This window comes from Arachis hypogaea, chromosome 14, assembly GCF_003086295.3.
Source record: "Arachis hypogaea cultivar Tifrunner chromosome 14, arahy.Tifrunner.gnm2.J5K5, whole genome shotgun sequence".
Lineage (NCBI taxonomy): Eukaryota > Viridiplantae > Streptophyta > Magnoliopsida > Fabales > Fabaceae > Arachis > Arachis hypogaea.
Genome location: NC_092049.1, coordinates 133488660 through 133632838, shown reverse-complemented (window position 1 = coordinate 133632838; position 144179 = coordinate 133488660). Strand labels below are relative to the sequence as shown.

Below are 144179 nucleotides of genomic sequence, written 5' to 3'. Positions count from 1 at the left end.
ATATATATGTGTATTGTCGCTCATCGCCATTCATATAAGTTGTTGCTTATAACGCATTTGGTTTTAAAATATATATACGCATTACCGTATCTAATTTTTAATTTGATATATTAATAATTGATTTATTCTGAAATATTAATATGGAGTATTATTATGATTGTTTCAGATTTAATTATGTGTGTCATTAATTTGGTATAAAGTTAATTAATTATTCTTTTGGGATATAAGGATTATTATGTATATATAACTTATGCGAATATTAATCTATCCAAAAGAAGATTTATATTTGGCCAAATTATGTGTACACATTAATAATATTTGAGTAATAGAAAATAATGTTATTATTTAATTGTTACATAAGGAAACTAGTAACAATTTAGATTATTATACCACCTATTTTGTAAAGATTTGATTTTGGAATAAATTGATTGAACATTATGCTACTAAAGTAGCCTCTTTTGTGAAAATTGATTTATTTAAAACATAAGGAATATGGTGATATATAATTCATGCGAATATTGGTCAGCCCAAAGGAAGGTCTATATTTGGCCGAATTATATACACATATTGATGGTAAATACATGTTTGGGTAACTAATTAAGAATAAAGTAATACTTATTATTTATGCGGACAATAATCGGCCCAAAGGAAGTTTATTGTTTGGCCAAATAATAAGCATTGCATACTTTTGTTTACTTTCTATTAATTATGCGGTCAATAATCGGTCCAAAGGAAGGTTATTGTTTGGCCAATTAACAGAAAATATATGCAGTAATAAATAGGTTGCGAAGTTTAAGTTTCCATGTGCGCATTAAGTCGGTCCAAAGAAAGGCTTAATGTGTGACAGAAATTTTGACAATATTTGATTACTGCAATGAGAGTATCATTTACAGTTAATTTTCTATCCAAAGATTAAAAATTAATATTATTCTAGATATCTCAATATAAATTTTTTTCCCATTATTTAACTAATTTTTACTACATGTTCTTTTTGTTCTAATCCAGAAACTATGGCTTCAGCTACCAATGTTTCTACACAAATTAACAGTATTCCTATGCTGAATGGTTCAAACTTTAAGGTTTGGAAACATACCGTGGAGATTGTCCTCGATTGTATGGATCTGGATATAGCTCTTCGAGAGGAAAAACCCACTTCCACTCTGAAAAATCTCAATGAGGTTAAAATAGAGAACTGGGAGAGATCCAATCGAATGAGCATTATGATCATGAAACGCTCAATTCCTGAGGCGTTTTGGGACTCAATTATTGAGGATAAAGATGCCAAACAGTTCCTGAAAGATGTTGAAAAATCTTTTACTAAGAATGAAAAGGCAAAGGCAAGTAGTCTTTTGAGCAAACTTGTCTCCATGAGGTATAAAGGTAAAGGAAACATAAGGGAGTACATTATGGAAATGTCTTTTCTTGCTTCAAAATTGAAAGCATTAAAGTTAGAGTTGTTTTAAGATTTACTCGTGCATTTCATTTTGATCTCCCTTCCTGCACACTTTGGACAATTCAAAGTGAGTTATAATACTCTGAAGGACACTTGGTCCTTAAATGAGCTTATATCTCACTGTGTGCAAGAAGAAGAGAGGCTACAGCAAGATAAGACTGAAAATGCTCACATGGCTTCATCTTCTCAGTATAAAAGAAAGCGTGATACTACTGCGGATGTGCCTTCTCAGCAGAAAAAGGCTAAGAAACAGGATCAAGTTTCAACCTGTTTCTTCTGTAAGAAGGTGGGACATATGAAGAAGGATTGTACCAAATATGCCACCTGGCGTGTAAAGAAGGGTATAATTCTTACTTTCGTTTGTTCTGAGGCTAGTTTAAGTTATGCACCTGTTGATACTTGGTGGGTAGATTCTGCTACTACTACTCATGTGAGTGTTACTATGCAGGGTTGCTTGTGGAGTCGACCGCCAAGTGATGCTGAAAGATACATCTATGTGGCAGAAGGCAAAATAGTTGTAGTCGAAGCTATAGGAACCTTTAGAATATGTTCCACGAGTGGATTTTACTTGGATTTATTAGAGACATTGTATGTACCATCATTTAGACGGAATTTAATTTCTGTTTCTTGTTTGGACAAACCAGGTTATTTTGTTCGTTCGGAAATAATAAAGTTAGTCTTTTTTATAATTCAAATAATATTTACTCTGGTCATTTGGTAGATAATCTATATAGGCTTGATTTGAATTCCTATAATAATGAAATACTGCAAACAGGTACAAAACAAAAAACTAAATGAGAATCCGACATCATTATGGCACAAACGCCTAGGTCACATCTCTAAACAGAGAATTCAGAGGCTCATGTCGGATGGAATTCTTGGACCCTTAAATTTGGCGGACTTTGAAGTCTGCATTGAGTGCATAAAGGGAAAAATGACAAATGAAAGGAAATTAGGTGCCGAGAGAGCTAAAGATGTCTTAGAACTAATACATACCGATATATGCGGCCCATTCCCTACTGTTTCTTGGAATGGACAACGGTATTTTATTACGTTCATAGATGATTACTCTCGTTACGGGTATCTATATTTAATCCATGAAAAGTCACAAGCCTTGGATGTTTTCAAGTCTTTCAAAATTAAAGTTGAACTTCAACTTGGAAAGAAAATTAAAGCTGTCAAATCTGATCGTGGTGATGAATACTGTGGAAGATATGACAGTTCAGGTGAGCAACGTCCCGGGCCTTTTGCTCTTTTCCTAGAGGAGTGTGGTATTGTTCCACAATACACCATGCCAGGCAAACCTAGCATGAATGGTGTTGCAGAACGAAGGAACCAAACTCTTAAAAACATGCTGAGAAGTATGATTAGTCATTCTTCCTTGCCTGAATCACTCTGGGAAGAAGCCTTAAAGACCGCAGTGTACATCCTTAATAAGGTGCCAAGCAAAGCAGTTAACAAAACCCCATATAAAATTTGGACTGAAAAAAGGCCCAGTATAAAGCATCTGCATATTTGGGGATGTTCAGCTGAGGTGTGACCTTATAGGCCGCATGAAAGAAAATTGGATTCAAGGACAATTAGTTGCTACTTTGTTGGTTATGCTGAGCGTTCACGGGGGTACAAGTTTTACAATCCTGCATAAAGGTCTATTTTTGAAATGGAAAATGCGAGATTTCTTGAGGATGTTGAGTTTGGGGGAAGAAAATATTAAGAATGTTGCTTTTGATGAGGATTCTGTAACTGACAATGATCAGGTCCTTGTGCCTATTATCGTTGAAGATACAGTTATAGTACAAGAGCACAATGAGAATCCTACTGTAGATTCAGTTACAGTACAGGAGAACAATGAGAATATTGTTGTTACTCAAAATACTGTTATAGCATAGAAAAATAATGATAATCCTCCTCAATCCCAACCCATACAGCAAGCTCAACAACCTCAAAAAGTGTCATTAAGGAGATCCGACAGAGAAAGGAAAAAATTCATCTATGATCTCAAACAAGCTTCCCGTCAACGGTATCACAAGTTTAAGGCATTATCTCATATGGTTTTGAGGTAAATATTATAGATGAATGTGTATACCGCAAATTCAGTGGGAGTAAATACATTTTTTTGGTCTTATATATATTGATGACATTCTCCTTGCCAGTAACGATATAGGTTTATTGCATGAAATTAAGAAATTTCTATCGAACAAATTCGAAATGAAAGATTTTGGTGATGCTTCTTTTGTATTAGGAATCAATATACTAAGAGATCGCTCTCAAGGTATTCTTGGATTATCACAAAAGAACTATATCAAAAAGATTTTAAGTAGATATGTCATGAAAAGTTGTAGACCAATAGACACACCTGTAACTAAAGAAGACAAGTTCAGTCTCAAGCAATTCCCCAAAAATGATCTTGATAGGACAACAATGCATGATAACCCTTATGCATCAGCACTAGGGAGCGTAATGTATACTTAAGTATGCAAACCCCCTGATATATCATTCTTAGTGGGAGTGTTGGGTAGATACTTGAGCAATCCTAGCATGGATCATTGGATAGTTGTCAAACGCGTAATGCATGCGTTATCTAAAGAGAACAAAGAATTACATGCTTACTTATCGGAGATAAAAAAATTTGGAGATCATTAGGTTTTCTGATTCCGATTTCATGGCATATGGTTGCGAAACTTTGTCATTGAACTTTATATAGTAAATGACATTGAAAGACCATTAAAGATATTTTGTGACAATAAGTCAGTAGTATTATACTCCAACAACAATAAGAGCTTGACAAAATTGAAGCATATAGGCATCAAGTTCTTAGTGCGAGTTTATTTTATGCTATATATTCTATGACAGATAATTAAATTATTTTTCTGCAGAATTAAGTTGATGGTTTATTTCATGTTATGTGAAATGTTCATTTTGCAACATTTTTTTTATGTTTGATCTCAATAAAGTTTTAAAGTTGGAGCAGCTGGAAATAGACATGCATGAAATCACTTGGCATGTAATTTCCATATTACTTATCCAAATTTGATCTATGTCGTTAAGTATGTTAGGATGGTGATTGTCGTGATTTAGTCACGATATTAATGTGATAAAAGCTGCGGTGATTCCATATCTAATATATGAGATTGACTAGATTGTTAAAGTAATAAGGGAAATAGCATTCAAATGCGCGCATAAAGTTTATAAGATGTGATTATGTCAAGAAAGAATATATGTATAGCCCAAGTGGGAGATTGTTAGGAAGTTATTTAATTTTCTAATTTTCTTGTGGGCAATACATATATTAATTATAATCACAAATTATCCTATTTCAAATTAAATGACTTATATAATGGTGATCTCATTTATTGTTATAAATGCTAAATTGAATAAATCATAATTATTTTTGATTTGGAATTAAATGAGAATAAAACCATATATTATCTTATGTTCTTTAGATAATTATCTTTTGGATATTAGATATATTATCTTTTGAACTTTAGATACTATTTTATTTGGGTTTTATGGTTTAATGGATGTCATGATCAAATATAAATAGTGCCTTCAAGATTTCGGTCCCCAATATACTAAAGCCGCATTTGTTGCTCTTTTCCATCAACAATTCAACCGCCTAGGAATATAGGGTTTTCACAAGATCCAAATCTTTCCATCAATTTCTGATTTTTATGAGTAACTATTCATCCCTATTATATATAATAAACAATTATTGTAATAATTATATTCAACCCTATAAATCCTATATATATATATATATATATATATATATATATATATATATATATATATATATATATATATATATATATATATATATATATAGTAATAAATTTTAGCTTGGGATGATTTTTGTTATCATTACTGTCCTCATTATTTATCGATTACCATTCAGTTCTTCGGTTGTATGTTCTATATTTTGAGTGTTTCTTATTTTTTGGGTGTAATAACAAGTCTGATCTTATTTATATATCTTCGTTTGGTAACAAACTTTAGGTTGATAACTTGATATTATTGTTGATATTATTACTGTCCTGATTTTTGTTTCATTATTTTTTTTCTTGGAACTCAAGTTGTCACTTGAGTTTGAGGGGGATGTTAGAATATAATTAAGATCAATTAGTTTTATTTAGTATATCTGAATATTTATTATAGGAGATTACGTCTTTATTATTACGATTCTCTTAGTATCTATAAATACCCTTTTATATTGTATCATTTCAGGCAACTTGAATAGACAACTTGAATACACTCAATAATACATAAATTCATTCTCCAGTCTAGTCTCTTGTTTCTAACATTCAGTTCTAGGTTTTCTGTTCTTTGTTTGGGTACCTTCGATTACCAATCCACTTGAATTTAATAGTTTGAAGTTTTCTTGAGAGAATCAAATCTTGAAGGATTTATTATAGATAGGTGCTGCCCGTTGAAAACCGTTGTCAGCATCTTTGATAGAAATTAATGGATTGGTGTTCGAAATTATTTGGTTTCTCCATTGTTGTGCGATACATTAAGGAGTGACCCATTCCACTTGAATTTAATATTTTGAAGTTTCCTTGGGAGAAGCAAATGTTGAAGGATTTATTATAGAGAGATGCTACCCGTTTAAAACCGTTGTTAGCATCTTTGATAGAAATCAATGGATTGGTGTTTGAAATTTTTTGGTTCAATTTATTTGGTTTCTCCTCTGTTCTACGATACATTAAGAATTGACTTAGCATAGTGGTAACCGATTAACGTTGGTACAACTGTTTTTGGATTTTTTGAAATTGTATTATAAAATTTGTGTCCCTTATGAAGTTACACAGAATACATCATGTTCGATTTTCTTCGTTCATTGGATCATTTCAATTTCCTTAAATATTGATCAATGTCCCGAATAACAACTGGGATTTTATTTGATTATGAAATTCAGACTGCTCTTTTTTTGTCCTTCTTTTAAGGATTTTATCATTGTTGTTGCCGATGGGAGTAGGGCTCCTAGACTTGGGATGTTGGAGTCCACGGAACTAGTGTTTTCCTGGATGTTGAACATTTTCCTTTTTTTATCTTTTCTTTCAAGCTTTTCAAATTATCACGTAATTGACAGCCATAAGGTGTCTATGTTAAAATATTCAATTTTCTGTTTTAAATGTTCCCACAGAAAAACCTTAAAAAAGTGTTATTTTCTCTCTCCTGAACACTGTACCTCTTAACTTGAAGATATATTATTGGTTCAATATATGAGTTTTAATGGTATGTATAGTGTGTAATTTTTTTCCTGATCCTGCTGTGTTTTAGGTCGTTGCTGTTATTTTTTTGTTTCCTTGGTCTTTGTTTGGTTAGGATTTTTGGTCGCATTAGGGTCTGTTATTGGGCTATAATCTTCTTGATATTTGTTTGGTGACCTTTGATTGCGAATCCATTTGATTTTAAAACTTGAATTTTCATTAGAGAGGTGGATCTTGGAAGACATATTATAGATATATACCATCTATTTTAAACTATTGTTGTTATCTTTGATAAAAATCTAGAGATTGCTGGTTAAATTTTTTTTGGTGTGATTATCATTACCATTGTCCGGGACTTGGATATCTTGGGTTTGATGGAACCGGCATCTCCATTAGGATGGTTGATCTGTACGTTTTTTTTTAGTTTTTTTTTCTTGATCTTCGATTGTGGATCTTTTTTCAGCTTCATTGAGCTCTGTTGTTCAGGTGTAAGTTTCTTGATATTTGTTTGCGAATCTTTGATTACTAGGTGTACTTCAGTTGCTTCGTCCGCTTCATCACCATCGCCGTGTTGTCGGCATAACCGCTGGCCTGTATTATGTCCCTTTCTGTGTATGTGTTTGTGTTCGTTCAAACTGTGGATACAACATGCTTTGAAAGCTAATAACGAGTTGCATATGTTTTTTGAGATGACGTGCTTTAGTCAGTGCAAAACATTTATCTTCAAATGTCCTCTGTAAACTAAATTATCCACTGATGTTTTGTAAGCGCTTGATAAAAGTTGGTTTCAGTTAATGCGAGTTGCATGTGTTTTTTTAGATTGTGTGCATGAGTTTGTTCAAAATAATGAAACATTTGGCTTCGAACTGTAAACTAAGTTATCCATTGATGTTTTGTAATCGCTTCATAAAAGTTGGTTTAGGTAAAATTTTCATTATCGTTCAGTTATTCCGTTGTATGTTCTATATTTTTTAGTATGTTGCTTATTTTTTGGATTTTATTAAAAACTATGATTATATATATAGTAATAAGTTTTAGCTTGGTATGATTTTTGTTATCATTATTGTCTTCATTGTTTATCGATTATCATTCAGTTCTTTGGTTGTATGTTCTATATTTTGTGTGTTTCTTATTTTTTGGGTGTGATAACAAGTCTGATCTTATTTATATATCTTCGTTTGGTAACAAACTTTAGGCTGATATTATTGTTGGTATTATTACTGTCCTAATTTTTGTTTCATTATTTTTTTTTCCTGGAACTCAAGTTGTCACTTGAGTTTGAGGGGGATGTTAGAATATAATTAGGATCAAATAGTTTTATTTAGTATATCTGAATATTTATTATAGGAGATTACGTCTTTATTATTACGATTCTCTTAGTGTCTTTAAATACCCTTTTATATTGTATCATTTCAGATAACTTGAATAGACATCTTGAATACACTCAATAATACACAAATCCCTTCTCCAGTCTAGTCTCTTGTTTCTAACATTCAGTTCTAGGTTTTCTGTTCTTTGTTTGGGTACCTTCGATTACCAATCCACTTGAATTTAATAGTTTGAAGTTTTCTTGAGAGAATCAAATCTTGAAGGATTTATTATAGATAGGTGCTGCCCGTTGAAAACCGTTGTCAGCATCTTTGATAGAAATTAATGGATTGGTGTTCGAAATTATTTGGTTTCTCCATTGTTGTGCGATACATTAAGGAGTGACCCATTCCACTTGAATTTAATATTTTGAAGTTTCCTTGGGAGAAGCAAATGTTGAAGGATTTATTATAGAGAGATGCTGCCCGTTAAAAACCGTTGTTAGCATATTTGATAGAAATCAATGGATTGGTGTTTAAAATTTTTTGGTTCAATTTATTTGGTTTCTCCTATGTTCTACGATACATTAAGAATTGACTTAGCATAGTGGTAACCGATTAACATTGATACAACTGCTTTTTGGATTTTTTGAAATTGTATTATAAAATAAGTGTCCCTTATGAAGTTACACTGAATATATCATGTTCGATTTTCTTCGTTCATTGGATCATTTCAATTTCCTTAAATATTGATCAATGTCCCGAATAACAACTGAGATTTTATTTGATTATGAAATTCAGACTGCTCTTTTTTTGTCCTTCTTTTAAGAAATTTATCATTCTTATTATCGATGGGAGTAGGGCTCCTAGACTTGGGATGTTGGAGTCCACGGAACTGGTGTTTTCCTGGATGTTGAACATTTTCCTTTTTTTATCTTTTCTTTCAAGCTTTTTAAATTATCACGTAATTGACAACCATAAGGTGTCTATGTTAAAATATTTAATTTTCTGTTTTAAATGTTCCCACAGAAAAACCCTTAAAAAAGTGTTATTTTCTCTCTCCTGCACACTGTACCTCTTAACTTGAAGATATATTGTTGGTTCAATATATGAGTTTTAATGGCATGTATAGTGTGTAATTTTTTTCCTAATTCTGCTGTGTTTTAGGTCGTTGCTGTTATTTTTTTGTTTCCTTGGTCTTTGTTTGGTTAGGATTTTTGGTCGCATCAGGGTCTGTTATTGGGCTATAATCTTCTTGATATTTGTTTGGTGACCTCTGATTGCGAATCCATTTGATTTTAAAACTTGAATTTTCATTAGAAAGGCGGATCTTGGAAGACATATTATAGATAGATACCATCTATTTTAAACTGTTGTTGATATCTTTGATAAAAATCTAGAGATTGCTGGTTAAATTTTTTTTGGTATGATTATCATTACCATTATTCGGGACTTGGATATCTTGGGTTTGATGGAACCGGCATCTCAATTAGGATGGTTGATCTGTACATTTTTTTTTGGATTTTTTCTTCTTGATCTTCGATTGTGGATCTTTTTTCAGCTTCATTAAGCTCTGTTGTTCAGGTCTAAATTTCTTGATATTTGTTTGCGAATCTTTGATTACTACGTGTACTTCAGTTTCTTCGTCCGCTTCATCACCATCGCCGTGTTGTCGGCATAACCGCTGGCCCGTACTATGTCCCTTTCTGTGTTTGTGTTTGTGTTCATTCAAACTGTGGATACAACATGCTTTGAAAGCTAATAACGAGTTGCATATGTTTTTTGAGATGACGTGCTTTAGTCAGTCCAAAACATTTATCTTCAAATGTCCTCTGTCAACTAAATTATCCATTGATGTTTTGTAAGCGCTTGATAAATGTTGGTTTCAGTTAATGCGAGTTGCATGTTTTTTTTTAGATTGTGTGCATGAGTTTGTTCAAAACAATGAAACATTTGGCTTCGAACTGTAAACTAAGTTATCCATTGATGTTTTGTAATCGCTTCATAAAAGTTAGTTTAGGTAAAATTTTCATTATCGTTCAGTTATTCCGTTGTATGTTATATATATATATATATAGTAATAAATTTTAGCCTGGTATGATTTTTGTTATCATTACTGTCCTCATTGTTTATCGATTACCATTCAGTTCTTCGGTTGTATGTTCTATATTTTGAGTGTTTCTTATTTTTTGGATGTGATAACAAGTTCGATCTTATTTATATATCTTTGTTTAGAAACAAACTTTAGGTTGATTTTATTGTTGGTATTATTACTGTCCTGATTTTTTTTTCATTATTTCTTTTCTTGGAACTCAAGTTGTCACTTGAACTTGAGGGGGATGTTAGAATATAATTAGGATCAATTAGTTTTATTTAGTATATCTGAATATTTATTATAGGAGATTACGTCTTTATTATTACAATTCTCTTAGTATCTATAAATACCCTTTTATATTGTATCATTTCAGACAACTTGAATAGACAACTTGAATACACTCAATAATACACAAATCCCTTCTCCAATCTAGTCTCTTGTTTCTAACATTCAGTTCTAGGTTTTCTGTTCTTTGTTTGGGTACCTTCGATTACCAATCCACTTGAATTTAATAGTTTGAAGTTTTCTTGAGAGAATCAAATCTTGAAGGATTTATTATAGATAGGTGCTGCCCGTTGAAAACCATTGTCAACATCTTTGATAGAAATTAATGGATTGGTGTTCGAAATTATTTGGTTTCTCCATTGTTGTGCGATACATTAAGGAGTGACTCATTCCACTTGAATTTAATATTTTGAAGTTTCCTTGGGAGAAGCAAATGTTGAAGGATTTATTATAGAGAGATGCTGCCCGTTGAAAACCGTTGTTAGCATCTTTGATAGAAATCAATGGATTGGTGTTTAAAATTTTTTGGTTCAATTTATTTGGTTTCTCCTCTGTTCTACGATACATTAAGAATTGACTTAGCATAATGGTAACCGATTAACATTGATACAACTGTTTTTTGGATTTTTTGAAATTGTATTATAAAATCTGTGTCCCTTATGAAGTTACACTGAATATATCATGTTCGATTTTCTTCGTTCATTGGATCATTTCAATTTCCTTAAATATTGATCAATATCCCGAATAACAACTGAGAATTTATTTGATTATAAATTCAGACTGCTCTTTTTTGTCCTTCTTTTAAGGATTTTATCATTGTTGTTGTCGATGGGAGTAGGGCTCCTACACTTGGGATGTTGGAGTCCACGGAATTGGTGTTTTCCTGTATGTTGAACATTTTCCTTTTTTTTTATCTTTTCTTTCAAGCTTTTCAAATTATCACGTAATTGACAACCATAAGGTGTCTATGTTAAAATATTCAATTTTCTGTTTTAAATGTTCCCACAGAAAAACCTTTAAAAAGTATTATTTTCTCTCTCCTGCACACTGTACCTCTTAACATGAAGATATATTGTTGGTTCAATATATGAGTTTTAATGGCATGTATAGTGTGTAATTTTTTTCCTGATCCTGCTGTGTTTTAGGTCGTTGCTGTTATTTTTTTGTTTCCTTGGTCTTTGTTTGGTTAGGATTTTTGGTTGCATCAGGGTCTGTTATTGGGCTATAATCTTCTTGATATTTGTTTGGTGACCTCTGATTGCGAATCCATTTGATTTTAAAACTTGAATTTTCATTAGAGAGGCGGATCTTGGGAGACATATTATAGATAGATACCATATATTTTAAACTATTGTTGATATCTTTGATAAAAATCTAGAGATTGCTGGTTAAATTTTTTTGGTGTGATTATCATTACCATTATCCGGGACTTGGATATCTTGGGTTTAATGGAACCGACATCTCCATTAGGATGGCTGATCTGTACGTTTTTTTTGGGTTTTTTTTTCTTGATCTTCGATTGTGGATCTTTTTTCAGCTTCATTAAGCTCTGTTGTTCAGATGTAAGTTTCCTGATATTTGTTTGCGAATCTTTGATTACTAGGTGTACTTCAGTTGCTTCGTCCGCTTCATCACCATCGCCGTGTTGTCAGCATAACCGCTGGCCCGTACTATGTCCCTTTCAGTGTTTGTGTTTGTGTTTGTTCAAACTGTGGATACAACATGCTTTGAAAGCTAATAACGAGTTGCATATGTTTTTTGAGATGACGTGCTTTAGTCAGTGCAAAACATTTATCTTCAAATGTCCTCTGTAAACTAAATTATCCATTGATCTTTTGTAAACGCTTGATAAATGTTGGTTTCAGTTAATGCGAGTTGCATGTGTTTTTTTAGATTGTGTGCATGAGTTTGTTCAAAACAATGAAACATTTGGCTTCGAACTGTAAACTAAGTTATCCATTGATGTTTTGTAATCGCTTCATAAAAGTTGGTTTAGGTAAAATTTTCATTATCATTCAGTTATTCCGTTGTATGTTCTATATTTTTTAGTATGTTGCTTATTTTTTGGATTTTATTAAAAACTATGATTATATATATGTATAGTAACAAATTTTAGCTTGGTATGATTTTTGTTATCATTACTGTCCTCATTGTTTATCGATTATCATTCAGTTCTGTTGTTGTATGTTCTATATTTTTTGAGTGTTTCTTATTTTTTGGGTGTGATAACAAGTCTGATCTTATTTATATATCTTCGTTTGGTAACAAACTTTAGGTTGATATTATTGTTGGTATTATTATTGTTCTGATTTTTGTTTCATTATTTTTTTTTTCTTGGAACTCAAATTGTCACTTGAGCTTGACGGGGGATGTTAGAATATAATTAGGATCAAATAGTTTTATTTAGTATATCTGAATATTTATTATAGGAGATTACGTCTTTATTATTACGATTCTCTTAGTATCTATAAATACCCTTTTATATTGTATCATTTCAGACAACTTGAATAGACAACTTGAATACACTCAATAATACACAAATCCCTTCTCCAATTTAGTGTCTTGTTTCTAACATTTAGTTCTAGGTTTTCTGTTCTTTGTTTGGGTACCTTCGATTACCAGTCTACTTGAATTTAATAGTTTGAAGTATTCTTGAGAGAATCAAATCTTGAAGGATTTATTATAGATAGGTGCTGCCCGTTGAAAACCGTTGTTAACATCTTTGATAGAAATTAATGGATTGGTGTTCGAAATTATTTGGTTTCTCCATTGTTGTGCGACACATTAAGGAGTGACCCATTCCACTTGAATTTAATATTTTGAAGTTTCCTTGGGAGAAGCAAATGTTGAAGGATTTATTACAGAGAGATGCTGCCCGTTGAAAACCGTTGTTAGCATCTTTGATAGAAATCAATGGATTGGTGTTTAAAATTTTTTGGTTCAATTTATTTGGTTTCTCCTCTGTTCTACGATACATTAAGAATTGACTTAGCATAGTGGTAACTGATTAACATTGATACAACTGTTTTTTGGATTTTTTGAAATTGTATTATAAAATCTGTGTCCCTTATGAAGTTACACTGAATATATCATGTTCGATTTTCTTCGTTCATTGGATCATTTCAATTTCCTTAAATATTGATCAATGTCCCGAATAACAACTGAGATTTTATTTGATTATGAAATTCAGACTGCTCTTTTTTTGTCCTTCTTTTAAGGATTTTATCATTGTTATTGTCGATGGGAGTAGGGCTCCTAGCCTTGGGATGTTGGAGTCCACGGAACTGGTGTTTTTCTGGATGTTGAACATTTTTCTTTTTTTATCTTTTCTTTCAAGCTTTTCAAATTATCACATAATTGACAACCATAAGGTGTCTATGTTAAAATATTCAATTTTCTGTTTTAAATGTTCCCACAGAAAAACCTTAAAAAAATATTATTTTCTCTCTCCTGCACACTGTACCTCTTAACTTGAAGATATATTGTTGGTTCAATATATGACTTTTAATGGCATGTATAGTATGTAATTTTTTTCCTGATCCTGCTGTGTTTTAGGTCGTTGCTGTTATTTTTTTGTTTCCTTGGTCTTTGTCTGGTTAGGATTTTTGGTCGCATCAGGGTCTGTTATTGGGCTATAATCTTCTTGATATTTGTTTGGTGACCTCTGATTGCGAATCCATTTGATTTAAAAACTTGAATTTTCATAAGAGAGGCGGATCTTGGAAGACATATTATAGATAGATACCATCTATTTTAAACTATTGTTGTTATCTTTGATAAAAATCTAGAGATTGCTGGTTAAATTTTTTTTTGGTGTGATTATCATTACCATTGTCCGGGACTTGGATATCTTGGGTTTGATGGAACCGGTATCTCAATTAGGATGGTTGATCTGTACGTTTTTTTTGGGTTTTTTTTTCTTGATCTTCGATTGTGGATCTTTTTTCAGCTTTATTAAGCTCTGTTGTTCAGGTGTAAGTTTCCTGATATTTGTTTGTGAATCTTTGATTACAAGGTGTACTTTAGTTGCTTCGTTCGCTTCATCACCATCGTTGTGTTGTCGGCATAACCGCTGGCCCGTACTATGTCCCGTTCTGTGTTTGTGTTTGTGTTCGTTCAAACTATGGATACAACATGCTTTGAAAGCTAATAACGAGTTGCATATGTTTTTTGAGATGACGTGCTTTAGTCAGTGCAAAACATTTATCTTCAATTGTCCTCTGTAAACTAAATTATCCATTGATGTTTTGTAAGTGCTTGATAAATGTTGGTTTCAGTTAATGCGAGTTGCATGTGTTTTTTTAGATTGTGTGCATGAGTTTGTTCAAAACAATGAAACATTTGGCTTCGAACTGTAAACTAAGTTATCCATTGATGTTTTGTAATCGCTTCATAAAAGTTGGTTATTTTCATTATCGTTCAGCTATTCCGTTGTATGTTCTATATTTTTTAGTATGTTGCTTATTTTTTGGATTTTATTAAAATCTATGATTATATATATATATATATATATATATATATATATATAGTAATAAATTTTAGCTTGGTATGATTTTTGTTATCATTACTGTCCTCATTGTTTATCGATTATCATTCAGTTCTTTGGTTGTATGTTCTATATTTTGAGTGTTTCTTTTTTTTTGGGTGTGATAACAAGTCTGATCTTATTTATATATCTTCGTTTGGTAACAAACTTTAGGTTGATATTATTGTTGGTATTATTACTGTCCTAATTTTTGTTTCATTATTTTTTTTCTTGGAACTCAGGTTGTCACTTGAGTTTGAGGGGGGATGTTAAAATATAATTAGGATCAAATAGTTTTATTTAGTATATCTGAATATTTATTATAGGAGATTACGTCTTTATTATTACGATTCTCTTAGTGTCTTTAAATACCCTTTTATATTGTATCATTTCAGATAACTTGAATAGACATCTTGAATACACTCAATAATACACAAATCCCTTCTCCAGTCTAGTCTCTTGTTTCTAACATTCAGTTCTAGGTTTTCTGTTCTTTGTTTGGGTACCTTCAATTACCAATCCACTTGAATTTAATAGTTTGAAGTTTTCTTGAGAGAATCAAATCTTGAAGGATTTATTATAGATAGGTACTGCCCGTTGAAAACCGTTGTCAACATCTTTGATAGAAATTAATGGATTGCTGTTCGAAATTATTTGGTTTCTCCATTGTTGTGCGATACATTAAGGAGTGACCCGTTCCACTTGAACTTAATATTTTGAAGTTTCCTTGGGAGAAGCAAATGTTGAAGGATTTATTATAGAGAGATGCTGCCCGTTGAAAACCGTTGTTAGCATCTTTGATATAAATCAATGGATTGGTGTTTAAAATTTTTTGGTTCAATTTATTTGGTTTCTCCTCTGTTCTACGATACCTTAAGAATTGACTTAGCATAGTGGTAACCGATTAACGTTGATACAACTGTTTTTTGGATTTTTTGAAATTGTATTATAAAATCTGTGTCCCTTATGAAGTTACACTGAATATATCATGTTCGATTTTTTTTGTTCATTGTATCATTTCAATTTCCTTAAATATTGATCAATGTTCTGAATAACAACTGAGATTTTATTTAATTATGAAATTCAGACTACTCTTTTTTTGTCCTTCTTTTAAGGATTTTATCATTGTTGTTGTCGATGGGAGTAGGGCTCCTAGACTTGGGATGTTGGAGTCCACGGAACTGGTGTTTTTCTGGATGTTGAATATTTTTCTTTTTTTATCTTTTCTTTCAAGCTTTTCAAATTATCACGTAATTGACAACCACAAGGTGACTATGTTAAAATATACAATTTTCTGTTTTAAATGTTCCCACAGAAAAACCTTAAAAAACTGTTATTTTCTCTCTCCTGCACACTACACACTGTACCTCTTAACTTGAAGATATATTGTTGGTTCAATATATGAGTTTTAATGGCATGTATAGTGTGTAATTTTTTTCCTGATCCTGCTGTGTTTTAGGTCGTTATTGTTATTTTTTTGTTTCCTTGGTCTTTGTCTGGTTAGGATTTTTGGTCGCATCAGGGTCTGTTATTGGGCTATAATCTTCTTGATATTTGTTTGGTGACCTCTGATTGCGAATCCATTTGATTTTAAAACTTGAATTTTCATTAGAGATGCAGATCTTGAAGGACATATTATAGATAGATACCATCTATTTTAAACTATTGTTGTTATCTTTGATAAAAATCTAGAGATTGCTGGTTAAATTTTTTTTGTGTGATTATCATTACCATTATCCGGGACTTGGATATCTTGGGTTTGATGGAACCGGGATCTCCATTATGATGGTTGATCTGTACGTTTTTTTTTTTTGGTTTTTTTTTTCTTGATCTTCGATTGTGGATCTTTTTTCAACTTCATTGAGCTCTGTTGTTCAGGTGTAAGTTTCTTGATATTTGTTTGTGAATCTTTGATTACTAGGTGTACTTCAGTTTCTTCATCTGCTTCATCACCATCGCCGTGTTGTCGGCATAACCGCTGGCCCGTACTATGTCCCTTTCTGTGTATGTGTTTGTGTTTGTTCAAACTGTGGATACAACATGCTTTGAAAGCTAATAACGAGTTGCATATGTTTTTTTAGATGACGTGCTTTAGTCAGTGCAAAACATTTATCTTCAAATGTCCTCTGTAAACTAAATTACCCATTGATGTTTTGTAAGCACTTGATAAATGTTGGTTTCAGTTAATGCGAGTTGCATGTGTTTTTTTAGATTGTGTGCATGAGTTTGTTCAAAACAATGAAACATTTGGCTTCAAACTGTAAACTAAGTTATCCATTGATGCTTTGTAATCGCTTCATAAAAGTTGGTTTAGGTAAAATTTTCATTATCGTTCAGTTATTCCGTTGTATGTTCTATATTTTTTAGTATGTTGCTTATTTTTTGGATTTTATTAAAAACTATGATTATTGGTGCACGAAATTACAATCACACTTATGCAATTCCGCACGACTAACCAGCAAGTGCACTGGGTCGTCCAAGTAATACATTACGTGAGTAAGGGTCGATCCCACGGAGATTGTCGACTTGAAGCAATCTATGGTCATCCTTGTAAATCTCAGTCAGGTAGATTCAAATGGATATGAGTTTTGATAATTAAAATATAAAAGAAACATAAAATAAAGATAGAAGTACTTATGCAATTCATTGGTAAGAGTTTCAGATAAGCGTATGAAGATGCTTTGTTCCCTCTGAACCTCTGCTTTCCTATTGCCTTCATCCAATCATTCATACTCTTTTCCATGGCAATCTGTATGTTGGGGGATCACCATTGTCAATGGCTACCGTCCGTCCTCTCAGTGAAAATGGTCTGGCTACGGGTTACGTAGGGCTAATCATCTGTCAGTTCTCACTCATGTTGGAATAAGACCCATTGATCCTTTTGTGTCTGTCACTTTGCCCAAGACTCGCGAGTTTGAAGCTCGTCATAGTCATCCCATCCCAGATCCTACTCGAAATACCACAGACAAGGTTTAGACTTTCCGGATCTCAAGAATGCTGCCAATTGATTCTAGCTTATACCACGAAGACTCTGATCTCAAGGAATTGAAGGCTCTGTTGTCAGAAGAGGCAATCAAATGCATGGACCAGGAATCCAAGAGATACACACTCAAGCTATTGCAGATAGAACGGAAGTGGTTGTCAGGCACGCGTTCATAGGTGAGAATGATGATGAGTGTCACGGATCATCACATTCATCAGGTTGAAGTGCGAGTGAATATCTTAGAAGTACTTTGCATTAATTCATGAGGAACAGCAGAGCTCCACACCTTAATCTATGGGGTGTAGAAACTCCACCGTTGAAAATACATAAGTGATAATGGTGTTCATTGGCTTCGGTCCCAGAGGGGGAACCAGAATGACCAAGACCACTAATACAATAGTAAAAAGTCCTATTTATAATGAACTAGTAACCTAGGGTTACAGAAAATAAGTAACTAAGTGCAGATAGTGCAGAAATCTACTTCCGGGGCCCACTTGGTGTGTGCTTGGGCTGAGCATTGAGCTTTACACATGTAGAGGCTTCTCTTGGAGTTAAACGCCAGGTTGCAGCCTGTTTGTGGCGTTTAACTCTGGTTTGTAACCTGTTTCTGGCGTTTAACTTCAGAATAGGGCAGGAAGTTGGCATTTGAACGCCAGTTTGTGTCGTCAAAACTCGGGCAAAGTATGGACTATTATATATTTCTGGAAAGCCCTGGATGTCTACTTTCCAACGCAATTAAGAGCGCGCCAATTGGACTCCTGGAACTCCAGAAAATCCATTTCGAGTGCAGAGAGGTCAGAATCCAACAGCATCTGCAGTCCTTTTTCATCTGAATCAGATTTTTGCTCAAGTCCCTCAATTTCAGCCAGAAAATACCTGAATCACATAAAAATACACAAACTCATAGTAAAGCCCAGAAAAGTAAATTTTGAATAAAAACTAATAAAAATATACTAAAATGTAATTAAAACATACTAAAAACTATGTAAAAATAATGCAAAAAAGCGTATAAATTATCCGCTCATCAATTATATATATATATATATATATATATATATATATATATATATATATATATATATATATATATATATATATTATCTAACAAATACTACTATTTACTATATATGATATGATCTTGTTGAATATATTAGCCTTACTTGTTGTATGTAATAAGCACCATGTATATTTACATCAATGTCCATATAATATTCTTATTTTTATTTAGATGATACTTATTTTTGTTTACTGTATATTAAAGTGTATTTGCAATTTCAAATTTTACAAGAGAGAATTTTTCTTTTATAAAAACTGGAACATCCAAAATAACATATGTCCCAAATAGAGAAAGATATTTTTATCCGTACGATTGTAATACTGTAAACAACATAAATGCATTAATTTAATTTTACAATGCCTTTGTTAATTTAAAAATATTATACACACAAAATTAACATATATATATATATAATATCCTATAAAAATAAAATTTTTAAATGAAAATATAAAAATATATTTATTTATTTTTGTAATTTTTTATCATTTTTCTCTTTCATTAATAATAAAAACCCAATATACAAACTCAACACTTATGAACATACATCTCACTAGAATGAGAATTATTATAAAGATTTATATCACTAAAAAAAGTATGTTCCAAAAAAAATACTCTAATCTCGCCACTTATCTTCGACAGGTATAAAAGGAATAATTTAATTTGTGGTCAAGAAAAGAACCAAGCCTCAAATTTGTGGGCAGAAATATTTTTTTCATTGTAAAATAAATTGGAAGGTCCGATTAGCATGTTTAAAAATTTTTTTAACATTAAACACAAATTTAAGGATCAGATTTATATATTTTAAAAAAATTAAAATAAAAAAATAAATTTGACCTTTAGATTTGTATATTTAAAAAAAAATTAAAAATCACAAATCTAAAATATCTAATTTTTAGATTATTAAAAAATACCACTAGAACAACAAACACCAAAATTAAAAAGCATACTGATGAAGTTTAAACTTTGAAATGAGATTCTTTACCAAAGTATATATATATATATACTATTCTATTTGTTTAAACCTTTTTTGTATTTGTAAATAGAAAACATAGTTAAATGAATAACACTTTATTTAAATGTTAAATAGATATTAAATTATACATGAGCTCAAAAAAAATAAAGAAATAACAAAAAGCTAATTTTAAGTAAGTCATCTCAGAAGCTAACATCAGTAAAAATAAAATGTTCAATAAACTTTGTCCCAAATAGTTTGCAACTTGCTCTTCTCTATGGAGCATGAAGATTTACATGTTGAATGGAACACTACCAGTTCATAATGACCAAGGTCTGGATATCTTTAATAACAATTATTAATATTCCAAGCAATCAACCTAACTAATGATTCCTAAAGCCACCTTGCCATGACAACATCAAACATCTTCTTAGGCCAAGAAAAATATACCTCAAAATCACATCCAAAATTGTTCATATTTTACCACATGTTTATCTTCGTCAATGTCATGTGTCACCCACCATGTTGGCTCTTGAGTGCCAGCTACCATGCATTAGTTGATAATATTAACTAGCCAATAAAATTAAGACACACAGATAAAAAAGTTAGCTAGTGTATAATTAGTTTTAAAAAAAACGGTAATTCAATAAATATTACCACAATTAAGGCTGTTCACGGTGCGATTTGGTTCAGTTTTAAGAAAAAAAGTCATCCGATCCGAACGCTTAATTTATGTGTGGTGCAGTTTTGATTGGATGAACTTTTTTTGAAAATCCGATCCGATCCGATCCGATTATAAGCGGTTTGGATCGGTTTAGATTTGCGGTTTTCTAAATAAAAAAATTAAATACATATAACAAGTCTTAACATCAAATTTTAAATAATCAACAATGACATAACAAGTCTTAACAAATCTTAAAAAGTCAACGATAACATAACAATAGAAATAAAATTATAGGTTAGTTAAAATAAATAAATAAATAATATTTTAAACATAAAATATTTATTAAATAATAATAATTCATGAATAATAGAAAAATGTATAACAAATTTAACATGTTATAAATATAATTGTAAGTATAATAATTAAATAATAATATTATAGCACATTGTGCGTTTGGATTGGATTGGATCGGTTATGAAAAGTAGATCCGAAATCCGATCTAATCCAGCGGTTTTGCAAAAAATAGAATCCAATCAAATCCAAATTAGTGCAGTTTTAATCCGTTTTCGATTTGGATTAGATTGGATGGACGGTTTAATTTGGATCGGTTTGAATTTGAACATCCTTCCACAATGGTAGAATGGTATTTACAGATCCAGAACCATTTTTTGATGGATTGAGCCTTGAGTGAAATAGACAATAAACAAAAAGAATGAAATTAGAAAATGGAATATTCCAAAAAAAATGTATGTCAAAATGAAAAGAAATAGTAATTGGACACCCAGTGATTTAGAAATAGATCATTTCTATTTTTTTTTACTTAAGTGTGATTTCTCTTTTAATTTTATAAGTGGAACCAAAAATAAATAAAATAAAGAGAGCAATAAATAGTTAAATTAAATACTTGACACTATCCAATTTTTTTTTCACTGAAAAGAGAATCCACTCCCCAATGATTTAAATGGTTAGAGCTGGTTAAAAAAAGGGATGATACAAATTAAAGTAATAACAAATTAAATATACATAACAAGTCTTAACATCAAATTTTAAGTAACTAACAATAACATAATAAAATTTAATAATATCTTAAAAAATTAATAATAACATAACAATGAAAATAAATTATAGGTTAGTTAAATAAATAAATAAATCTCATTTTGAACATAAAATATTTATTAAATAATAATAATATATGAATAATATAAACATATATAACAAATTAAAATTATTATAAATAAAATTATAAATATAATAATAAAATAATAATATTATAGTACATTATGCGATTTGAATTGGATTATATTAGTTTTGTGAAATAAATTCGAAATTCAATTGACCCATGCGGTTTACAAAAAAAGAATCCAATCAAATTCAAATTAGTACAATTTTAATCGACTTTCAATTTGAATAGAATTAGATGAATAATTTAATTTAGATCGATTTAAATTTAAATACTCCTATTTACTATTTTATTTTGCATTAACCCCTTTTTTTAAACCACATTCTAACCATTTAATTTACTGGATGTCCAATTACTATTTCCTTTTATTTTGACACACATTTTTAGAATATTCCACTCTAATTATATTCCATTACTATTTCATTCCAGGCTCAATCCATCAAAAAAGTGATTTTGGGAACTGTAATTACTATTTTGCCATTGTAGTAATGTCTTTTGGATTACTGCGTTTTTTTTAAGCTAATCATACATTAGTTATCTTTTTCCATCTGTGTACCAATTTTATTGATCAATCAACCATACTCAACTTTAGCCACCACAAAACATTGGCCACCACACCAAAGAAGTCACCTAATTAAAATTATTCTTTAATCTAGTTGCCTTCAGTTTACATCTAAAGTTGCACTATTTAAAAGTTTTTAAGATGTTAGAGGAAAGACTATTATTAATAGAGTAATACTAAGGAATTAACCTACTTTTTTTTTTACTAACATCAATCAACTTTTTAAAATTTATTTTGTTTATTTAAATTTTAATTTTTAAATTTTAAATTATAAATTTAAACACTAAAATTAATTAATATTAACCAATTAAAAATTAATTTTTTATATTTTTCTTATTAAAGTCATGTCCATTTGTTAATCTCCACTTCCTTTGTAATTCTTCAAATTCGCAGCACAGTTTGATGCTACTAATGTATATATATTTGGTTGGGTAAAAATAAAGTAAAAGTTTTAATGGATGAGGTTAACACATGTTCAATGAGAAATGCTAAATCAATTCATGAGTTAATATAAGTCATATTTACATCATAACGATGTATAGATTATTTTTTATAATTTTATTACAAATATATCACACATAATTGTATGCTTTACATTAAGTCACCAAATTAGAGAAACCAAGATCTCTATTTATAAATAAAAACAATAAATTTCTTATAGTTAACATTAAAATATTAACGTAAAGAACTTTCGTCATGCTAAAATTAATTCTTAATAATAGAAAAAAAATTCCAAAGAGCTCGTAGTTATAAGTTAAAATTGAATAATACATAAATAAAAATATTACAAAAACTTAAAAAAACCAATTCATGGTAAAAAAAACACACATTGAAACATATGCATTATATATAATGAAAAAATTTTCCAGTACACCACATTTAAAATAGAATCGTCATTTAGTGAACTATTGTTAAATGTGCTTCTACATACTTTAAAATACATAGCATAGAATTCTCCATGACTTAGAATAGTATTTATCATTAAATAATAACAAAAAATGCACATACTTTAGGATAAATTGTAAATATAATTCAATGTACAACACTTCTTAATCAATGGTACAATTGAAAAATTTTCATTTAGTTGTTCTTTAAGTTTTTCAGGTCTCGCTCTACTTATGTGAGACCCTCAAAATCCTAATAACAATTCAACAGCACGCAATTAAATAGATAATTGTTTTATTTGGCAGCAAAATGAGGAGAGAATAAAAAAATAGTACATGGTAAATAATTGTTTTCGGTATTAGATTATTCATAGTATAAGATTTCAAACTATTACTCGACAAGTGAATGTACGTACTGCTAAGTAACATGCTTTTTCATGAACTCAAAAATAATCCTAAGTTCAAAAATCAGGAGAATAGAGAATGATAGGAAAATTAAATTGTCTAAAATGTTGAAAACATGAAAATAGCAAATTAAGAGAGACATTAGTATAATATCAAATTGTACATCTACTTGATATGATAGATGTTCTTTCAATTGAGACAATTATATAAATATTTAATACAACCCCAACTTCTTTTCAAATTAAACAAAAAATAATGATCATGTTGCTTAGAATGAAATTTATCCCAATTTCCAACAAAAAAGAGCTCTGCTTTGACAATTGATTGGGAGGAACAATAAATAAAGAATTAAGAAAAAATTTCGAGAAGAAATTGAAAAGTCTGAAAGCAAATGAACTTGCAAAAAGAAATTAGTGATCTTATACAGCTATGATGGTTTCAGTGGTTAAGAGAAGGGGGTTGAATCTTAGCCCCTTTTTCATTTGCTAACATTTGTTGGATACAGAGGAGACTTTTCTGTTTTTAGCTCGTCCCTAGCCACGAGACATTTTCATTTTGTCTCGTCACTTGGCACGAGACATTTTTGGTTTTTGCTCCTGTGCAGTAGAAAACAGAAATGGAGTAGGAGAGGAAGAAAATTACACCCAGATATATCCTGGTTCGGCTGCTAAGTGCAGTGCAGCCTACATCCAGTCTCCATCACAACAACGATGGAATTTCACTATAATCAAACAGATTACAACTTGTAAAGTGCTAACCCAACTTACAAGGGGATTCCCACAGAATCATGAAACACAACATAGATGAACAAAGGAACTCTAAGACATCTATGGCTTTTTCTTTTAATTTTGCACTCTCTGCCTTTTTTCGCTCTATGGCTTTTTCATTACAAACCTCACTGTTTGCCTTTTACCATGAGACTCAAGACATGACAATATTAAACAGAAAAATACAAAACAGAATACATTGAAGGAGAAGAGAAAACTGTTAGCTCAGGTAGCTCTGAGAACTCTGTGCCTTGCACTCTCAATTTTTCTCCTTGCTTCAGACAGTGGCTGTCCACCCTTAATATAGAAGAGGGGAGCCTTCACTTATTGAAGCCAAAACCGAACCAACTTCTTCCTCCTTCAACAAAACCGGTTCGGCCACAAAGAGAGAGAAGAGATAACCATGCATTAACCAACATGCAATTACCTCTAGTCCTTTCTTGATCATCACCCTTCATCAATCCGAGCTCTCCATCCTTGGCTTGCTCTCCAAGATGGAATTCTGGCCCTTGATGCTTCATGATGATGATGACTTCATCTGCTTCAATCTCTGCCTTCAACCATCACTTCGCCACTCTAGCTACTCCCTGTGGTGGTTGAGCAGAATCAAAGACAAGCCATGCTTCAAGAATCTCCCTTGCTGGCCGAGATCTTCTTCTTCCTTTTTGAGCATGCAAAGCTCAAGATAACCTCACCAAATCTGACCATATTTGGTAAGTATCTTAGCCACAGCTCATTTTTATTTTAGTATGTTTTCTTGCCATCATTGTGATAGTCTTTAGGCTTTCTTTCTCCTCCTTTCGGTAGCTCATTTTTACTTCCATGGCTACCAATGTTTCCTGTGTAATAACCGAAGAGAAGAAAGAGATGAGAGAGAGAAGTCAAAGTGGAACTAAAAGCATGTAGTGAGTTTGAATAAAGTAAAACAATGCTGAATTAATTCCTACTCCCCTTTCTTTCTTGGTGGCGTGTAGCAATAATGACCCATCAAATCAATTATAATCTCTCTCATGTTTCCAATGCATATATTAATTCTTCTCAATAAATTTTGAGTTCCATCACATGTTAGAAGAAGAGATCCGTTGAGGTCATCAAGCAAATTGCAACATTTGCTTTCCTGATGGATTTATTTTCGGATCATGCATTGGATCTTTCATCAAAGTTGGGCTTGGTTGCAACCATTTTTGTTCTTGGCCCATTAATAACATTTGCTTTCTTGATAAGAGGGTGGAGCAAGTATAAAGCAAATGGAAAGCATGTAACACACTTGGGCTTAGATCACTCAAAATCATTTGGGCCTAAGTGACATTAGCCACATTCATTTTTGTTATCAAAACCGAGGCTGAGTGTAAATTGGGCTAGCATAATAGATTTGTTTTCGGCCCATTATTAAACCTGCAGCAAAATTATAAAATATATATTGAATGAAAATTCAGATTAATAATTTTGTAATAATTTTAATAATGTTTAGTCATCACAAATATTAATTTAGAGTTTTCCAAACTCATCAAGCTAACAATTTTTAAAATGTGAAATTTTGAGGTCTCTAAAAAATAAACTAAAATTAGTTTAGATCAACCATAATCCATAGGGATAGACATAAGAGACCCAATACAATCATAATTACATTTTTAATTAATTAATTTATTATCCAAGTGAGAAGAAAAGAAATAAAAAATGAAAAAAAAAAATAAAAAAAGAAATACAGAGAAGGTATCTTCACATAAGTCTAAATAACATTCAAACTAATTTTTTTGGCCTTCTGAATAAAATTTGACCACATTTGCTAAAAAAAATAAAATAAAATAACAAAATCAAAACTTAACATTGCAAATAATAATAATAATAATAATAATAATAATAATAATAATAATAATAATAATAATAATAATAATAATAAGGGTTAAGTATGATTTTGGTCCCCAACGTAGGGGCTGAAAATTTATTTCGTCCCTCGCCTTTTTTTCGCTCCAAAATGGTTCCCAATGTTTCAGTTTGTTTTAAAACCGTCCTTCGGACCAAAATGCTCCTATCCCTTCTTTCCCAAAATCATGCAAAGCACCAGCACCACTACAACCACCACCACCCACCACCTACCACCACCACCATCATCAGAACCCAGAATTTCACAAATTTCACCATCATCATCATCATGCAAAGAATCCAGAATTTCACAAATTTCAGCAACAACAATAATATTTCAAGAACTCAGAATTTCACAAATTTCAGCATCAACAACAATAATACTCAAACTCAACTCAGCAACAATACTCCAAAATCAAATTTCAGCAACAACAATATTCCACAATAAATTTTACAAAAAATCCAAAAATTTCACAAAAAATCTAATTCACAGAAGAAGAAGAAGCGGCAGACGGCGGGCGACGGTGCGGCAGTGGAGTCGGCGGGAATAAGAAGAAGCGGCGGGCGGCGGTGGGGTCGACGGGCGGCGGGAAGTAGCGGGCAGCGGTGCAGCGGTGCGGCGGCATGGCGTCCCTCTTCTCTCCCCTTCCACCCCCACCTTTCTCGGCCTCCCTCCCCCCTTTTCTTTCTTTCTCGCCCCCCTCCCCCCTCCCACCCCGCTTCTGTATCCCCCTTTCTTTCTTTTTTCTTTTTTTTATTTATTTTATTTTACAATTTTTTTAATAAAAGATAATTTGGTAATAAAAAAATATAATTGGTAAAAAGGACGATTTTAAAATAAACTGAAATTTTAGGGATAATTTTGGAACGAAAAAAAGGCGAAGGACAAAATAAATTTTCAACCCCTACGTTGGAGACCAAAATCATACTTAACCCTAATAATAATAATAATAATAATAATAATAATAATAATAATAATAATAATAATAAGGATTGTAAAAAAAACTTAGAAAAAAAGTAAGAAATTTTAAGGAATCCATTTGAAAGATAAAAACTTCGTTAAAGCAAATTTTGAGCTAAGAATATTTATGAATGGAGCCATTGATAAAAAAATATCATTTTTTATTCATCCATGGTAATAGCTTTACGATTATAACACACTAAGGCCTTAGCTTCAATTAATAAAGAACATGCCAACACTACCAAGATTAATACCACCTTTCACATTTTTTTTTAGTTTCTTCATTCCATCATACACAAACGCTATCAAATTTAGAAAAAAAAAAAAAACGAACCAAAGTATTTAAATTAGTAAAACAAAAAAACAAAAAGGAGAATTGTGTTTGATGCAAGAGATTCTGTTTTGCAGAGCCTGATATGCTAAAGACACAATAATCTCAAATTGAATATTTCCACCAAATCAACAATTTAAATAAATTAAATTTTCTCACTGTTCTCCTAGAAGCTTTAGTTAAATTACAAAGTTCTCTTAGACAAAAAATGACAACGTTATCCGGAACTCAATGTGTCTTTGGTTTTGGACATACTTTTTTAAATAAACTCCATCATTGCCAAATGTAGCAGCAACTTCACCCTTACCAAACCTTAAACAAATTAAATATAATTTTTTTTTTTATCAAAATGGCCATTTACATTGTGATATTGTTATAATGGCTAATGAAATACAAATTGATAAGTGAAGTTGGACTATAAATAATAAACTAACTCAGGTAATAAGTCAAGAACACTAATTCAACAAATTTATCTGTAACAAAATTTTGTGTGTCAATTAATGTAAAAATTTTAACATTATATTTTTATAAGATTTATAAATCAATACATCTTAATAAAAATCAATTTCAAATGAGTGCATTACCCGTGTGAAGCACAGGCATGTTTAATGTTCCAAACTACATAGACAAAATGAATTAAGAAATAATGAAAAAATACAAATGCAGAACATATGATGGTTAAAGTGATACTCCTGCATAGAAAAATGTATGAACGAAAAAATAACATTATCCTAAAGCAGCATTTAACATAAAATAATTGAAAACTGAATAGAAATGACTTAATAGAAACATAATAAAAAAAACAACTACAACATAACCTAAATTGATTGCTTACAAAAGGCTTTAATAAAACTCATATAGATAATATATATTAATTTTATCAAACCAACCTTGCTACATGGTAACATGACACAATTGCTCAATTGAATGAACTATTGTGCAAAAAATCATATATTGCATTAAGTCATACTTCAATACTTCATTTATAAATTGAACAACCTAAAGAATGTGCAAAATTAAGGATGCAAAATACTTAAAAAATAATGAACTACTTAAAAAAGTTCGATTGCATATTATAACTTATCAGTTATCACTCTATCTATTGTTACATCATGAAAAATAGGCTAAAACTTCCTGGTCATTTATTCACCAAATCTGACAGCAAAATTCAAAGCAAACTACCAAAATCACAACATAAAAAATATGAATAGTTATGCATCACTTAAGTATCGAACATTAACATTAGATTAAACCAAAATTAAAATTTACGAACACATACAATGACAACAAAAAAAATAAAAAGAGAATTTCGTTCTCTTTTTTATTCATTTTTTATTTGAAAAAAAAGAATAAAAAAATAATTTCTCTGACCCTCAATAATCAAAATAATAATAGTATATCAATAATCATACATTCTGTAGAAAGAAATAAAATAACTAATTGCAAACTCTATTTTAATTATTTTTTAATATCTACCTAGGACGATTCAATATTGGTGAATATTAACATTACTCTCATCCGTCATAAGCATAAAGAAGCATGTTGCCTTACTTATGTTAGTTAACAACAATAGTTAATGATAAGTATTATAAATTAGCAGCTAATCTGACTCCAACCAAAGAAACTATCATCTAGCAGTATCCATTCTTTTCCATTACCCATTTCATATACTTATTATTGCTCACCAAAAGCTAGTACCAAATAGCATAAGTATTATTTGTTTTTTCTTTTATTGTAACTCCCACCAAAGAAACTACCATCTATCAACGATCATTCCATTCCATTACACATTTCACATATTTACTATTGCTCATTAACAGCTAGTGCCTAGTAGCATAAATATTATTTGTTCTTTCTTTTAAAAAATTAATAGTCTAATATAAACTAAGAATGTTTTGAATTTTGAATGTAAGTACACCCGTTATCTAAAGAAATAGATAGTTCACAATTTTAATTTAAACACATTGTTATGAACAAAATGTATCTGAAAAATATAGTGTGAGATATATGGCTCAGTTAAATTACAAAAAAAAAAAAATTTAAATAGACAAATAGTAAACACACCAACAATAACATGAAGAGAACTTCTAAATTTTAAAGAAAAATATAAAATTCAACCCAAGATTAATAAAACCACTACTATCCTTGCAAAATTTTAAGGTGTTGGGATTAACAATCCCCCATGTATTCCAATCTAAAAATTATAATAAAATTAGAAATTTAAAGAAGTAAAACATATTTTTTTAGTTTCATAAGGACTTCAATTAAAGACTTCAATTTGCTTTTATTGCATGCTAATAATAAAATTTAACCTAAAAATGCCTCCTAGCAAGTTTAATACAATTTAGTAATCAGCCATGAATTTGAAGACAATCTACATTTAATTAAAGGTAAAGCTCTCACCAAAAATGAGATGACAACTACAATAATCAAGTCCAAATCATTGTATGTAAAGCTTTAGTTAACAATATCAATTTTGCATCAAAATACTACATGAATGTAATTTTTGTTTTGGGAAAACTGAGATCCACAATCCAACATGGCCAAAATCTAAATAAATTCTTTATTTATATTACTAAGAAATTAACCATATCAAAAAATTCACCTTAAAAAATAAGATTAAATCAAATAAAAACTCTCTTTTTTTTCAAGAGGTTTCTATAACGGGGTATTAACTCAAAATATGAAAAAAACTTCCACGAATTATTTGTGCAATTAACCCAAATAAACCCCAAAATAAAAAAACTCATTTCAACATTTCACACAAGAAAAAAGAGAGAAAATTGCACAAATCAAAACCATCAATAGATTATCTTCATTAGGTAAGTAATGTCGTCAACTTTTGTTCAAAACATGATTTAGTTTATATTACCATGCCGATGAAATTAGCAATCCTCAAATCTTATTACTGGCCAAAAGTAAATACCAGAACCTTTGGTGAACTAAATCAAATGAGCCAAATGATCCATAAAACGCAGGTAGAAGGTACCATATATAGAGCTTCTGAAATTTGTATATAAACTTGGAACAAATGGGTTGACTATTTCAGTATAAAATATCATTGTTAGAACCATGAACTATAGTATTGGATTAGCAAATGAGCAAAGAGCAATACGCAAAAATTGGCAACCATGAATTTTGATAGTAAAGGAGAGGTGGATGCTAATAAATGTATAACATTATTTACTAAAACTTACACAAAATAGTTGGTGAGAACTAATCCTTGAATTTACTCATTACTTCATGAAGCTTCATAATATGACGTGATAAATGTTCCGCTACTCTATTCACTTGTGTCAATCTAATGGTAGCCTACATTGAAAATCGGAGACCAAGAGGTATCTTATCAAAAGAGTTGATCCTGTGGACCAGAATTAATACTAAGTTCAGAATCAGAAGAAAATAATGAACAATAAGAACATGAAAAAAAAAAAAAAAGAAAAACTACATAATCCAGACCCAATAATAATCTGCATTACTAACACAATGACTCTAATCAAACCCAACAATAATCTCTATGAAATCATAACTCTCTTTAGATGTTGACATACCTCCTGAAAAAATTTAGGCTTGAATCATAGAGATGTAAAGTGTCTTAGAATCTATAATCAAATATATAGATCAAAGTTCATAGTTAAAATTCTAAAAACCATAAGCAAATAAATGTCGAAAAAAAGAATGGTACCATAATGAGGAAAATCACACATGGTAACGGACAAAAATCTGACCAAATAATAATTTCTTATCAATAAGATAGTAGAAGAAAAAACTATTTTAATGCTTCATGCATAGAGATTTAAAAAAAAAATTGAAAAACATTCTTTAAATGGATTATTTTTGCCAAACATATAAATTTTCTAAATTAAAGAGGCAAATTTGCCAAACATATATGAAAATAATTTTAAAAAAATTAAAATAAAAAACTAAATAAAACTCATATGCGGAGGATACTGCTCTAAATATCCCAATAGCAAAGTCTGAAGAAGAAAAAAAATTAAAAGGTCTAAAAATCCACAATACAATACACATTTATACTATCTATTAATATAAAGAGACCAACACACGCCAATCTGAACAGACCTTTTTTGAACATTCTTCAATCTCAGACTTAAACCTAAGTAAAAGATAAATGAAAAAAAAAAACATTAAATGTCAAGAGAATGATGATCAAATTAACTAAGAAGCCTGGGAGATATACTTATGATGTATGTCCAGAAATCTCACAGTTGTAGTGGCAGCTTCAGCCGCATCCAGCATTGCCTGTGCCTACTTGCACTATACAAACACAGTGCCCAATAAATCAGTCATAAAATGTAAAAATAAAGGGAAAGAAAAGAAAGAAACTCTTATCATTCTTAAGTAATATTACTATATATCGTACATGTGAATATAATCATTAATTAATACATAAAAAAAATCAACATATGAATAAAATGGTGCTTTGCTCACGAATACAAACATCACAACTGAAACATCTATCTTACCAAAATTAACAAATATCATATGCAAATAACTAACCTTCAATTGTAAAGTTATCAAGTTTTGCACGGCTAGCAACTAACGCATATGCATAATTGAAAAACAAATCAGCTCTCTTCAACTCTGTTTCAGATGGTTCAGGATTCTCTGGTCTATTGATGTGGAAATCACATTGCATTTTTTAATAATTGATTCTTGAAAAAAAATTTGCAGAGGAGAGACATGATAGTAGCACATTTTACTCAGAGAGAGAGAGAGAAATTATTTTCTCAGCTATATGGAGGCACTTAAATGGTTTCTTTAGATCCGTTTGTTGGAATAACAAACAAATAAAAATAAAAAGGGGAAAACAAAATCAACTCAGATAGATATAAAATTTCATAACTCAAATGAATGACCTGGTTATGATGCCTGGCAAGCACAACCACAGGCGCCAACAGCAATGCATTCACAACATCGGCAAGATCAGAAACAATAAACATAATAGGAGTCACCACTTGAAGCTTCAGCTGTCGCCACAACAGCAGCAACAACATCAGCCTTCAGAGGACAACCTGGCTTCCTCTCCACCCAAAAAGATACCTTGAATTTTCACTACCTAACAATCCTCTCTTAATAGTTTAGTATTAGTATTAGATTAGATTAGATAGATATATATATATAATGTATTGTGATTTATAATAAAAACCTCCAAAAACACTTGTATGCTAACAATCACCCAAAAAAACACAAAGTCTTGTATGCTAATAGAAAAGGTGATAAGCGTACCTTGATCAAAGGAAAAATAAAATAAATATATAATATAAGAGACTTGAAAGTCCAAGGTAAAAAAATTACAAAATACAAAATAAAAAAAGCTAAGCTAGGGTAATATCCAAATAGGATGACAAAAAAAGTTCACCTCTGTTAAAAATGTTTGGTAACTCCCATCTTCCAAATCGAAGATGCCAATCTCATAAGAGGGAGTAGTGTTTTCTAAGTACACTTCACGCATTTCATCTGTAAAGTAGATTTGATTTCCTTTGCAATTTAAAAAGTTGCTTGGCAGTATTTGAACAGAAGAATTGAGTCCAATTACTAGTATGTAATTCTCCAAACGGTATATTCTTGACCATGTTTTCTCATTTTTCTTCAATTCATAGATTTCAAATTTGAGAGTCTTGCCAAACCACTTTTGATTCTTCATGCAATACCTATATCTTGCCCCTCTTACCAGCATCAATAAACTTCCATTATTACCTCCAATTAGATAGTAACAATTTAACATTCCTACAATGGATGGAGGTGGTGTGGCTTCATGTTTTCCTCCCACTGGTTCTGACTTTATTTTTGTATCAAATTCATATAGTTGGCCTTCACCGTCTACTACAAATATTTTCTCTTGAAAAAATATGACATCATGAACGTTGTCTTCTAGATGTCTTGTTGGAAATCTAATCCATCTCTTATCGTTGGGCATGTAAAAGGCCAATTCTAATGATAATCCATATATGACCACTGCTATAAAATCACTGTCACTGTCATTGTTAGGAGCGGAATTTATAATAGCCTTCCAAACTTGGGTTTGATGCATGAAAATGGTATTTCTAGTGATAATTTTACCCTCAGAATAGATAGTACATTCATCGCCATTAATATTAATTACATTTGGAAGAGTTGAAATTGGAGGAAGATCCAAGTGAACCTTTGTAAATGGATTTAACATTCTTATCGTACCCTCGTATACCATTACAATGATCAACCATCCATGACAAGAACCACACATGCTGTTGTCTTGCATATCTGGTAAGATGAGGTGGTAAATCCCCTTCTCTTCGAGACTACGAGTGTCAAGAATTCCTTCATCTTCAAGAGCATGAGTTTCTTCTTTAGCAGCACTGTCCGTAGATAGTACCAGCCACGGAGCTTTATTGCCATCAGGAATCTTTGGAAGTTTCAAGTTCCATTGCTTACAAACCAATCGAAGTTGAATGTAATTGTCATATGAATAGAACCGCTTAGTAATTTCGCTAAACAAATCTTGATGAATGTTTGACCATCGATCAAACTCACCCATTGCAAATTTTAGAGGAGACCCAAACTGATTTATAGAATATAAACGAGAGGATTATTCAAGGTGAAAACTCATCTGCCATCGACCTGGCATAAAGTTATTTTTAAATGCCTAACACGTGTTACTATTTAGTTTGAAAAAAATCGCTTTATTTTTCTACAAATGGTTTAATTAAAAAAACCGATTTGACTATATCACATAACTACTCTTGAAAAAAAAATTTTTTTTTTTTTGCGTATTATTCTTAAATTTCTAAATGATGAATTTAATTCGTTCTTTTTCTTTATTTCTTTTATCAATTTTTTTTAAATTTATCCGTTACTTTTATTTATTTAATTTTTGTCAAATACATATATACAAATTATTTTAGGTACCTATCCCACACTATCCTAATACGATTAAAAAATTAAAAAAATATGCGTATATTTATTTAAATACATTCATATTATTTTTAAATTAAAAAAATATACTTATTTAAAATAATATGAGTATGTTTATTTAAATTTAAAAAATTTAAAATAATAAAAGTATGTTTATTTAAAATATTAAAATTTAAAATTTTAAATAAACTTACTTATACTAATTTTAAATTTTATTTAAAATAATACGAATATGTTTATTTAAATTAAAAAATTAAAATAATAAGAGTACATTTATTTAAAAAATTTTAATTTAAAAATAATATAAGTGTACTATTTGTTAGTTAAAAATTAACAACCGTTATTTTTTTAAATCGAATAAATATAATTAATCATATGAGTACATAATATAAATACATACAATTTTATAAATTATTAATTTAAATTATCTATTTAAATTTTAAATTACAAATTAGTATAAATTTTATAATTTAAAATTCTAATTATTTAAATAAAATTAAATTGATTAAAAAATAAAAATAGACTAATACAATTCAAATATTAAAACATAAACAAGTTTGCTGAGTCTATAGATAAACTTTACGTAAATAAATAAGTTTAGTCCATGTGATTGGTGAATTTTGTATAAATTTTATGAAAACACAATATAAAAATAAATTCTAAAAAGTAAGATGATTTTTTTTTAGAATTAAATTTTTTTTTATATTTTATAATAGAAAAAAACCTAATGAACATTGAGCTGGTCCAATATACTCGGTAATTTATTTTTTTAATGATTTTTAATTATAATTTGGGTTAAAAAAATTATACAATAAACAATTAACTACAATTGCCAATGAATTATAACTCAAATGATATAATCTCTCCATACTCATCTAAGAGGTTGTGGGTTCGAGTCTTCCTATTTTCGGTGTCATATCCAAAAACAACTTTATGTAAATCCCCTACATATAGGCCTTTCTAATTGATATTATTTTGTCAATAGTATAACAATGTATAACTGAATAAAATTCATTAAAAAGTAAAACCGAATTCATTTTTTATATATAATTAAGAATTACACTATTTAAATCTCTTTTCAAATTAAATCAAAATTAAATTTTAAAATTTTAAAATAAAAAATTTAAATTCCAGCTAAATGTCTTAACTCTTCTGAGAACATAATAAATCTAAAAATCAAATTCTAACAAACTCATAAATCAACCTTCCAACAATTTATCTTCAAATTTATAATTTGTACTCATGAAAAAATATTAAAATTAATAGAGTATTTTTTACAAATTAAAAGTATCTATAATTAAAAACTTAATTAAATATTTGGCTACGTATTTTATTAAAAAATATTATATTAATTTTAATATGTTTGATATAAAAATAACTTAACTACAAATTAAAAATAATATAAAAATTTAATTAAAAAAATATAGATACTTAATTACAAATTTAATAAAACAGTAAAATTATAGAAACCAATAATTAAATTTATAAAAAAATATAGAATTTATTTTACTAAAAAAAAAACCTTTTTTCCATACATCTATCAAATCAAATCAAAATTAAAATTTAAAATTTCAAAATAAAAAATTTAAATTCCAAAAAAACCTCCTATGAAAAATGAGTAGAAATAAAATCTAACCCTTAACTCTCCGTCCTATACAAGTATACCCTAACATTTCTCCCAGTCCTCATGTCGGTTTTTCATTGTGGGAAAATTTTTCTTCCCATCCCCAATTAACAGGGACATTATTCTATTATTCTATTTAACAAAGACTATATTTGATGGACTTTTTATATTTTAAAAAATAATTATATTATTTACCCATTATAAAATGAATAAGAAAAATGATAAATTTTTGCATTTAGGTACAATCTCTTGATGAAACGATTAAAATGACTTTCACAAGGTTTATGCTGGCTCAATTTATTTAACTTAAAATTTAAATGAATTTGATTTTAGAAATAAAAATTTATCTATTTAAATGGGTAAAAATTTAGAGTTTATTATTTAAAATTTAAAATTTTTATTGGATCAATCTAAAATTGGTTGCCTTGGTTGGATTTTTATAATTTAGTTGGTAGCTGATTAAGAAAATAAATAACTATGAAACAATCTAGAGAGTATAGAATATCTGATTTAGTTACTGTTTAATATTTTTTTTCCCTCCATTCTTGGGATTATGCCTTTTGTATACCGAAAAAAAGAAATTCATCACCTCATTTTTGTGGGCTAGAAGCACGAAGCCCTTTTTAAATTTTGGAACATTTTGGTGGTTTGAAAACAAGACGAACACAAAAACTAGTGTTTCTTAATTTGGTTTGAGGATAAATTAAATATAAGACAAAATAAATAATAAAAAAATTAATTTACTTTATTTTTTCACACAAAATTTAAAATAAAAATAAAATAATAAAAAATTTAATTATAAATAGTGAAAATAAAAGAAAAAGTAAAAAAATAAAGTGTGTCTCCATATTTTTGTATTTTTATTGACAGAAAAGACACAAAATACATTAATTCAGTATCACAAAATACAATATCGATGTTTATGTCTTACTTGTTAACCACAATTTTATATCTCTAAATTTATGTCTCAATGTCCTATCTTTATAAACAAATGCTACCTATTAAGACACAAAAATAATTACACATATTTGCTTTATTTTCATATCTTAGAGAGTAAAAACTAATTAAACCATTTTGATATATTTTCACACAGAAGGATTTGTGTTTTCATTTTTAATATTTTTTCTTTAAAATTTTGTAAAAAAAATAAATAAATAAAAAGCAAAATTTTATTATTTTTAATGTTTTTTTTTAATTCTGAGAATAAAAATTAATTAAAAAACAAAAAATAAAATTTAAATCAAACGCATTCTATTTAAAAAAACCCTAGCAGAGAAAGAGTACGTACTCCGTACTCAAAGAGAATGAGAGAAGGGGAAAGCGGGGGCGAGCGGTTGAGGGTGAAACACGGTGAGGAAGATGGCCATGCCATCGGAAGAGATAAGGGGGAGAGCGTGGGTGGGTGTGTATCCGGTGTTAAGGAGGGTTCTTCTCGAGAGGGGTTAGGAAAGCCATCCAATGTCTCTTTTAGAGATAAAGTCATTGGTGCAGAAAAGTCTAAGGCCTTTGCATTAGTAGGGTCTTTATCTGGGGATGGTATCGCGACGGTGACAGGTAAGCAGGGTGATTCTCGTCCACCAAGTGTCAGTTTTACCAAGGAGGCAAAGAGCTGTCTAGCTGAACCTTATAAAGAAGCCATCGTGATCAAGGTGCTGGATAAGTATTATGGCTACACGGCTCTCATGCATAAGCTCCGGATAGTATGGCGCATCAAAGGAGGATTTGATTTGTTGGATGTGGGATTTGGATATTTTTTGGTTAAATTTGATATTGCTGGGGATCGTGAGAAAGTCATTCTTGGTGGCCCGTGGTTGATAGATGGTCACTATGTTGCAGTAAAGCCATGGGATGTGGATTTTAGGCCATGCGAAAAATCCTTTGGATCAACGCTGGTATGGATTCGAGTCTCGGGACTTCCAATTTGGTGCTACCAGGAACAAGCAATGCTGCGAATTGCTTCTGCAATTGGGATTACGGTGAAAGTAGATTTGGCTACTAAGCTCGCAGAAAGAGGAAAATATGCCCGAGCTTGTGTTCAAATTAATCTTGAGTTGCCTGTAATCAAACATATTATAGTGGAGGGTGTGACTTATGAAGTGGAGTACGAGAGTTTACAGTTGATTTGTGCTACTTGTGCACGGTATGGGCATGATAAATCGTTTTGCATGGAGAATGAGTCCTTGGAAGGAAACATAAATTCCTTTGGTGATGGAAAAAATAATGAAGCCCCAACACTAGTGCCACACAACAATCATGAGATTCAAAAAGAGGCTGAATCAGAAGCTCGTGATTTGGGTGAGAAATTAGGAGTTGTTAAAGGAAAGGATGTGGTTACGGAATCATTGGCTCCTCACGTGCCTGATGGTCTTGTTAATGAGGCATGCATGGATGATGGAGAGGGCTGGCAACAAGTGCTGCGTAAGAAAAAATTTACAATGGGCCAGTCATCAGGTTTGAAGGACCAAGATGGAAAGCAGCACAAGTTTGGTTCGAGAAGGGTTCCAAGGCCCAATTTGCATGGTGATGGAGGCAAATCAACTGGCATTAGGATGGGGAAGCAAGAAAAACATGAAATTGCGTCATCTCCATCGCGCAGAACTCCTGCACGTCGTGGAATTTCTCTACGGAAGTGTCCTCGGCCTTCCTCCTTGCAGAACTCGCCAGTTGATAAAAATGGTGGCACAACGGAGGAAACCTTAGTAGATGGAAGCATGGCAAGTGCAGTGTCAGGGGGTCCAAAGGTGACAATTATTGAGGATCAGAGTGTGCCAGTACCGCAGGACAAACCACCTATTGAGGTTGGTGATTCTGTTTAGAGTTTATGTTCTTATTTATTCTGTCCCTATTATTTATGGATAGTTTAAATATGATTGTTTGGAATATTAGGGGTGCTTCTAATAAGTTAGCCCGGGTGCATTGTAAGGAACTTGTTAGGAAATTTAGACCTGTTTTCTTTATTGTGGTTGAAACTCACTCCCCTTTTCAGCATTTAAAATTATTTTGGGAAAGGTTGGGGTATCACTCTGTTGGTATAGTAGAGGCACAGGGGCATAAGGGAGGTATTTGGTTTCTATCCTCTATGAAGGGTGTTTGTTGTAAGTTCATTGATGCTTTTGATCAGGGTGTTACTGTTGAGGTTCACTTTGATAATTTAATCTGGAGGTGTAGTGGTATTTATGGCAGTCCTCAATTTAATAAAAGGGTTCTCCTTTGGGATTATCTTGTTGCACAATCCATGGTTTTTCAAGGACCTTGGATTGTTCTTGGTGATTTTAATGAAGTCAAATTTTCTCATGAATCTAAGGGCTGTCAATTTTCTCATCAAAGAGCAGACATGTTTGCTACTTCATTAGGGGATAGTGGTTTGTTTGATCTGAAGACTATCCGGAGGCAGTTTTCTTGGTACAGGAGGGTGAAAAATTATGTTGACGTGGCAAAAAAGCTTGATCGGGTCTGTATAAATAGTAGTTGGTTATCTATCTTTCCAGAGGCTTATGCAGAAGTTTTAAATAGGCTGCAGTCTGATCATTGCCCTATTCTGGTGCGTTGTAAAGGTCGTCCTCAGCCTAAAGGGAATCGACCTTTCCGATTTGTTGCTGCTTGGGCTACTCATCCTGGGTATAAAGATATTGTGAACCAGTCATGGTGGTCTGGTAATAGAGGAATTCATGGCAAGCTTTCAGAAGTACAGAAGAATTCACTAGAGTTTAACTCGAAGGTATTTGGTAACATTTTTGTTAAGAAATGTGAATTAGAGCAGCAGATTAATTATTTACAAAAGCGTTTGGAAGTGGTGGATAGTATTTATTTGCGTCAGAAAGAGCAACAGTTGCTTGATGATTATAATAATACTCTAGTGCAAGAAGAGCTCCTATGGTTCCAAAAGTCCAGAGAGCAGTGGGTAAGGTTCGGGGATAGGAATACAAGATTCTTTCATATTCAAACTCTTGCGCGAAGGAAGCATAATAAGATTCATGGCCTTTTTCTCAAGGATGGAATGTGGGAAACTGATCCAGAGGTTCTGAGTCAAGAAGCAGAGTCTTTCTATAAAAGCTTATTCTGTCATTTGGATGATGTTGATTTGGGTTGCCTTGGTGATGTGCCTCTTCCTTCTCTGAATGAGGAAGCTTGCAATAATCTTACGGCACCAGTTACTATGGAGGAAGTCAAAACAGCTGTTTTTCACATGAACTCTTTTAAAGCTCCAGGTCCGGATGGGTTTCAAGCTTTCTTCTTCAAAGAATATTGGGAGATCATTGGTCTTGATGTTTGGAAGATGGTTAAGCAGGCATTCTCCGGTGTTACTCTTGATCCGAGAATGTTGGAGACTTTACTGGTTCTCATTCCAAAGGTTGAATCACCGGTATCTATGAAAGATTTCAGGCCGATTAGTCTCTGCAATGTAGTTTACAAGATCATCACGAAGGTCCTTGTTAATAGGCTTCGTCCTCATCTTGCGGAGATTGTTGGCCCGCTTCAAGGAGGATTTATTCCGGGACGAGGAACTCCTGACAACATCATTATTGCTCAAGAAGTCCTCCACTTTATGAAGAAGACTAAATCAAAGAAAGGCACACTGGCCTTTAAGATTGATCTGGAGAAAGCTTATGACAGAGTTGACTGGAGGTTTTTAGCTCATACCCTTAAAAGCTTTGGTTTTCCTATTCCTACACTTAATTTGATTATGAATTGTGTCACTGCTTCTTCCTTATCTATTCTTTGGAATGGGAGTCGTCTGAATGGCTTTACTCCTAGCCGAGGTCTTAGACAAGGAGACCCTATGTCACCCTATCTTTTTGTGTTGTGTATGGAGCGACTGGCATGCTTTATTAGTCATCAGGTTGATTTGGGCTTGTGGGAGCCGGTTGCTATTTCTAGAGGGGGACCAAGAATATCCCATTTAATGTTTGCGGATGACTTGCTTCTATTCTGTAAAGCTACAAAGAGACAAGTGCAAAATGTGATGTTGGTTTTAGAGACTTTTTGCAAAGCATCTGGGATGAAGATTAATGTGGAGAAGTCTAAAGCGCTTTGCTCCAAGAATGTCTCTGCAACAAGGAAAGAGGTTTTCACTGGGGTATCCTCTATCAGATTTGTCCAGGATTTGGGCAAGTATCTTGGAGTTACCCTTAGCCATTCTAGAGTGACTCGTTCAGCTTTCAATGGTGTCCTGGATAAGATTCGGAGTAGGCTAGCAAGCTGGAAAGGGAGTTTACTCAATCGGGCTGGTAGACTCTGCTTGGTTAATTCTGTTGCCGCTGCTATTCCCACGTACCAGATGCAGGTCTCTATTTTTTCCAAAGGAATCATTAGTAAATTGGAGTCTATGATGAGGAATTTTCTTTGGAAAGGACAAGTTGATGGAAGAGGATTGAATCTTGTTAGTTGGAAGGTACTGGTTACTCCAAAAAAATATGGAGGTTTGGGGATTAGAGATCCTTATTGTGTAAATATTGCTCTTCTTGGGAAGCTAGTTTGGACTTTTTTCCAGCAGCCAAACAAGCTATGGGTCCAATTATTGGATGCCAAATACCGATCATCTCTATATGACTGTTTTAGTTATCCTAAGAACAAGGACTCTCCCATTTGGAGGTGTCTTTGCAAGGCTTGGAAAGTGTTGAAGGATGGGTTTGCTTGGTGTATTGGAGATTTGAACCAGAATTTTTGGTTTTCTAGCTGGAGGAGAGAAGGACGGTTATCTAATGAGATGGATTATGTCCACATTTCTGATTCGAATCTCCGGATACAGGATATTTGGTCGGTTGGTAGGTGGCATTTGGATACTCTTTATTCTCCTTTATCTCAAAATCTGAAAGATAATATTCTCTCTTACAATCCAGATGAACAAGCAGGTCCGGAAGTGGGTTGGTATTGGAGTTGGTCTGCTGCCAAAGTCTATGACTCACGCAATGGTTACTTGTGGTTGTGTAAGCAGCTGTTTGGTTGGGAGGAGAGGGAGAATTGGCTTTGGCTTTGGCGTCAGCTTGTTCCGGAAAAGCATAAGTTTTTGGCTTGGTTGTGTCTTAAGGAGGCTCTGTAACTACAGCAAGTTTTCGCTTTAGAAGAGGGATGTCGTCATCGGATAGGTGTCCAAGATGTCTTTCTAGCCAGGAATCGGTTATACATTGTATTCGGGATTGTCCAAAAGCTCAGCTTGTCTGGCAAAGGTTGGATATTCCTTGTCATCCTTAGGATTTGAAGAACTGGTTCTTGTATCATAGCAGAGAGCACCCGTTCAAGTTCTTTTCGGGACTTTGGTGGATATGGCGAGCAAGGAATAACGACATCTTTAATCCCCATGAAACTTGGCCTCCGGAAAAAGTCATTTGTCTGGCATTAACTTCAGAAAAGGAGCTTAGAAATATTTTTGAATTACAACGTATGTCCCTTCCCTCTACTCTAAATGGTTTTTGGAATCCCCCATCCATTGGTACTTTTAAGATTAATTGTGATGCTAGTTATTTTGGTTCGGGTGATAGTGTTGGTTTTGCTTGTGTTATTAGAGATTGTAATGGGAGCTGGCAAAGGGGGTGTTTGGGAATGATTGAGAGTAATAGTATTCTTCAAGGAGAATTGTTTGCTATTTGGAGAGGATATCTCTTAGCTTGGGATGTGGGTCAACGAGATGTTATTTGTGAGACGGATTGTGTGGAAGCATTTAATCTTGTTACTCAAGATGGTTTTGGGTTTATTGATCCACTGGTGCTCAAAATAAGAGATATCATGCATTGGAATTGGCGTGTTGACTTTCGTTTGATTATGAGAGATGCAAACACGGTGGCAGATACTATGGCAAAGATGGCGATGAAGTTACAACTTTCGCATGTGGAGCTTCTTTCACCTTGGGAGGAGTTTAAGAGTAGTCTTAAACGGGACTGTCCCTCTATTTAAGCAGTTCCTTGTTTTGTTTCTTTTGTTTTTCTTTGTTTAATTTATTTCAGTCACCAAAAAAAAAAATCAAACGCATTCTAAAATTGTATTGTTCCATTCTTTTGTTTTCTCTTCTTCAAAAAAATCTAAAACGAAAAAGAAACAAAGAGCCTTGACAAATTAGCTTCCGGATCTCTTCACTCTTGAGCTTAGACTGAGAGAAGACAATAACAATGTATTCGCTTCGCTTATTCATTCTCTCACTCACTCTCTCTCTTTGCTAAGTAATATTTGGCTAAAATAATTAAATATAAAATAGATGTCACCTTTGTATAACGAACAAACTTGTATGCTAACAATCACCGAGTTTTTTAATTTTGATATGGGGAAGGTGCTGGTGTTTCGCAGCGTTATGGAGTTTTGGGGTGTTTGACGGAGCTGTGATGGCGTTAATGAAAAAATCGGTGGCACCGATGGGTGGGACGGAAATCGGTGGAACCGATTACTGCACTCTTAGCTAACGTCTTTCAGCACCCACGAATCGGTGGCACCGATTTAATACCCCTTAGCCTCTCCCTCACACAAATCGGTGGCACCGATTTCTTCTTCCTCAAATCGGTGCACCGATTTAATACCCCTTAGCCTCTCCCTCACACAAATCGGTGGCACCGATTCCTTCCTCCTCAAATCGGTGCCTCCGATTTCTTCCCCCAAAATTCAAAAAAACAACGCCGTCATAACAGTGTAAATCACCCGTAATCATCATATCCCAGCATAACTCACACCCCCAAATCATATCTAAAAAAATCAGCCAACAATCACCCCCAAAAAAAAAGTCTTGTTTGCTAATAGAAAAGGTGATAAACGTACCTTGATCAAAGGAATACAAAAATAAAGATATAATATAAGAGACTTGAAAGTCCAAGGTAAAAATATAAAAAATACAAAATAAAAGAACCTAGGCTAGGGTAATATCCAAAGAGGATGACAAAAAAAGTTCACCTCTGTTAAAAATGTTTGATAACTCCCATCTTCCAAATCGAAGATGACAATCTCAGAAGGGGGAGTAGTGTTTTCTAAGTACACTTCACGCATGTTATCTGTAAAGTAAATTTGATTTCCTTTGCAATTCAAAAAATTGCTTGGCAGTATTTGACAGAAGAATTGAGTCCAATTACTAATATGTAATTCCCCAAACTGTGTATTCTTGACCATGTTTTCTCATTTTTATTCAATTCATAGACATCAAATTTGACAGTCTCGCCGAACCACTTTTGATTCTTCATGCAGTACCTATATCTTGCCCCTCTTACCAGCATCAATAAACTTCCATTATCACCTCCAATTAGATAGTAACAATTTAACATTCCTACAATGGATGGAGGTGGTGTGGCTTCATGTTTTCGGTTTTCCCCCCCACCGGTCCTGACTTTGTTCTTATATCAAATTCTAGTGATAATCCATATATGACCACTGCAATAAAATCACTGTCACTGTCATTGTTAGGAGCGGAATTTATAATAGCCTTCCAAACTTGGGTTTGATGCATGAAAATGGTATTTCTAGTGATAATATTACCCTCAGAATAGATAGTACATTCATCGCCATTAATATTAATTACATTTGGAAGAGTTGAAATTGGAGGAAGATCCAAGTGAACCTTTATAAATGGATTTAACATTCTTATCGTACCTTCGTATACCATTACAATGATCAACCATCCATGACAAGAACCACACATGCTGTTGTCTTGCATATCTGGTAAGATGAGGTGGTAAATCCCCTTCTCTTCGAGACTACGAGTGTCAAGAATTCCTTCATCTTCAAGAGCATGAGTTTCTTCTTTAGCAGCACTGTCCGTAGATAGTACCAGCCACGGAACTTTGTTGCCATCAGGAATCTTTGGAAGTTTTAAGTTCCATTGCTTACAAACCAATCGAAGTTGAATGTAATTGTCATATGAATAGAACCACTTAGTAATTTTGTTAAACAAATCTTGATGAATGTTTGACCATCGAATCAAACTCACCCATTGCAAATTTCAGATGAGACGCAAACTGATTTATATAAGAAAAAATCTAGGGCAAGAACTTTATTAAATTTTGGCCTAACATGTAACCAGTAAAAGAAGAGTGAGTAATTCTATACCATTAGATAAAATCTCACACCACTAAAAATATCATTAATGGCTACTTAATGGCTATAAATCACAAAAGTTACTGTCCCATAACACTCCTTTTTATTTAATAAAGAAAAAGACTACTCAAATGACTTGTATAGTTATTATAATTAAAATTAACCATGGTTAGTTATTTATTGTATTTTTCAAAATTTAAACTGATTTCTCATTTTTTAAAAAGATCCTCTACATATTTTGTTTGGTGACTAAAGATCCTCTACATATAGACCTTTTTAATTGATATCATTTTGTGAATAGAATAATAATAATGTATAATGATCTTCAAATTATCTAAATAAAAAAACTCACACAATTATTTTAAATAATTAACCATCACAAATCTTAATTTACCAAAATATTTAGCCTCCTCCTCCGCACGTCTCTCTCCCTCGCCGGCAGCCAATGTCGCGGAGGGTCCGTCATTCTCGACGCGCGTCTTTCTCTCACTCGCCGGCAGCCAATGTCGCAGAGGGAAAGTCATCCCCGTCGCACGTTTGTCTCTCCCTTGCAGGCAGCTAACATCGCCGAGGGGCTCGTCCTCTCTGTCGTGCATCCCTCGTGCCCCATCTTTCTTCCGCGCCGAAAGCCAACTTCGGGGTGGTTTTCAATCACCACCGTCTCTCTCTTCCCATACCGACATAATCTTTGCCGCTGATCTCGTCGACCCCGTCGCTCTATGCCACTCATTCCATCCGTCGTCGAGCTCTCACGACTAATCCGTCTACTTAATAAAATGAACATCCATCATATATTTATTATATATACTTAAACTAACTATCCTCGTAAGAATTACAATAACCTTCCACCAACCTATTAAACTCAACATCCATCAATGAACATATGAGGGGGAAGACATTAGTGCGGCTGGGGTTGCGGTTGGCATGCATCGGCGCGGGTGGCATCGGCACGGCTGGCAAAGGGGTGCAACGGCAAAGGAGATGCATGGGTGCAGCTATGGAGGGGACGTCGGCTTTATGTTCCGTTGGAATGGCTGTAACAGGCAACAACAGCGAGTTTTTGCCGTGGACCAGCGATTGATGACAGTAAGTTTTAGCCGTGTATCAGAGATTGAGAGATTATGGGGAGAGTAGAAGTAACTGTACATGAATGAGTTTAATTGTTAATCTTAATTTTTAAAATTTTTAAATTTAAAATTAAATAATTAATTAATAATTTAATTTTTAATTTTAATTTTACTTTTTTTTTTCAATTCATTATTTACATTTTTTACAATTATTATTGTTTTTTTATACGTTCTGGAACTGAATAATATTCACTAAAAAATAAATAGTAAAAAACTAAAAACTGAACTCATTTTTTTTTTTCTATAATTAAGAATCACACAACTTAAATCTCTTTTTAAATTAAATCAAAATTAAAATTTAAAATTTTAAAATAAAAAATTTAAATTTTAACTAAATGTCTTACCTTTTATGAGAACACAATTAATCTAAAAATCAAATTTTAACAAACTCATAATTCATAAATCAACCTTCCAAAAGTTTATCTTTAAATTTATAATTTACACCCATAAAAAAATATTAAAATTAATAGGATATTTTTTTATAAATTAAAAATATTTATAATTAAAAATTTAATTAAATATTTGACTAATATACATATTAGGACGACAAAAACCTAAACTAGGGTAATATCCAAATAGGACGATAATAAAAAAAGTCCACATCTGTTAAGAATGTTTGGTAACTCCCATCTTCCAAATCGAAGATGCCAATCTGAGAAGGGGGAGTAATGTTTTCAAAGTACACTTCACGTCTGTCATGCATGTCATCTGTAAAGTAGATTTGATTTCCTTTGCAATTCAAAAAATTGCTTGGCAGTATTTTAACAGAAGAATTGAGTCCAATTACTAGTATGTAATTTCTCAAACTGTGTATTCTTGACCATGTTTTCTCATTTTTCCTCAATTCATAGATATCAAATTTGACAGTTTTGCACTCGCAGAACCGCTTTTGATTCTTCATGTAATACCTATATCTTGCCCCTTTTACCAGCATCAATAAACTTCCATTATCACCTCCAATCAGATAGTAATAACAATTAAGCATTCCTACATTGGATGGAGGTGGTGTGGCTTCATGTTTTCCTCCTACTGGTCCTGACTTTGTTCTTGTATCAAATTCATATAGTTGGCCATTACCGTCTACCGCAAATATTTTCTCTTCAAAAAATATGACATCATGAACGTCGTGTAGATCTCTTGTTGGAAATCTAATCCATCTCTTCTCGTTGGGCATGTAAAAGGCCAATTCTAGGAATAATCCATATATGACCACTGCTATAAAATCACTGTCATTGTCATTGTTAGGAGCTGAATTTATAATAGCCTTCCAAATTTGGCTTTGATGCACGAAAATGGTATTTTGAGTGATCATGTCGCCCTTATAACCCAGAGTACATTCATCCCCATTAATATTAATTACATTTGGAAGAGTTGAAACTGGAGGAAGATCCAAGTGAACCTTTGTAAATGGATTTAGGATTCTTACGGTACCTTCATGTACCATTACAATGATCAACCATCCATGATAAGAACCATACATGATGTTGTCTTGCATATCTGGTAACATGAGGTGGTAAATCCCCTTCTCTTCCAGACTACGAGCGTCAAGAATTCCTTCATCCTCGGGAGCACGAACTTCTTGTTCAAGAGCATGAGCTTCTTCTTCGAAAGATTCTTTAGCAGCACTGCCAGTAGATAGTACCAGCCACGGAACTTTGTTGCCATCAGGAATCTTTGGAAGTTTCAAGTTCCATTGCTTACACACCAATCGAAGTTGAATGTAATTGTCATATGAATACAACCGCTTAGTAATTTCGTTAAACAAATCTTGATGAATGTCTGACCATCGATCAAATTCAACCATTGCAAATTTCAGATGAGAGGCAAACTGATTTACAGAAAAAAGAAAAAGGCTACTTAAAAGACATGAATAGTTATTATATTTAAGGACGAGATAACATAATATTTGTCACGTTTAAAAGTAATTGCTGCCTAATTTTGACGAAAAAGATAATACAGTTTAATCGATTATATAAGTTGAATTTTAATTATTAAAAAACGTTTTAAAAAAATATATTTTAAATGCATTGAGTGATTTCTTAAGATTAATCATGGTTACTTAGTTATTTTGTATTTCAAAATTTAAACTGATTTTTCAGTTTTCAAAAAGATATAGAGACTTTTTTAATTGATATGATTTTGTCAATACTATAACAATGTATAACTCAATAATATTCACTAAGAAGTAAAAACCGAATTCAGTTTTTATATATAATTAAGAATCACACTACTTGAATTTCTTTTCAAATTAAATCAAAATTAAATTTTAAAATTTTAAAATAAAAAATTTAAATTCCAACTAAATGTCTCTAAAAATCAAATTCTAACAAACTCAAAAATCAACCTTCTAAAAATTTATCTTTAAATTTATAATTTGCACCCATAAAAAAAATTAGAATTAATAAAATATTTTTTCATAAATTAAAAATATCTATAATTAAAAATTTAATTAAATATTTGATTACATATTTTTTTAAAAAAAATATTATATTAGTTTTAATATGTTTGATATAAAACTGACTTAACTACAAATTAAAAATAATATAAAAATTTAATTAAAAATGATAGATACTTTTAATTACAAATTTAATAAAATAGTAAAATTATAGAAATCAATAATTAAATTTATAAAAAATATAGAATTTATTTTACTAAAAAGATAAACTTTTTTTCCATACAAATCTCCTCAAATCTTCCTTCAAATCAAATCAAAATCAACATTTTAAAATTTCAAAATAAAAAATTTAAATTCCACCAAAGGCTCCTATAAAAAACATGAGTAGAAATAGGAGCTCTCCGTCCTATACAACTATACAAGTATATCTAGGGGTGGCAATATGTACCCTATTCGCGGGTATCCAACCCGATCCCACCCAGTCGGGTAGGGTTGCCAATCCGATCTGTAGTGGGTAGGATTTTCGTGCAGGCCTATTCGACCAACCTGCACCCTATATATGTATATGTTATATACTTATATAAAAATATATTTTAAGTAGATGTTGAACTAAAGACTTCTCACTAAATACAAAAAATTTTTAATCATTAAAAGAAGATCATTAATTGATAATTTAATAATTTTTTTTTTTTACATAAAAGTCAGTTCTATTTTAAATTATCATCAAGTTATATAATAACGTTGTATTTTTTTTGTAACCCGCGGATAGGGTTGGGTACCCGCGGGTTAAGAGCGGGTAGGGTTAGGGTTGAGATATTCTCAACCCGCGGGTAGAATAGGGTTGAGTTTATATAAAAATCTCAACCTGCGGGTAGGGTTAGGGTTGACTCCAAACCCTACCCTATCCTACCCATTGCCACCCCTAAGTATACCCTAACATTTCTCTCTATCCTCGTGTCCGATTTTTATTGTGGGAAAAAATTTCTTTCCATCCCCAATTAACACGGACATTATTCTATTTAATAAAAACTATATTGACATAAGGGAGCCACTTAGATAGAGATGTTAAAAACGTTTTTTTTAAAGATATTTTTTAAAAATTAAAATTTAACACATATAATCAATTAAATTATATTTTTTTTATTAAAATTAGACTGGACAAATCAATTTAGTAAAAAAAATTAATAAATTAAATTTTAAATCGGTATAAATTAATATTTTTTATAAAAAATTACTATAATATCTCTATTATAAAACACAACTAAAATATTCCTATTATATATATATATATATATATATATTAATTTTGAAAACTTTAAATTCTAACCCCTATAACAATAGAAAAGAAAATGATTAGAATTTAAAATTTTCAAAATTAATATATATAATAAGAGTATTTTAATCATTTTATATAATAAGAATATTGTAGTAATTTTTTATAAAAAATAATATTAATTTAGAGTGATTTAAAATTTTATTCACTATTTTTCGGTCAAAATAATTTGTCTGACGTAATTTTGATAAAAATAACATAATTTAAATGATTATATGTGTTAAATTTTAATTATTAAAAAATATCTTTAAAAAAAAGACGTTTTTTGCGTCTTTATGGAAGCATCCCCCTTGACATAATACTCAATTTGGTTCTTGAACTTGTATGCAAGGCTCAATTTAGTCTTTAAAATTTTAATTGCCTTTATTTAGTCCCCAAACTTTGTGAACAAAACTCATGTTAGTCTTTGAAACAATTTTCAACGTACAAATGTTAACGGAACACTATCGTGAACAGCCGGATGCCACACTAAACTTTGTAAAATGATTTCGTTTTAGTTTTGGCACTCAAATAATCCAAAAATAACATTGTAAATGGTGTTTATTAAAATTTTATTTGACAAAATAAGTGATACGATGCCGTTTTTGAGCTATTTAAATGTCAAAACCAAAACTGCATCATTTTACAAGTTTTAACATGATATCTGATAGTCTATAACAGTGCTCCATTAACGTTTTTATACTAAAAATCATCTCAGGGACTAATATGAGGCACGTTTATAAACTTTGGAGACTAAATAGAGACAACTGAAATTTTAAAGACTAAGTTGAGACTCGTGTGTAAGTTTAGAGACCAAATTGAGTATTATGTTATTTACCCATTATAAAATGAATAAGAAAAATGATGTTGTTTTGCATTTAGGTGCAATTTTCCGATGAAACGACTAAACTGACTTTTACAAGGTTTATGGTGGCTCAATTTATTTAACTTAAAATTGAAACGAATTTATTTTTAGAGATAAAAATTTATCTATTTAAATAGATAAGAATTTATAGTTTATTTAAAATTTAAAATTTTTATTGAATCAATCTAAAATTGGTTGCCTTGGTTGGGTTTATTAGTTGGTAGCTTGATTAAGAAAATAAATAACTATGAAACAATCTAGATTCTAGAAAGTATAGAATATCTGATTTAGTTAGGTTAAATTACATCGTTAGTCCTTATATTTTTGGTGAAATTGTAAATTGGATTCCTAAAGAGAATTAAAATTTACAATCTAGTCCCCGTCGTTCAAAAAGTGTTTGATTTAACAGAATATTCTCAGTATATTCTGTTAAATCAAATACTTTTGAACGGTGTGGACTAAATTATAAATTTTAATTCTTTTTAGAAACTCAATTACAAACTTTTAAAGTGTAAGAACCAATTTGTAATTTTTCTAAAAATTTAGAGATCAACAATGTAATTTAACCATTTAGTTACTGTTTAATGGTTTTTTTCACCTCCATTGTTGGGCTTAAGCCTTTTGTATATCCAAAAAAGGAAATTCACCACTTCGTTTTTGTTGGCTAGAAGCACGAAGCCCTTTTCAAATTTTGGAACATTTCAGTGGTTTGAGAACTAAGACTCCAGACAAAAAAAAAAAAAAAAACTAAGACAGATAAAAAAATTAATGTTTTCTTTTTTTATTTTATTGAGTAAAATAGAATAAATAATAAAAAATTTATTTTATTTTATTTTTTTATACAAAATTTAAAATAAAAATAAAAAAATAAAAAATATAATTATAAATAATGATAATAAAAAATAAAAAAATAAAATATGACTTCATATTTTTATATTTTTATTGACAAAAAAAATATAAAATACACAAATTTAATATTACAAAATATAATATTAATAGTTATGCTATCAAATACAATTTTATATCTTTATGTTTATGTTTTAATGTTTTATTTTTGTAAATAAAACTACTTATAAGACACAAAAATAATTACACCGATCTTTTTTATTTTCATATCTTATAAAGTGAAAATTACTTATTGATTTATTTTCGCACACAAGGATTTGTGTTTTATTTGTAAAAAAAGTATAAATAAAAAACAAAATTTTATTATTTTTAATGTATTTTTTAATAAAATTCTAAAATTGTATTGTTTCATTGTTTTGTTTTTTTTCTTCAAAAAATCTAGAAAAAATGATAAATAAGCCCCCGAGTTTTTGTCCCGCGAATATTTTAGTTCATGACCACTAAAAAATATTTTTAAGTCTCTGACTTTCACAAAATTTGGACGGATCAGTCCCTCCGTCCAAATGCTCTCCATCAGAAACTGATCCGTCCAAATTTTGTAAATGTCAAACTTAAAAATATTTTTCAATAATCAGAAACAAAAATATTCGTGGAAAAAAGGAGAGATATCTATTTATTATTTTCTCTAACTTAAAACGAAAAAGAAACATGAAAAAAGCTAAATAAAAGAGCTTTGACAAATTAGCTTCCGGATCTCTTCAATCTTGAGGTTAGACTGAGAGAAGACAATAACAATGTCTTCGCTTCGCTTTTTCATTCTCTCACTCACTCTCTCTCTTTGCTTCGCTTTCCAATCCGACGAGCTCCTCCTCGACGACGATGAATTCGGCCTCGAAGGCGGTAACCAACAACCGCCGCGCTCCGATCCTCACTTCCCCTCCCCTTCCACCCCCGCTCCTCGCAAGAGGTTCACCGAATCTTCCTCCTCCGATTCTAAGATACAGTTCTCCCTCCACCACGCCTTCGGCGACTCCGATTTCTCCGACGCCGGCAACTTCTCTGCTCGCCTCAAGACTTGGAGTCACGGCGGCCAGGTTACACCATAATCTCTCTTATTATTAATATTATTTTAAATCTCTTTCTGTTTTTGTTTACACGTTGGTTAATCCGAACATATCGTTAGGCTTTTGAACTATTCGAATTTTCAATAAAAGCTTTTGATCCTAACGTTTGCTAATCTAAACGCGCAATTTCTTATTACTCATCTTATCAATGGATATGAGAGCCTTTATTACTTCTGAATATAGCTTCTTATTCCTTTTTTTCTTTTTGGTGGTCTTCTTGAGAGTATAACCTATGAATGAATTAGTCTAGTATGGAAATTACTCTTTTTGTATGCTAATCTTACAAATGTTTTTAGGATACCAATTCGATGTTATGTTCTGAGTTTTAATGCACATGCTATGTTCAAAGTCATGCTTTGTTGGACTTGAAAGAAGTTTTCAATTGTGACAGACACTGACGAAGTTGCGGTTTTCGCGGAATCCATTGACTGAAGAGGAGCAGAAGAAATTTCAAGTAATTAACTAGTGTGTTTTTGTGAGTATATATTGGGATATTAGCATTTTATGAAAGGGTCGGCACTCTTCTAATTATTGCAGGAGCTGTTGCAAACAGATGATTTCTATAGGATAAGACTTCCATCCAATGTTTTGAGCCCTCCAGGCAGGGATTATATTATTTCTTCAGTGAAAGCTGTAAGTATGAATCAAATTCTTCGATATATTTCTAGCAAATTTTCCGTTTTCTTTTGTAAACTAACAATTGAGGTAGATTTCACTCAAGCATGGCGGCCCTGACTGTTTAACACACATAGTATTTTAGTTCATTGATTATGAAGTCCCTTTTCTAGCATGGCATGGTGGTTTTATGGTATGATAGTTAGTAATACTGTTATGATCATTCTGTATCTTGTCCCACACTTATTATCTGATGTTAAATGAAGTATAATCCCTTTCTTCTCTTTACATATTGTGGTAGTGTTTTCCATTATAAGGATGTATTCCAACAGCTTCATTTATTTTTCAGCATTGATCATTAATTTGGTTGTTTTGGCGCTCTTGTTTAGTATTTGGGTGAATGTTGACTCCAAGTAGAACTAACTGTTTCACCATTCTGAATCCAGCGATGTCTTCCTGGGGAGGGATTGGAAGAGCATTTTGTAATTCATACGGTAATTGTCTTATTTATTATCATAAAATGTGCTCTTTATGCTCCATTCATGTCCTGATACTGGTGAAGATAAATTTCCTCTGTTCAACTCAAATTTTGACACACAAAGAACTTCTCTTGCATATTCTCAAGTCAGCTGGAAAGATAGTGAAATAACAAGCTGAAACATGAAAGCTAATTTTATATAACAGGAATTTTGTTTCATTCTTATTTTTTCTTTAAGTATTTCTATCTTTTTTATTATTTTAAATGTAAAGAGTAAAAATAGAACTCATACCTAAATTTATTTTCAACTGTTTAATAGCTATTAGTTTTTCTGCCAATACAGTGGAATTTCAAAAAGTAGACAAAGTAGGGTTTGCCAAGTTCATTAGATTAGTTCATATTTCACAGAAATGGAAAAAAAAGTGTAGAAGTGGGCTTTTTATGGCTTTCCGTGCTGATTTATCCTTGTATTTTTTCTTATAATAATAATAATAATAGTAGTAGTTTTATTAAGTCTCACTCTGTTCCTTTTTTTTAATATTAAATAAAAATCACAGGAAGGTGTTAACATCTTGGCTGTCAATTATGGTGCCCCTGGGGCTTGCCCTTATCCCCGGCAACTGAAGCGTGTAAGACAGTTATGCTTTTGACAATTGCACTTGAGTTAATCTACCTGAAAGACTCCATGAACTTATTGTGGTTGATTTTATAACTTGTTATGCCACAACTTGTCATGGTTGCGGAGAGTAATCAGATTTCAGAAAGCCCTAGTAGCAATTGCTTTCAAGTCTATTTCATTATTTTTGGTGCTGACTAAAGTTTTCTTCTCAATTGCTGGACTTTAATACTATAACCTTATACATGATTTTAATTTTTTGCCCTTAGCCTGCGAGGTGGTCTTTCAAGTCTCACACTATTTTGAAGAATAGTGAACAAGCACCAAGGTATATGTTATGATTGAGAACTTCAATTTTCTAACCAATCATTCTTTCACATAGTCTTGAGAGAGCTCTCAGTTCAGATTAAAGCTCATTGAACTCAAGCTAGAAAACTGCTGGTCATTTTATGAGATTTCTTGCTTTGATTTTCATTTGGTTATAAAAATAATTATAATTTTGATAAAACAATATTGAACCTGAAGTTCCTAGTTTTAATGGGTGAACTTGTGATTAGAAAGAGTTGGATTAGGGGTTTATTGTAGCAACACGAAGGTAATTTTGTTGGAGCATAGATATGACATAGACACAAGAATATGGAAAATTTTATAGATTATAAGGTATGGCTCATCAATAGTACAATATGTAACACTAGTATAAAATTATCATAAAACCACAGACCTTGAACTAAAGAGGCAGAGGGAAACAATTTTAAAATGTTAGCATGAGTCATTCCAACTAATATTGATAGTATATCTAATGTTGTGCTATAACTATGTTGATATAAAAGTTTATAACATTGCCAAGAGTTTACAGAAGTGTCTAAGAATTTCCCAACAGGGTTTTGAAAGACTCTTTCAAGTGTTTTGCTTCCATAATATTGTGCACAGCAGATGTGAAACTAAAATTTTGTGCTCAGTAGGATTTGGGGTAGATCTAAGGAAGAGTCAACTTGGGTCATGAAGTTTGCTGGACTTTCTTGATTGACAATGACAATTGTCTTGATTTGATAAACTAGGAAGGGACAGGGAGCATACCTTCTGCAGTTTAGCATGTTAACATCATACATGAAGTAGCCGTTGTGTCATTCTCTCTACAAGTTTTTACTGGGAGACCTTCTTTCTTCATTCAATTAATATTTTTTGGCTTCTGCAGAACTCCAATATTTGCTGAAGACGTGCTTGGTGGGGAAGAGGGAGAAGGTGAACTTGTAAAGCCAGTAGAGAGGTCCTTTTGGGCTAAATATGTGAGTAACTGATTATACAATATACGTATTAGCTTGATCTTTTAGTTGCAGATCTACAAATAAACATTTCTGACATTTGTGAATTGAACTTTTCATCTGGAACCTGTCTTAACTCCAGTGGATGTACTTGATCCCTCTTGGACTCATTGTAATGAATGCCATTACACAAGCAATGAATATGGCTGAGGAACAAGTGGGTGGGCAAGGTGGTGCTCCAGGACAGCAGCAGCCAGGATCTGCAGGACAGCGTGGATCAAACGCTGGTGTGCGGAGAAGATGATTAGTTTGGTTTTTTTACACTAGAAGGGATTATTTGAGGACATTAGTAATGAATGGAATCTTAGGTTGACCTCTTTGTTTATGTAACATTTTAATAGCTTTCAGAAAAAAATGTTCATGTATTCCCTGTAAGATTTGAAACAATGGTCTTAGAACTTCCCCAATTAAATTTTGAGTTTTGACAATGCCATGTTTAATTATTGGCAACTATTCAGATTGTATGGTTCCTCAAGAGGACATTGATAAGCGAGTAATTTAACGATGCTGTTGCATTATTAATCAGTATCATTTCCTATTACTCCATCAAAAACTTTTTCATTCTTTTTGATTTATTCAACTGAATTATTTGTTGTTTCTTCTTCGAATTATCTTTCGTTCTCAACCAAAAGGTAAATAAAAGTAGGTATATTTCGTTTGCTTTTACAGTTTTGCCTTACACTGCTCCAGTGGTAAACAACTAACCCTATTTGCTGAACCTGAATCATAACTATAGAGATTATAACCGACAGTTTTGAATTGAAGAAACGCAACAGTTGTTTGAAAACTCATGCACATAACCTTGCAAAAAGCTTTGGCAATTTGGATGGTTATACATTGATGACAATTACTCTTGATAAAAAATGGATGGCAACTATAAGGAAACAGAGTAAAGGAGAATATATGCAACAAAAAACAATTATTATTTCCATGAATTTCTCCAAGAAATTAATAGGAGGTGAAAATACATATACATACCGAGGTAATGTTCAATTTGATCCTTGAAATTTTCAACGCTCATCAAAATAGTACTCGACTTTTGTAAATGACAAATTAGTCATGAATTTACAAATTGTGAATCTCATTCGTCCTAATTCAATTACCGTTAACACAGTACTAACATGGAAATATAACATGGCGGCTAAGATTTCAGTACGATAAAATAGGTATCTCACACCAATATAAAACCAATTAACCAAAATGAATTCAAGTAACTAATAGGATACTTATTTGATCATATTAAAGTCCTAGACATATCATCTTACCATTGTGGATGCCACCCTGACACTTAAGCGCTCCATATCAGCATTGTTTTAACAACAATTGAATTAGGGACAAAGGAGATTCACGATTTGTAAATTCAGAGAACAATTTGGTCATTTTCGAAAGTCAAGATTGTTTTGATGCGTGTACCTCCATATATATTCGTATAATAACAATTTAAAACAAAACATTGACACTACATAGAAATTAAACTCGTGGGATTGATTGGGAGTATTTGTGGATGAGATAGGAAAGAAGGCCATTTTTCCTGGTCAGCAAATTCTTGTCAACGAGATGGGAAAAGAAGGAAACATAATTGCTTCAGAGCTCATCCTGCACATCAAAGTGAACATATTTTTCAGTAATATGCAAGACATGATAGCTTCTTCCTCGACTTAATCCTTTTCATCGATGCTATGATATGAAAACTTGGCATTACTTTTAAGGTTTTATGTTGAGAATGATCATAAAAAAAACTACTCTCTATCTCCAGTGAATCTATTTAGCATTAGAAAGAAGAAATGTTGGAAAAGTTGCTACTTACATGATCGTAGTCATAACGGCGATGCTGCACATCGAAAAAAGAACAATTCAGTGCAATTGTTGTTGAAAAAGAAATGCAACAGAAATCAGCATCTAAACAAGATTTATTAAACAAAAGAAGAGTAAAAATTGAAGTCAATTCAGGCAAAGATAAAAACGGAGATAATACTCAAATTTGTCTCTGAAATGTAACCTATTCTCCAAATTAGTTCTTGAAAGATTTTGTTAATCATAGTCTTAAAAGATACAACTCTAAGTCAAATTGTCATCATGCCACATGACATGTGACACGTCATTACCTAATGGATGGAAGTGTCACTTTGTCCCACGATTATTTTTTTTAAGAACTAATATGACTAACAAAATTTTTCAATGACCAATTTGGAGAATGTATTATCTTTTAGGAACAAATTTGAGTATCAACTCGGTACAAACCCTTCTGTATTTGTCTCTATATCTGTCCTGGTATCGTCGATCATGGCCCCTCTCTCGCCTGCGCCTCTCGCGTTCTTCTCTTGCTCTTTGAGCCTCCTGCACAAAGAAGGTTTTAACATCCTTGAAAGGAAACTTGATTGTCTCTCAAAACAGATGATGGAACTCAAAAGGTGTATACATGTCTATGTACCTCTTCCTCTTTGGCTTTTCTCACTTTTTCTGCTTCCTCAAAAGCCTCCTTCTCAATCTAATAAGCCAAAGGACAAAGTTAATGTTAAAGGAGAATCAATTATAATCCATACTAGCAGCTTCATTATGATTGCATATTGAAATTTGAAAGCCTTCAATATCATACATTTTGAAGTTATCCTTATATTAGTCCATTATGTATAAATTTTCCAATGTATTCCTTTAATGTATCTTTTTTCTGTTCAAGGTATACTAGGTTGATTTCGAGCTAAATCGAATGCGATTCGAATAGAAAAGCTCACCTCTCTATTGGCAAAAACTTCATCAACAACTTGTCTTGCATAATCAGGATCGTCACAAATCAAAATGTTGTCGAAAACCGAACCACCTTTCACCTGAACCACAATATTCAGTTTACTTCATTAACTGATGCCACCAATTTTGGCCAAAAAATGGTTACAGCATAATCCATGAAGCCATCACTAAATTTGAAAGTTTTCATTCACCATACCTGCCAAACTTCGATACCAACATACTGGATAGGCTTAAGTACATAAAGATCAGGATCATCTTCAAACTCTGATACAGAGAAAAAGAATGAAACTTAAGCACTCCATTGTATGTAAGAGAGTTTGTAGTATACACTAAAATTTCATAAAGAACCTAAGGATACATTTGAACATACCTGGATTACCAATCCATGGAGTTTTTCCACTTCCCTTGGTAGTTAGGGTTCTTGATTTTCTGTTTAACATGAAGGTTGAATCTAATATATATTGGCTAAGAATGAAAAAGAAAAGACAACACAGAAAAAAAGGCCTAATGCTTGCAGCTACAAACCTTTCTTTTCCATGGTCCTTTGTATGCCGGATTTGGTATTTTTGGTGGCCTCCAGATACCATCTTCCTCTTCATCCTAGTTTTCAGGCTAATCAAACATAAGAAAAGGTATGAGATTTTTTGCTTCAAATTGTTTTTTTCATTGATCTCATCATCATAGAGCTTTGAAAAACCAAAATAATGCAAACCAATGAAGAAATAAAATAAGATGGAATGGAGGAAAATGAGAATACAAAATGAAATGGCAAATTGAGGATGCAACTATCAACTAACCTCTTTAGCATTCGGATCACGAATTACGGCTGGGATTGAATCATATCCCTGCAACACCAAAAAGTAAACAAATAAGTTTGTAATCGTCTCAAGCAACAAAAGCATCGTCCCTTGTTCAGTAATAACTAATGAAAATTTAAAACTTTTGGATACCTCAGGTTTGACATCATCAGGGTCTTCAATGTATTCCCTTCCGTCCCAGTCTTCAGGCTGCGAATCGGAAGATGTTTTAATGTCAAAATAAAATTGTACAGAATCATTGCTAGATCACAAGAAATCAAACTTAAAAGCATCAAATGTCAAGCTCATAAACCATGTTTAGAAACTGACTATTTGCAAAGTAAAACAGCTCAATATCAAACTTTTTTTGCCTTGGTATCCCGGAGTTTTCGCGATGGAAGAATGTCCCAATCTGTATACATGCTTCCTGAATCTCTCTCTCTATTATCAATCAAGACGCTGTATGACGCATCCAGCCTAAGAATGAATGTTTAGAAATGACTTAACTTGTCAGTTTCACGTTGCAGGTCCTTCTTGATGGGATAGTTTTGACCCTGGTATGAGAATATGACATGGAGCTTCTTTGTGTCTGTTCCACATATATCTGGTCCAAACATTAAGTTGTAGAGATTCTATCAGTTTAACATCCATCTTGGTCGAAGATTTGGATAAAGAAGACAAAAGAAAAATACATCCATCAACTTTGTTCAACTTTTTATTCATTGTGATAGTGCTTTTTAGGCTTCTAAATGCCATTAGTACAAAAGAAGAAGTGATGAGAATTGGTTAATATTCTTTGAGAATAAGATTATTCAAATTGCAGATTGATATTTGATCACTTGATAATTCAAGAAGCATAGACAAAGTGATGAATGTGGGATAAGCAACACACCTGTAAGGAGTATCGCTGCCGAACTTCTTCTGATTGACAAAACCAGAGAGGAGCTTAATGTAACCGCCACCACACTTGATATCTTGTTCAAATTTTATAGAGTATTGGAGGACCAATGTTCTGTTCTTGTAGGTGAATTCTGGTATCTTTGCAGAGATTGCAAAGTGTTTGGCATCATTAGACGTTTGAATGCCTAAAAATCACACATAATGTACATATTAAGGAAATGAGACAAATAGAAGTCCCTCACGATATAAAGTGAATCCACTCATTTAGTTTTTTATCACTAATATCAATAATACTCTTGAAAACAAACTAAACTTAACTGTTAATAACTGAAAGTGGCAGGAACAACTAACAAATACCTTTGTCATCCGGGTCTCCGTCCATTGTCCGGCCGTGTGCTTGAACTAACCGGCTTTTCCTTCACTTATTTTTCCAATCTGATGTCACCCAGCGACCTCTCCATCCATCTAAGAAAAATTCGAAACACATAATAGTCATAATTTACCATATTTCACCATCAATGTAAAAAAAACACTACCACCCTTCGTGCGACAAAGCAAACGAGGTCAGTGCACCAGAATCTAGACAGGCGAAAAAAAAGTCACCGGCGGGTCTACGGGCACCTGTCTAGACTCTAACTGCACTGACCTCGTTTGTTGCCCGCGTTGTCTGCAAACCATCTTGGCATTGTCTGCCTGAATTTTTGCACGAGCAGGTCTTCCGCTTACACAAACTGGTACAGAGACAAAATTGTTGGTCTCCTCCTTGATTTCCTCTAGCAGGGAACATTTTTTTGTTTGTTAGAAAACTAGTTAGAAGACTACAAAGGAGGACGCCGAATTAGTTTTGATGTTCTTAATTATATATTCGCTTTTTTTAGTACGGAATGGAAAACCCTTCTTAGTCACAGTTTTGGTGTGTGTGGTCACAGTCACATTGCAAACCTCTCAAGTCCCAAGTCACAGTTTTGGTGTGTGTTTGGTCCAGGTACCGGCTCTGTGAAGTGAGAGGTCACAGAGAATAAATAAATATATTCTTTTTTAATTTTGGCTCCGGTGATCCCAATCTCAGTGCCACGGAGCACAAGCTGCAGGGATGGAGCTATGGAGGAGATAGTGTTAGGCGCTGGGTCGGGTGGGGTTTCGGGTTTCTGCTTGTTTGGGCTTGGTGTGTTTTTGCACCTGGCCTTGACAGAAAAAAATTGAGTTGACTTCATGAACATTTGTGTTAGCTATTTAGAATTGTTATTATACCTAGTACTAATAATTTAAGGATTTTGTTAACACGTGTTGTAGCCCGTTTATTATTAGTGAAAAATTTAAATATTTTTATTTGATGAATATAAAATAAATATATTAAAAATTTAAATTTTTTATGTTTTTAATGAAAATTTTTTTATTTTATAATCTTAGCATGTCCTCTATAGATAAACCTATAATTTAAAAGTAGTTTACATCATTGATTGATAGTTAAGGAAAAAAATGAGTTAATAGTCAAAGTCATTTCTATAAAATATTCCGATCTCCATTTTGATCCTCGAAAGATAAAATTAATCGAAATCGTCTCCGAAAGATACACGACTTGGTCACGTTAGTCCTTCTGTCAGGTGGATGATGACGTGTTACGTTAAGTGTCACGTGACATGATGACGTGTCAGATTAGTGACATGTGGCGTCACTTGACATGTAAAAAAGTTATTTATAATCAAAATAGTCCTTGAAAATTCAGACACAAGTTATTTTCATCTCTAAAATTTTAAAAATTAATCAAATTAGTCTTTATATAATATTTTTTTTATTTTTTCTTGATAATATTAAATTTGAAATAATTTTTTATACTACTAATTTTAATAGAAATGTAATTGACAAAAAAAATTAGTAATTGTATCTTTTTTTAAAATTTTTTACAATACAATTATCTCTCTCCTTTAATTCTTCTCAAAATCTCTCTTATTCTTTTTTATTCTAAAATCTTTTTTTTACATTATTACATTTTGCTGGAATATATATATATATATACTCAAAATCAAAATTTTTGTATGTTAACCTAAACAAAGTTAACCCACCATGTCATCATGCCACGTGACACCTAACGTGACACATCATCATCCAACTGACGGAAGGACTAACGTGACAAAGTCGTATATTTTTTGGGACAATTTCGATTAATTTTGTCTTTCGATGACCAAAATAAAAATCGGATATGGAACGATTTTAACTATTAATTCAGAAAAAAATTGTACTGGATGTTCATGTATTCCCGGTAAGATTTGAAACAATGGTCTTAGAACTTCCCCAATTAAATTGAGTTTTGACAATGCCATGTTTAATTATTGACAACTATTCAGATTCTATGGGGCTCATCCTTAAACACTCCTTGCTAAGTATAGAGTGTTGCACACTTTATTAATTCGTTAAATCTAAACTCTTCATTTATTATATTTTATTTGAATGGTCTGGATTTAAAAAGGTAATCTGTTAATCAAGTTAACTATTTTTTTTATAAGTTTTAGATTTTTTTGTAAGTTTTAAATATTGGGCTGAAGTCCAAAATAAAAAAATAGTATATAAATATTAAACACGTGTACAAAAAAAAGTTATTGGACTTTAGAATTAAAATAAATAATACATGAAAAATAAGTTGAAAATCCATGTACTAAATCTAAAAAAAAAAATATATTAGAATCTTAAAAAAATAATATTAAATACATATTATGTATATAATATTAACTATAAACACAATGATAAAAAATTTTGTGTTATATAAATTTAATTAATATATATATAATTTTATTTTGTGTGAAACAAAATTATAACATTAAATATGAATAGAATGATAAAAGATTTTGTATTATATAAATTTAATTTAAAAAGTATATATACAACTTTAAAAGCAAACAAAAATATGAGAATTAGTATTGGGTTTTTTTCACACAATACATTTGTTTGTCAAAATTATTTTTCACAAGATCTATATTTTAAATATTTCATGTAATAAATTCATATACTCATATATATGATAAGGTAGTTTATGTTAAATAATCTATATTGTATGATCCCAATTTATATATGTTATATTTTATTATTGACCAAATTCGAACTAAATAGAAAATAAAGCCAAATATTTAAGTTTATTTTTATCAAATCTGTATGATATTATAATTGTTCTTGCAAAAGAAAAAGAAGTTTAATAAAAAAATTCATATAAAAAATATTTAAATAATTTTTTTATTAATAATTTTTTTATTGAAATATGTTACTTTACTATATTTAAAATATATTATTTGAAATAATTATATTATTTTAGTTAATATATATTATTTAAAAAATATTTAAAATTTATTATTTTGTATTAAGAATATTATTAAAAATATATTATTAGTTTTTCTTAAAATAATATTTTTTTTTCTTTGGTTCAAATACTATCACAACAAAAAAATTTTAATAAAAAAATACTTTTAATTATATATTAAATAGAATAATTATTTATTAGGCTTATTCTTATACAGATAAGAATTTTTTTTAGTTTTATAGCAGTAATATTTTATACTAATTCATCGTGTTGAATGAGGGAATTAATTTTTTGTTGTTAGTGTCAATTTGTTTTGTTCAGCCCATGACAAAAAAAAAAATAATAATAATAAATAAATTTAATTTACCTAATAACTTTTGATAGCAAGTTAATTTTTAAAGAGTGCTGCACTCTCTATTTTACTTGGAGTGCACTAGCTTTTGCCATTGTTCCTCAAGAGAATATTGATAAACGAGTAATTTAATGATGCGGTTGCATTATTTAATCAGTATCATTTCCTATTACTCCATCAAAAGCTTTTTCATTCTCTGTGATTGAATTATTTGTTGTTTCTTCTTCAAATTATCTTTCGTTCTCCACCAAAAAATAAATAAAAGTAGGTATATTTCGTTTACTTTTGCAGTTATGCCTTACACTGCTCCATTATATATGAAGTTATGAACTATAGAGATTATAATCAACAGTTTTAAATTGAAGAAAGGCAAGAGTTGTTTGAAAACTCACGCACATAGCCCTGCAAAAAGCTTTGGCAATTTGGATTGTTATACATTGATGAAAAATGGATGGCAACAACAAGGAAACAGAATAAAGGAGAAAATATGCAACAAAAAACAATTTTTATTTCCATGAATTTTCCCTAGAAATTAACAGTAAAAATACATATATATACTGAGGTAATGCTCCAGAAATTTTCAGCGCTCATCAAAATAGTACTTGATTTTTGTAAATGACCAAATTGGTCATTGAATTTATAAATTGTGAATCTCATTCTTCCGTAATTCAACAAGCATTAATACTGACATGAAAAGGTAACATGACTAAGATTTCAGTATGGTCAAATAGGTATCTCACACAAATATAAAACCAAGATGAATCCAAGAAACTAATTCACGACACCTATTTGATCATATTAAAGACTTAGCCATGTCATCTTACCATTGTGGATGCCACACTGACACTTAAATACTCCATGTCGGCATTGTTTTAACAATTGAATTAAGGACTAAGGAGATTCACAATTTATAAATTCAGGACTAATTTGGTCATTTTCGAAAGTCAAGTCTGCTTCGATGCACGTACCTCGTATAATAACAATTTAAAACAAAACATTGACACTACATAGAAATTAAACTCGTGGGATCGAATGATCGATTGGGAGATTCTTGTGGATGAGATAGGAAGGGCGGCCATTTTTCTTGGTCAGCAAATTCTTGTCAACGAGATTGGAAAAGAAGGAAACATAACTGCTTCAGAGCTCATCCTGCACATCAAAGTGAACATATTTTTCAGTAACATATAAGACATGATAGCTTCTTCCCACTTAATCCTTTTCATCAATGAATGCTATGATATGAAAACTTGGCATTACGTTTAAGGTTTTAAATTATAGTGAACAAATGTTGAGAATGATCATAAAAAAGCTACTCTCTATCTCCAGTGAATCTATTTGACATTAGAAAGAAGAAATGCTGGAAAAATATGCTACTTACATGATCGTAGTCATAACGGCGATGCTGCACATTGAAAAAAGAACAATTCAGTGCAATGGTTGTTGAAAAAGAAATGCAACAGAAATCAGCATCTAAACAAGATTCATTAAACAAAAGAAGAGTAAAAATTGAAGTCAATTCAGGCAAAGGTACAAACCGAGATAATACTCAAATTTGTCTCTAAAATATAACCCATTCTCCAAATTAGTCCGTGAAAGATTTTGTTAATCATATTAGTCCTATCTGTAAGTCAAATTGGTCATTTCGTAAGTTAAATGATAATGTGTCATGTGACATTAACTTGTCATGTCATCATGCCAAGTGTCACATCATTGCCTAATGAATGGAAGTATCAATTTGACTCACGGTTATATCTTTTAAGGACTAATATAACTAACAAAATTTTTCAATGACCAATTTGAAGAATGTATTATCTTTTAGGGACAAATTTGAGTATTATCTCAGTACAAACCCTTCTGTATTTGTCTTTATATCTGTCCCGGTATCGTCGATCATGGCCCCTCTCTCGCCTGCGCCTCTCGCCTTCTTCTCTTGCTCTTTGAGCCTCCTGCACAAAGAAAGGTTTTAAAATCCTTGAAAGGAAACTAGATTGTCTTTCGAAACAGATGGTGGAACTCAAAAAGATGTATATATGTCTATGTACCTCTTCCTCTTTGGCTTTTCTCACTTTTTCTGCTTCCTCAAAAGCCTCCTTCTCAATCTAATAAGCCAAAAAACAAAGTTCATGTTAAAGGAGAATCAATTATAATCCATAGTAGCAGCTTCATTATGATTGCATATTGAAATTTGAAAGCCTTCAATATCATACAATTTGAAGTTGTCCTTATATTAGTCCATTATGTATAAATTTTCCAATGTATTCCTTTAATTTATCTTTTTTGTTCAAGGTATACTAGTTTGATTTCAAGCTAAATCGAATGCGATTCGAATAGAAAAGCTCACCTCTCTATTGGCAAAAACTTCATCAACAACTTGTCTTGCATAATCAGGATCATCACAAATCAAAACGTTGTCGAAAACTGAACCACCTTTCACCTGAACCACAATATTCAGTTTACTTCATTAACTGCTGCCACCAATTTTGGCCAAAAAATGTTTCCAGTATAATCCAAGAAATTCACCATACCTGCCAAACTTCGATGCCAACATACTTGATAGGCTTAAGTACATAAAGATCAGGATCATCTTCAAACTCTGATACAGAGAAATAGAATGAAACTTAAGCATTCAATTGTATGCAAGAGAGTTTGTAATATACACTAAAATTTGACAAAGAACCTAAGGATTCATTTGAACATACCTGGATTATCTATCCATGGAGTTTTCCACTTCCCTTGGTAGTTAGGGTTCTTGATTTTCTGTTTAACATGAAGGTTGAATCTAAGATGAGGAAAAACAACACAGAAAAAAGGGCCTAATGCTTGCAGCCACAAACCTTTCTTTTCCATGGTCCTTTGTATGCTGGATTCGGTATCTTTGGTGGCCTCCAGATACCATCTTCCTCTTCATCCCAGTTTTCAGGCTAATCAAACATAAGAATAAGTATGAGATATTTTGCTTCAAATTGTTTTTTCATTGATCTCATCATCACAGTGCTTTGAAAAACCAAAATGATGCAAACCAACGAAGAAAGAATGTAAGATGAAATGGAGGAAAATGAGGATGCAACTATCAACTAACCTCTCTAGCATTTGGATCAGGAATTTCAGCTGGGATTGAATCATATCCCTGCAGCACCAAAAAACAAATAAATAAGTTTGCGATCATCTCAAAACACCAAAAGCACCATCCCTTGTTCACTTATAACTCATGAAAACTTAGAACTTTTGGATACCTCAGGTTTGACATCATCAGGGTCTTCAATGAATTCCCTTTCGTCCCAGTCTTTAGGCTGCGAATCAGAAGATGTTTTAATGTCAAAATAAAACTGTACAGAATCGTAGCTTGATCACAAGAAATCAAACTTAAAAGCACCATGTCATGCTAATAAACCTGGTTTAGAACTGGCTATTTGCAAAGTAAAACAGCTCAATATCAAACCTTTTTCGCCTTGGTATCTCGGAGTTTCCGTGGTGGAAGAATGTCCCAATCTGTATACATGCTTCCTGAATCTCTCTCTCTATTATCAATCAAGACGCTGTATGACGCATCCGGCCTAAGAATGAATGTGTAGAAATGACTTAACTTGTCAGTTTCACATTGCAGGTCCTTCTTGATGGGATAGTTTTGACCCTGGTATGAGAGTATGACATGGAGCTTCTTTGTGTCTGTTCCACATATATCTGGTCCAAACATTAAGCTGTAGAGATTCTGTCAGTATAACATCCATTTTTGTCGAAAATTCGGATAAAGAGGACAGAAATATACATCCATCCACTTTGTTCAGCTTTTTATTCCTTTTTGATAATGCTTTTAATTCTCATTACTTAGGCTTCTAAATGCCATTAGTACAAAAGAGGAAGTGATGAAAATTGGTTAATATTCTGAGAGTTAGATTATTCAAATTGCAGATTGATATTTGATCACTTGATAATTCAAGAAGCATTGACAAATTGAAGAATGTGGGATAAGCAACACACCTGTAAGGAGTATCGCCGCCGAACTTCTTCTGATTGACAAAACCAGAGAGCAGCTTTATGTAACCGCCACCACACTCGATATCTTGTTCAAATTTTATAGAATATTGGAGGACCAATGTTCTGTTCTTGTTGGTGAATTCTGGTATCTTTGCAGAGATGGCAAAGTGTTTGGCATCATGAGATGTTTGAATGCCTAAAAAATCACACATAACGTTACATATTAAGGAAAGGAGACAAATAGAAGTCCCTCACAACATAAAGTGAATCCATTCATTTAGCTTTTCATCACCAATACCATAATCAATAGAATGAAATTCATTCGTTTATTTTGGTCATTGCCTCAAGCATAACTAGAATAAAATTCACTTGGACATGATACTATGTAGTATGTACTATGTTAAATGAAATTTCCCTTTCTTCATTGAGTGCTGTAAACTTAACTGCCACTAACTAAAAATGGCAGTAACAACTAACAAGTACCTTTGTCATCTGGGTCTCCCGACCATTCTCCAGCCGTGTGCTTGAACGAACCGGCTTTTCCTTCGCTTTTTTTCCAATCGGATGTCACCCAGCGACCTTTCCATCCATCTAAAAAAAAAAATCCAGACACATAAACAACCATATTTCACCATCAATGTAAAAAACCAAGACCACCCTGCAAAACTATAAGCTGAATTCCCAATCCAACACACATTTGTTTTGACTTTTGGTACTTGACTTCTTAGTCTTAGTTTGTGAACTTTATTATTGTTTCAAAAATCCAAACATGGTATATAATTATTGTAAGATAATTACAACACTAGCCATAGAGTTTGGCTGTAAAGTATAGTAAAAAATAATAACTAATAATATAACCAATTATTACAAAGTAACTAACTTTCAGTTATAACTAACTCACCAAACTCAACCAACCAATCAGATATTTTATAATAATACCAATGAAATATTAAAAATAAGCATCAAGTGATCAAAAGCAGAAAAAAACAGTAATACTAACCATCAAAGCGCTCTTCAAAAATGATTTCAGAAACAGAAACAGAAACATGTATCAGAACAAAGCAAAACAAAGCAAGGTTCTTTAACCCAGCTAATGCATTATTATTAGCCATATTGGGTAGTGCCAAGTTCAAGTTGCAGACTTGAGCTACTTATAGAGGACCCTTTTACTTCTTAGCCCTTCCATGCCTTCTTAATTACTTATATGCCATGCACACACTAATTATGGTCCACTTGCAAGGTTATTGGAACTTTAATAATAATGCTAATACAAAATAAGCTTTGAGAATCCTTTTTATTTTTATTTATTTACTTATCTTTGCTTTATGCTTTTGGTGTGTTCCCTACTTGTGGAAAGGAACACACGATGTTGATTCCGTGAAAAAGCATGATTGGTGTTAAAATTTTGTCCAATAGAGGGCCAATTTAGACGTAGCTATATCCAATGGTATAATTTCTATTATTTTTTCTGTCATATATTTATATATATTTGGATTATATATTTGATGTGAATGAATTTTTTGTAAGTCAAGGTCCACGAGACCTTGTGTTTCATGAAAGTCATCAAACCAAACAATAAGGCAAAGAGAGAAAAGGGTTAATAAGGTACTTTCCAAGAAGGGGCGCGTTAGAATGTTCAATGATGATGACAATGTCAGTCAACTCCAAAGTCCACTAAACTTATTGTGTTCCTTATTCACTTGACTTGGTCCATAGAAAAAATTTACTAATTATCACTCTTATATGTGCTTATGGTCATGACATGAAAATTATGAATTCAATTGCTCTATCTCATTTTCCTACTTCATTCTCAATTCTTCGATGAAAGTTCGAAAAATTGATTTAAAAAGAAATGTAGATAATCTCATATCAAGATTAAACAGGAACTTGCAAACCTGATGATTGTCTTAAATGCTAAGATTATCATAACTTCGGATTTTTGAACTAATATTTTAAAAAAAATTGTTAAATATATTTGTTTAAGCTTAGTAAAGATATAATATTGAAAAAAAAAAAACAAAAAACAAAAGGGAACTAAACTAAGGCGCTTGTATCTAATCACTAATAATGTTTTTCAATCGTGCTTAAAATCTTAATTAAGAATAAGTAAAACAACCCAACTATAATTTGTTACTTTTGTTCTACAAATGTAAACTAGGCAGGATTGTCCTCCCATTGAAGCCATATATTCAATTCTTGCGTACAAACTCTCAAATATACGGAATGAGAGAATTTGTATACGTTTCAATTTCGCATCTGCATATTAGATATATGTAATCACTAATCAATAATCATCACTAATAACTCTTACAATAAGATGGCTAGGTTTGAGGTTACATATGCAATTATTTGATTAATTGATCAAGACAAGTTAGTAGTATTTCGTACGATTTAAGACTACTGTTCATACCCTGGCCCAATAAATAGGGCCCAGGATCCAAGCAAAGAAGCCCAACCCAAAGGGGTTGGCCCTCCCTCAGTACCAGCCTTCATCCCCAGAAGTCGGTACTGAACACGACCTGCTCCAAAGAAGTCGGATACGAGGGTTAGCTGGCAGATAACACTCATTCGAATGAGTAACTGCCCCTAGAAACTCTCTAACCACTTCATAGAGCCATATCTTAACCTCCCTAAGATATGGGAACGGTTATCTACCTAAAAAGGTGGCACTACTTCAGCGGTGGTTATTGGTTCACCACTATAAATACCCTGACATCCCTCAGGTATCACTAAGTCCCAATACATTCTCAACTTGCCCACACTCTTGCTAACTTAGGCATTGGAGTGTCTTTGCAGGTACCACCCCCCATTCTTCCACACGCACAAGTCGGACGGAGGAACACCGAGTTTCAGGTTCACTCGATAGCCACCTCCCTCACGCGTTTGGGCCAACCAACGTCATCCGGCCCACTAATCTCTGGTTACCCACCGTAACATTGGCGCCGTTGCCGGGGACCCGAGAGATTAACCAGTGATGGCGGAAAGATCCCCTGAAGAAGGTCATGTGAAGACAGATTCTGATCAAGAGAATTTGAACACTGGAAACAATGAAGCAGATCAGAACCTCCACCAGGAAGCTAATGATCAAAATAAGGAAGGCACTTCCGGAATCAAAAATCCGAAGGTAAACTCCTCGGAGGGGCGCGAATCAGAAAAAGAAGGACCCCCTCTCGCTAGTGAGCTTATGGGACTAATCCATAGCCGCCTCGAGCAGCTAGAACAGGAGCGGGAACGACAAAGGGAGGCTGAAAGGAACCTAAAAGAGGAGATGGAGCGACGAAAAGAGTTAGAAAGAAAACTCTTAAAGTTAGAATCCTCCCTCAAAGGTCGGAATTCCCACGACGATAGAGAAGATTCTCCCTTAGGAGAGAAAGATCCGTTTAGCGAGGACATAATGAGGGCAAAAGTTCCGAGAAACTTTAGAAGCCCCGATATGGACCTCTACGATGGAACCACCGATCCAAAGCATCATCTGAGCAACTTTAAAAGTCGGATGTATCTGACCGACGCTTCTGACGCTACGCGATGCAAAGCTTTCCCGACAACCTTGTCAAAAGCAGCGATGAAGTGGTTCGACAGTCTCCCTCCGAGGTCAATTACCAGTTTTGAAGACCTCTCAAGAAAATTCTTGATGAGGTTCTCCATCCAGAAGGACAAAGTAAAACATGCACCAAGCCTCCTGGGAATAAAACAGGAGGTCGGGGAGCCCTTACGGGCCTATATGGAAAGATTCAACAAAGCATGTTTGGAGATTCAAGACCTGCCCACCGAAGCGGTCATCATGGGGCTAGTCAATGGTCTTAGAGAAGGTCCCTTCTCACAGTCCATATCAAAAAGACACCCCGCCTCTTTAAATGATGTACAGGAAAGAGCTGAAAAGTACATCAATATGGAAGAAAACGCTAGGCTAAGAGACCCGAGTTTGAGAATCGGGCACCCTCCCTCAACGAAAGAAAGGGAGAAGGAAGCGAAGAAGAAGGAAGAGCTCGGCCTTGATAGGCCAAGAAAATATCACTCTTATACTCCATTGAAAGTTCCTGTAGTGGATGTATACAGAGAAATTTGCAATACTGAAAGGCTGCCTCCCCCCAGACCCATCAAGAATAAAAAAGGGGGGAGCCGCAGTGATTACTGCGAGTACCATAAGATATATGGACACTCCACAAACGACTGTTACGACCTTAAAAATGTGATAGAAAAGCTAGCCAGAGAATGTCGGCTAGACAGATATCTCATAGAAAGGTCGGACGGTCATGGAAAAAGAAAGCGAGAAGATACGGATAGAAGAGACCCATCACCACAAACTCCGGAGAGACATATTCATATGATCTCAGGAGGATTTGCAGGAGGGGGACTCACAAAATCCTCTCGAAAAAGACATCTCAAGAGAGTCTACCAGGTCGAAGAGGGGTCCTCCGATCTTCCGACCATTTCATTCATAAAGGAAGACGGGCGAGGAGTAATCCCTGGGCACGATGACCCAGTGGTAATTACCATGATCCTGGCAAATGCCCATCTACACAGAACACTAGTAGACCAAGGAAGCTCAGCAGACATCCTCTTTAAGCCCGCTTTCGACAAACTAAGTTTAGATAAGAAAGAGTTAAGAGCCTACCCCGACACCTTGTAGGGATTAGGTGACACGCCAATAAAGCCACTAGGATTTTTACCCCTCCACACCACCTTTGGAAAGGGGGAAAAATCAAAGACTCTGAGTATAGACTTAATAGTCATCGACGTGGGGTCGGCTTATAATGCTTTAATCGGCAGAGCTACCCTTAATCGACTCGGAGCGGTGGTATCGACGCCCCACCTCTGCATGAAGTTCCCGACCTCGTCGGGAATAGCAACGGTGCGGGGAGATCAGAAGCTGGCAAGGAAGTGCTACAATGAAAGCCTAAACCTGAGAGGAAAAGGCAGAGAAGTCCACACAATAGAACTCGGGGGAGCAAGGGTTAACGAAGAGCTTCGACCACAGCCCGGGAGAAAAACTGAAGAAATTCAGGTCGGCGAAGAGGAAGGAAAAAACACTCACATAGGAGCCAACCTAGGGGAAACCCTAAGACAAGGGTTGACTAAGCTCCTAAGAGATAACTCCGATCTCTTCGCCTGGAAGGCTTCCGACATGCCTGGGATAGATCCCGAGCTCATGTCTCACAAGCTCTCGGTCTACTCAGGGTCCCGACCTGTACAACAAAGAAGACGCAAGCTCGGCCCAGAGCGAGCCCTAGTAGTAGAAGAGCAAGTGCAGGCGCTCCTAGAAGCCGGCTTCATCAGAGAAGTCAAATACCCAACATGGCTAGCCAATGTAGTACTAGTCAAAAAACAAAATGGTAAATGGAGAATGTGCGTCGACTACACCGACTTAAATAAGGCATGTCCCAAGGACCCTTATCCACTACCAAGCATTGACGCCCTAGTGGACTCTAGCTCGGGGTATCAATACCTGTCATTCATGGACGCTTACTCAGGATATAACCAAATCCCGATGTATAAACCAGACCAGGAAAAAACATCATTCATCACGCCCAGAGCCAACTATTGCTACGTGGTCATGCCATTTGGATTGAAAAATGCAGGAGCCACATATCAGAGGCTAATGAATAAGGTGTTTGCTCCACACTTAGGGAGCTTAATGGAAGCATATGTCGACGATATGTTGGTAAAAACCAAGGAGGAAGTTGACCTCCTATCCGACCTCTCACAAGTCTTTGACACCCTAAGGTCGCACGGGATGAGACTAAATCCTGCAAAGTGCGCCTTCGCAGTGGAGGCAGAAAAATTTCTAGGATTCATGCTAACACAAAGAGGGATCGAAGCCAATCCCGACAAGTGTAGAGCTATCCTAGAGATGAAAAGCCCGACTTGTTTGAGAGAAGTCCAACAGCTGAATGGCCGACTAGCAGTGGCAGGATCAGCATTAAGATCCCTTCCACTGTTCTCCCTACTAAAAAAGGGGCACCAGTTTGAGTGGACCCCCGAATGCGAGGAGGCGTTCCAGGAGTTCAAAAAGTTTTTGAGCCAACCTCCTATCTTGACCCGACCTATAGCCGGAAAAGACCTCATCCTATACCTCTCCGTGGCAGACAGGGCTGTCTCAGCAGCCTTGATAAGAGAAGATGAGGTCAGACAACACCCAATCTACTTCATCAGTAAAGTTCTACAGGGCCCTGAGCTAAGGTATCACAAATTAGAAAAGTTTGCCTACTCCTTAGTAATAGCCTCTCGAAGGCTACGGCCTTACTTTCAGGCTCACACAATAAGAGTCCGTACGAACCAACCCATGAAGCAAATCCTCCAAAAGACGGATATTGCAGGAAGAATGGTACAATGGGCAATAGAGCTCTCCGAGTTCGACTTAAAGTATGAAACTCGGACGGCGATTAAAGCCCAGTGCCTCGCCGACTTCATTGCTGAATATGCAGGTGATCAAGAGGACAAACCGACTACCTGGGAACTCTACGTGGATGGGTCCTCCAATAAAACAGGAAGCGGCGCAGGCATAATATTGGTAGATGAAAGGGGAACCCAGATAGAAGTTTCCCTCAAGTTCGAATTCCCAGCTTCAAATAATCAGGCAGAATACGAAGCCTTGATCGCAGGATTGAAGCTGGCTGAAGAAGTCGGTGCCACGAAAGTGATGGTATACAGCGACTCCCAGGTGGTGACCTCCCAAATAAGTGGGGAATATCAGGCAAAAGACCCAACTATGAAAAGGTACTTGGAGAAAGCCTCGGAGCTCCTGGGGCGCTTTGCAGAAACCGAGGTGAAACACATAACTCGGGATCTAAACAGCAGAGCAGACGCCCTATCCAAGCTAGCAAGTACCAAGCCAGGAGGAAATAACAGAAGCTTGATTCAAGAGACACTCCAGGAACCTTCAGTGGTAAAAACGGAAGACACACTAGAAGTCTTTGAAGTGGTCGGATTAAACCTCGGATGGATGAACCCCTTAGTCGAATACCTAAAATTCGACATCCTCCCTAAGGAGGAAAAAGAAGCCCAGAAAATCCGAAGGGAAGCACAACACTATACTTTGGTGAAAAATGTTCTCTACAGAAGGGGGATATCAACACCATTGTTAAAGTGTGTACCGACCTTAAAAACCACCGAGGTGTTGGAGGAGGTACATAGCGGAATCTACGGGAACCATCTCGGAGCCAGGTCATTGGCCAGGAAAGTGATCCGAGTTGGATTTTACTGGCCAACCTTACAGAAAGATGCCACAGAATTTGTGAAAAAGTGCCAGCCATGCCAAATACATGCAAATTTCCACGTGGCTCCCCCAGAAGAGCTCATTAGTATCACTTCTCCATGGCCCTTTGCAAAATGGGGAATGGATTTGTTAGGTCCTTTTCCCCAGGCGCCAGGACAAGTTAAATACCTAATAGTGGGAATAGATTACTTCACAAAGTGGATAGAAGCAGAACCACTGGCCACCATCACTGCACAGAGAAGTCGGAGGTTCCTCTACAAAAATATAATCACAAGGTATGGGATACCTTATTCCATTACCACAAATAATGGAACCCAGTTCACCGACTCCACCTTTAGAAGCCTGGTAGCCAGTATGAAAATTAAACACCAGTTCACCTCGATAGAACACCCACAAGCCAACGGGCAAGCCGAAGCAGCCAACAAAGTCATTCTGGCAGGGCTGAAGAAAAGGTGACAAGAGGCGAAAGGAGCTTGGGCTGAAGAGCTCCAACAAGTACTATGGGCTTACAGAACAACCCCCCAATCCGCCACTGGAGAAACACCCTTCCGACTAGTCTATGGCGTAGAAGCCATGATCCCAATAGAGGTCAATGAGCAAAGCCCAAGAGTGATCTTCCACGACGAGATCAGGAATATACAGGGGCACAAAGAAGAGCTCGACTTGCTCCCTGAAGTCCGAGAAGAAGCTCAGATAAGAGAAGCAGCGTTGAAACAAAGGATGACTACAAGGTACAACAAAAAAGTCATTCGAAGGAGTTTCACCCCTGACGACTTAGTCTTAATCAGAAACGACATTGGAATCAACAAATCGGGGGAGGGAAAACTCGCTGCTAATTGGAAAGGACCATACAAAGTCAAGGAGGTCTTAGGAAAAGGCTATTATAAGGTGACCGACTTAGGCGGCACCGAATTACCAAGGTCATGGCATGCTTGTAATATGAAAAGGTACTACAGTTAAAAGCGAACTCTACTCCTTGATGTACTCTTTTCCCAGCTTCATGATTTTTTCCCAGAATCAAAGGGTTTTTTCTGAAGAAGGGTTTTTAACGAGGCATCATAGTAGGGACTAAGGGAAATAAATTATCAAAAGCCCTTAGTAGTAACAAGGTACCTCCTCGATTAATAAAGATCTTTTTTTCTTAAGTATCTCTTTTAAATTCCCTTTTTTTTATTTTCTTTCTACGAAACGCGCCGATTTAAGCTCGACAAAACGTGAAAATCCCATGAACCGACCTAGATGGTCGTCAGGATAAAACGACGAGGTACAAGTCGGCGTAAAGAGGCTATAGAAGTCGATCATGATAAACTCGGGAGCAGTCCGACTCATAAGTCAGAATGCGAAACCGAGTAAAATTAAAATGAATCGCAAAAGTAGCCTAAGTCACGAAAAACTCAATAAAACAAAATTGAGTACTAGGAATAACAAAAAGAGATAAGGAAAAACTAAGAAAAAGGCTGCCTTGAGAATCAAGGAAATTCAGAAAAGCAGGCAAGTCCCAAAGAAAAGATTTTCTCCAGAAAAGATCAAAGAGTCAAAGGAACCACGAAAAGCATGCGCGCATACGGTAACTCAAAACCCTTATCCAAAAAAGGGTATTTATTTAACGATAAATTAAACCCCTATTAAAAAAAAGGGGCATTATTGTTTTGTTTACGGCCTTAAAAGGCCAAAAAATTGTTCAAAACACCAACAAATAAATATAAAGAGTTTAAAAAAGAGGGGCCCACAGGCCGGGCCCCGATAGCCAAAAATCACTTTTTTAGAAGATCACTACCAGCAGAGTCAGGGGGAACGCCAGGAGCAGGAGTTGAAGAGGAAGTCGGAGGAACGGTAGAAGAACTCGGAGCGTCCTTAGAGTGAGGAGGGGACTCTATGATCCTCTGCCCCCGAGTCTTTAAATCAGACTCAGACTCCACTATGGGGACAGGAGGATCCACGATGGCACCATCAATAACAATCTTATCAGGGTCCAAAGGAGAAAGGTCCAAGTCAGGAGCAATAACTCCGACCTGTTCCTTGAAAATCCTCCAGGCCTCATCAGCACCATCCGCAATAGAGTCCTCCAACTCGGTATAGGCCTCCCGAGCGTTCAGCAAGTCATTTTTTACAGACACAAGATCAGCAAACAAACTGTTGTAGCTGGCTTGCGCTGCTTTCCTCAAATCCATCTCCATGTTGCATTGGGCTTGCAAATTTTTCCCTTTCTCTCTGAGGCTGTCCCTCTCCTCCGTCAGTTTGGCGACTTTCCCCTCCAACTCCTTCTCATGCTCCTGATATATACGAAGCCTACCCTCCAGCTCCTCGACCCTCGAGGTCGTCCCTAAAGAGCTGATGGGAGTCTTCTCAAATATATCCAAGAGTTTGCCACAAACCCCCGCCGTCTTGAGACTCTCCTCAACCACAGTAGTGAGGTAGTGCCGAACAGAAACATCATCCATACTCATACGAGCATGAGGATAGATGTTCTTTCGGACGAACGCAAGAGCGTCCGCCTCACCAGAAGCGCCAGACTCTAAGGTCTTGCGCTTCTTTGGCTCTGGTTCGGGAGTAGGTCGGACGGGAGGGGGTGGCAGAGAGGAAGCAGAGGAAGAAATTACAATAGGTTGAGAGGGAGTCCCAACGTTCCGAGGAGGAGGAGGGGGAGAGACAACCGTCCTAACACCTCCAGACCTGGCTCGAGACTTTGCCTTGGCTTCCTGAACCCTCTGGTAAGACTCTTGAGCGTTTTTCTTTGCCATCTCTGCAAAAACAAATTGGTAGCTAAAATCAGACAAAGTCGGTAAAAGAAATTGCAAGTCGGAAATAAGCGAGAAACGCAAAAAGCTACCTAATTGTGACTGAACAAAGGTCGGCGACCCCTGGAGAAATTTTTTAGTATCAAAGTATGGGGCCCTCCCCCACGCTTCTCGGAGGAACCCCACAATGGCTGCTTCTACCTCATTTAAGTCATCCAGACCATATTTCTCGCAAGGGGAGGCCTCCAGCCAATATAAAGGAAATCGGGGAGAAGAATGATCATCCAGGAAAAAGGGATGGTGACCCTCTACAGCTTGCACTTTGAAAAAGTAGTTCTTGAAGTCATGAAAGGACTCGTCAAAAAGGGTAAAAAGTCTCCGACCTTGTATGGCTCGGAACGACACCCACTGTTGTTTATTGTTTAGCCCACTGAAGGGTTTTGTCATATGAAAAAGATGGAAAAAAATCTTTAAAGAAGTCGGGAACTCTAAAGCCTGGCTGATAAATTGATAAATTTTCAAAAAACCCCAAGAGTTGGGGTGAAGCTGGGTGGGAGCGACTCGACAGTGATGCAAAACAGATATCTCAAAATTTGAAAAAGGAAGAAAAACACCCAAACGGGTGATCATGCATTCATACATAAAGAAAAAATGAGGGGCCGCCTCATCGACTCTTCCAAAACAAACCCGGTCTTCAGGACCCGGGACTACCAATTCATATTTTGGTTCGTCATCCTCAGAAGTACAAATTCTGTGATGAGTGCGAAGGTTGGTAATGAACTCAGAATCGACTGAGGGCTCCTCCCCTAAGACTGTGACATCAACCTAGTGAGAGAGAGCATCTACAGAAGCCATTTCTTTTTATAAAAAAAAGGGGGTAACAAAACCTACAAGGGGAAAAGAAAAATCACCAACACGGTCTCTAAAGGGAGGAGGATGCGAAACTAAAGTCTACAAATCAAATTTATCTACAAAGGCATATTAAAGAACTAACCTTTATCCGGAAATAAGGGTTGGAAGCAAAAGCCTTCGAAGATGCAAGAACGCAGCACGAACGAATACAAGGAAAATTTGAAAGATCGCAGAAACGAAACAACGAAAGAGAGGGAAAATATTTATAAGAACGTTAGGGGCATAATGGTAAAATCGGGGCAATCATTAATGAAGATGCACCGTTACCAAGGCTATTAAATCCTTACGCACACCCCTAACAGACACGACGCTTGATTGGACGTAACTGTCAGAACCAAAAGGTCACGAAAAATCACGTCGGTTTTCAAACCATCACGTCGGTCCTCTTACAAATCGGCTATGACCCCGAGTTGAATACTCGAACCCAACTCTTAAAAATAAATTGGGCTCGAGTAGGGGCACTGTTCATACCCTAGCCCAATAAATAGGGCCCATGATCCAAGCAAAGAAGCCCAACCCAAAGGGGTTGGCCCTCCCTCAGTACCAGCCTTCATCCCCAGAAGTCGGTACTGAACACGACCTGCTCCAAAGAAGTCAGATACGAGGGTTAGCTGGCAGATAACACTCATTCGAATGAGTAACTGCCCCTAGAAACTCTCTAACCACTTCATAGAGCCATATCTTAACCTCCCTAAGATATGGGAACGGTTATCCACCTAAAAAGGTGGCACTACTTCAGCGGTGGTTATTGGTTCACCACTATAAATACCCTGACATCCCTCAGGTATCACTAAGTCCCAATACATTCTCAACTTGCCCACACTCTTGCTAACTTAGGCATTGGAGTGTCTTTGCAGGTACCACCCCCCATTCTTCCACACGCACAAGTCGGACGGAGGAACACCGAGTTTCAGGTTCACTCGATAGCCACCTCCCTCACGCGTTTGGGCCAACCAACGTCATCCGGCCCACTAATCTCTGGTTACCCACCGTAACAACTACCTATGCAATTATTTGAGACCACTCTTTGCAAGCTGCAAATATCGTCAACTATGGGGTATAATCTGTTGTTTGATTTGAGCTATAAGGTAATTTAGGCACCTTCACCTCCTTGATTCTATGTTAATACCACGACAGGCAAATATGCCACTTGAGTTTTGAACATGTAACAACTTATATCCATTAATGTATAGAATCGGTTAAAAGTCCAAGTGGCATGCCACAATAAATTAACTAGAAGGTAGGACTTAGGACTCTAATGTCAAAAGGGCAGGCATTGTAATGTAAAACAAAGCAAAATAGATTAGCAATATGCATTGGATCCTCAGAATAGGGCAACTCAAGTCAATACTTAATATGGAGAAATCTGACACATTTTTATTGACATGAATATTGGGGGGAAAAATATAGTATAGTTTTGAGAAGCCAATTCTACCAAAAGCAAAGTACCATTCAAGCTGGCAAATCCCAGCTAATAATCTTCTGGGATTTTATATGGGGTAAGAAAGTTGAGTTGCATTTTAGAAGCAAACAAGTAGAATAAGAAAAACATCTTGAAGTGATGGTTTTACACTACTACATGAGAAACAAAAGAAAAATTATACACCAGCCTCTACGATCGCTCTACTTTGCCTGAGGATGAGATGCAATGAAGTCAACCGCAAGTTGGATTGAGTTGATCTTGTCAGCTTCATTATCGGGAATTTCAAACCCAAACTCTTCCTCAAGTGCCATCACGATCTCCACTGAATCCAGACTGTCCAATCCAAGATCATTTTGGAAATGAGCATTTGGGGTGACCTGGAAAAGGTGGAAGAAGTATAGGTTATGTACTAATGAGAGAAATTTTTTTAGGCAGCGATAGGGTAACAACCCCTTGTCTTGCATTTGTAGAACCTCGCAAAAACTGAGGTTTGTTCCAATGCACAAGTCAGTTTTTGGATTCACCTAGGTTACTATTATTGTATGACAGTAAAACTATCAAAAGGAACTAACAGTTTCCAATCTACTCACACTCGTGGTAGATATCAGGCATGGCATTGACCAAATTGAAAGTCTGAAGTAAACAAGTCCACACATGTAATTTAACATTACAAATGGAAATTTCGGGAACCAATAATAGGAAATCAAGGAGCATTTTCTTTGTCAGAAATTGAAGTTCATTACAAGGGAAGCGAAAGTGCATTAGAGAATGAGATGCACTCATAACAATCCAAAATCAACAACTACATCCTATGTGCATAAAGCATGCAACAAATGTTATCACCCCTTTAAGTGGGAAATCAACCAAAGCAACCAAGTTTTTTTTATTAATTTCAATTAAAAAGCTTAGTATCATAATCTATCATTTATTTTGATTAACGGATATCTATAACTACAAGTAAACGCATCAACAAGTATATTTGGAAGCAATATAATAATACTAGATTACGATGCATTTGTTTTAAGCCTAGGCAAAAGACGGCCTTTCTTTTCCATATGCTAATCTTTCGGATTATCGCGTAAGGACTATGACTACTACTTTTTAATGTTTAAGGTAAACGTCTGGTTACATGTAATAAAAAGGGGAATCGAGATCACCTATCCCACTGCCATGTTCCTATTTATTCATGTTCCACCAATAAGAATTGGACATGTGTCTATAACTCTTATATAAAATTTTAAGGATGAGTTCGATACAGAAAATCACTAATGGAAGTCATCTATAACAATGTACACCTTATGTTACCAAACATACCCTTAGGTGAAAAGGAAGTGTTAGTCTTATCTCATTATTTTGAAAAGATCATGTTCTTCTTTGATTTAAGGCAAATTCCTTTGATTGTGTGCACGAATAATTAAAAATAAAATAAAAAATAGCAACCAAAAACCGAAATGAAACATTTTAACGAGTAATCCCTCATAAGCCTTCGAAATTACGATCATATATTTATTTTTAACAATATTCCCTAAATTCAAGAAATTCAGTTTTGCTCCCTTGACATTGTATGATCGATCAATTAGTACTGAACTACTAATCAGAGACCTAAAACAAAAGCTCAATTCGTAAAGCCGGTAACTACAACAACTAACGCTTACGATTATAAAAGTAAGGGTTCTCTCTATATTGAAAGTTTGAAACAGAACCGATTCGGCATTTGCAGAGAGAATCAGATTCATCGATTCAAGAACGAGAAATGAGGGGAATGGAAAAATACCTTGGAAGGATCGACTTTCTGGAAGTTTTTGACGCAGAAGATGACGCGATCGGTGACCTCGGACTTGTCGAGGAAGCAGCCCCTAACTTCCTCGGAGAAGCGGCGGAGCAACACGGTGGGTGCCACCCTCAAAGGAGAAGCGTGGTTGGGAAGAGAGTTAACCTGAACTCTGAGGTACTTCATGAGAGGCAAACCAGCTACTCTCCTCGCCGCCATTGCAAAATCGATCTACACAAAAACCTAAAACCCTTCTTTGCTTCTTCTCTATTCTCGGTTCTCACTTCTCAGTTCTTCTCTCTTTAGCTGAAAATAGATACTGAATACTGATATGGTATCAAGCTCCTTTCCGTTAAGTTGGGCTTTAAGCTCATTGTTAGGCCCCAATCTAAAGCCTTTTAACTTTGCTCCTCTTCCATTTCCGGCCCATATTATCCAATTTTTAAACTGTAAACTTAATCCTTTGCTGAGCATCAAGGCCATAAAAGGCCCAAAGGCATACACGATAGCTAGTTAGGTACTTACTAATCAGTAATCAGTGAAGTGATTAATTTATTTATTTACTTAATTTAATATTAAATAAACATCAAAAATTCGAATCTAACTTAATTTTTGGTTTATAAGAATTAACACTAAGTTAATTAAAAATAAAATTAATAAAGAACAAACAAAAAGGCATATTAATTGAAAAAATAATTTCAACCAAAAAAATAACAGTGTGATTAGGTAGAAAAAAGTCATGTTATATATCTTAAAAATCAATTATATTATTTGTAGATTAATTTATAAAATACAAAATAATGAAACTATACTTTACCCTATCTGTAAATATAAACTATGAATGCCAATGAGTTATAGCTCAAATGGCATAAACTTTCCATACTCAATTAAGAGGTCGCGGGTTCGAGTTACATATCTTTCCAAATTTGCCAATGAGTTATAGCTCAAATGGCATAGTCTCCCCATACTCAATTAAAGAGGTTGCGGATTCGAGTCTCCTATCTTTGGTAAAACAAAAAATATATATATATATATATATATATAAACTATGAATGCCAATGAGGTATAGTTCAAATGGTATAATCTCTTCATATTCAATTAAGAGGTTATGGGTTTGAGTCTCCTACCTTTAGTAAAAAAAAAAAACTATGGAGTATGGATCAGTAGTTGTTTATGTTGATTCAGCATGTTTGTGGTTAAAATGGTAAATAGTTAAGACTCAGTAGTCGCACAGTAACGGATTCAGTTGGAGGTTCAGTTGGCAATAGCACTTACTCGCGGAACAAGATGGTGGTGGCGCTACTCTTCCTCGGCCTTATCGTCTTATTCCTATTCAGATTCGCCACCGCTTATGGTACTTACTTTTTACCTCCTTTCTCATTTCTCTGTCTATTCTCTCGTTTCTTATTCCATTTCTCCAATTGTTAGGCGATTTCACTTTGATGTCTAAGAAGCACCCGAAACGACAAGAAATTGAAGACAAGGTGCTTCTCGCTCGACCTAATCCTGTTGCCGTTTCATATTTTCACTCTCATTTAATCATTTCTTTTTCATGTTTTCTCAAATAGGTTGTTTGGATCACTGGTGCTAGCCGTGGAATTGGTAGCTATAATTCTATAACTATGCCTTTCTTTTCCTTACTTTTCATATATAATTGATTCGTTCGTAGTGTTAGATTATTAGTAGACTTAAATGAATCTGCTGATATGTAAGAACCAAGAATCTCCTCTGAGTGATAATTAGACTGCATAAACACACATAAAACTTGTGGTTTATTTGCCAATTGAATTCAAATACCAAGCGAAAACGATATAAATGTAAATAACCTCGTATGATTTTAATGGATGCTGCTTGATAAATTGCAATTTTGTATTGCCTCAGTCGGTTCCCAACTTAGTTCGCTTTTGCTTTTGAACTGATATATATTGTGCAGTGGGTTAAGGTACCATTTTTGTAATTCCCTGAACCTTTTTTCTTGTTTATGGTTGGTTTTGTTTCTTTGATGGTGTGTATGTAGGTGAGATTCTGGCTAACCAACTTGCAAGTTTGGGGGCCAAGCTAATCATCTCTGCAAGGAATGAAGCTGAACTAGAGCGAGTAAGGACACAGCTGAAAGGTATGATGCATTCATCTTATGTCGTTGATATAGGGTAATGCCATGGACTACTATTAACTATTAAGTTATTTGAATAACACCAGGTAAACATGCACCTGGTGAAGTAAAGATTTTGCCTCTGGATTTAGCATCTGGGGAGGGATCTCTTAGGAAGGCTGTTGAGAAAGCAGAATCCTTTTTTCCCGGTTCTGGTGTTGATTATATGATCCATAATGCAGCTTTTGAGCGCCCTGTAAGTGAGTGGATGTATGTAATGCTTAAATTTCATAAGGCAACAAAGACCTATCATGATTGCTATGTATTTTTATGGGTTTGTTTTGCAAGTCAGTTTACATGTAGCAACTGTCTTCATTGAAATTGACTGAACACCAGAATTGAGAAAATGACATGAAGTGCTTGCATATTGTTACATTCTAGTATGTTATAGTGATTCCTTTTGTCAGACTTTATGGATTTCCCCTAACCTTATCAAATTTAAAAATCCGTCTTTCATCATATGCTTGTTCAATTGAAGGTATTTTTCGAATTTATTATTGTTTTGCACTTTTGGCAGAAATCATCAGCTTTAGACGTAACGGAAGAAGGTCTCAAGGTATCTCATACATTCACTGTTTACCAAAAGTTTTATTTTACAAGGGAAGATTTTATTTTATTTTTTCTGCTTTGTTAGTTTTATTTTTAAACCATTCGAAGCAATTCTGAGGTTTTATATTACCCTGTTTCTCTTGAACAGGCAACATTTGATGTCAATGTTCTGGGGACAATAACACTCACAAAGCTCTTGGCACCTTTCATGTTGAAGAGGGGGCAAGGACATTTTGTGGTGGTATGTGAGAATGGCTCTGATTAATATCTTATTTTGGATATGGATTTTGGACAGCAAAAGTATACTATGTGATTAGAAACTATATGTGGAGCTTGCAGGAAGATATTTGTGAATGAATATATTTACTAACCAAGAATTGTGCAAATGCAAAAGTGAGGAGTATAACTAATTAGCTTTACACAAAGGCATTTGTTTTATATTTTGGGTGCGCTAACTTCTGGCTATGCTAATGACACACACACACACACTACTAATTACTAATTGTGAAATGCTAGTTACTAATAGACCTAATTATAGATGGCTTATTCAATATTTATTTTAATCCCATTTTCTGTTTATTAAAGTGGCAATAGTTTATTCTGTTTAATATCAGATGAGCAGTGCTGCAGGAAAGACACCTGCGCCAGGTCAGGCTGTGTACTCTGCTTCTAAATTTGCTCTAAATGGGTACTTCAGTTCTCTGCGTTCTGAGGTATGTAGATAGCGTTCATTATCTCTTGGAAAAAGGGAAGCAGCCAACACCAGTAAACCTTACTGTATTAGAATACTAGATGATAAAACTCATAATATTTTCTCCTAAGATTAGAAAAAGTGGATATCAGCAGTGGTTGTTGTAATTTACTTTGGTTATCATAGAGTACACATAAGGACATGCACACTGATTGTTTTATGGCAACAGCTCTCTCAGAAAGGAATAAGGGTCACTGTTGTCTGTCCTGGTCCAATAGCAACATCAAATAATGCTGGATCAAGGGTTCCATCTGAGGTATATATTCTTTTGCTAATTCATCTTCTTCTTTTAGTACTTACTTTATTAATCATTCTTTAGTAGTTTGAAGAAAAAGAAAGATAGCTTAAATCTATTATTTTCAGAATTTTCTTCCCACCATATTTGTAGTACATGTATCCTTAGAATCTACCCATCCACCGAGTGATAAATCAAGATTGTTGACACTATTCAAGCAAGATTTATCATGTTACATTGACACTTTAAAAATAATCATATTGGTTGCTGTTCTCATGTTTGCTGAACAAAACCAAAAATAATGAATTGTTGACCTGTATCCTCTTCCTTTTGTTTTCATGTTAAGTTTTGTCTACTTGAATTTTAGATCTATGTTGTATTACTTGAGTAATTGAAAGTTCGTTTTATTTGAAAATCTGTTTGCAGAAACGTGTGCCTGCAGAAAAGTGTGCGGAGCTGACTATTATTGCTGCAACCCATGGCTTAAAGGAAGCTTGGATATCGTATCAGGTAATTTTTCTGTTTTTTTTTTTTTTAGTGGTAATTTATCAGGTAACGTTTTTGTATAAGTATTTTGCTTTCGTTTGAATATTCCTCCTCTTTTCAACTTAAATGCCCCCCCCCCCCCCCCCAACTTTGTTCTTTCGTAAATTTGAACACTTTTGCAGCCTGTGCTCGCCGTCATGTATCTCGTTCAGTACATGCCAACCGTTGGTCATTGGGTCATGGACAAGGTATTTTCATCCCTAAAAGATTATGCTTTGTTAGATTTCGTTTGGTTTGTTATGTATTCCCATTGTTCCACCAGTCACAACGCATGAATGTTACACATTGATAAGCTTATATAAACGACCTGTAGGTTGGAAAAAATAGAGTAGAAGCTGCTGTTTCAGAGAAGGGAAGCACATACTCTTTGAGCTTACTCTTTGGAAAAAAGAAGGCATCGTGATGGCCATGGTTAAGTTTGTGAATGTGCTTCAGTTATTTGTATCAAATAATAAATTTGATTTTTACTACTGGCTACGTGTATATTTGGTATATTTGGTTCATAATTTGCAAAATCATACTTACATAGAAAGTTAACTTACACCTTTCAAACCATATATGCAAGGCATTCAAACTGATATCCAAAAGTACTATTTTTCTCAAAGTGAATAACAGTCTGAGACAAATTAGATATTTCTACCTGAGCAATGAAGGGATGCCCTACCGTTAAATGCAACTAAAAGTTGGGGCCATGTACTATTTAAGTTCACATCATTTCTATATATCTGATAAAATAAAATCACAACTCTTATAAGCGTTTAAAACTTTATAAAAATATATTCAGAAAAAAAAAATCACCAGCAAAAACCATTGACAAAGGCATCAGATTTGAGTTTCGCAGGTGATATGCGTTGATACATTATGTATTCAACTCATTTTCAAGACAACATTAAGAACTGATGCAATATAATTCCGCAATTAAATTAATTTGGCACTGATACAAAGGCCCACGAATACAATCACCAAACATTACACCATAAGTGTGATTATGACAAAAAGAAGAAATAAAAAATAGTGAAAAAACATTACACCGAGGACACCGTTTTTCCAGAAGCTTCCTTTGCGCGACTTGTACCATCGGATCTTTACGGCTCCTGAAGCGACGTCCTCGGTGGTTCCAATAACCGAGAAGTGGATTAGAGATGGCGGAACTGTTAACTATAACAGACTCCTATCTGTTATCAGGAAACTGAGATCACGCAGAAGATATAGAAACGCCCTCGAGGTATTGTTTTTGCTACTACTAATTACTTTTAATAGTTAATTAAATTATTTAAATTTGTGGATGTTTTATTCTTTTATTTATTTAATCATAGTGTAGGATGAATTTTGATCTAGCTGCATAATGCGATCCAATTGGTGAGAATACACACGAAATTTGAGCACTATAAGTGAGATTTCAATTAGAAGAATTTTAGACATTACTTGATGATAGATTTGGCTCTGATAAAAATTTATTGATTCAAGTTGTCTGAGACTTGTTTGTTACCTTTAAATAAGGTCTTGGATAAGACTTTTATCCCAGAGTTGAGGAATTTGTTGGAGCCAAGTTATATTGGTTGCAGGATAAAAGACATAGTGAACCTTACTTCATGGTATGTGTGATTGAAAGCGTTCACTGGGGAGTGTTTTAAAGGTCTAACCTTTGTTAAAAAGGACTAATGAATTGCATTCTTTGGGTGTCGTTTCTGAGTGTTTAATTGACAATATTGTTCAACGATAGAAGAATGGTATATCTGTGTTTTGATTCCCTGGGATTTGTGGGTCAATTTGATTGTGTGACTAAGATTTAAATAATGTTTCTTTCTCTCAAGTTTTGGGATCTTTCTATAGCCTTAAATTCTTCCATTATTACAGCAACAAACTTAGCATGTTGGTAGGTGTGTTGACTTTTTTTATGCCTTTTCATTTACCTTCTATGGGGTAACATGAATCATCTCTACAGGTATCGTCGTGGATGTTCGAGAAAGGGCTTTCCAAACATAAATCTGGAGATCTTGCAATAAGACTAGATTGGGAAAGTTAATGGACTCGAAGAAGCAGAATTCTATTTTAATAGCATTCCGAAGTACTTAAGAACTGGAGAATGTTACCGCTCTCTTCTTAATTGCTATGCTCATCCTAGGGATGTGGATAGAGGAGAGAGCATCATGGAGAAGATGAGAGCTTTGGGTTTTGCAACGTCGATTTTGTCAAGAAATGTTTTGCTTAATCTCTACTATCAAACACAGAACTATGACAAATTGGAAAATTTGGTATGTGAAATGCAAGAAGAGGGTATTAATTTCAATAGCTATACATTTGGTACCCTGATTAGTGCTTACGCTGCCTCTTCTAATACGGAGGGAATTGACAAGCTTCTCGCACTGTTAGGACACAATTGGATTGGTACTGGCATTTAGATTGGACTGTTTATGCTATTGCAGCCAATTGTTATAGGAAACAAGGACTCTTTGAAAAAGCTTTTAATGTCTTAAAGAATTCAGAGAGGCTCATAACTAACAAAAAGAGGAGAGTGGCCCTTACTTTCCTTATGACTCGATATGCAGCAATGATCAAGAAAGAAGTGATGAGACTATGGAAACTTTTAACAACAGATGGGAAGTTATACAGTAGAGATTATTTAGCTGTAATTGCTTCAGTTCTTAAGTTTGAGGACTTTGAAAGTGCTGAGAATATATTTAAGAATTGGGAATCTAAAAATCAGAGTTTTGATATTCGGATTCCAAACGTGATGATTGGAGCTTACAGCAAGAAGGGCAATATGGAGGCAGCTGAATCTGTTGTTGATTGGACAATCATAAACAATGGAGAGCCAAATTCAAAGACTTGGTCCTATCTCTCAAGTGGGTATATTGAACAAGGTAATTTTTCAATGGTTATTGAATGTATCAAAGAAGCCATTTCTGTCTGTTAACTGGGGCATCACTGGATGCCATTTTGGGAATCTTTGGCCGCCATTTCTGAATGCTTGAAAGATAAAGGAGATATGGAAGGAGCAGAGGAGTTGGTAAGGTTACTTAGGAACAAGGATCTTGTCTCCCTTGATGTTCACAAGAAGCTGATGAATTGGATTAAGGATGTTGAATCAAACGTGCATGCAATTGATGTGTTGTGTGGAGATTCACATAAACAAACAAATGGAGTTTCAGAAGCCAAAGGAAGACAGGAGCAGCAATGATAAGCAATTCTTGCAATAGGTCGTCCGTTTGTTGTACACATTTTTGTATATGTAGGTTAGGATTATTTTTTGAACCTATTGGCTTGCTGTCATTCAAGGTCTATGCATGCATGTGTAAAATGCCATGGTTATTTTTTGTATAAACACTCAAATTGATAGAGTTATCCATTTCAAATAACTGAAATTTAAATATGTACGTGTTGAATATGATTTCTGACCAAAAAAAGTGTTGAATATCATTATAGAGACAGGAAAGATGATAAGGAATTGAATTCATATAAAATTGGTTAATTTTGCGAATTTGTTAAGAGTCAAGAGTTTACCATAAGAAGGGGTTTATCATGTTGTCTTATAAATTTTGTACAATACAAGTCGACACCAAGGAAAAAAAAATATTTACCTTAAGAAAAAGTAAATAATTTAGGTTTTTAGCTATATCTTATTTTTAAAAAATCTGAGAAATTGTCAAGAGCTTAGGGCTGTACATGAATCGGATAATATCCGCATATCCGCGGTAATTATCCGCATCCGATCCGAATTTCGTGGATATTATCCGATCTGCAGAGCCATCAGATCGGATCGGATCCAATCCGCACTATGGTAGGATCGGATTGCGGATTTGGCAGTGATATCCGCGGATCCGATCCGCAAATCCGCATATCCGCACATTTCATATAAATAGCATAGTTTAAAAAAGTAAACCCTAATGTGATATGAATTTTAGTGTGTTATTTTATGATATCTTGTTTTTAATTTTTTATGTTGTACTTCAACTTAGAATAATTAAACTTAAATCTTGTGTTATTATTTTATTTTTGTTATTCAAGAGAACTTTTATTAATAATATTTTAGGAGTAAATAGGCTTAAACAGATAAAAAATGAATTTTCCGGATATTTTTTTTGTAAAAACAGCCAAATAAAATCTCAAAATAGTTTTTTTTTTTTTAATTATGCAGATATACCCGATATCCGATCTAATCCGCAGATCGGATCCAGCCTGAAAAAATGCGGATATCGTATCCGATCCGATGAGATTGGATAGAATTTTAGGCTATATCTGATCCGATCCGTGTGCAGCCCTACCAGAGCTAATAAAATTATGTTAGAATAAAGAAATAATATTATCCATTCAAATAATATAGTTTTTAATAATATTATGATAACTTATGTAAATTCAATCTCACTTTGTCGAACTAAATAAACTAAAATTGACTTTACACCTTTAAAACCATAAATGCAAGGCATTCAAACTGATATCTAAAAGTACTATTTGTCTCGAACTGAATAACAGTCTAAGACAAATGTGAAATTTCTATCTGAGCAATGAAGGAATGAATGAAACTAAAAGCTGAGGCCATGACTATTTTAAGTCCCTGAACCACCACTCTTCTAAGCGTTGAAAACTCTATAAATATATATTTAAAAAAAATACATCACCCGCAAAAAAGCTATTGACAAAGGCATCAGATTTGAGTTTTGCAGGTGTAATACAATGATACAATATGTATTCAACTCATTTTCGGACATTTAAGAACTGCTGCAATATAAATTCGCAGTGTTATTAATTTGGCACTGGTACAAAGGCCCGCGAATACAATCACCAAACATTACACTCCAGAGTGTGATTGTGACAAAAAGAACTATAACTAACTAAGATATGCGTTTGATTAGTTGACTCCGCTTGCAGACAGTGCCTCATTGTACTTGTATTTCAGGTAAGATTTGATGAAGGGGTCCAATTCTCCATCCATAACAGAGGTGATATCAGAGGTTTCATACGCTGTTCTTACATCTTTTACGAGTTTATACGGATGGAATACATAGTTTCGTATTTGCTGTCCCCATTCAGCTTTTACTGCATCTCCCCGAATCTGCTTAATTTCAGATGCGCGTTGCTCTTCGGCTATCACCAACAACTTTGCTTTCAAACGGCTTAAAGCCTTTACCTTATTTGCCAGTTGGGATCTTTCCTCTGCACAATGGTCTATTAGAGTTAAAACTTGCAATTGAAAAAACAAGAAAACTGAATCTCATCCAGATAAGAAGTAGTTGATAGCGCAAATAGATCACAAAAAAAGAGAAATTTTCAGTGCAAAAGAAGTAAAGAACCTGTGCAGCGAACAGTTACTCCAGTTGGAATGTGTGTAATTCGAACTGCAGTTTCAACCTTGTTCACATTTTGGCCTCCTTTTCCACCTGCCCTTGAAAAACTGATTTCCAGGTCCTCCTCGGGAATTTCTACATTCATTGATTCTTCTGGGAGAAGGGGCATGACTTCCACACCAGAAAAGCTTGTCTGTTTGGATGTTACAACCAAGTAAACAATGTTAAAACCAACCAACTATTTTGCAACCTGACATTCGGCTACATTAATAAATTGGTTGTTACCTGACGAAGACCTTTAGCATTGAAAGGTGATTGCCGAACAATGCGGTGCGTTCCTTTTTCCCCAGATAAATACCCATAAGCATAACGACCTTCAACTTCGATGGTTGCAGATTTTATCCCAGCTTCTTCTCCAGGAGATTTCTCAACCACTCTGGTCTTGTATCTCTGTTTCTCTCCCCATCTTACGTACATCCTAAGAAGCATGTCTGCCCAGTCCTGCACTGGATATGATAATTTTTGTACAGAAGTCGAAACTGAATACTCAGAACCAGCACCAAGTACTCGATTTCCAAGCAAAAAACAAGTAGAGAAAAGGCACTAGAGAGATAGATATTTACCTGTGCATCAGTTCCTCCAGCACCAGCTGTAATGGAGATAACAGCACCTTCTTTATCATAAGGACCAGAAAGAAGTTGAGTCAGCTCAAATCGATCTAGCGATTTATTCAATTCTTTAATAAGAGTCGCAGCCTCCTCAAGAAGCCCTCTATCAATGGATTCCATTTCCTCTGTCAGCTTAACTATCGTTTCTGCGTCTTCAACCTATATTCATTGCAATGAGAGTCATTAACCAGGGTCAATTCTTCCTATTATGGCATAAATTTTTTCAAGCTAAACACGGATAATTGAAAGAATAATTAATATCTAACCTGGGTTTTAAACTCATTGAGCAAGTTTATCTTATCCTTGACATCAGCCAAAGTAGAAAGAGTCTGCTGAGCTTTGGCTCGATTGTCCCAAAAGGAGCTATCAGCTGCTTTCGCCTCCAAATCTGCAAGCTCTTGCTCCAATAGCTGCAGACCAGAAGATCCTCTAATCTCTTCAACACGCTGTGATGCAAGCTCAACATCCTTCCTCAGGGAATAAAAATCTGAAAACAATACTGAGTTAAGCTCAACATTGTGACAACTAATCCAAATATTTTACAATCTTTCCTCTGATCAGCCACATCCACATATTAGAATGGCTCATACAAAAGAAACCAGAAAGTGTCTAATGACTTAGAATCCAAAGAAGTCCACAAGATTATGCCAATACCCAACACCAATGCCACATTGACATGGAAAACAAACTAACATTTTAGATTGCAAAATCCTCAGAAATGAAACAGTTTACAAATGAAAGATATTGCATTAAAATTGTAGTTATGGTTCGCACTTCACATTGATAACATGACTAACATTTTCAACCACACATCCAGTAATCTATGTATCAATGAAAATACACCCTAGTCTCCTCTAATTAGAACATGAGTTAAATTAAGCACCTGAAGCACACTAAACTATGATTTCAATTACCTTGGAGAGCCCATTCAGTTGAATCGGTATCCTCCTCATTCCCCACGCTCAATTGATTCTCCTGCGCCGCATACAACCCTAAACCCAAACAAAATTCACAAACATGCAAATGAATAATCAGTAATCAATTCTTAAAGGTTTTGGAAGCAAAAAGAAAGACAGAAGCTTACCGGGTTTGGAATTACGAGAATGATGGTGGAGATTGGAGGAGGAAGTTAAAGAGGGAAAACGGGTTGAAGAAGGGGTTTTGTGTGGAAGAAGGTGAGGTGGTGGTTGGTGTTGAGTTTTGGCGGTTATAACGGTGGAACAGAGAGGCTGCATCATCTGCATAACAACCTCCATGGCAGTTACTCACTCAGCTCTCACAATTCACAAACCTAATAAACGGATAAGGCACTGACTACTCAAACCTTTCACCTCCGCACCCAAACCACTTCTTTACATTTTTTTTAAGGTTTCGTTAATTAAAAATGAAGACATATTAGGGTGTTTGGTAGGTTTTTTCCCTAATCTTTAGAATTTTATTTTAACATGTGGATCCATCACATAATACTATATTAGTAAAATAATTATTTTTATATTAATTATATAGATAATTATTTTAAAAAATTAGTTATAATTACACAATTATATAATATTTTAAATTATTAACACATCAAGATTAAATTTTAATTTTAAATAAAAAAATCAAAAAATATTATATTAATCTCTAATAATTTTAATTTTATTTTTAATATTTAAAATATCATATTTTTATTTAAAATATTTTATTTCGTTCTATTTAATCTTTTAGTCAAAATTTTTTTTTTCTCGAAAATACTATTTTTTCATTTATTATTATCTTTTTTATTATTATTATCTTGTGAATTTCACTCTCAAATCGCTACCCTTATTATCAATTTATCATGACCACTACAATTATAGTTTTTGTTATTACCTAAATAATCTAATGGATAAAAGAGTATTTTTGCACCCAAAAAAATAATTTGACCAACAAAATTAAAATATAACAAAATAAGACGATTCATACGAAAATATAATATTTTAAATAGGGCAAATCACTTATATAAGTCAAGGAGAGGAGAAATTTACACAAATCAACCAAATCAAAACTGATTTATGAATCAACCAAGAGTCATTTTTATATAATTCAAATCACCCTAATTCGAAATTCATCTGTATGTGATTCGAATCACACCCACTAAACCCTAAACCCTAAACACGCACACACTCACTAATTCGAATCAATCCGATTCGAATTACACACACGCTACAAATAGTAATTCAAATTAGCCAGATTCGAATTACTCATAGTATAATTCGAATTATGCTGTTAAAAAATTAATAATTTATTAAAAAAATTATTAAAAAAAATTATTAAAAAAATTAATAATTTAAAAATTAAAAAAATTATTATTTTATTTCATGCATAAAAAAAGCTAACAAAATATTTAATTACGAGATTTCTTTAAAATATTAATAAGCTATTAATTCGAATTCCATACAATACTCTTTTGTCCATTTTTAATAGCTCGTGAATATTTTTTAATAAAATTTTTTAATAAATTTATTTAAATTATACTACAAAAAATATTTTATTCTATGCAAAATAATTTTTAAAAAATGGCTTAACAAATGTTAGGAATACTTTAAAAATTTGTAATGTTCTAATGACTTAGGTAAATACATGCATGTACTCAAATTTTAAATAAAATACTCTACATAGTCAATAATAATTTAAAAATTAAAGAAAATATTTTATTCCATACAAAATAATTAAAAAATATATTTTATTCCATACAAAATAATTTTCAAAAAATGGCTTAAAAGATGTTATGACTGGTATAAAAGTTTGTAATAGTCTAGTGATTTAGGTAAATACATGATAAAAATATATTTTCTTTAATTTCTAAATTATTATTGACTATGTAGAGTATTTCTTTAATGTCCTAAGTCATTAGGACATTACAAATTTTTATAGTACTATTAACATCTTTTAAGCCATTTTTAAATTATTTTGCAAGAATAAAATATTTTTTGTGGTATAATTTAAATAAATTTATTAAAAAATATTCATGAGCTATCAAGAATGGACAGAAGAGTATTGTATAGAATCTGAATTGTTCACCATATAATTCGAATCAGAGTGATTCGAATCATATAATATCTCACCATATAATTTAAATAATTTTATTAAAAAATATTCATGAGCTATTAAAAATGGGCAAAAAAAGTATTGTATGAAATTTGAATTGATAGCTCATTAATATTTTAAAGAAGTCTCGTAATTAAATATTTTGTTAACTTTTTTTTAATGCATGAAATAAAATATATATTCTTTTAATTTTTAAATTATTAATTTTTTTAATAAATTTTTTTAATAAATTATTAATTTTTTAACAGCATAATTCGAATTATATCATAAGTAATTCGAATCTGGCCAATTCGAATTACTATGTGCAGCATTATAATTTGAATTACTTTGATTCGAATTACTGGGTGTGTGCGTGTGTGTAATTCGAATAAGTGTGATTCGAATTACATGCAGATAAAGTTCGAATTAGGGTGATTCAAACTATATATAAATGATTCTTAGTTGATTCATGAATCAGTTTTTAATTTGGCTGATTTGTGTAAATTTCTCCTCCTCTTGGCTTATATCAGTGATTTGTCCTTTTAAATATTAGGTTATGTTACATCGTACAATTTGTGGATTGAGTCTGAACGTGACGTCTATATTCTTTTATGGTGTTTATTCCACTGTCCAAGAATTAGCAAGATTTTAAGCAATAAACTAATAACCACTTTATAAGATGGTTCCATCTTTGATGGTAAATAATTGTTTCCTTTTATTAAGAAAGTTATTAAGATTTTTCTCCTAAATTAATAAAAAATATTATAGGAGTTAATTATTTATTTAAATAGGTAATAATATAGATTTGAATATTGATATTTGTAGAATGTTAATTAAATAATGATATTTATAAAATGTTAGTGAGCTTCAGTTATTTTAGGCGGGCTAAATTATGGGTCAGGAGAACATATTCGAAATTAAGACTTAGATTAAACAACTAAAATAATATTTTATTTTTTTTAATATAATTTTTTGTATAAAATTAAAAAAAATACAAATCAAGCATATTTTTAATTTTTAATGATTCTTTTCCATCAACATAAATAACTAATTTTAACTTTATATTTTTAATTAATGAAAATGTATTAAATTGCTTAGCAATATTAAATCACATTATGATGATAAATTAAATGAATTATTTTTTTATCTCTCTTTTAACATTACTGATTTTTATTATCGTTCCAAAATCACTTCCAATGTTCTAATACAAATTAACCAAGCATTTAGTCACCAAAAAAATTAACCAAGCATTTAGTAAAAAAAATAATTTAACCAAGCATTTATGTAGGCTCTTTAATGGCTATACAAGTACTCATCTTAGTCATCTACAAATAATATTCTATTTCATTCTTGTACGGTTGTACCACATCTTTTGCTAAAACAACTATTAAAAGTGCTACTAAATCCCATACATAGATCTTTTTCAAATTAGTATCTGAAATTTTATTTTTATACAGCAGACCAACACAACATATATAAGACTAAACTCCAAAGATTATCTCTAAACATAGGGTCTAAATGTAGGGGATCTTTTTAAAAAATGAGAAATCAGTTTAAATTTTGAAAAACACAACAATTAATTCACCATGGTTAATTTTAAACGTATCAAATCTTATCTTATATCAGTCACAAAAAAAAAATCTTATCTTATATCGTTTTTAAATATAATAACCATCCATGTCTTTTGAGTAGCCTTTTTTTTTATTCTGTAAATCAATTTGCTTCTCATATGAAATTTGCAATGGTTGAGTTTGAACGATGGTTAGACATTCATCAAGATTTGTTTAACGAAATGACTAAGCGGTTCTATTCATATGACAATTACATTCAACTTCGATTGGTGTGTAAGCAATGGAACTTGGAACTACCAAAGATTCCTGATGGCAACAAAGTTCCGTGGCTGGTACTATCTACTGGCAGTGCTGCTAAAGAATCTTTCCAAGAAGAAGTTCGTGCTCCCGAGGATGAAGGAATTGGTAGTCTCGAAGAGAAGGGGATTTACCACCTCATGTTACCAGATATGCAAGACAACATCATGTATGGTTCATATATGAAGGTACTGTAAGAATCCTAAATCCATTTACAAAGGTTCACTTGGATCTTCCTCCAGTTTCAACTCTTCCAAATGTAATTAATATTAATGGGTATAAATGTACTCTGGGTTATAATAAGGGCGACCGTATCACTCATAATCTCATTTTGGTGCATAAAATCCAAATTTGGAAGGCTATTATAAATTCAGCTCCTAACAATGACAATGACAGTGATTTTATAGCAGTGGTCATATATGGATTATTCCTAGAATTGGCCTTTTACATGCCAAACGAGAATAGATGGATTAGATTTCCAACAAAAGATCTAGACGACGTTCATGATGTCATATTTTTTGAAGAGAAAATATTTGCAGTAGACGGTAATGGCCAACTATATGAATTTGATACAAGAACAAAGTCAGGACCAGTGGGAGGAAAACATGAAGCCACACCACCTCCATCCATTGTAGGAATGCCTAATTGTTCTTACTATCTAATTGGAGGTGATAATGGAAGTTTATTGATGCTGGTAAAAGGGGTAAGATATAGGTATTACATGAAGAATCAAAAGCGGTTCTGCAAGTGCGAGACTGTCAAATTTGATGTCTATGAATTGAAGAAAAATGAGAAAACATGGTCAAGAATACACAGTTTGGGGAATTACATACTACTAATTGGACGCAATTCTTCTGTTCAAATACTGCCAAGTAATTTTTTGAATTGCAGAGGAAATCAAATCTACTTTACAGATGACATGCATGACAGACGTGAAGTGTACTTTGAAAACACTACTCCCGCTTCTCAGATTGGCATCTTCGATTTGGAAGATGGGAGTTGCCAAACATTTTTAACAGATGTGGACTCTTTTTGTCATCCTATTTGGATATTACCCTAGTTACATTTCCATGTTAACGGTAATTGAATTAGGACGAATGAGATTCACAATTTGTAAATGCATGACTAATTTGTCATTTACAAAAGTCAAGTACTATTTTGATGAGCACTAAAAATTTCAAGAATCAAATTGAACATTACCTCAGTATGTATATGTATTTTCACCTCCTATTAATTTCTTTGGGAAATTCATGGAAATAAAAATTGTTTTTTTGTTGCATATATTCTCCTTTACTCTGTTTTCTTATAGTTGCCATCCATTTTTTTATCAAAATTAATTTTCATTAATGTATAACAATCCAAATTGCCAAAGCTTTTTGCAAGGTTATGTGCCTGAGTTTTCAAACAACTGTTGCGTTTCTTCAATTCAAAACTGTTGGTTATAGCAAATAGCTTTAGTTGTTTACCACTGGAGCAGTGTAAGGCAAAACTGTAAAAACAAACGACATATACCTACTTTTATTTACTTTTTGGTTGAGAACGAAAGATAATTCGAGGAAGAAACAAAAAAATAATTCAGTTGAATAAATCAAAGAGAATGAAAAAGTTTTTGATGGAGTAATAGGAAATGAAAAATATTTTTTGAAGAAGAAAAAACAAAACAATGAAACAATACAATTTTAGAATGCATTTGATTTACGTTTTATTTTTTGTTTTTTTATTAATTTTTATTCTCAGAGTTTTATAAAAAACACATTAAAAATAATAAAATTTTGTTTTTTATTTTACAAAATTTTAAAAATAAAAATATTATAAATAAAAACACAAATCCTTCCGTACGAAAATAAATCAAAATGGTTTTAACTAGTTTTCACTCTCTAAGATATAAAAATAAAGCAAATCGGTGTAATTATTTTTGTGTCTTGCGGATAGTTTTTATTTAGGAAAAAAGACAGATAAGTCCTTGACTTTTTAAATTTTTGATCAATATATCTCTAACAAAATTTAAATACAAAAAAGTCTCTAACTTTAACGAACAGAGAACAATTTAATCATTCCGTCTATTTGTCTCTCATACACCAAATAAAATTGGCTGATGTGGTTGAAACAGTGTCCAGGTATCCGTTACGGTACCACGCTGAAAAGGGAATAAAGTTTGAAGAACAAATAAGTCATTGACGTCGTTTTGCAAATAAAGTTCGAAGGACAAATAAGTTCTTCAGAATTTAGTTCATTGTACTTCTATTATGCTTCTATTATTATGAGAATTTAGTTTATAAAATTATGCTTGTATTTTGAAATTTAGTTAATTTGTTGCATTCTATAATTTAGATTATTCGTATTAAAATTGCAGAAATTGGACTTGTTCTATTTCTACTTTTTTTTCTTAAATTGCATTAGTTCAATTTTCTCACATTAGTTAGAACTAGTATTTTTACCCATAATACTATTACGGGAATATAATCTTATAAAATTACGTTGATCTTGATATTATAGATTATGACACAAAAAATTTATAGCATTAAACTACTTTTATAAAATAGTCGTAAGGGACAAAAGTCCCCATCGGTTAAGAAGACCAGAGTCTTAAACAAAATTAAATAATAAGTTTTTTAGTTATTATTTTCAAATGAAAGAAACTAATTTTTTTTTACTTAATTTTAACATTCCTTATTTTAAATTTGAAAGAATTCGATGTGTCTATTTTTATATTTGATTAGATATTAAGTTTGTTGCACAAATAGAAATAATTAATTTTTATACTTGCTATTTAAAAATAATATTTTTTTATATATTTTTAAAAATATAATTAGATATATATTAACATAAAAAAATTTATATTAATAGTTATAAAATTAACTCATTTTTTAAAAAACAATTGAATCTTAATTTTAACTTTTAATCACAATATTAGTATTTTTTTAAAATTATATGTAATAAATATTTAAAAGAAATGAAGTAAAAATATATATTAAAAAGATAAGTAGTAAAAATTTAAAATTAAATAAATATATATATATATATATAATATTTTTTATTTAAATTATATTATGTTGTTAATTATAATTTTTGTAGAACATAAAGGTAGAGAAAAATAAAGAATGAGAGAAAAGAAAGAGAAAGATAAAGAAAAATAACGAGAGAGGGAGTTAGTTAATTTTGAAAGCTAAGAAAATTTTTTATTTTAATTATAATGAAAAATATCTGGTGATACATTTTGATTTGTCAAATTACTAATGTAAAATATGAAATATAAATTATTTATAGAATGAGAAGAATAAAGAGAAATAGAAAAAAAGAGAGAGGTAGATAAGAAAATATAAGAAGGATGTTTACAAATTTTAGAGAAAAATATTTTCTCTAAATTTTAAGAAGAGAATGTCATGTGACACATTTCAGTTATTAAATTAGTTAGTAATATATAAATATAATATAGTTATATTTCAATTTTAGTATTTTAATTTAATTTAAATACAATTAGAGAATGTTATGTTGTATATTTTGATTGTCAAATTCGTAATTAGTCATCGATAATGATATATAAGAGAGTGAGTGAAAAAATGAGAGAGATAGAGAAAGGAAGAGAGAAGAAGGGAGAGTTATTTAATTTTGGAGGGAAAGATTTGATTTCAATTGCAATGAGAGAGTGACATATGTCACATTTTGGCCTTAAAATTAGAGATATATAATAGAATAATAAATATAATAGATATAATAGATTAGTGCATTTATATATTATATTAGAATTTGTTAAATTACATTAGTTCAGCTTTCATCATATTAGTGGCATTAGTTAGCGTCAATTCATTATGCATCAAGTTAGTATTAGTTCACTTAGTTCAGCTTTCATCATATTAGTGGCATTAGTTAGCGTCAATTCATTATGCATCAAGTTAGTATTAGTTCACTTGTGGATCATTCATGTATTAAGTTAGCATTAGTGTATTTGTGTATTATATTAGAACTAATATTTTTATCCGTAATAACATTACGGGAATAATTTTTTTTTTAAATTATAGTTCACTTTGTTCTAACAGTATAAATTATGCATGACACAAAAGATTTATAAAATCAAACTACTTTTACAAAAAAGTCGTAAGTTGACAAAAGTCTCTGATTAAGAAGACTAAGATATCTGTAGATAAAAAAAATTAAATAATAAAATTTTTAGTTATTATTTTTATATGAAAAAGTCTAATTTTTTTATTAATAATTAATTTTAATATTCGTTATCTAAAATTTAAAATAATTTAATGTATATACTTTTACATTTAAAATATTTTAGTTGTAAAAAATATCGGATGACATATTTTAATTTGTCAAATTACTAATATAAAATATAAATTATATATAGAGTAAAAATAGTAGAGAGAAATTAAATAGAAAAATGGAGAGAGGTAGACGAGAGAATTTAGGAATAGAGTTTATTAATTTTGAAAAAAATATTTTCTCTCAATTTTAATAAAAGTGTCATGTGACACATTTGATTATTAAATTAGATAGTAATATATGATACATAATATAGGTATATTTCAATTAGATTAGTAATATATGATACATATAGAATCATAATGAACTAAATTCTCAAGGACCTATTTGTCCTTTAAACTTTATTGACAAAACGACATCAAGGACTTATTTGTCCTTCAAACTTTATTCCCTTTTCAGCGTGACACCGTAACAGACACTTGGACAGTGTTTTAACCACGTCAGTCAATTTCATTTGGTGTATGAGAGATAAATAGACAAAAAAATTAAATTGTCTTCTATTTATTAAAGTCAAAAAATTTTTTGTATTTAAATTTTGTCAAAAATATATTTATCAAAAATTTTAAAAGTGAGAGATCTATCTGTACTTTTCCCTTAATTCTTATGTTAGCTTGTTCTCAAACCACCTAAATATTTCAAAATTTGAAAACGGCTTCGTGCTTCTAGCCCACAAAAACGAGGTGGAGAGTTTCTTTTTTCCGGTATACAAATTACAAAAGGCTTAAGCCCAAGAACGACGGAAAACAAACATCACGCTAAAGTACTAATTTAGTCCTTTAAATTTGAGCATAATTTTATTTTAGTTTTTAAAATTTAAAGTTTTTTATTTAAATTTAAAAGAAAATTTATTTAATTTTAATATAGTTCCAATATTAGGTTAAAATTAAATAATTAATAGAATGTCTTATATGACAGCAATACAAGAACAATATCAATAATTTGAAAAACAAATATAAGTTCTAAATGCACAAAATCAACCGCGGATGTATCAATACATTTATTTATTATTCTTCTTACAATTTAAATGAAATATTTTTTATAAAACTAAAGAGAATGATAATTAATGTATTGATACATCTACGGTTGATTTTATATTTCTGAAACTTGTGCTTGTTCTTCAAATTATAGACCTTATTCTTGTATTGTTGTTATGTAGGACATTTCGTTAATTATTTAATTTTGACCTCACGATGGAACTACATTAAAACTAAATGAAATTTTTTTGGATTCAAATAAAACACTTTAGACCTTAAAAGCCAAAACAAAATTACACCTAAACGTAATAAATTAATTTAATACTTTACCCAAAACATTAAGAAAATGTCTTTGGTGGAGAAAGAATAATAAGGCTCTTAAAGGACCATGCAACAAGATTCAAAATAAAGGGTTGGATGGCTGTCGTCCAGTGATTGTTGGAAATGCCAGTTTTAACCCAAAATTAAATGTATTTACAGATCTGGCTTAGTTCACCTGGTTTTCTTCTCATCCTCCATAAAAACGTAGCAATTGATGCCATCAGAACTACAATTTCACTGAACATTATGAGTGGCCTGCTTTCTGAAACATCAACAATCTTTTCATCTTGAACGAAAAATCTATTTTATCGTTGCTCCATAGTTACTTCTTGCTGCCGTTCCAAAGTTTTAGTCCCAATTCATTTAAACACTACACAAGTGTTTCTCTTAAAATATTTTTTGGATGTCTTTCACGACTGAAGCAACAAAGCTTCAACTTTGTTGGCACGTTTTGTGCCGTTGATAAAGAACGGCGAAAATCGAACTTCACTGACTCTCTTTTTTATTTATAATTTTCAAAAACTTCTGAATGTAATTGGATTATTATTTTTATTGTTATTATTGAAGAGTTTCAAAAAGAATTCAATGAGATCTGTTGAAAAAATTTAAAATTTAAAATTGATGATTAGAGATTCGTTAATTCAATTTTCGTTTAAATTCAAATTTAATTTGCTTGCTCTCCAATTGAGGTGAAAAAAGGAGAAGTGGATGGTGTTGTAGAATGAGGTGGAGGAGGAGCTGACAGTAACAAAATAAAAAAGGATGTTCTCAAAGCAATGCTAGAGAATAAAGAGAATGACCGCCATGAAAACTAGAGGTTGTTGACATTAACATGCACGGTATCAAAACACTTATCTTCTTCAATTTTTTTAAATAATTAAATTAATATTATAAATTTATCCTTATAATTTTTCATAATTTTAAACTATGCCTAGTATTTAAAGGTACTAAATATACTTTTTCTACCATAAAAACTCCAAACATTAAATAGTAACTAAATCAAATATTCTATACTCTCTGGATTGTTTCATAGTTATTTATTTTCGTAATCAGCTACCAACTAAATTATGAACCTAACCAATGCAACCAATTTTAAATTAATCAAATAAAAATTTTAAATTTTAAATAATAAATTTTTTTTTTTACTAAAGATATGAGACTCGAACCCGTAACCTCTTAATTGAGTATGGAAAGTCTATGCCATTTGAGCTATTATTCATTGGCAAAAAATTTGGAAAGATAGGAGACTGTGGGAAATCTATGCCATTTGAGCTATTACTCATTGGCAAAATTTGAAAAGATATAAAATTTTAAATTTTTACCTATTTAAATAAATAAATTTTTATCTCTAAAATCAAATTCATTTAAATTTTAAGTTAAACAAATTTAGCCGACATAAACCTTATAAAAATCATTCTAGTCATTTCATCAGGAAATTGCACCTAAATATAAAACTTCATCATTCTTCTTATTCATTCTATAATGGGTAAATAATATAATTATTTTCTAAAATTTAAAAAGTCTATCAAATATAGTTTTTATTAAGGAGAAATTCTTCACGTACAAGTGTTTTCCTATATAAGTCATACAAGTCATTTATTTATTTATTTTTTTTATGTCTCCTTTTTTTTTTCTTCTTCTTTTTCCGTGCTTCTTCTTCTTCTTCTACATTTTTGAAGTGTTTCATCTTTATCGGCGTATTTCTCCTCGTTCTTCTTTTGATTTTGCAACATTATGTATTTTTTTTCTTTGTTTGATTTTTTCCTCCCAACAACAATTATGAGAATATGAAATAAAAAAATGAAGAAGAAGAAGCAGCAGAAGATGAGGAAAAGAAAGATGAAGAATTCTGAATTATGCATAATGTATATTTCAACGAATTTTGGGTGTATTTTTTAAATCCTTTGGGTGTATTTTTGTAATCCGTTGGGTGTATTTCTGTAATCCTTTGGATGCATTTCTATAATTGTTTGGGTGAATTTCTGTAACTATTTAGGTGTATTTCTGTAATCGGTTAGGTGTATTTCTGTAATCGTTTTGGTGTATTTCTGAAGTTCCATTATCTTCAAAATGATTTCAAAGCTTGATTTTAAAAACCATGAAAATCGAAAAAAAAAAACGAAGCAAGAATACCAATAATAAACACAAATAAAACAACGAATAAAAAGGCAAAAAAAGAACACACAAAGGAGATCGAACAAATTTGGCAAGAAATTTGTTTTCATGGAAGAAGAAGGAGAAGAGTAGGAGAAGAAGAAAGAAGAAGAGGAGGAGAAGGAGAAACACGAAACACGTCATAAAAATCATATATGGGTCAGCGTACTTTTTGTTAAGATTCACCCAACTTGTAAACTAAATGACTTGTATGTGTACCACTCCTCTTTGTTAAATAAAATAATGTCCGTGTTAATTGGAGATGGAAAGAAAAATTTTCCCACAATAAAAAACGGACACGAGGACAGAGAAAAATGTCAGGTATACTTATATAGGGCGAAGAGTTCACGGTTAGCTCTTATTTCTACTCATATTTCGTAGGCAAAGTTTTCTGTGTAGAACTATAAATTGAAAAAAGATATCTACATATATAGATTATTGCTGAAGAAATATTAAATGGACAAGGAACAGGAGATGAAGTTTAATTAGGTGTTTTTTGGACTTTTTTGTAAATTGTCATTTTTAATCGATTGTTCTATTCTATTGTATAGATAGAGATTGTTATCTTTTCGTTCGTTTTCATCTTCTACATCATTACTACTAGTACTACTAGATTTTTTCTCTGTAGCTAACTGCATCATCTACTACTACTACTAATAATAAAAATATTAAAACCCAAAAAATAACTGACAAAATATTTAACAATAGTAAATTTCGCAATAATTACCAAATTCTTGAAATTATAATAATTATATTAAATAGTATTACAAAACCAAAAAAACAACAACGTAAATACTTATATTATTAATATCTTTTCTCAATTAAGGATATAAGTAAGTTTTACATAAATTTTTATTTTTAATTAATATTAATAAAAATTTTAAATTTTACCAAAACATAAAGCCATTGCATATAAAATAACACAAAATTTTAAATCTTAGTAATGAATAAATAAAATTTTCTCCTAAAAATTAATTCCAATAATCAAGTACTTATTTCAAATGTACAATAAATTAAGAATTTATTTTAAAGTTATAATAAATTAAAATAAAACAATAAATAAAATAGACCTACAAAAACTAACCTTTTTTTTTAAATTATTTTACAGAAAATAAGCCTAGAAAACATATTAAAGCCATGTACCATAAAATGGTCCATGTAAATATCTAATCAATAATCACAGATATTCAAATTACTCAATCATCTTCCTTTAATCTTACAAATTGCACGTGCTTGACATTGTGAATTACTGCTACTAATAATTGTCCCTTCAAAGAACATTTGTCTATTCAGTGTTTCTCTAGCAAAAATTTATATATGTAGATGTTTATACACTATCTATATCAAAGAATTCGCCTATTATTTTATAGGAGGCTTTATTGAAATTTAAATTTTTTATTTTGAAATTTTAATTTGATTTTAATTTGATTTAAAGAAAGGTTTGAAGAGATTTGTATGAAAAAAAGTTTATCTTTTTAGTAAAATAAATTTTATAATTTTTATAAATTTAATTATTAGTTTCTATAATTTTATTTACTAAATTTATAATTAGATATTTTTATTTTTTTAATTAAATTTTTATATTATTTTAATTTGTAGTTAAGTTTTTTTATATCAAATATATTAAAATTAATATAATATTTTTTAAAAAATATATAATTAAATATCTAATTAAATTTTTAATTATAGATATTTTTAATTTATAAAAAATATTTTATTAACTCTAATATTTTTTTATGGGTGCAAATTATAAATTTGAAGATAAATTTTTGGAAGGTTGATTTATGAGTTTGTTAGAATTTGATTTTTAGATTTATTATGTTCTCATAAGTGCTAAGACATTTAGTTGGAATTTAAATTTTTTATTTTGAAATTTTAAAATTTAATTTTGATTTAATTTAAAAAGAGATTTAAGTACTGTGATTCTTAATTATATATAAAAACTGAGTTCGGTTTTTACTTTTTAGTGAATATTATTGAGTTATACATTGTTATACTATTGACAAAATGATTCAATTAAAAAGGTCTATATGTAGGGGATCTTTTTAAAAAATGAGAAATCAGTTTAAATTTTGAAAAACACGAATAACTAACTAACCATGGTTAATTTTAAGGTAAAAATTTACCTGCAGTCGACTTCACATGTAATTATTTTTGGATGGATGACACGTGTTATCATTTGGTTTAAAAAAAATTGATTTATTTTATACAAATGATTTAATTAAAAAACCAATTGATATAGCTATGACATTAGATTTTCACCATATTTTATTTTAAAAACAAATTGACAAATTTAAATTGACAAATTGTAGTCAATTATTTAATATATAATTTTTTTAACCAAAATTATAATTAAAAATTATTAAAAAATAAAATTATCTAGTATATTGGACCAATTCAATGTTAATGAGATTTTTTTATTTCTATTATAAAATATAAAAAAATTTAATTCTCAACAAAAAATCATGTTATTTTTTAGAATTTAATTTTTTTTAATTGTGTTTCATAAAATTTGTACAAAATTCATCTATCACATTGACTAAACTTATTTATTTACGTAAAGTTTGTTTATAGACTTAACAAACTTGTTTACGTTTTAATACGATTTGAATTGTATTAGTATATTTTTATTTTTTAATAAATTTAATTTTATTTAAATAATTAGAATTTTAAATATTTAAATTTATATTAGTTTGTAATTTAAAATTTAAATAGATATAATTTAAATTAATGATTTATAAAATTGTATGTATTCGTATTATTGTACTCATATGATTAATTATAGGTGGAAACTCACATGCAGTCAACTAAATTTTTATCTAACGCAGCAATCAACTTCACGTGAAGTCGATTGCACATGAGTTTTCACCTTAATTATATGTATTCGTATTACTCTATTCATGTGATAGGTGAATTTTGTGTAAACTTTATGAAAATACAATAAAAAAATTAAATCCTAAAAAATAACATAATTTTTTTTAAATTAATTTTTTTTATATTTTATAATAAAAAAACCTGATTAACATTGAGTTGGTCCAATATATTAGATAATTTTATTTTTTTTAATGATTTTTAATTATTTTTAGTTAAAAAAATTATATAATAAACAATTAATTACAATTTTCCAATTTAAATTAGTCAATTTATTTTTAAAATAAAATACAATAAAAAATCTAACATCATAGCTATATCAATTGATTTTTTAATTAAATCATTTATATAAAATAAATCAATTTTTTTTAAACCAAATAGTAAAAGTGTCATTTATCTAAAAACAATTTCATGTGAAATAGACTGGAGATTAGTTTCCACTTAATTTTAAACGTGCCAAATCTTATCGATCTTATCTCGTTTTTAAATATAATAACTAATCCATATCTATTTTAAGTAGTCTTCTCCTTTATATTCTATGTTTGGGTCTCATCTAAAATTTGCAATGGGTGAGTTTGATCGATGGTCAAACATTCATCAAGATTTGTTAAACGAAATTACTAAGGGGTTCTATTCATATGACAATTACATTCGACTTCGATTAATTTGTAAGCAATGGAATTTGAAACTTCCGAAAATTCCTGATGGCAACAAAGTTCCGTGGCTGGTGCTATCTATGGGCAGTGCTGCTACAGAATCTTTTGAAGAAGAAGCTCATGCTCTTGAAGAAGAAGTTCGTGCTCCCGAAGATGAAGGAATTTTTCACACTCGTAGTCTCGAAGAGAAGGGGATTTACCACCTCATGTTACCAGATATGCAAGACAACTGCATGCGTGGTTCTTGTCATGGATGGCTAATCATTGTAATGGTATATGAAGGTACGATAAGAATGTTAAATCCATTTACAAAGGTTCACTTGGATCTTCCTCCAGTTTCAACTCTTCCAAATATAATTAATATTAATGGGGATGAATGTACTATGTATTGTGGGGACAAAATTATCACTAGAAATACTATTTTCATGCATCAAATCCAAATTTGGAAGGCTATTATAAATTCAGCTCCTAACAATGACGATGACAGTAATTTTATAGCAGTGGTCATATATGGATCATTACTAGAATTGGCCTTTTACATGCCAAACGAGAATAGATGGATTAGATTTCCAACAAAAGATCTAGACGACGTTCATGATGTCATATTTTTTGAAGAGAAAATATTTGCAGTAGATGGTAATGGCCAACTATATGAATTTGATACAAGAACAAAGTCAGGACCAGTGGGAGGAAAACATGAAGCCACACCACCTCCATCCAATGGAATGTATAATTGTTATTATCTAATTGGAGGTGATAATGGAAGTTTATTGATGCTGGTAAAAGGGGCAAAAGATAGGTATTGCATGAAGAATTATAAGTGGTTGGGCGAGACTGTCAAATTTGATATCTATGAATTGAAAAAAAATGAGAAAACATGGTCAAGAATACACAGTTTGGGAAACTACATACTACTAATTGGACTCAATTCTTCTATTCAAATACTGCCAAGTAATTCTTTGAATTGTAAAGGAAATCAAATCTACTTGCGTGAAGTGTGCTTTGAAGACACTACTCCCTCTTATGAGATTGTCATCTTCGATTTGGAAGATGGAAGTTTCCAAACATTTTTAACAGAGGTAAACTTTTTTTGTCATCCTATTTGGATATTACCCTAGCTTAGGTTTTTTTATTTTGTATTTTGTATTTTTTTACCTTTCTAAGTCTCTTATATTATATCTTTATTTTATTCTTACCCTTTTTTTTTTCTATTAGCATACATACAAGACTTTTTTTTTGTGATTGTTAGCATACAAGTTTGTTCGCTATACAAAGGTGACATCTATTTTATATTTAATTATTTTAGTCAAATGTTACTTATTTTCCTCACCTTGCGCTTTTTTGGAGGTTTTTACTATAAATCACAATACATTGTATATATATGTGGGAAAATGCGTTAGATGTGAAAAACAGAAAAAAAATGTTAGTTATAAGTAGAAATTGTTTAGTAAAAACATGTGTTAAACTCATCCATTAAAAACTTTCACTTTATTTTTACCCAACCAAATATATGTACCTTAGTAGCATCAAAACCGTGCTGCGAATTTGAAGAATTACAAAGGAAGTGGAGATAGATTGACAAATGGGCATGACTTTAATAAGAAAAAACATAAAAAATTAATTTTTAGTTTGTTAATATTAATTAATTTTAGTGTTTAAATTTATAATTTAGAATTTAAAAAATTAAAATTTAAAATAAATAAAATAATTTTTAAAAGGTGTATTGATGTTAGTAAAAAAAAAAGTTGGTTAATTCCTTAGTATTACTCTATTAATAATAGTCTTTCCTCTAACCTCTTAAAAACTATTAAATAGTGCAGCTTTAGATGTAAACTGAGGCCAATTTGATTAAAGATTAATTTTAATTAATATTAATATTATCAACTAATGCATGGTAGCTGGTACTCAAGAGCCAATACGGTGGGTGACAGATGACATTGACGAAGATGAACATATGGTAAAATATGAATAATTTTGGATGTAATTTTGAGGTATATTTTTCTTGGCCTAAGAAGATGTTTGATGTTGTCATGGCAAGGTGGCTTTAGGAATCATTAGTTAGGTTGATGGCTTGGAATATTAATAATTATTATTAAAGATATGCAGACCTTGGTAATTATCAACTGGTAGTGTGTTACATTCAAAATGTAAATCTTCATGCTCCATAGAGACCGAAGAGCAAGTTGCAAACTATTTGGGACAAAGCTTATTGAACTTATTATTTTTACTGATGCTAGCTTCTGACTTACTTAAAATTAGTTTCTTATTATTTCTTTATTTTTTTTGTAGCTCATGTATAATTTAATATGTATTTAATATTTAAATAAAGTGTCATTCATTCAACTATGTTTTCTATTTGCAAATACAACAAAGGTTTGAACAAATAGAATAGTGTGTATATATATACTTCGGGAAAGAATCTCATTTTTTTTTTAATTTGGGAGCCAGATAAAGACGTTTAAAACATCTTTTTTTAAAGGTATTTTTTAATAATTAAAATTTAATACATATAATTAATTAAACCGTATTATTTTTGTCAAAATTAGGATAGATAAATTAATTTGACCGAAAAATAGTGAATCAAATCTTGAATTGATTTAAATTAATATTATTTTTTTATATAAAAAATAACTACAATATCTTTATTATAGAAAATAATTAAAATACTCTTATTATATAATATTAATTTTGAGAATCTTAAATTCTAGTCCTTTACTTCTCCGCCGTTATAGGGTTAGGATTTAAAGTTTTCAATATATATATATATATAGGAGTATTTTAGTCATTTTTTATAATAACAATATTGTAGTCATTTTTTATAAAAAAATAATATTAATTTAGTTCGCTTCAAAATTTGATTAACCATTTTTTAGTCAAATTAATTTATCTGGTCTAATTTTGATAAAAATAATACGATTTAATTGATTATATATGTTAAATTTTAATTACTAAAAAATATCTTTAAAAAAAAAACGTTTTAAACGTCTTTATCTTAGTAACTCTCTTTTAATTTTAGTGTTTGTGGTTTTTGTGGTATTTTTTAATAATGTAAAAATTTGGTGTATTTTAAATTTGTAATTTTTTTTAAATGCAAATCTAAAAGTTAAATTTATTTTTTTATTTTAATTTTTTTAAATATACAAATCTGGTCTTTTAGATTTGCATTTTAATGTTAAAATTTTTTTTAAACATATTAGTTGGACCCTCCAATTTATTTTATAATGAAAAAAAAATACCTGCCCACAAATCTAAGGCTTCAATTTTTTTTCTTGACAACAAATTAGGTTATTCCTTCTACACTTGTAGAAGACAGGAGTCGACATTAGAATATTTTTTTTGGAACAGCCTTTTTTTTCAGTGATATAAACTTCATAATGGTTCTCATTGTGCTGAGATGTTCATAACGGTTGAATTTGTATATTGGATTTTTATTGTTAATGAAAAAAAAAATAAAAAATCACAAAAATAAATAAACAAAATAAATAACTAATAAAAATTATTAAAATTTTAGAAAAATAAAAAATCACAAAAATAAATAAACAAAATAAATAACTAATAAAAATTATTAAAATTTTAGAAAAAATAAAAAATATTAATATAAAGATTATAAAAAATAAATAAATAATTAGAAATATGTTTGTTTTTTTATAAAAAAGTTAGTCTTTTTTTTAAATATTATAAAAAAATTTAATTATTTTTAATAATTAAATATTTTTAACGGCCTACAATTAATTATATTTGAATAAAGACACGTAATTATTTTTTAACGTTCTTCTTCTTCATTGCCTATTCAAAAATGGACATGTACAAGAAATCTGAAAACTCAGCTCAATCTCCTTTCTAACTCTATATCTCAATTAGATTTATGCTGATCCTTATTTGGTGTATTTGGAAAGAATGGTATGAAAGAGTTTTCGAACAACAAAGATGTGACTAGAAAAAGTGGTAGATGAAATCAAGAAGCTCGACCAAAAGGTAATTATTTTACCTACTAACTCATGTGTTGTGAAGTTTGGGAGTCTTTCACTTTTCTTTTTTTATGTCCTGAATTTTGGATTCTATATTTTTTTTAATAAAATAAAATATTTTTTTGTCTTAAAAAAAAATAACTATAAATATAATGATTATAAATATATTCACATATAAATTTAATTATTATAATAAATGTATTATTTATATATCAATTATTAAATACATTTAATCTTAGCCATTAAAATTAATTTAATAACTATAAATATATTTTTATATTCTCATATAAAAATTTTATTTTTATAAAATCCATTCTAAATATATATGTATATCAGTTAATTTTTGTGCGTATAATATTTTTAAATTAACAAAGACATTAATTAATGCATCTATATTTTTTACAATATTTAATCGTACAAATAAAAATATCTTTCTCTTCTCGAGATGTATGTTATTTTGTGTCTCCCAATTTTTATAAAAAGAAAAATTCTCTCTTGTAAAATTTGAAATTGCAAACACACTCTAATATATAGTAAACTACCATAATATCATCTAAATAAAGATAAAGATATTATATGGACATTGATGTACATATGCATGGTGCTTATTACATACAATAAGTTCAGGCTAATATATTCAACAAGATCATATCATATATAGTAAGTAATAGTATTTATCAGATAACATATATGTAGTCATATCAATATATAGTATCTAATAAAATAGTAGAGTTAATGAACTATAATTTAAATAGTATATTTTTTTTATTTAAAAAGTATTGAGTTTAAGTCTTATTCATAACTTCAAAAAAAATAATTAAAATAATGGGACATATATATGGATAAGACCAATTAAGATCTTATAAGTATGGATAGAATTTATGAATAGAACTCAATTTTCTAATACTTTTGTTCTCTTCACTTCTTTCTGCATATTCAAAATGATAAAAATTGAATTCTTATTCTTTTATTATAAAAATTATAATATTATCATGAAATTATCTATTAAAAAATACATTAAAGTATATATATAAAAAATTATATATCTAAAAATAACTAGTATATAACTTCGTTAAGAATTTGATAAAGATAATTTTATTACCTAAATAGTCCTATTAGTACTCAATAATTTGAGTATAATCTTCTGTGATAAAATATATAGGTGAAAGACTAAAGTGCTAGTTTGGGTTAGTTTTTTAATTAAAAAAAAAAAGTAATTTTTTTTATTTTAAATATGTTTAGATATTACTTTTTTAAAAAAATATTTTTATTAAAAAATGAAATATTTTTTTAAAAATTAATAATACATTGTTTTTAAAAAAAAGTAGAAGCAAAAACAATTTTTAAATGTTTTTACCAAAACTCAATTCTAATTTTTCCTCTAAATCCTATTGCTCTTATAAAATTTCATCAAGCTGCTGTATCTTATTATTTGATTATATTTTCTGTGAGGATAAGTGGATAATCCATACTGACTCAGGTGATGAAATTGAAAATGAAAGCATGTTAAAATTGTTATGTTTTGAGGAGCTGATTTAATCTAGATAGATCACGTTCATACTTTAGTCTAATTCTTATTTATTTTTCAATTTTTATCTAACTTTCATTACATTTCGATCTTTTATATATACGAAAGATCATATTATCTATCCTGAAAGGAAAATTAAAGAGTACTCAATATCACAAGTTCATAATATAAATATCAAGTGAAATTCTAGCTGCACTTTCCTGCATTTAGTTTTCTTATCTCTCTGTTCTTAAACAATAAATTTGTTTCTACATAATTAGAGTACTATTTTAAATTAATTTTTTCAAAAACTTTAGTCACATATTTTAATTAGTATTGTTTTTTAAACTTTAATTTTAAACATAAATCAATTTTTTATCAAATTATTCATTTATATAAAAAAGTTGATATAATTTTTTTTAGAATAAAATATATTTTTTGTTCCGAAATTGGATAAAAGTTTAAAAAATATCCTTAAATTTTATTTTGTTTTAATTTTGTCCCAAAATTTTTTGATTTGCATCAAATATACTCCTAACGGCTAATTTTTCAAAAAATTTAAGATCAATTCAATAACAATTTCATAAGAACAATCCTCAATACAAGCAAATCAAGCATAATTTTCATGCATAATTGTTAGATTGGTCTTAAATTTTTTAAAAATTTAGTTGTCGCTGGTATATTTGATGCAAAGCGAAAACTTTTGGAACAAAATTGAAACAACATAAAACTGAGGGGTATTTTTAAAATTTTAACCAAATTTCAGGGACAAAAAATATACTTTATCATTTTTTTTAGATTATTATGTTTTTATTAAATATTAATAGGGATTAATTTATCTAATTTTTATTGAATTTTGATGTGAAAATATATTTGTCTAACAAAATAAAATATTAAAGATTAAGTTAATATTTAAAAGTTGTTAAGAATTAAAGTGTTTAACTTAATAATGTTACCTAAATAATTCTCTTTAATAATTATATAAAATAAGGTAAAAAATATATAATTAAAAATTATAAATATACGTATGTACTTTTGTTTTTTTATTTTTTTATAACCATATTATATATTTGTCCATTTCAATTGTCTATAACATTATCTTTCAAATATATGTATATTAAATTAAAATAAAAAATTTGATGAGCAAATTAATTCAAGAAGTGTGAGTGTATGACACTGATGGTAATAAAATTTGTGTGGCAAAGACTTTTTGGCATGCGCTGATATGCCGGAGACATAATTGAGTTATGTATCTCATGAAACATTACCACTTTGTCTTTTTTTTTTTTTTTTCATTTTTGCTATTTTCCTCTTAATAACAAACTATTTAAGTAATAGACTTAAACATCGGTTTTTTTATTTATTATCTACTTTTATCTGGTTTTCTTTTTCTTTTTTTACCAAAAATAGGAGACTCGAACTCGCAACTTCTTAATTGAGTATGAAGAAATTATGTCATTTGAGCGAGCTATAATTCATAGGAATGCTCCCATAAAGACGTAAAAAACGTCTTTTTTGTAAGATATTTTTTAATAATTAAAATTTAACACATATAATCACTTAAATTATATTATTTTTGTCAAAATTAGGCCAGATAAATTAATTTAACCGAAAAATAGTGAATCAAATTTTGAATCCGTCTAAATTAATATTATTTTTTATAAAAAATAACTATAATACCCCTATTATATAAAATGACTAAAATACTCTTATTATATATATTAATTTTGAGAATTCTAAATTCTAGCCCTTTCCTTCTCTATCATTATAGGGTAAGAATTTAAATATATATATATATTAGTTGTGTTTTATAATAGGTGTAACACCTTCACTATCAGAAGTCACGCTTCCAGCTGCACTACTCTGATAGCAAGAAGTATTACGACTACTTTACATACTAAATACTAAAATAGGAGCCTGTGACTCAACACTGTATCGCTGATTTCTTAGAAAAACCGAAATTAAACACTTTATCTTAAGAAAAATACAAACAGGCATAGATTCATATACAAGACTCCTTACATAATAGCTCATAATATAATATACATATAAAACATACAATTCCTATCCCTCTTATAAACTCGTAATAACAAAGGCGAGGGAAGAAAATAATCTAATTAATACAACATCTTATAAACCAAACGCAGTATATCACTTCTTAATGCTTCTTCATCCGGTTCCTGAAAAGGTAAAGCTGTAGGGGGGTGAGAACCTAACCACACGGTCTCACTACGGAGTTTCAAAGTTGTTATAAGAAGATATTTAATAAGAAATTGTTTTCAAACTCAGTGATTATCATTGCCTTATGAATCTTTTAAAACCAATAGGAAATCGTTCAAAACCCTTTTCAAAGAAACAATGTTTAATCTTTCAGAAATCCAAAATCTTTCCTTTCTTATAAGAAAATCTCAATCAGAAATCAACCATGCAATCAAACAACACAATCATTAATTCAGCATCCAAGTTCATTCTCAAATGTAGCACGCCAGAACAAACACAGGCAAGACAAACAAGGAAAGCACAAGTAGGTAGCAGTTACAGCAAATAGTTCAAGTAGCAGTTAAGAACAATTTAGCAATTAGGCAAACCAAAACTAGTTCAAACCCAAGCAAAGCATACAAATGCATATGATGCATGCCTGTCCTATGGCTGATGAGGCTCATCTGTCGGTTATCCAGCCAACCCGACAAGTCTGAATTGTCCTTAGACCGTCCCCCGACGTGCATCCCCAAGAGTCTATGCATAGCTTTTTCTCAAATAATCAATATTACTCAATGGGGGTATCATTCCCGGGAATTTATATAGTGCCCGGTCACACTTACGTCGTAGGGTCAACAGAGTATCGAGTTTTCAACCTGGTACACGTGGTGGCAAGCCACGGCACTTAATCCAGGGAACCTCGTATCTCAGATATTTCAAATTCATAAGCCATATAAATAATTCATTCATCATTCATCAACATCTAAGCCATTCTCAATATCATCATCATTCGTCAATCCATATCCCATTTCCAAATTCATTCAAAAATCATATTTCAAATCAGTCCTCATCATCCTTCTTTCCGTTAATCAACAATCTCAATTCAAAATATAATTCTTTCTTTTCTAAATAAATCAATCTTAAAACATATAACGTTCAAAAACTAAATCTTTTTAAATCATCACTTCAGGCAAAGCTTTCAATTTTATAAAATTTCGGCAGCATCTCCTCTAAAACTCGGACACTGCCACCCTTTTCGGGTCCCACCCAAACATTTCTCAAACCTTTTCTCAACCATTTTCAAATTCCAAACATTTTCCAGAGTTGAACCAGCTCCAATATCAAATTATTCTCAAATCAGACCAATTCCAATAATAAAACTCCTTTTAAAATCAAACCAGCTCAAGTATTAAATCATTTATAAAATCAAACCGACTCAAAACCAAACCGCTTTAACTCCAAACCAAGAAAAAACCATTTTTCTTAATAATTAAGTAAATAACTTTTCAAACCCATTTCTTGTCAACAACCGTACTTCACTCAAGCAATCAAGCAACCAATAATTCAGTCTAACAAACCATCACATTCACAAGACAAATATAATCACAAAAGTATATCTCTCTGCGTCAATATCTATTTATAACAACTCCGTAATATAAAATAGAATTTAAGAAAAAACCCTACCTCAATTAGCTGAGACTATAAACTAAACACGTCACCGGAACTCTTTTCCTCTCGGCCCGACATTGGTAACAGCCGCAACCGCAGCTCCATGGTATCTGCACCCACAGCAGTAACTTAAATTCACCAACGTACCGCAACCGGATCTCGATCCTAAAACATTAACGTCGCAGAATCTTAATATATAGTGGAACAACGACTGACAAAGTTCGAAATTGAAATAAGGAATAGCTTACCGTACTAAAGAGGAGCGACTAACCGAGCAGCCACAACGACAACAATACTTGCTACAACAAACTGCTCCGAGCAAAGACGGCAGCAGTGGAATGGTGGCTCCGACGGCGACATACAACAGAGCAACTCGCGATAAATAATCCCTGGCATAAACAACTTCGGCAACAACTCTTATAGTAACCAGGATTTTGACCGGCAATGAAGGAAAACCAGAACAGGGCTAGAGTTTACCAAGAAGGCACCGGTTCTGGCGGCAGTTTTCGGCAACCACGCCCGCAACAGTGCATCTTCCAATAGAACCAAATAGAGTGGCAATAACCTTCGAGCAACTCCGATGGGCTTCATCAGCGGTGGTAAGAACGGCGGTCCCTATCACAAACAGCCTCAGCAATAACTCTCATGGGAATGGAGAATTTAACGAATAAAGAAGCTGAGGCAAGGTTAGAGCTTACCAATAGAGGATTCAGAGAAGCGGTGGTTTTCGGCAGCAGAGGCGGCGGTGGGGCAGCCGCAGCTCCGGTGACGCTCTGACGGTAACTCCCAGCAACGAGGAGCTCGATAACGGTCTCCGACAGTCTGAACAATAGCGGCGACAGCATGGCGGTTCGGTGTTGATGGAAGCTCGGCGGTGACGCAGCAGAGGCTCCCTCCTCCACTGGCTCTCGCGCGATTCACAGCGGCGATTCACAACCCCAGCGACGGTGACTATGACGCGACGAGCAACTTCTTCCCCGCGGTGTCTGGCTCCCTTCGTTCTTGACGGCGTTCGATAGCAACAAAGATATGGCGGCAACGCTGTGCAGTGGCGGCGCGTCGGCGGACTGAACGTGGTTAGGTGTGATCTTCTTCCTCCTCTTCTCGCGGATCTCTCTTTCTGTTACAGCTCCCTCATCCCGGCACCCTCTTCCTCTCAGATCTCCTTCTCCCTTGCCAATAGCGGCGGCGGCGGTGGCGGTGATACACCCACCACGCCGCCTTCCTCTCCTTCCCCCTTCTCCCTTTCCTGCATCTCCCTTCCCCTCTCTTCCCTTTCTTTCCTCTTTTTTTTTTCTTTCTTTAATTTTTTTTTCTGAAGCTGATAGTAATTGAGTTTTGGGAAAAAGGGGTTAGTGGCGGCTGGTAACAATAAGCAAGGAAAAGAAAGAAAATTAATGATGAGGTCAAAGAAGAGAATTGGTATTCAAAAGAAGCATGCATAGTGAATCATGATTTAATAGTTTATTAATCTTTATTTTCTCTTTAACAGTTTAAAGGTTAGTAGTCTTTTTGTTTAATACACATAGCATATAATATTTATATTAGATATTTATTTAGTTAAAATTTATATAAATATATAAAAGAAAACAATTTTGGTATCCGTTATCTTATTAAGGTAGAAAAATTAGGATTTTGTTTAGTTAGAGTTTGATTTGAGAATTTGGGATTAAATTGAAATTTGATGATAATTTTAATAAAATTAGAGTATATCGTATTAATTTGAAATCCAATTTAATCCCTTAAAATTACTTAAAAGTATCATTTAACTATCAATTTGCTAAACTTTATTATTTAAATATAGAAAATAATTTGATAATTATAAAATCAAATAAAACCTTAAATTACTTTAAACTCAATTAATCAAAATTTGCTTTAATTATCCTTAATAAAATAATTTCTGAGGTTAAGGTATGTAATGAATAAATAAATCAAAATTAGTTCTTAATAAGATTTTTTTTAAATTTTCTGGATCTTACATCCTACCCACCTTATAAAAAATTTTCGTCCTCGAAAATTGATACAAAATAAAAGAGATTTCATATCATTTCGCTCTTGAACTCCTTTAAAGAAAATGCAAAAGTCATCTCTCTATATATATATACATATAGTTTCAAATATCAGGATTTTCATATGGCATAAAGGTATAAAGGATATAAGTGTTATGCGAAACAGAAGTTACAAGATAGGCTTGATGTACAAGGTGATATGTTCCAAACATGTGATGGTAAAGCAAGGCGGCAAAAGGTTATAAAACAAGCTGGGGTTAAAACGATGTGCTTAACGTCCACATACTAATCTCATACCAACTTCAAAGTCTTAACTATTTAAATTTCAGCATAACTTATCTCCACCATTCTCAACCGTACTTCATTGAACAAGTCATCCAAAGGTTTTCAATTTTGTCAAACACTTTGCAATCCTTACTACTGATCATAAGTCCCACATCAACAGAACTCTTTCACGTAAAACAAGGTTTCACAACTCCTTGTGACGTCGTACACTTACAAGTTTCACCCTTTTGCGTTCACCAAATGTGTCCTAAAGGACTAATGTGTTGTTTACTAAGTCTATCGGTCGCACAAGATACCAAAACTAGTCTCGAGTATACTCAGAAGGATAATAGACCATAGAAAAGAAAGAAAAGCGACAAGGACCGCGTTCGCGAGAATTTGGAAGAATGAATGAAATTGCAGGTAAACAAAGATTTCAAGCAATAAAGTTTGCCAGAAAGAAATCAATTGACAACTTCAAGGATAGCCTTTGGATAAAAAAAAAAATTCAACAGGATCAATAAGAAGAAAATCAGCGCATTAGTTTAAAACACATCAAAGCTGAGTTGAAGAAGTATGAGATTTCATAGAAAAGGAATAATTAAAGACTATGGTGACGCATTATTACGAAACAACTTCAAATAATCACGGGGGTTTCATAGTTCGTGGAGAAATATGAAATCAATAGCCGTGTTGCAAAAGGTTTAACATAGTCAAAAGTGTAACCAGTCAAAATATGCATAAGGTACAAATGCGAAGCAAGGGAATTTAAATTACATTTCAAGAAAAGAGAAGGAGAAACGATACATCAAATTCAGTGGCACAATTTAGAACACATAAGCTAATACAATATAATAAAAAGGGGTACTTTACATTTTCAAAGATTTAAGGGTCAGCATCGTACCCAAAACAATTCCAATATCTTGTCAAAGAGTACAAAATTCATAAAGAGAAGTATAATGACAAGGATAGATGTTCTTAAAGATTCAAATAGCAGTTTACAAATAAGAGACGAACGTATGGAGAGATTAAAGAACTTTAATGGAGACGATGAGAAGAGAACGGTGCATTCGTTATAATTGAATTCAAGCTAAATCAAAGTACAAAATTCACAAGGAAGTGACCAGAGTCAAAGACGTCATTTACAAAATCCAAAGGAATATGTAGGAACGCAATTAAATGAAAGGTCCACAAGGAATAGATAAACTTAAGAGGAAGATCATCTTATCTAGGAAAAAGAGAAGATATGAAATAAACAATGGAGGGAACTGAACAAAGTATAGATGTTTGAATTACCTCGAAATTCCGCGACTCCTTATAATCTTGTACACTTACCAAATTCGCTTTCTGCGCGCACAAATCGCGTCCCTAAAAACTAACATATAAGAAATACTAAACTTGAGAAGATTACAAAAGACACAAATGGTATTTGCAAGAAATCGGGAGAATACTCAGGTTCACAGTTGAACAAGGATAGTACTTCGCAAGGATTTGAAAAAATATGTGAGATTATCAACAGGCAAGTATATATATAAGCAATGAAGTGTAGTGTAAAGGGAGTTAATTCGAAAGTTTAAGAAGGAATTCTGAATCAAAGAGCTTCGACATGGGCAATAATAGGAAAGAGAGTACAACAATTTAGAACAACTTCAAATTGAACCTAAGGAAATTGGTTCATCTCTTTTTTTTTTTTTTAAGGAAAGTATATAAATACAATATTTTTCAAAAAAAAAACTAAACAAAGGTAAATATTATATTATACTATATCAAATTCAAATTAAAATGATTTGTGTAAAGTTTATTAAATGAAAATTAACTGAAATGAAAATAGAAATCTTGCTTTAGAAAATTTGAAGAGTTCGTAGATACATAATTAAGTAAATATATATGTATATGCATAAAAATTTGAATAATGTTGCAAAAGAATCAAATTATGTTCAAATGAAAAAATCTAAGGTAAAGTATTCTTGTAAAGATAAATAAAGACTAAGTAGTACTTTTAGATAAAAGCATGTGGTAACTATATAAGGAAATTATTTATTCTTTATAGGAAAATACTTATAAAATCAAAGGTTGTCGTATTCAAAATTCAAATAATGGTTACAATCAGAATCAAACAGAAAAAGAACCAAAATGGAACTATTTTCAAAAGAGATTCCAAGGTAAGAGTTGTAGAAGAAAACTACTAGAATTGATACATTTTATTAAAACAAGATAAGTTTTTATCATTTTTACGAAGAAACACAAAACCAAAGATTGTAATCCGAGCAGGATACACAATAGTTGCAAAACACGAAACATGAGAATTAAATCGCATAATTAGTTTACTACGAATCGCCACTCTTAGGATTTCTAATGATTTAAGAATCAAGGATTATACGTTGCAGCAAAACTAATTCGAGATCAAATCAACAAATACCAAATTTATGAATAGTGTTAAGGTTAAATGTTCCTTAAAAATTCGAGCAACAATTAGGAACATAATCAAACAAAGATATATATATGAACGACAAGACATGGTAGAAACATATCCAAAACACATTCCAAAAAGAAATCAAGAACTAGAGATTCCAATACAATTGATAAAGAAAATAACATCAAGCACGAGCAAAGATTATACGTCGAAACAGAACTAATCTCTAGAACTTAGTTTCTAACGTTCCCAAAACCCGCGACTCACGTTATCTATGACTCGCATATCATCTATGATAACCCATTAGTGCTTACATATACATAATTCACTAGTGTTAAGCCGACCAAACTTAATACCAGGAATAATGCAATGCAAGACTAATGGCATTAATCAATAGACCGTCATGTGCATAAGCTCTAATTCTCGTTATTCAAACAAGACCTACTACATGACAGACTCTCAGAGTATGCAATTGAAGCATAATCAGTCCATTACCAAGGCTCTACAGGAAAGACCGCTCTGATACCATAATGTAACACCTTCACTATCAGAAGTCACGCTTCCGGCTGCGCTACTCTGATAGCAAGAAGTATTACGACTACTTATACTAAATACTAAAATAGGAGCCTGTGACTCAACACTGTATCGCTGATTTCTTAGAAAAACCGAAATTAAACACTTTATCTTAAGAAAAATACAAACAGGCATAGATTCATATACAAGACTCCTTACATAATAGCTCATAATATAATATACATATAAAACATACAATTCCTATCCCTCTTATAAACTCGTAATAACAAAGGCGAGGGAAGAAAATAATCTAATTAATACAACATCTTATAAACCAAACGCAGTATATCACTTCTTAATGCTTCTTCATCCGGTTCCTGAAAAGGTAAAGCTGTAGGGGGTGAGAACCTAACCACACGGTCTCACTACGGAGTTTCAAAGTTGTTATAAGAAGATATTTAATAAGAAATTGTTTTCAAGCTCAGTGATTATCATTGCCTTATGAATCTTTTAAAACCAATAGGAAATCGTTCAAAACCCTTTTCAAAGAAACAATGTTTAATCTTTCAGAAATCCAAAATCTTTCCTTTCTTATAAGAAAATCTCAATCAGAAATCAACCATGCAATCAAACAACACAATCATTAATTCAGCATCCAAGTTCATTCTCAAATGTAGCACGCCAGAACAAACACAGGCAAGACAGACAAGGAAAGCACAAGTAGGTAGCAGTTACAGCAAATAGTTCAAGTAGCAGTTAAGAACAATTTAGCAATTAGGCAAACCAAAACTAGTTCAAACCCAAGCAAAGCATACAAATGCATATGATGCATGCCTGTCCTATGGCTGATGAGGCTCATCTGTCGGTTATCCAGCCAACCCGACAAGTCTGAATTGTCCTTAGACCGTCCCCCGACGTGCATCCCCAAGAGTCTATGCATAGCTTTTTCTCAAATAATCAATATTACTCAATGGGGGTATCATTCCCGGGAATTTATATAGTGCCCGGTCACACTTACGTCGTAGGGTCAACAGAGTATCGAGTTTTCAACCTGGTACACGTGGTGGCAAGCCACGGCACTTAATCCAGGGAACCTCGTATCTCAGATATTTCAAATTCATAAGCCATATAAATAATTCATTCATCATTCATCAACATCTAAGCCATTCTCAATATCATCATCATTCGTCAATCCATATCCCATTTCCAAATTCATTCAAAAATCATATTTCAAATCAGTCCTCATCATCCTTCTTTCCGTTAATCAACAATCTCAATTCAAAATATAATTCTTTCTTTTCTAAATAAATCAATCTTAAAACATATAACGTTCAAAAACTAAATCTTTTTAAATCATCACTTCAGGCAAAGCTTTCAATTTTATAAAATTTCGGCAGCATCTCCTCTAAAACTCGGACACTGCCACCCTTTTCGGGTCCCACCCAAACATTTCTCAAACCTTTTCTCAACCATTTTCAAATTCCAAACATTTTCCAGAGTTGAACCAGCTCCAATATCAAATTATTCTCAAATCAGACCAATTCCAATAATAAAACTCCTTTTAAAATCAAACCAGCTCAAGTATTAAATCATTTATAAAATTAAACCGACTCAAAACCAAACCGCTTTAACTCCAAACCAAGAAAAAACCATTTTTCTTAATAATTAAGTAAATAACTTTTCAAACCCATTTCTTGTCAACAACCGTACTTCACTCAAGCAATCAAGCAACCAATAATTCAGTCTAACAAACCATCACATTCACAAGACAAATATAATCACAAAAGTATATCTCTCTGCGTCAATATCTATTTATAACAACTCCGTAATATAAAATAGAATTTAAGAAAAAACCCTACCTCAATTAGCTGAGACTATAAACTAAACACGTCACCGGAACTCTTTTCCTCTCGGCCCGACATTGGTAACAGCCGCAACCGCAGCTCCATGGTATCCGCACCCACAGCAGTAACTTAAATTCACCAACGTACCGCAACCGGATCTCGATCCTAAAACATTAACGTCGCAGAATCTTAATATATAGTGGAACAACGACTGACAAAGTTCGAAATTGAAATAAGGAATAGCTTACCGTACTAAAGAGGAGCGACTAACCGAGCAGCCACAACGACAACAATACTTGCTACAACAAACTGCTCCGAGCAAAGACGGCAGCAGTGGAATGGTGGCTCCGACGGCGACATACAACAGAGCAACTCGCGATAAATAATCCCTGGCATAAACAACTTCGGCAACAACTCTTATAATAACCAGGATTTTGACCGGCAATGAAGGAAAACCAGAACAGGGCTAGAGTTTACCAAGAAGGCACCGGTTCTGGCGGCAGTTTTCGGCAACCACGCCCGCAACAGTGCATCTTCCAATAGAACCAAATAGAGTGGCAATAACCTTCGAGCAACTCCGATGGGCTTCATCAGCGGTGGTAAGAACGGCGGTCCCTATCACAAACAGCCTCAGCAATAACTCTCATGGGAATGGAGAATTTAACGAATAAAGAAGCTGAGGCAAGGTTAGAGCTTACCAATAGAGGATTCAGAGAAGCGGTGGTTTTCGGCAGCAGAGGCGGCGGTGGGGCAGCCGCAGCTCCGGTGACGCTCTGACGGTAACTCCCAGCAACGAGGAGCTCGATAACGGTCTCCGACAGTCTGAACGATAGCGGCGACAGCATGGCGGTTCGGCGTTGATGGAAGCTCGGCGGTGACGCAGCAGAAGCTCCCTCCTCCACTGGCTCTCGCGCGATTCACAGCGGCGATTCACAACCCCAGCGACGGTGACTATGATGCGACGAGCAACTTCTTCCCCGCGGTGTCTGGCTCCCTTCGTTCTTGACGGCGTTCGATAGCAACAAAGATATGGCGGCAACGCTGTGCAGTGGCGGCGCGTCGGCGGACTGAACGTGGTTAGGTGTGATCTTCTTCCTCCTCTTCTCGCGGATCTCTCTTTCTGTTACAGCTCCCTCATCCCGGCACCCTCTTCCTCTCAGATCTCCTTCTCCCTTGCCAATAGCGGCGGCGGCGGTGGCGGTGATACACCCACCACGCCGCCTTCCTCTCCTTCCCCCTTCTCCCTTTCCTGCATCTCCCTTCCCTTCTCTTCCCTTTCTTTCCTCTTTTTTTTTTTCTTTCTTTAATTTTTTTTCTGAAGCTGATAGTAATTGAGTTTTGGGAAAAAGGGGTTAGTGGCGGCTGGTAACAATAAGCAAGGAAAAGAAAGAAAATTAATGATGAGGTCAAAGAAGAGAATTGGTATTCAAAAGAAGCATGCATAGTGAATCATGATTTAATAGTTTATTAATCTTTATTTTCTCTTTTAACAGTTTAAAGGTTAGTAGTCTTTTTGTTTAATACACATAGCATATAATATTTATATTAGATATTTATTTAGTTAAAATTTATATAAATATATAAAAGAAAACAATTTTGGTATCCGTTATCTTATTAAGGTAGAAAAATTAGGATTTTGTTTAGTTAGAGTTTGATTTGAGAATTTGGGATTAAATTGAAATTTGATGATAATTTTAATAAAATTAGAGTATATCGTATTAATTTGAAATCCAATTTAATCCCTTAAAATTACTTAAAAGTATCATTTAACTATCAATTTGCTAAACTTTATTATTTAAATATAGAAAATAATTCGATAATTATAAAATCAAATAAAACCTTAAATTACTTTAAACTCAATTAATCAAAATTTGCTTTAATTATCCTTAATAAAATAATTTCTGAGGTTAAGGTATGTAATGAATAAATAAATCAAAATTAGTTCTTAATAAGATTTTTTTAAATTTTCTGGATCTTACAATAGGGATATTGTAGTAATTTTTTATAAAAAATATTAATTTATACCGGTTTAAAATTTAATTTATTAATTTTTTTGCTAAACTGATTTGTCCAGTCTAATTTTAATAAAAATAATACAATTTAATTGATTATATGTGTTAAATTTTAATTTTTAAAGAACATCTTTAAAAAAAGACGTTTTTGACATCTTTATCTAAGTGGCTCCCATAATTCATTGGCTATTTTTATCTGGTTTATACTGTAAACAAAAACAAAAATATATAAAAATTAAAAAAAATTTATATATCTCGTTTATATTAAAAATCATCTCGTTTACAGTATAAATGAGATAAGAATAGATAGCGTATTTTTGTAATAATTTTTAAAATTATTTATTTCAATAAATAAAATATTTATTTAATTTATATAAATAAAAACCCCCTAAAAATCACGATTAACCCATTTAACTAATTAAAGTAATGCATTTCATGCATAATTTTCCTTTCTGTTTGTGGGTGCATGCTAAGGTCAGCTATCTTGTTTTCTATTAAAATATCTCAACATATGATTTAAGCCAAACATATTCTTTCTCTTGTAAAGTTTGGAATTGTAAATACACTGTTAATATATAGAAAACGACAATGAGTATCATCCAAATAAAGATAAAAATATTATATGTACATTGATGTATGTATGCATCGTGCTTATTATCTACAACAAGCCAAGACTAATATATTCAGCAAGATTAGATCATACCATATATATAGTAAGTAGTAATATTTGTCCGATGATATATATATGTTCACATCAATATATATCAATGTATAGTATCTAATTAAGATGGTGGGACATGTATATAGATAAGACCAAAGGTTGATTTTTAATTTTTAGCGAGGGCTAGAAATAGTAAATTTTGTAATTTGTAGTTATTAATTAATTATTATTAATATTTTTAATAGTATAAAATTATATTTAATAGTATAAAATTACTTTTTTTTTTTATAATTAAATACCGACTAAATTTTAATAAAAATACTGATCAGACCATAGATTTTTTCTAATTTTTATACTTTCGCATGGCAAGAAATTAAAATTAAATATGTAACTAGTACTAATAAATTAAGGTTCATGCTTCAAGTTACAAGAGAGGTTTTCAACTACTTATAAATTGCTAGCTATGATAATGTTTCATATAAAACACTTGATATAGTTGTGTCTTATTAAAAGGTTAATACTTCTACTTTGTTAATAGTATATAACAAAATAATATTCTGTAATGTATGGATAGAATTAATAAAAAATAGAATTCAATTTTATTTTTATTCTCTTCACATTTCGAATCATAAAGATTAAATTTTATTTTTTTTATTATAAAAAATTATAATATTATCATAAAATTATTTATTAAAAAAATAAATTAAAGTATGTATATAAAAAATTATATCTCTAAAAATAACTAATATGTAATTTTATTAAGAATTTAATAAAAATAATTTTGCTAGCTAAAGAGTTCTATTAATAGTCAATAATTTAAGTAGAATAATTACTTAAATATAAATGTACGTATATATACTTTTGTTTTTTAATTTTTTCATAACTATATTATATATTTGTCTATTTCAATTGTCTATAACATTATCTTTTGAATATATGTACATTAAATTAAAATAAAAAATTTGATGAGCAAATTAAACTAAGTGACACTGACAATAATAAAAATTTGTGTGGCAAAGATTTTTTTGGCATGTGCTGGTACCCCGGAAACATAATTGAGTTCTGTACCTTCCCATGAAACATCACCTTTTTGTCTTTTTTTTTTTTTTTTTCATTTTTGCTATTTTTCTCTTAATAACAAACCATTTAATTAAAAGAGCTATTTAAATAAAGACGCTTAAAACGTCTTTTTTTAAAGATATTTTTTAATAATTAAAATTTAATATATATAATCGATTAAATTGTATTATTTTTATCAAAATTAGATTAGATAAATTGATTTGATCAAAAAATTGGTAAATCAAATATTGAACTGGTTTAAATAAATATTTTTTTATAAAAAATAACTATAATAATTTTATTATAGAAAATAATTAAAATATTTTTAATATATATATATATATATTTAATTTTAAAAATCCTAAATCCTAACTCTATAATAGCACATTGAAAAAAGAAGGGTTAGGATTTAGAATTCTCAATATATATATATATATATATATATATATATTAAGAGTATTTTAGTCATTTTTTATAATACAGATATTGTAGTTATTTTTATAAAAAAATATTAATTTAGATCGGTTCAAGAAATAGTTTACTAATTTTTTTGCCAAATTAATTTATCTATCTAATTTTAACAAAAAGAATACGATTTAATTAATTATATATATTAAATTTTAATTATTAAAAAATATTTAAAAAAAAAAGACGTTTTAAACGTTTTTATCTAAGTGATTCTCTTTAATTAATAGACTTAAATATCGCCATTAACCCATTTAAGTAATTAAAGTAATGCATTTCGTGTATAATTTCCTTTCTGTTTTTATCGGGTGCATGCTAACTGTGCTAAGATCAGTTATCTTATTTCCTATTAAAACATCTCAACATATCATTTAAGCTAAACATATATGGAGACAAACTTACTTATCACCCTAATACAACAACAACAACAATAACAAAGCCTTGTCCCACTAAGTGGGGTCGGCTACATGAATCAAACGACGCCATTGTGCTCTGTCATGTATCATGTCTACAGAGAGACCGTTTACATGTAGATCTCGTTTGACCACCTCATGGATGGTCTTCTTAGGTCTTCCTCTGCCTTTCGCCTTTTGTCCATCTTCCATCTTATCCACCCTCCTGACTGGATGTTCTATCGGTCTTCTTCCCACATGTCCAAACCACCTGAGACGCGATTCAACCATCTTTTCCACAATGGGTGCTACTCCAACTCTCTCCCTTATATTTTCATTCCTTATTTTATCCAATCGCGTATGACCACTCATCCATCTCAACATCTTCATCTCTGCCACACTCAACTTATGTTCATGCTCCCCTTTAGCCGCCCAACACTCCGTACCATACAGCATAGCCGGTCTTATAGCGGTGCGATAGAATTTACCTTTAAGTTTTAAAGGCACTTTTTTGTCGCATATAAAACCAGATGCACTCCGCCATTTTGACCAACCTGCTTGGATCCTATGATTTACATCCTGTTCAATCTCTCCATTATCCTGTATGATGCACCCAAGATACTTAAAACTTTTAACTTTTCGCAGGATGTTTTCTCCAATCTTCACCTCTATATTGGAGTTTTCCCTTCTCAGACTGAACTTACATTCCATATATTCCGTCTTGCTACGGCTTATGCGCAGACCATACACTTCTAGAGCTTCTCTCCATAACTCCAACTTCTTATTTAGGTCTTCCCTTGACTCTCCCATAAGGACGATATCATCGGCAAAAAGCATGCACCATGGCACGGGCTCTTGGATGTGCTCTGTGAGTACTTCCAAGACTAATGTGAAAAGGTATGGACTTAAGGATGATCCCTGGTGTAATCCTATACCAATAGGGAATTCCTCTGTCACACCACCTTGAGTCTTCACACTAGTTGTGGCCCCCTCATACATGTCTTTAATTGCCCGAATATATGCGATCCTTACTCTCCTCTTTTCTAAAACCTTCCATAAAACCTCCCTTGGTACCCTATCATACGCTTTTTCCAAATCAATAAACACCATGTGTAGATCCCTTTTATTACTACGATACCTCTCCATCATCCTTCTTAATAGGTATATCGCTTCAGTGGTAGATCTGCCTGGCATAAATCCAAATTGGTTCTCTGTTACTTGTGTCTCTTTTCTCAACCTCCGTTTTATCACCCTTTCCCATAACTTCATAGTATGACTCATAAGCTTAATCCCTCTATAGTTTCCGCAACTTTGTATATCCCCCTTATTCTTGTAGATAGGTACCAAGGTGCTCTTTCTCCACTCATCAGGCATCTTCTTTGACCTTAAAATCTCATTAAAAAGCTTGGTTAACCAGTTGATGCCTTTTCCTCCAAGACCCTTCCAAACCTCAATCGGGATATTATCAGGTCCTACTGCCCTGCCATTTTTCATCTGCTTTAGAGCCTCTTTTACCTCGAAGTCTCGAATCCTTCGATAGTAGTTAAAGTTTTGATCTTCTTCCCTTGTGCATAATCGACCAAGGCTCGGAAGAGTCTTCTGTCCCTCATTAAATAACTCGTAGAAGTAGCTCTTCCACCTTTCATTAATCTTCTCCTCTTGAGCCAACACCTCTCCATCCTTATCCTTTATGCACTTAACCTGATCCAAATCTCTCGTTCTTCTTTCCCGACTCTTTGCGATTCTATATATACATTTTTCTCCTTCTTTCGTGTCCAAAGACTGGTAGAGACCCTCATATGCTCTTGTTCTTGCTTCACTTACAGCCACTTTTGTCTCTTTCTTAGCCGCCTTATATTTTTCCCAGTTATCTGCATTGCGGCATAAAGACCACTCTTTAAAGCATTCCCTTTTTATCTTTATCTTTTCTTGTATACTCGCATTCCACCACCAGGACTCCTTGTCTCTTGGTCCTATTCCTTTAGATTCACCAAAACTTTCTTTTGCTGTTCTTCTAATAACTTCTGCCATCTCCCTCCACATCTCTTCCGCGCTTCCATTCCCATCCCACTTTGCCTCTTCTCCTACCCGTCTTAGGAAGCTTCTTTGTTCCTCCCCTTTCATCCGCCACCACCTCGTCCTTGGGTTCTTCGTATGATGTCTTTTCCTCAACTTTTGCTCAACGCGAAAATCCAGGACGAGCACCCTATGTTGTGTTGTCAAACTCTCTCCCGGGATAATTTTACAGTTAATGCAAAATTTCCGGTCGACTCTCCTCAACAAGAAGAAGTCGATTTGAGAGCTTGTCATGCCACTCTTATAGGTTATAAGATGTTCGTCTCTCTTTTTAAAACATGTATTTGCGATGAGAAGATCAAAAGTTGAGGAAAAATCCAAAATAGTTTTACCCTCGGCATTGATCACCCCGAAACCATGGCCTCCGTGAATACTCCCATATCCAGTCACTTCTCTCCCAACATGGCCATTTAAATCTCCTCCTAAGAAAATCTTATCTCCCAAAGGTATGCCTTGAACCAAACTCTCTAGATCCTCCCAAAACCTTATCTTGTGTTGTTCGTCCGAACCCACTTGCGGTGCATAGGCGCTAATCACATGGAAAGCACCTCCCTCTACCACAAGTTTGATAGAGATGATCCGATCTCCCACCCTCTTGACATCCACTACGTCTTTCTTCCACTGCTTATCCACAATTATTCCAACCCCATTCCTATTCTTCACCTTTCCTGTATACCAAAGTTTGAAACCAGAAGTATCCAACTCCCTAGCCTTTGCACCAACCCATTTCGTTTCTTGTAGGCACATAATGTTAATCTTCCTCCTTGTCATGGTGTCCACCACCTCCATGGACTTTCCTGTTAGAGTGCCTATGTTCCATGTCCCAAATCTCAACCTTCTGTCGCTTCGACCTTTACCTTTTCCTTTGTGAACTAGCTTATTTACCCTCGTCCGTTCACGAAAACGCGAGAACCCTTGCTCATTTAACACTACATCCGGGCACCGATGCAGCGGCTCTTGCTTCGACACCGTACTCGAGCCATACGGCGCGTTGCTTCCGGGCAACGACCTAGCTTTAGCGCAATAATGTCTTTGATTCATGTCATGGGGGTTCGGCTATATTTTTATGTTGGTTGCCGAAGACCTAACACAACCCTCCTCCTTTATCCGGGCTTGGGACCGGCTATGTACCGCAAGTGTAACATAGGCGGAGTTTACTTATCACCCTAATATGACAAGAAAATTAAATAAGATATCTTATTATATATTGTTCAGTGTCCGTTTCGTATACACTCGTTTTCAACGCTTATTGCCAAAAAAGCCAAATGAAAAACTCAGTTTTTAATTTATTATTTTTTTAGATAAGGAGAAAAATACAGGATCCTTTCCCTGTCAATATGTATACCAAGAAGTAAAAAGAGTGTGTAATTTTTTTTAATTTATATGCATTTTCATATGTGTACGTCCACAATTAAAATCATACCTGTGGTAGAGGACGCGGTTCTGACTTCTAACCTCTAAAGGGATAGTTTGTTGCACTAAGTAAACTCTCTTTTTTGACTCATATCCTATAAAATAAGTAGTAGAATATATATTATCTAATTAAGATAGTGGGACATGTATATGGATAAGATCAAGATTAATTTTCATACCAGGAAAATTAAATACATAATAACTAGTACCGAAACAATGCCAATATAAAAAAAAGTATTCTTCGTCCAAGTTGATCTACAACTTCGACTCTGGAGGAGGCCAAAGAAGAGGCAAGAACGAGGCCAAGGAGGAGAGCGGAGACCAATCATTTTGTCTCTATAGCGGTGGGTGAAGGAAGAAGATCTGTTCCTGCAAAGATGCCAACAGATCATGCCTTGTTTTATGCCAGGTAGGCTGCTATCATAGCCTTTCACAAATTATTCTCTCTTATATTTATATTAATGAATCACTTCGACAGATGGTTGGATTGGTCTTCCATATGTTACTCACTAAGAAAATTTCCTTTCTCCAGTGACATTTTGAGGCAGAACAGATCAGCAATAAATAATGTGAAATTGGATTCCATGGTAGACTCATGAAAGCTTATAAGCAAGGACCCGAATGGTGGTCCATGGTAGACTCATGAAAGCTTAGAAGCAAGCATCTTGGCATTGTTTGTCGGCACTTTTGCAGGAGCAAGTCTTCGTCCTACAGCCACCGCTGCAGGGACAAAATGGTCGGTCTTCTCCTTAGCCTCCTCCTTGGCCTCCTCCTTGACTTCTTCATTGGCATCAACAGCAAGGCTTTTTTTTTTTCTCTCTCTTAGGGGTCGTGCCTCTATTTTTGGTAATGTGTCTTTGGTGTCTCAGTTGAATGAGGTCAGATGGATTAGGGGTGGGGAGCAGTAGTTGGGAATAGAGTTCTTACCTTGCGAAGGAACTGACAAAGTGTGTGAGAAAAGCTCGGATTGGTCGTAATTTTACTTATATACATGCATGTTGACTGAGTTGGGGATGAGACTTCCTTTTACGGATATTTAATGTGGGGTGTTGTTTCAATTGAATTGTGCTCCTAGCGTCGTGTGAGTTGCTGTCTATTTCAAGTTTGTTGGAGCTTGAAGGTGATAGTGAGGCGATTGAGGATTATTTAGGTAAAATGGGCATGGTTTTTGTTGTGTGTTTTTGGGTAATGTAGGTAACAAGTGCTGGGTTTGTATTTCAGGTGAGAACGCTCCGACGCTGACTACTGCGAATTTGAAAGCTTTTGTGAATAAACAAATGAAAAGTGAGAAAGAGGCGTCTTGGACGAACATGGAGGGTGCTCAATCTGTGGTTCACCGAGGTGCAGGGAAGAAGAGGAAAATTGCTTAGCTTCAATGACTAAGGTCGTTGATTTGACTGTTGGAAAGGATGGTGGTGGTGCTTTCTCGATGGAGGAGATTCATGGTGCTCATGAGAGCCAAACGGTACTTATGGATGTGGAGTAAGAGCACTCCTTTCAATGCTATTGCGGATGAGGTTGCTCAAACTGAAACTGATGTATAAATGATTGGTGAGGCTGGTTTCAGTTTATATAATTCATTCTTTGTTAATTTAATGTAGCAAGCAAGCAAGTGCATCTTGGTACTCTTAAATGGCTAATACTTTTAGTTGTATTATAGTAGTGAATAGTAGGGATGATAATAATATACTCACCCATGTGCAATGGGATTTCTATAAATCTAGTGATATCATCATCATATTTTTGCAAAAGCTCAGTGCTACCAACTTAGCCATCCATATGCTGTACATATTGATATGGTGATTGTGATTGGTTGGTGTGTTAGTTGTAGGGACCTTGCATGGGTCAAGGCAAGTGAAGCTATCAAGTGTTTCACCAAAATAAATGGTAGAATACAGACTATATCAATGAAAATATTATTATTTTAAATTTCAGCCTTTGATCAATTTTTAAATTTAATAATATTATTTTAATTTTTTATACCCACTTTTACACCGTTAATATAGAATAAAAGTTACTTGTTTTTTATTTTTTTTCTCTTTTAAAGATTAAATAAAGGACATTTTTTAAAAAGATACTTAATTGTAGTGATAGATAAAATACAAAATATCATTAATCAAGTAGTCGAAATAAAATAAAGTTATATTCACATAAAATAAATCAGCAATGTTTTCTGTTAGAAAAAAAAGTTATAATAACCTGATACAATATAAATTAAGCACTTAGATATTCTAACGGACAAAAAATAAGTGTAACAATAATAATTGAAATGCTGAGATTTATACTATTATTAGTGTACAGCAAAACAGAATATCTTAAATCATAAAGAGAGGAAATAAATCAAAGAGGAAAACATAATTCACCTAAATAAAGAGAGAAACTAATTTTTTATTTTATTTTGGTATTGTATAATTTTCGTACTAATTAAATATTTTTTATGAGTATTATCTAAATCTGATCAAATAAAATTTTACTTCTATTTTAGTACTTTCTTTTATTTAAAGTTGAAATCTCAACACAACCTCAGCATAATTTAAATAATTACAAATCTTATTAATTTTGGTGTTTGTGGTTTTAGTTGTATTTTTTATATTTTAAATTTGTGATTTTTAAATTTTTTTAAACATACAAATCTAAAAGTTAAATTTATTTTTGTATTTTAATTTTTTAAATATACAAATCTGATTCTCAAATTTGTATTTAGTGTTAAAAAAATTTTTAAACATGCTAATTGGACCTTTCGATTTATTTTACAACGAAAAAAAATTATTTTTACCCACAAATTTGAGGCTTTGTTATCTTCTTGACCACAAATTAAATTATTTCTTTTACACTTGTGTTCGACACATGGCGATATTAGAGTATCTTTTTTTGGAATATGCTTTTTTTAGTGATATAAATCTTTATAATGATTCTCATTCCACTAAGACAGTAAGATGTTCATAAGTGTTGAGTTTGTATATTGGATTTTTATTATTAATGAAAGAGAAAAATGATGAAAAATTACAAAAATAAATAAATATAATTTTACATTTTCATCTAAAAATTTTATTTTCATAAGATATTATATATATATATATATATATATATATATATATGTTAATTTTTGTGTGTATAATATTTTAATTTTAAATTAACAAAGGCATTGTAAAATTAAATTAATGCATTCATGTTGTTTACAGTATTGCAATCGTACGGATAAAAATATCTTTTTCTACTTGGAACGTATGTTATTTTGTGTGTTCCAGTTTTTAAAAAAGAAAAACTCTCGTAAAATTTGAAATTGTAAATACACTCTAATATACAGTAAATAAAAATTAATTTTCATACGTACAGAAAAATTAAATACATAACTAATATTAGTAAATTAAAGTTTATGGCTTCAAGTTATAAAAATTCAGAAAACAAAGGTTTTCAACTACTTATATTTTGCTAGCTATGATAATGTTTCATAAAACACTTGATATACATGTCCCTTATTAAAAGGTTAATACTTCTACTTTGTTAATAGTATAAGAAAATAATATTCTGTAATGTATGGATAGAATTAATAAAAAATAGAATTTAATTTTCTAATATTTTTATTCTCTTTACTTTTTTGCATACTTAGAATGATAAAAATTAAATTTAATTTTGTTATTATAAAAATTATAATATTATTATGAAATTATTTATTAAAAAATAAATTAAAATATATATATAAGAAATTATATATCTAAAAATAATTAGTATGCAACTTTGTTAAGAATTTAATAAAGATAATTTTACTAGCTAAACAGTTCTATTAATACTCAACAATTTAAGTAGAATAATGACTTAAATATAAATATACCTATATATACTCTTGTTTCTTAATTTTTTTATAACTATATTATATATTTATCCATTTCTATTGTCTATAATCTATAAAACACGAACACTTTTTTAATTTGTTTTTTCGCATGTCAGACACATTTTAAATACGACACTTATCAATACTCGTCTCATACGCGTGTCTTTTATGTCCAACCGTGTTAAAAAATAAAAATTCTTCTCCGAACACATTTGAACACATCTAAACAGCGTGTTTAGCTTTACTCTTAGTCTTAACATATATTCTTTAAATCAATATAAAAATACTATATATTATTAATTATTAAAATAATAAATATTTTAAATATTTTATATAAATAAAAAATACTTTAAAAAGTAATTTATATATTAATATTAATAAAATATAAAAATATCATTATAATTTATCTTAAAAATACTTTATATTTTATATATATGTCGTGTTTCTGTGTCTTGTAAGAATTTTAAATTAAATTTGTGTGTTTGCGTGTCCCGTATCCTATCCGTGTCAATGTTTGTGCATTATAGATAACATTATCTTTTAATAAATGTCAACGAATTATAACTCAAATAACATAATTTTTCCATCTTCACCTTTCGATTCGAGTCACTTCTAATTAATATATATATATATATATATATATATATATATATATATATATATATATATATATTTTGAAGTGACCGTGTGAGTGTGCAACACCGATGATAATAAAAGGCATGTGCGGATATAACCAGAAAAATTAAATAAGATAGGTTACTTATTATAAATTGTTCACTCAGTTTTTAATTTAATATTTTTTTAGATAAAGAGAAAAATACAAGATCTTTTTTTTTTTGAAAATGTGCATACCAAAAAATAAAAAGAGTATGTATTTATTTTTTAGATTTAGAATACATAAAAAAATTTTGATTCTATAAACGAATTCTAAATAACTTCATATGTGTCCACAATTAAAATTACACGTTTGGTGAAAGATACGATTCTTACTTTTAATATCTAAAAGGATAATTTGTTACAATAAGTAAACTCTTTTTCTTTTCTTTTTTTAATTTATATCATATATAATAAGTAGTCAATTATATATATATATATATATATATATATATATATATATATATATATATATATATATATATATATATATATATATATATATATATGGTCACATCAATGTACATTAACATATATTATTTAATTAAGATAATGAAATATATACGAATAAGATCAAAGATTAATTTTCATACGTTAACAAAACAGAAAAATTAAATACATAACTAGTTTTAATGAATTAAGGTTTATGGCTTCAGATTATAAAGATTCAGAAACAAAGGTTTTCAACTACTTACAAATTGCTAGTTATGATAATGTTTTATAAAACACTTAATTTATATGTGCCTTATTAAAAGGTTAGTATTTCTACTTTGTTATTTGTATAACAAAACAATATTCTGTAATGTATGGATAGAATTAATAAAAAATAAAATTTAATCTTCTAATATTTTTATTCTCTTTATTTTTTTACATACTTAGAATGATAAAAAATTAATTTAATTTTTATTATAAAAATTATAATATTATTATGAGATTATTTATTAAAAAATAAATTAAAATACGTATATAAAAAATTATATATCTAAACAAAACTAATATATAACTTCGTTAAAAATTTAATAAAGATAATTTTACTAGTTAAATATTCCTATTAATACTCAATAATTTATATACAGTTCAATAAGTTAGGAAATTAACAAAGAGTGAATAGTATAAGAAAACTTTTAGGCATGTATTTTTTTTGGAAGTCTGAAATTCCAATTATTATTACCATTGAGATATAACATTAAATAATACACAAGGCTCAGATTTAAGGATGAAACATATTATGCATATGAAGGTTTGGAGTGTTTATAGATCATACAACTGACTCTTCTTTTCTCAAGTTTTTTTTAGGTTGAAATTCTTAATTTGTCCTCCACTCTTCTTGCAAGCTTAAAATGCCTTTTTTCTCCCAACCATATGGCTTTGGCGAAATGCACTCAGTGTTAGAAATTTTTTGTTTATTCTATTTTTGTTTTTGTTTTATTGTATCTTGTATTAATTTTTAATTATATTGTTCATATTTCATACACCAAAAATTAGTTATTGTGTAAAAAAATAAAAATTAGTTATTGCGTAAAAAAATATGTATTTAGTATTTGATAAAAAATTATTTGGTATATTATTATAAATAAGTTTTAATTATTGTGGTAATTAAAGATCTATATAAAAAAAATGTATGATTTAATACGAAAAAATATATATAGATACATATTATTGATTTAATTAATGAGATTTTGTATGCAAGTTATATTATTGAATTCATTTTGTAGGGACTCTCAATTTTAAAAATATAAATATAAATAAGTTATAATTTATTTCATAAATTAAAGTTTTTTATTTTTAAAAATTATTTTTATTATCAATAATGAACTAATTTTATAATAATTTAAATTTAATCAAATTCATATTATTATTATTATTATTATTATTATTATTATTATTATTAACATTGTATATAATTACAGTAAGTATTAAATTGCATTATAAATTTATATATATTATATTCATTGCATTACTATTATTATTACTATTATTACGTTTATTATTATTATTATTACATGATCATCATTATTATTTCTAGTATGATCGTTACTATTATTAATTATGAAGCATGGAGATCAAAGGCGGTTTACATTTCTCATTAAGTTAGATATATATTATCATTATCATTGTGAATATATATATATATATATATATATATATATATATATATATATATATATATATATATATATAAGAAAGCCAAAGGCGGCTTAACAACTTACTAATTAAGCATGCATATATATGTATATGATGAGCATATGCGAGAGAGAAAAAAAAAGAAAAAAAAAACGGGAGAGAGAAGAACGTAACTAACCGTAAATATATATGTATATTCTGAGCATATATAAAATGCTCAAAATTGGTGGCAAAAATTGTATCATACCTTACAGGTGGAATTAATGGATGTCCCTTGGCATAGATTCAAGACAGAGTTTTATGGGAGATATTTCTTGCATGCGTTTCGCATTGCAAAAGAATTGGAGTTAATGCAGTTGAGGCAAAAGGATATGTCTGTTGCTGACTATACCCGTGAATTCGACAACCTGTGCCGTTTCTCAAAAACTTGTCAAGGAAATCCAGCCGATTATGAGGAATGGAAGTGTGCTCAGTATGAGAAAGGACTAAGGAGAGACATCTTTAATTACGTGTATCCACAAAAGCTAACAAATTTCACTGAGTTGGTTAAGAAGAGCCAGCTCACAGAGGATTGCTCCATAAAGTGGACACTGCTATAGGAAGGCTTTGGTGAGACCACTCCAGAGGAACCGCGCAGGTACGGACTGGGAATGTGTTTTCGATGTGGAGCACCGGGACATATGTCTAGGGATTGTTCGCGTGGGAGAGCCGCAGATGCGGGTTGGCCACGACAGGATCGAGGTAAGTATGATACCGAATGCGTAGAATGGATTTGTTCTGTGTAGAGCTAGGACCCCGCTTTCACTTAGGTTGCATAATCGAATTGGGAAGTTTACGACTGGAAAGACTGGACATAGTTTTGAACTTGGATACGGACTAGGAGTTTAGGCCGATAGAAATATCTGTTTGATAACCGGTTAGGTGCCGAGAGAAAGGGTAAGTTGTGATAAATTCAGTGTCAGAGGCTGAACCAGTTTCGATTGTATTACATAAGGTGACACCAATAGAATTGGCAGAACTTAAGAGCTAGATGAAGTGAGTATTAGAAGTGATAAACCCGTTATTCTATTACCAACCTGCCTTATAACCTTTCTGCATCGAGTTTATCTTGTACCTTCTGTTTTGCGTAGACTTTTAAGCCATAAGAATATTCTGGATTTACAAACAAAGCATGTCAAATTTTTCTGTTTTTCTTTGACATGTTTAAGAAGGGAAGTTACGTTAGTATGAATCTTTTCCATCTTATATCAATTTTTGAGGGCAAAAATTTTTGTAAGGTGGGTAGAATGTAGCGACCCTCAGTTTTAAAAATATAAATATAAATAAGTTATAATTTATTTCATAAATTAAAGTTTTTTACTTTTAGAAATTATTTTTATTATCAGTAATGAACTAATTTTATAATAATTTAAATTTAATCAAATTCATATTATTATTATTATTATTATTATTAACATTGTATATAATTACAGTAAGTATTAAATTGCATTATAAATTTATATATATTATATTCATTGCATTACTATTATTATTACTATTATTATGTTTATTATTATTATTATTACATGATCATCATTATTATTTCTAGTATGATCGTTACTATTATTAATTATGAAGCAAAGGCGGTTTACATTTCTCATTAAGTTAGATATATATTATCATTATCATTATATATATATATATATATATATATATATATATATATATATATATATATATATATATATATAAAATAATAAAAAAGAAAGCCAAAGGCGGCTTAACAACTTACTAATTAAGCATGCATATATATGTATATGATGAGCATATGCGAGAGAGAAAAAAAAAAAGAAAAAGAAAACGGGAGAGAGAAGAACGTAACAAACCGTAAATCCCACTAAACTTCCGGCTTCGATTTTTTGCAATCCGTAACTCTAATAAAAAATCTAATCCGATAAAAGTATTCGTATCCTCTTTCTCTACACGTTGGCACCACTTTTGATCGGTAGAAGTTGACGGTGACGTAACTCCTCTACTCTTTGAGTTTGGCCAACAAAAGATTTAGGAGGCACAGACGATTCTGGACGTTTTCTTCTTCGATAGTTCGGTCAGAAAGTTTCTCCAGAGCTTTGAATATTTTGATTCCGTACGAAGGTATGGTTTTGGTTTCTCGTAGTTAATGTTTAATGTCACGTGAAAACATAGGCTAGAAAACCTTAAGATAGGAGTGAAATGAATGAATAATTAATGAATTGTGTATATGGTATAAAATGTGAGGTTTAGCTGTTGTCAATAATTTTCTGTTGAAGTTGGCTGGTTTGAAAAAAGATTTAATATTGGTATTTGTTTGATTATGAAATAATTTGTTACTGGAAATGATTTGAGTGACTGAGAGGTGTTTGGTTTGATAGTTGGGACCCTTGAAGGGTGGCAGAAATTTGAGTCTTAGAGGAGATATTGCCAAAGTTTCTTTAAGAATTGGAGTTTTGATTGGAGGTAATATTTTAAAAGGGAAAGAGATTATTATGTGGCTTGTGTATTTGAGACTAATTGTTGACCCTCTGTCGCAAGATGTGACCGGGCACTTTAACTCTCCGGATTCCCCCATGGGCATGCATATAAATATGAATATTGAATATTATTTGAGCTTGGAGTTTAACTCCATGGAATACTATACAATTGAGCTTGGAGTGTGACTCCATGGAATATTATATTTGAGCTTGGAGTTTGACTCCATGGAATATTATTGAGTTTGGGGATGCGCGCACAGAGGGACTGTCCAATAGTTAACTACCAGGACTTGTCGGGTTGGCTGTATAACCGACAGATGAGACTCATCAACCATAGGACAGGCATACATCATATGCATTTGTTTGTTTGCTTGAGTGTGCATTGTTTTGGTCTGCTTAACTGTTTAATTCTGCTTATCCGCTACTTGTTCTACTTGCTGTAAATGCTTCTCTATCTGTGTTTTTCTTGTTTGAACTGTATGTGTATGTTTTCTTAGAAATTCCTCTTGACGAAGGTGTGAGGAGAGAGGGTTGTTCCACCAATGTCTCGGAGGATTGGAGGAGTCAGAAAGTGAAGTATTAAGTTAAAGTTAGATTCAGAACTAGAATACCTTAGATAGCTTACCTAACTTTTCGTTTAGTTTATTTTCCTTAAGAATGATTCTGAGTGTCGGAGTTCTAGGAATGCCTCTGGCTCTCCCGGGACCTTTTATATTAACTATGCGGGCACCTTTACCATACTGAGAACCTCTGGTTCTCATTCCATACTATGTTGTTATTTTTCAGATGCAGGTCGAAAGGTATCTCATTAGGCGTCTGGACACCTGAAGCGAAGTGGTTACTGGGTTATTTTGGTGTGTAGTGATGTATATACACGTACTTAGCTTTCTCTCCGCATAACTTATTCTTTTTGATCCTCCTAGAGGTTTATGGAGAGGCAGGGTTTTGTTTATATACATTTTGGGTTTTGGATATATATATATATATATATATATATATATATATTCTCCAGCCAGCCTTGACTTCACGGACTGAGTGAGGAGCTTGTTATTTTGTACCTTTGGCTTTCTATTCATACTTTTATTATCTTACGTTTGATAGTTATAGTTTGACTCACACGCAAGTTATTCCGCTTCCGGAGCGTGGCGCTTTTCATTTTGCGGTTTTGTTTTACCCATTTTTCAAGGCTCCTAGTCTATTATCTTCTTTCTACTACTATAAGTATGTATTTTATTTTTTTTAGAAGTCGTAATACCTCGCCACCTCTGCTTTAGGACTTAAGCGTAAGGCTCTGTGTGGTAGGGTGTTACATTATGGTATCAGAGCAGTTCGTTCCTATAGAGCCTGAGGGATGGACTGATTATGCTTCTGGGCATACTCTGGGTGTGTGTATGTGCTATTAGGATATCTGATTGATATATGTGGCATAAATATTCATGAGCATGCATTTGGAACTTGAAGCATTAAACTTGCGATATTGAGACTGATCAACTTAATATCACTTGTTTGGTGTGAACAGGGACCAAATGTCGTCTCGTGGATCCGAACGAGGTATACGGAGAGGAAATCCCGTGGTTGAACCAAAGCAAGGACGTCGAGGTGGAAACTCTAGTGCTAGTACGAGTAACGTAAGTCGATACTATAGGTCAATGACCCTTACTGATTTCCTCAAGAATGGTCCACCTCGGTTTAACGGAAATGCCAATGCCCTGGAGGCTGATCAGTGGTTTCGAGAAGTAGAGAGGTTTTTGTACACTCAGCACATTCCTGAAGTACAGTCAGTAGAGATAGTGACTCATATGTTGGAGGGAGATGCTCAGAATTGGTGGCAAAAATTGTATCATACCTTGCAGGTGGTGTTAACGGATGTCCCTTGGTATAGATTCAAGACAGAGTTTTATGGGAGATATTTCTTGCATGCGTTTCGCATTGCAAAAGAATTGGAGTTAATGCAGTTGAGGCAAAAGGATATGTCTGTTGCTGACTATACCCGTGAATTCGACAACCTGTGCCGTTTCTCAAAAACTTGTCAAGGAAATCCAGCCGATTATGAGGAATGGAAGTGTGCTCAGTATGAGAAAGGACTAAGGAGAGACATCTTTAATTACGTGTATCCACAAAAGCTAACAAATTTCACTGAGTTGGTTAAGAAGAGCCAGCTCACAGAGGATTGCTCCATAAAGTGGACACTGCTATAGGAAGGCTTTGGTGAGACCACTCCAGAGGAGCCGCGCAGGTACGGACTGGGAATGTGTTTTCGATGTGGAGCACCGGGACATATGTCTAGGGATTGTTCGCGTGGGAGAGCCGCAGATGCGGGTTGGCCACGACAGGATCGAGGTAAGTATGATACCGAATGCGTAGAATGGATTTGTTCTGTGTAGAGCTAGGACCCCGCTTTCACTTAGGTTGCATAATCGAATTGGGAAGTTTACGACTGGAAAGACTGGACATAGTTTTGAACTTGGATACGGACTAGGAGTTTAGGCCGATAGAAATATCTGTTTGATAACCAGTTAGGTGCCGAGAGAAAGGGTAAGTTGTGATAAATTCAGTGTCAGAGGCTGAACCAGTTTCGATTGTATTACATAAGGTGACACCAATAGAATTGGCAGAACTTAAGAGCTAGATGAAGTGAGTATTAG

General features: G+C 32.1%; 9 protein-coding genes, 2 long non-coding RNA genes and 1 pseudogene across 11 annotated transcripts; 6 read left to right on the top strand and 6 right to left on the bottom strand.

Annotated features, from left to right (window-relative positions):
- Nucleotides 1-31724: 31724 nt before the first annotated feature.
- On the bottom strand, nucleotides 31725-34019 carry LOC112743253 (F-box protein SKIP23-like). Its single transcript, XM_025792472.2, has 4 exons — nucleotides 32865-34019; nucleotides 32375-32472; nucleotides 32003-32115; nucleotides 31725-31759 (listed from the first exon to the last, which is right to left on the bottom strand). Exons 1-4 carry the CDS (start codon nucleotides 34017-34019, stop codon nucleotides 31725-31727), a joined length of 1401 nt encoding a protein of 466 aa, XP_025648257.2.
- A 12693-nt stretch (nucleotides 34020-46712) lies between these two features.
- LOC112743252 (F-box protein SKIP23-like) lies at nucleotides 46713-47957 on the bottom strand. Its single transcript, XM_025792471.1, has one exon. It carries the CDS (start codon nucleotides 47955-47957, stop codon nucleotides 46713-46715), a length of 1245 nt encoding a protein of 414 aa, XP_025648256.1.
- A 4311-nt stretch (nucleotides 47958-52268) lies between these two features.
- LOC112744290 (uncharacterized) lies at nucleotides 52269-56279 on the top strand. Its single transcript, XM_025793861.2, has 8 exons — nucleotides 52269-52665; nucleotides 53087-53149; nucleotides 53233-53328; nucleotides 53757-53804; nucleotides 54346-54417; nucleotides 54674-54732; nucleotides 55600-55690; nucleotides 55809-56279. Exons 1-8 carry the CDS (start codon nucleotides 52366-52368, stop codon nucleotides 55968-55970), a joined length of 891 nt encoding a protein of 296 aa, XP_025649646.1. The 5' UTR covers nucleotides 52269-52365; the 3' UTR covers nucleotides 55971-56279.
- Nucleotides 56280-56630: 351 nt separating this feature from the next.
- Nucleotides 56631-61250, bottom strand: LOC112744289 (calreticulin-3-like; annotated as a pseudogene).
- A 3047-nt stretch (nucleotides 61251-64297) lies between these two features.
- Nucleotides 64298-69128, bottom strand: LOC112744288 (calreticulin-3). Its single transcript, XM_025793860.3, has 14 exons — nucleotides 68785-69128; nucleotides 68268-68375; nucleotides 67788-67980; nucleotides 67249-67507; nucleotides 67043-67099; nucleotides 66889-66936; nucleotides 66644-66730; nucleotides 66509-66566; nucleotides 66335-66402; nucleotides 66151-66243; nucleotides 65852-65908; nucleotides 65660-65755; nucleotides 65188-65211; nucleotides 64298-64958 (listed from the first exon to the last, which is right to left on the bottom strand). The coding sequence occupies exons 1-14, from the start codon at nucleotides 68894-68896 to the stop codon at nucleotides 64947-64949; spliced, it is 1272 nt and encodes a 423-aa protein (XP_025649645.1). The 5' UTR covers nucleotides 68897-69128; the 3' UTR covers nucleotides 64298-64946.
- Nucleotides 69129-80007: 10879 nt separating this feature from the next.
- Nucleotides 80008-82216, bottom strand: LOC112744287 (acyl carrier protein 2, mitochondrial). The gene is made up of 2 exons (XM_025793859.2): nucleotides 81848-82216; nucleotides 80008-80450 (listed from the first exon to the last, which is right to left on the bottom strand). The coding sequence occupies exons 1-2, from the start codon at nucleotides 82061-82063 to the stop codon at nucleotides 80274-80276; spliced, it is 393 nt and encodes a 130-aa protein (XP_025649644.1). The 5' UTR covers nucleotides 82064-82216; the 3' UTR covers nucleotides 80008-80273.
- A 702-nt stretch (nucleotides 82217-82918) lies between these two features.
- LOC112744286 (uncharacterized) lies at nucleotides 82919-86609 on the top strand. The gene is made up of 12 exons (XM_025793858.3): nucleotides 82919-83198; nucleotides 83273-83328; nucleotides 83413-83446; nucleotides 83862-83960; nucleotides 84044-84192; nucleotides 84514-84552; nucleotides 84694-84786; nucleotides 85160-85258; nucleotides 85466-85552; nucleotides 85958-86041; nucleotides 86200-86265; nucleotides 86391-86609. Exons 1-12 carry the CDS (start codon nucleotides 83132-83134, stop codon nucleotides 86478-86480), a joined length of 963 nt encoding a protein of 320 aa, XP_025649643.1. The 5' UTR covers nucleotides 82919-83131; the 3' UTR covers nucleotides 86481-86609.
- Nucleotides 86610-86896: 287 nt separating this feature from the next.
- On the top strand, nucleotides 86897-89450 carry LOC140178423 (uncharacterized). The gene is made up of 2 exons (XR_011871646.1): nucleotides 86897-87302; nucleotides 88023-89450. It is a non-coding gene; the product is annotated as an uncharacterized lncRNA (long non-coding RNA).
- Nucleotides 89451-90708: 1258 nt separating this feature from the next.
- LOC112744285 (peptide chain release factor PrfB1, chloroplastic) lies at nucleotides 90709-93439 on the bottom strand. The gene is made up of 7 exons (XM_025793857.3): nucleotides 93115-93439; nucleotides 92945-93022; nucleotides 92297-92517; nucleotides 91986-92189; nucleotides 91648-91863; nucleotides 91369-91555; nucleotides 90709-91231 (listed from the first exon to the last, which is right to left on the bottom strand). Exons 1-7 carry the CDS (start codon nucleotides 93284-93286, stop codon nucleotides 90927-90929), a joined length of 1383 nt encoding a protein of 460 aa, XP_025649642.1. The 5' UTR covers nucleotides 93287-93439; the 3' UTR covers nucleotides 90709-90926.
- A 3431-nt stretch (nucleotides 93440-96870) lies between these two features.
- LOC112743250 (F-box protein At2g26160-like) lies at nucleotides 96871-98006 on the top strand. Its single transcript, XM_025792468.1, has 2 exons — nucleotides 96871-97134; nucleotides 97251-98006. Exons 1-2 carry the CDS (start codon nucleotides 96871-96873, stop codon nucleotides 98004-98006), a joined length of 1020 nt encoding a protein of 339 aa, XP_025648253.1.
- Nucleotides 98007-108100: 10094 nt separating this feature from the next.
- Nucleotides 108101-109470, top strand: LOC112743249 (F-box protein SKIP23-like). Its single transcript, XM_025792467.1, has 2 exons — nucleotides 108101-109270; nucleotides 109441-109470. Exons 1-2 carry the CDS (start codon nucleotides 108101-108103, stop codon nucleotides 109468-109470), a joined length of 1200 nt encoding a protein of 399 aa, XP_025648252.1.
- Nucleotides 109471-132551: 23081 nt separating this feature from the next.
- LOC112744284 (uncharacterized) lies at nucleotides 132552-134154 on the top strand. The gene is made up of 3 exons (XR_003172739.3): nucleotides 132552-132844; nucleotides 132968-133585; nucleotides 133657-134154. It is a non-coding gene; the product is annotated as an uncharacterized lncRNA (long non-coding RNA).
- The last annotated feature ends 10025 nt before the right edge of the window (nucleotides 134155-144179 follow it).

What these genes read in the sequence shown, in the direction of transcription:
- LOC112743253 (XM_025792472.2), bottom strand. Translation starts at nt 34,019, where the DNA reads ATGGGTGAGTTTGATCGATGGTCAAACATTCATCAAGATTTGTTTAGC. An exon ending in CCTGTGGTTGTGCTTGCCAG is followed by an intron (nt 32,116 to 32,374) that starts GCATCATAACCA and finishes CCACATCAATAG; the next exon opens with ACCAGAGAATCCTGAACCAT. An exon ending in TGATAACTTTACAATTGAAG is followed by an intron (nt 31,760 to 32,002) that starts GTTAGTTATTTG and finishes GTGTTTGTATAG; the next exon opens with TGCAAGTAGGCACAGGCAAT.
- LOC112743252 (XM_025792471.1), bottom strand. Translation starts at nt 47,957, where the DNA reads ATGGTTGAATTTGATCGATGGTCAGACATTCATCAAGATTTGTTTAAC.
- LOC112744290 (XM_025793861.2), top strand. Translation starts at nt 52,366, where the DNA reads ATGTCTTCGCTTCGCTTTTTCATTCTCTCACTCACTCTCTCTCTTTGC. An exon ending in CTTGGAGTCACGGCGGCCAG is followed by an intron (nt 52,666 to 53,086) that starts GTTACACCATAA and finishes CAATTGTGACAG; the next exon opens with ACACTGACGAAGTTGCGGTT. An exon ending in AGCATTTTGTAATTCATACG is followed by an intron (nt 53,805 to 54,345) that starts GTAATTGTCTTA and finishes TAAAAATCACAG; the next exon opens with GAAGGTGTTAACATCTTGGC.
- LOC112744288 (XM_025793860.3), bottom strand. Translation starts at nt 68,896, where the DNA reads ATGGCTAATAATAATGCATTAGCTGGGTTAAAGAACCTTGCTTTGTTT. An exon ending in CTGATCCAAATGCTAGAGAG is followed by an intron (nt 66,731 to 66,888) that starts GTTAGTTGATAG and finishes ATGTTTGATTAG; the next exon opens with CCTGAAAACTGGGATGAAGA. An exon ending in AAGTTTTTGCCAATAGAGAG is followed by an intron (nt 65,909 to 66,150) that starts GTGAGCTTTTCT and finishes TTGGCTTATTAG; the next exon opens with ATTGAGAAGGAGGCTTTTGA.
- LOC112744287 (XM_025793859.2), bottom strand. Translation starts at nt 82,063, where the DNA reads ATGGCGGCGAGGAGAGTAGCTGGTTTGCCTCTCATGAAGTACCTCAGA. An exon ending in AGAAAGTCGATCCTTCCAAG is followed by an intron (nt 80,451 to 81,847) that starts GTATTTTTCCAT and finishes CACCTTTTCCAG; the next exon opens with GTCACCCCAAATGCTCATTT.
- LOC112744286 (XM_025793858.3), top strand. Translation starts at nt 83,132, where the DNA reads ATGGTGGTGGCGCTACTCTTCCTCGGCCTTATCGTCTTATTCCTATTC. An exon ending in GACAAGAAATTGAAGACAAG is followed by an intron (nt 83,329 to 83,412) that starts GTGCTTCTCGCT and finishes TTTCTCAAATAG; the next exon opens with GTTGTTTGGATCACTGGTGC. An exon ending in AAGCTTGGATATCGTATCAG is followed by an intron (nt 86,042 to 86,199) that starts GTAATTTTTCTG and finishes ACACTTTTGCAG; the next exon opens with CCTGTGCTCGCCGTCATGTA.
- LOC112744285 (XM_025793857.3), bottom strand. Translation starts at nt 93,286, where the DNA reads ATGGAGGTTGTTATGCAGATGATGCAGCCTCTCTGTTCCACCGTTATA. An exon ending in AACTGAATGGGCTCTCCAAG is followed by an intron (nt 92,518 to 92,944) that starts GTAATTGAAATC and finishes TATTGTTTTCAG; the next exon opens with ATTTTTATTCCCTGAGGAAG. An exon ending in ATGCTAAAGGTCTTCGTCAG is followed by an intron (nt 91,556 to 91,647) that starts GTAACAACCAAT and finishes ACATCCAAACAG; the next exon opens with ACAAGCTTTTCTGGTGTGGA.
- LOC112743250 (XM_025792468.1), top strand. Translation starts at nt 96,871, where the DNA reads ATGACTAAGCGGTTCTATTCATATGACAATTACATTCAACTTCGATTG. An exon ending in TGTATGGTTCATATATGAAG is followed by an intron (nt 97,135 to 97,250) that starts GTACTGTAAGAA and finishes GGTTATAATAAG; the next exon opens with GGCGACCGTATCACTCATAA.
- LOC112743249 (XM_025792467.1), top strand. Translation starts at nt 108,101, where the DNA reads ATGGGTGAGTTTGATCGATGGTCAAACATTCATCAAGATTTGTTAAAC. An exon ending in TCCAAACATTTTTAACAGAG is followed by an intron (nt 109,271 to 109,440) that starts GTAAACTTTTTT and finishes TGTGATTGTTAG; the next exon opens with CATACAAGTTTGTTCGCTAT.